Source organism: Hemitrygon akajei, chromosome 2 (genome assembly GCF_048418815.1).
Source record: "Hemitrygon akajei chromosome 2, sHemAka1.3, whole genome shotgun sequence".
In the NCBI taxonomy this organism is placed as follows: Eukaryota; Metazoa; Chordata; class Chondrichthyes; order Myliobatiformes; family Dasyatidae; genus Hemitrygon; species Hemitrygon akajei.
Window position 1 is genome coordinate 175,986,441 of NC_133125.1, and position 144,179 is coordinate 176,130,619.

Here is a 144,179-nt window from a genome sequence, read left to right on the forward strand (position 1 = left end):
GCATGGGAAGAATGAGTGGGAATGAGGGGAAGAGACTGCAGAGAGTTGTAGACTCAATCAGATCCATCACGGACACAGCCCTCCCCACCATCGGGGACAACTTCCAACGGCAGTGTCTCAAGAGGGTGACACTCATCATTAAGGATCCTCAACAGCTGGAACACGTCCTCTTCTCACTATCTCCAGAGGGATGGAGACCCCATTAAGGAAAAATCACACACCATAAACTCATCCAATTGAGAAAAATGTATTAGCATAGACAGAAGATTTGTTACTGTGCAAAAACAGGAAAATGATATAATTCATCATTTTATAGTTTTGCTGGATGAAAAACGAGTAAAGGGGCACAATTAGTCCTGAAGAACGATTTCACCCCAACATTGACTGCTTATGTCTGTAGATGCTGCCTGACCTGTTGAGTTCCTCCAGTATTTTCTATGTGTGCTCTGGATTTCCAGCAACTGCTGAATCTCTTGTTCACATTTAGTCTTGGTTAGAGCTGTACGAATGACCACAATGAAAGGAATTAGGTTGGAAAATAAACTGCAAGAAGACAAAAAAATCCTAAGGCAGGATAAAGAATGGTTACAGAGTGAGGACAATATAGTAATTGGAATATGATCGAAGAACAGCCACACTGGAATTTAAAATGGAGTGAGGCTAATGAATATTCAGGATTAGTGAGATCAGGCCCCTTTAGAAGCAAAACACAAAGTGAATTTTCAAATACAACAACTAGAAAAGCAAACATAATGCTACCTTTAACATAAGAAGGAAGGAGTACAAAAGTAGGGTGGTCTTGTTACAACTGTGTAATGTTTTGATTGGATCTGTGTGAAACACTGCATTTATTTTATCAAAAAGAAAAATCAATTCCAATGAAATCTTCATGTCTGACAGTGAAACAGGAAATAAATAGAATGACAAAATATCTCATTGATTTACAAATAGCATGAAATATCCACATTGAGGAGCAGACAATAATGAACGATTGTATGATTACACATCCCATGTCAAATTCATTCAGACATCCACACACGGGCTATTGGACAGTTATTTTACAACTTGCACTCGTTTGTCAATCACACTTTATTGCAGAAGGAGAAGAGCTCAGTCAGGGTCATTGAACTGTTCTGAAGTTTCAGCTCAAAATTGACGGGTTTTATACAGATATTGATCCAATAATAAGTTAATGTACTTCTGAATCACATTACTTGCATATTTAAGTTCCAATCATAATACATATTTCAGGTACTAATAACCAGTAAAAATGTATGAGTTAAAGGCCAATCATGCATTAGAATTAGTAAAATCACTGTCCAATTGCTAGTGTGCCTTTGTTTACATTCTGATCTTGTCTTGGTCTGCCCGGTGGCTTTGGGTCCCAGTGTGGCAAAGAAGCTGAGCAAAGAGGAGCTGGGCTCTCAGGGATTGAGTTTTGTTTGGGGAACCATGTTCAGCTCAGTAACTGTACAATGTCTGCAAACTGTTCTATCAGCACCTCATCTTAACCCTTCCCTTGCTGCAACTTCCATAGATACAGTTGTTAAAACATAAATAAAAATGTTTCCACTTGTGGTAAATAAGGCAGAGATAGAGTGGATGTGGAGAGGATGTTTCCTATCTAGGAGTCAGAGGGAATCTAGGAGCAGAAGGCACAGACTCAGAATAAAAAGACAAACATTGAGAATGGAGATGAGGAATTCCTTTAGCCAGAGGGTGGGGAATCTGTGGAGTTTGTTGCCACAGGAGGCCATGTCATTCGGTGTATTTAAAGCAGATATGGATCGGGTCTTAATTTCTCAGGGCGTAAAAGATTATGGGGAGAAGGCAGGAGAATGGGGTTGAGAGCAAAATGGATCAGCCGGGATGAATTGGCAGAGCCGACTTGATGGCCAAATGCCCTAATTCTGCTCCTATGTTTTATGCTCTTAGGGTCTAAACAAGAATGTTAATTATTTTATTGTTTTCCTGGTCTAAGAATAGCAACTAAACACCTCCTTATCAGCAAAATGGCCCAAAATATACCTGGTAATCAATATTTTATGATTATTTCTGAATTTATTCAATTACACCTTTGTAAGTCCATATTCTTTCCTCTTTTCTTCTGCAAATATATACCGTAACAGAGCACAGAATGGGTGGGGGCTTTCCACCCGTTCATCCCTCCCCACTGAACTCCCTCCCAGCACTTATCCTTGCAAGAGGAACCAGTGCCACAGCTCCCCCTACACCACCTCCATCACTACCATTCAGGACCCCAGACAGTCCTTCCAGGTGAGGCAACACTTCACCTGTGAGTCTGCTGGTGTCATCTACTGTATTTGGTGCACCCGTTGGGCCTCCTGTATATCGGAGAGACCTAACATAGACTGGGAGATGGCTTTGCCGAGCACCTCTGCTCTGTCTGCAAGAAAAAGCAGTTTCTCCCAGTGGCCGCCCATTTCAATTCAACTTCCCACTCCCATTCTGACATGTCAGACCATGGCCTCCTCTACTGCTGCGATGAGGCGACATCGGAGAAGCAACTTATATTCCATCAGGGTAGCCATAGAACATTACAGCACAGAAACAGGCCTTTTGGCCCTTCTTGGCTGTGCCAAACCATTTTTCTGCCTCGTCCCACTGACCTGCACCTGGACCATATCCCTCCATACCCCTCTCATCCATATACCCATCCAAGTTTTTCTTAAATGTTAAAAGTGAGCCTGCATTTACCACTTCCTCTGGCAGCTCATTCCACACTCCCAACACTCTCTGTGTGAAGAAGCCCCCCCCCCAATGTTCCCTTTAAACTTTTCCCCCTTCACCCTTAACCCATGTCCTCTGTTTTTTTCTCCCCTAGCCTTAGTGGAAAAAGCCCGTTTGCATTCACCCTATCTATACCCATCATAATTTTATACACCTCTATCAAACCTCCCCTTCTCTGTAACTCAGTTTCTCAAGTCCTGGGAGCATCCTTGTAAACCTTTTCTGCACTCTTTCAACTTTATTCATCTCCTTCCTGTATTTTGGTGACCTAAACTGCACACAATACTCCAAATTCAGCCTCACCAATGCCTTATACAACCTCACCATAACATTCCAACTCTTATACTCAATACTTTGATTTATAAAGGCCAATGTACCAAAACCTCTCTTTATGACCCTATACACCTGTATCGTCACTTTTAGGGAATTTTGTATCTGTATTCCCAGATCCCTCTGTTCTACTGCACTTCTCAGTGCCCTACCATTTACCTTCTATGTTCTACGTTGGTTTGTCCTTCCAAAGTGCAATACATCATCACGTACTGAGACACCGCTTGGCAGGTAAATGATATCTAAACCCCAGGGGACACTGCCCTCAGAACAGCTGTGGTGGAGAAGAGATGGTCGTCCACCTCTGTAACGACTGTGATATAGAGACGGACGCAAGGATCCTTGTCTTTGGTCTGCACGGAATACGTTGGTCTCCAGCACCGCAAAATGACACAAAATTAGCACCTATCCAATCGGTTTCTCATTGACCAGAGTACCAAAAACACCGGTTATCACATTGTCTCTCAGATGATTAGTGCCTATTCAATCAGTTTCTCATTGTCCAGAGTACCAAATGCACCGGTAATCACGTTGTCTCTCAGACGATTAGCGCCTATCCAATCGGTTTCTCATTGACCAGAGTACCAAAAACACCGGTAATCACATTGTCTCTCAGATGATTAGAACCGATCCAATTGGTTTCTCATTGACCAGAGTACTAAAAACACCGGTAATCACGTTCCCTCTCAGAAGATGAGCACCTATCCAATCGGTTTCTCATTGACCAGAGTACCAAAAACACCGGTAATCACGTTGTCTCTCAGACGATTAGCGCCTATACAATCGGTGCCTCACTGATGACATGATCTATTGTTAGCCCCTCGAACATTGACCATCACCTTAGAGGGCCACATCAGTTGTGACGTGTTTAAGAGAAGTTAAAACTGCTGAATACGTTGAATAGATGATACTAAGAATTTAAAAATAAATTACAATACTCTTTTTGCAACAAATCTTTTTGTATATATGTTGTATTATGAAAATTTATTTTTAAGTTATAAAAATCAGTTGTGAAGCTATGACAGTTGGCTTGAGTTTTGGAGTGCATTCTTTTGAAAGTTTGTTCAAGCTTGCTGAACGGGGAGAGGTTAACCAGAATGGGTCTGTACTTGCCAGAGTTTAAAACAACAAAATATAATCCAAATAAGATTTACTAAATCTGCTAAAGATAGGATTATGTTTTCAATGGTGTTCACAGCCTCAAAATAAGGGGTTGGCTACTCAGTACAGAAATGACAAGTTTCTTCACACACGGGCTTCATCATTGAGTATAATCCATTCAAAATAGAAAGAGGAAGATTTTAAATATGAAGAGAATGATGGGATTAGTGCAGGAGAGTGGTACGAAGGTAAAATGCCAGCCATGAACTTATGAATGTTAGGGAAGGCATGGGAAGAATGAATGGGAATGAGGGGAAAGAGACTGCAGAGAGTTGTAGACTCAATCAGATCCATCACGGACACAGCCCTCCCCACCATCGAGGACAACTTCCAACGGCAGTGTCTCAAGAGGGTGACACCCATCATTAAGGATCCTCAACAGCTGGAACATGTCCTCTTCTCACTATCTCCAGAGATGGAGACCTCATTTTTAAAAATTCCGCAGCTTAAAATTGCATCCAATTGAGAAAATGTGTTACTGTACAACAACAGGGAAACCATATAAGCTATCAGTTTTAGTTATGCTGGATGTAGAACTAATAAAGGAGCAGAGTTAGTCCTGAACAAGAGTCTTGTCCCAAAACGTTGACTGTTTATTCATTTCCATAAATGCTGCCCGACATGCTGAGTTCCTCCAGCATCTTGTGTGTGTTTTGCATTTGCAGAATCTCTGTGTTTCCAGTTAGTGTTGGTTAGAGTTGTATGAATGACCACAATGAGAGGACTTGGGTTGGAAAATAAATTGCAAGAAGACATAAGAATCCTAAAGCAGGATATAGAATGGTTACAAGAGCCACATTGGAATTTAAAATGGAGTGAGGCTAATGAATATTCAGAATTAGTGAGATCAGGCACCCTCAAACAAAACACAACGTGAATTTTCAAATACAACAACCAGAAAAACAAAATGATTACTACCAGTAACATAAGAAGGAAGGAGTGCAAAAGTAGGATGGTCTTGCTACAACTGGGGAAAGTTTTGATTGGATCTGTGTGAAACATTACATTTATTTGGGCAAAAATCAATTCCAATGAAAGGTTCCTATCCAACAGTGAAACAGGAAATAAACATAATGACAAAATATCTCATTGATTTACAAATAGCATGTAATATTCACAATGAGGAGTAGACAATAATGAACGATTGTATGATTACACATCCCATGTCAAATTCATTCGGACATCCACACACGGGCTATTGGGCACTTATTTTACAACTTGCACTCGTTTGTCAATCACACTTTATTTACTTGTGCACAAGGAGAAGAGCTCAGTCAGGGTCATTAAACTGTTCTGAAGTTTCAGCTCAAAATTGACGAGTTTTCATACAGATATTTGCCCAATAGAAACATAGTGCACTTGTGAATCGTGTCATTTGCATATTTAAGTTCTAATCATAATACATTTTTCAAGTGCCAGCAAAATGTATGAGTTAAAGGCCAATAAATGGCCTAATTCTACTCCTATGTTTTATTGTCAAAACAAGAATTTTTTTAATGTATTCATTTACTGGAAAAAGAATAGCAACTAAACACTTTCTTATTAGAAAATGGCCTAAAATATATTAGTAACCATATTTAATGATCATTTTTACATTTTTTGGATCTCAGCATATTCTGTGCTCCTTTGAGAAATCTACATCTTACTTCTCTTCTACTGCTGTTCAGGAGGATTTAAACTAATGTGGCAGGGGGATGGGAACAAGTGCAGAGAGACAGAGGGGTGTGAAATGAGGGTAGAAGCAAAAAGTAGAAAGGTGAAAAGTAAAAGTGGCAGGCAGGCAAATCCAGGGCAAAAATCAAAAAGGGCCACTTTTCAACATAATTGTATAAGGGCTAAGAGTGTTGTAAAAACAAGCCTGAAGGCTTTGTGTGTCAATGCGAGGAGCATTCGTAACAAGGTGGATGAATTGAATGTGCAGATAGTTATTAATGAATATGATATAGTTGCGATCACAGAGACATGGCTCCAGGGTGACCAAGGATGGGAGCTCAACATCCAGGGATATTCAATATTCAGGAGGGATAGACAGGAAAGAAAAGGCCACCTAACAGTAGTAGTGAGGTTGGGGATGGCATTAAACAGGAAATTAGAAATGCATACAATAAAGGAACAGCAGTTATAATGGGTGACTTCAATCTACATATAGATTGGGTGAACCAAATTGGTAAGGGTGCTGAGGAAGAGAATTTCTTGGAATGTATACCGGATGGTTTTCTGAACCAACATGCTGAGGAACCAACTAGAGAGCAGGACATTCTAGATTGGGTATTGAGCAATGAGGAAGTGTTAGTTAGCAATCTTGTCGTGCGAGGCCCCTTGGGTAAGAGTGACCATAATATGGTGGAATTCTTCATTAAGATGGAGAGTGACATAGTTAATTCAGAAACAAAGGTTCTGAACTAAAAGAAGGGTAACTTTGAAGGTATGAGACGTGAATTAGCTAAGATAGACTGGCAAATGATACTTAAAGGGTTGACGGTGGATATGCAATGGCAAGCATTTAAAGATCGCATGGATGAACTACAACAATAGTTCATCCCAGTTTGGCAAAGAATAAACCAGGGAAGGTAGTGCCCCCGTGGCTGACAAGGGAAATTAGGGATAGTATCAAGTCCAAAGAAGAAACATACAAATTAGCCAGAAAAAGCAGCACACCTGAGGACTGGGAGAAATTCAGAGTCCAGCAGAGGAGGACAAAGGGCTTAATTAGGAAAGGGAAAAAAGATTATGAGAGAAAGCTGGCAGGGAACATTAAAAAATGACTGTGAAAGCTTTTTATAGATATGTGAAAAGAAAAAGATTGGTTAAGACAAATGTAGGTTCCTTACAGTCAGAAACAGGTGAATTGATCATGGGGAACAAGGACATGGCAGACCAATTGAATAACTAATTTGGTTCTGTCTTCACTAAGGAGGACATAAATAATCTTCCGGAAATAGTAGAGGACCGAGGGTCTAGTGAGATAGAGGAAATGAGGGAAATACATGTTAGTAGGGAAGTGGTGTTAGGTAAGTTGAAGGGATTAAAGGCAGATAAATCCCCAGGGCCAGATGGTCTGCATCCCAGAGTGCTTAAGGAAGTAGCCCAAGAAATAGTGGATGCATTAGTGATAATTTTTTAAAACTCCTTAGATTCTGGATTAGTTCCTGAGGATTGGAGGGTAGCTAATGTAACCCCACTTTTTAAAAAAGGAGGGAGAGAGAAACCGGGGAATTATAGACTGGTTAGCCTGACATCGGTGGTGGGGAAAATGCTCGAGTCGGTTATCAAAGATGTGATAACAGCACATTTGGAAAGAGGTGAAATCATCAGACAAAGTCAGCATGGATTTGTGAAAGGAAAATCATGTCTGATGAATCTTATAGACTTTTTTGAGGATGTAGCTAGTAGAGTGGATAGGGCAGAACCAGTGGATGTGGTATATTTGGATTTTCAAAAGGCTTTTGACAAGGTCCCACACAGGAGATTAGTGTGCAAACTTAAAGCACATGGTATTGGGGGTATAGTATTGATGTGGATAGAGAATTAGTTGGCAAACAGGAAGCAGAGAGTGAGAATAAACAGGACCTTTTCAGATTGGCAGGCGGTGACCAGTGGGGTACCGCAAAGCTCAGTGCTGGGACCCCAGTTGTTTACAATATATATTAATGATTTAGACAAGGGAATTAAGTGCAGCATCTCCAAGTTTGCAGATGACACGAAGCTGGGTGGCGGAGTTAGCTGTGAGGAGGATGCTAAGAGGATGCAGGGTGACTTAGATAGGTTAGATGAGTGGGCAAATTCATGGCAGATGCAATTTAATGTGGATAAATGTGAGGTTATTCACTTTGGTTGCAAGAACAGGAAAACAGATTATTATCTGAATGGTGGCCGATTAGGAAAAGGGGAGGTGCAACGAGACCTGGGTGTCATTGTACACCTGTCATTGAAAGTGGACATGCAGGTACAGCAGGCGGTGAAAAAGGCAAATGGTATGTTGGCATTCATAGCAAGAGGATTCGAGTACAGGAGCATGGAGGTTCTACTGCAGTTGTACAAGGCCTTGGTGAGACCACACCTGGAGTATTGTGTGCAGTTTTGGTTCCTTAATTTGAGGAAAGACATTCTTGCCATAGAGGGAGTACAAAGAAGGTTCACCAGATTGATTCCTGGGATGGCAGGACTTTCATATGAAGAAAGACTGGATCGACTGGGCTTATACTTGCTGGAATTTAGAAGATTGAAGGAGGATCTTATTGAAACGTATAAAATTCTAAAGGTATTGGACAGGCTAGATGCAGGAAGATTTTTCCCGATGTTGGGGGGAGTCCAAAATGAGCAGTCACAGTTTAAGGATCAAGGGGGAGCCTTTTAGGACTGAGATGAGGAAAAACTTCTTCACACAGAGAGTGGTGAATCTGTGGAATTCTCTGCCACAGGAAACAGTTGAGGCCGGTTCATTGGCTATATTTAAGAGGAAGTTAGATATGGCCCTTGTGGCTAAAGGGATCAGGGGGTATGGAGAGAAAGCAGGTACAGGGTTCTGAGTTGGATGATCAGCCATGATCATACTGAATGGCGGTGCAGGCTTGAAGGGCCGAATGGCCTACTCCTGCACCTATTTTCTATGTTTCTCTGTTTCTCTCAGTTCTTGTGATGCTCTGTATACAACACAGCAGGGCAGTCCGTTGATGAATTCTGAGATCAAATGGAACAAAACTCTGGTTACAAATTGGACTCTCTCCAAGGTTCCCTATTTATATAGAACCCCTAACATAGTGGAATGTACAAAGTATTTCACAGGAAGATAATTAAACAAAGTTTAACTCTTTGTAACAGAAGGAGCTATTAGGACTGATCACTGAAAAGTTGCTTAAAAATGGGCTTCAGGAAGTTTCTTAATGGAGGAAGAAGTCGACAAGTTGTGAAGGAACTCCAGAATTCTGACCTTAGCCAAAACAGGTCATGGCTACAGATGGTGGATGAATTGAAAGAGTGGTTTCCGCAGGAGAGTAGAAGTGGAATGTCCATGGCTGAAGGTTATAGAGCTGGGTGCTGATGGATCTGCAAACTCTATATTGACATAGGTAAAAACCAGTTTCGGGCTGAAACGTCGTCACTACCTCCTCCCATAGATGCTGTCTGGCCTGCTGAGTTCTGCCAGCATTTTGTGTTTTTATTTATTTCCAGCATCTGCAGATTCACTCGTGTTGCATATTGACATAGGTGCTTATTTCAGACATGGGAAAGTCGCTCTCAGTCCAGTTGACCTTATAAACTCGTCCTGGGGATTGGTATTTGAATCGGAAGAGCCGTCCCTCTGACGAGCCTGTCTGAATCATACCTCACAGACTAGGTGCATATGTCGTAACCTACCAGGAGATGGCAGTACAGGCAAGGGAGAGCAGCATTCGGAGTCCACAGAGTCAAATTTAGACCTGGATGTTTTCAATGCTTCAGGGTGAAAATGGACAAAGAAAACTCCTGCAGGACATAAACCTCCGGAGGGAATCAGCAGGTTAGGCAGCAGGATAACACCCACCATCCTTCCTCAGCTGATCTTTCAGTGAACAACATTAGAAACAGAACTAAATATATCAAGGGCACAAGCCCTATACTTGTTAGGTGATTTCAATGTCCATCACTGACCAGATTAGTAGCACAGCACTGACCAGGCTGTTTGAGTCCTGAAGAACAGAGCTGGCAGACTGGGTCTGTGGTCGGCACAGCATCCAAACCAATACAAGAGGTAAATCTCCTTGACCTTGTCCTCTCCAAATTACCTGCAGCAGATGCATCTGTCCTCGACCTCATTGGTAGAAGTGACCGTGACTGAGATCCTATGGGGGGAATATCCCATCTTCCCTACAGACACGATGAGTGTCACCGTACATGAGGGGCCTTGACCCTCAGCAGCCGGTGTGCAGACAGACAGACAAATAGACAGATAGACATACTTTATTGATCCCGAGGGAAACTGGGTTTTGTTACAGCCGCACCATCCAAGAATAGTGAAGAAATATAGCAATATAAAACCATAAATAATTAAATAATAACAAGTTAATCATGCCAAGTGGAAATAAGTCCAGGACCAGCCTATTGGCGCAGGGTACCTGACACTCGGAGGGAGGAGTTGTAAAGTTTGATGGCCACAGGTAGGAATGACTTCCTATGACGCTCAGTGTTACATCTCAGTGGAATGAGTCTGGCTGAATGTACTCCTGTGCCTAACCAGTACATTATGGAGTGGATGGGAGTCATTGTCCAAGTTGGCATGCAACTTGGACAGCATCCTCTTTTCAGACACCACCGTCAGAGAGTCCAGTTCCACCCCCACAACATCACTGGCCTTACGAATGAGTTTGCTGATTCTGTTGGTGTCTGCTACCCTCAGCCTGCTGCCCCAGCACACAACAGCAAACATGATAGCACTGGCCACCACAGACTCGTAGTACATCCTCAGCATCGTCCGGCAGATGTTAAAGGACCTGAGTCTCCTCCGGAAATAGAGACGGCTCTGACCCTTCTTGTAGACAGCCTCAGTGTTCTTTGACCAGTCCAGTTTATTGTCCATTCATATCCCCAGGTATCTGTAATCCTCCACTATGTCCACACTGACCCCTTGGATGGAAACAGGGGTCAGCGGTGCCTTAGCCCTCCTCAGCTCCACCATCAGCTCCTTAGTCTTTTTCACATTAAGCTGCAGATGATTCTGCTCACACCATGTGACAAAGTTTCCCACCGTAGCCCTGTACTCAGCCTCATCTCCCTTGCTGATGCCTCCAACCACGACGTGCAACCTAATGACCCGGTATACCCTTACCATTGCTGTCAAGCCAGGGATCAATGCTGGTTCAATAAGGAGTTCAGAGTGTCTGTCAAGAGTAACATTTGTTGTACCCATAGATGGAGAATCAACAGCTGAATGAAGCTGCAATAGAGGGCAATGGGCCTGCTGGACTGAAACAATATTCAATGGGTAGAGTTAATAATTCCCATAATCAACCTGCTCAACGCTTTTCTGTCCTTCCAGATCTAGTAATGGACAGTGGTGAAAAGTAAACTGATTTTGAGAAGAGGTGTCTCCATTATCATCCCCATACTCAATGTTGGTGGGACTAAATCTAGAAACTGCCTCCCCAGCAGCACTGTGAGAGCTCCTTCACCAGAAAGACCATAGTGGTTCAAGAAGGCAGCTCAGGCATTATTATCAACTTCCATTTCCTTCATTCTTCCATCCATATCTTCCATTTTAATTTCCAAATCTGTAATTTTCTTTTCCATTTTTTCTTGTTTCTTTGTCATTTTATCAAACATAGCCTCCATATTTATTATTTTTTCTTTAATTACTTTTTGGTTACTTTTAATTACTTTTAATGTATTTAATTTATGCATTATTTGCCTCAAAGTCTTTTTTATATTTTCAGAGGAATTTTCATCTCCATCTTCATCTGATTTATCCAGAGAATCTGACTCTCTCTCAGAATCGCTGTCACTCTCAGTTGCAGTCGCAGCTGAGAATTGTAATTCTGGTTGCTCTCGTTTGCGCATGCTCGTTCTTTTACGCTTGCACAGTTCTCGTTGATCTTTTCCTTTGGAAATGGCCGATGCTGCCGCAGTTTCCTGTTCTGTTTCGCCAGTGATGTGTTGTACCTGAGTCTGCGGTTCTTCGATAGAAGTAGGCCTTGATTCTGTTCGAACTTGAGCTGTCTTCACGGTAGTATTTTTCTTCGTCCTCTGTTTATGAGGCATAGCTTAAAACAATCCGGAGTAGTTTATAAGTAACCTTATGAAAGTATGGACTAATTTTTCTTCATCTAAACATTAATTTATTGATTTTTTTTTTACGGGAGGGCTGGGTTCCAGCGTCTCGATCCTACGTCATCACGTAATAATGCCTGGACATCAGAAAACAACTCGTGGAAAAAGCTGATAAGCTTGAAAATTTTAGTAGACGTAACAATATTAAAATTGTTGGACTTAAAGAAGGTACCGAAGGAGAAGACCCAATAAATTTCTTTCAAAAATGGATCCCTGAAAAATTGGAAATGGAAGAAGAAACTTCAATTGAGATTGAAAGGGTGCACAGAGCCTTAAGGCCAAGATCTCAAGATGATCAAAATCCGCGATCAATTTTAATAAGATGCTTAAGATACCAGGATAAAGAAAAGATTTTGAGGGCGGCTGCCCAAGGTGCCAAAAGAAGAAACGGTCCATTGATGATAGCAGAGAAACCAGTTCTTTTTTATCCTGATATAAGTTATAACCTTTTGAAGAGAAAGAAAGAATTTAATTCAGCAAAAAAAGTCTTATGGGATAAAGGTTATAAATTTTTAATGCGTCACCCAGCAACACTGATAATTTTTTTGGAAGAGGGAAAAAGATTTTTTTCCGATTATCGAGATGCGGAGGTGTTCGCACAAAAACTTCCATCTATTCGCTAATTAAACGTAGAGACTTATAAACGTAATGGTTAAAGATGAAGACAGAGATAGCGAATGGAACTGATGGACATTTAAGGATGATACAAGGGAGAAAAATAAAATTTTAGAAATATTAATTGAGAATAATATGTTTTTTCTTTTCTTATATATATACTTTTTATGTTGCGGGGGTGCTGGGGAGCTTTGAATCGGTTACTACGGGATTCACGTGTGTAATCATGGCGATTGCTATGACCCGTACAACAGAGGGGGGTAATGTTGTGTTTTTTTTCTTTCACAACATTAGTAGGGGGGTATTTTGTTTTTTTCCTTATACTCTATTTTTCTTCTTTTTTTTTGCCTGGATGATTGGTGGGGACACACATAGCAACATGGAGACTTCTAAAAAGATTTCCCAAGATACCACGAAAGTTGAAAGATTAGGTATAATTATAGATTGGAGTAACATAATTGAAAACAATGACTAATTTATTGAATTTTTTAAGTTTTAATGTTAATGGGCTTAATGGACCAGTAAAAAGAAAAAGAATTTTAACATATATTAAAAAAATGAAAATAGATATAGCTTTCCTTCAAGAAACTCATTTAACGGACATAGAACATCAGAAATTAAAAAGAGACTGGGTTGGAAATGTTATTGCAGCTTCATTTAACTCAAAGGTGAGAGGAGTTGCAATTTTGGTTAATAAAAATTTACCAATTAAAATACAAAATGTATTAATTGATTCGGCAGGAAGATATTTAATTATACATTGTCAAATTTTTTCAGAACTATGGACTCTTATGAATATTTATGCACCAAATGAAAATGATGTAAAATTTATACAGGAGGTCTTTTTGAATTTGGCTAACGCACATGATAAAATATTAATAGGTGGAGATTTTAATTTTTGTCTAGATCCAGTTTTAGATAGATCAACAAAGGCTATTACAAAATTAAAAGTAGCAAAATTAACTCTATCATTGATGAAAGACTTAAATTTGATTGATATATGGAGAAGAATCAATCCAAAAGAAAGAGATTATTCATTTTATTCAAATAGACATAAAACATACTCAAGGATAGATTTTTTTCTATTATCAATGAATACTCAAGATAGAGTGAAAAATGTGGAATATAAAGCAAGAATATTGTCTGATCACTCTCCTTTAATAATGACAATGATAATGATAGATAAAGAGGAATCAATTTATAGATGGAGATTTAACTCAATTCTACTAAAACATCAAGATTTTTGTGATGTTATGAAAAAGCAGATTCAGTTCTTTTTAGATACAAATTTACATTCAGTTGATGATAAATTTATATTGTGGGAAGCAATGAAGGCATATTTGAGAGGTCAGATGATAAGTTATACTTCTAAAATTAAGAAGGAATATATGATAGAAATAGATCAATTGGAAAAAGAGATTATAAAATTAGAAAAAGAATCTCAAAGAAATATGACAGAAGAAAAACGAAGACAACTTATTAATAAGAAGTTAAAATATAATACACTCCAGACATATCGAACAGAAAAAGCAATTATGAGAACTAAACAGAGATATTATGAACTAGGTGAAAGAACACATAAGGTCCTTGCATGGCAGTTAAAAACAGATCAGATTTCTAAAACAATAAATGCAATCCAAACAAAAGTGAATAAAGTTACTTATAAGCCTCTAGAAATTAATGAGGCTTTTAAGAATTTTTATTCTGAGTTGTATAAATCAGAATCAAAAAATGATGATGTTAAGAAGTCAGCTCACCCCACCTTCACATGGGAAATTAGGGATGGGCAAGAAATGTCAGCCTTGCTATCAGTGATCAGATCCAAAAATGAAATTTAAAAGATGCATATTTAAAACTGATCTGCAAACGTTCAGACATATTCTGGCATTGTTTTCAGTACTGTGGGACTGAAGCGTTAAGTTAGAGAAAGATGCATTTGTGACTGTTATCAAACCTTTCAACCTGTGTTAGCATTCTGTTGCTGGAAAACTTCTAAATGGATCACTGACAGGCAAGTAAAGGCAATGAAGAGCTCATCATGGAAGATTTTTCCCACCAAATGTGGAGAGAGCCCATTCCCACCTTTTGACTTTGATGTGAATTTTCTTCAAGACTGTTGCCATTGTGGTCTGTGACTTTCAGCAGCTTCACCAATATGTCCAACTATTAGAGGAGCAAAGCCCGAACCTGAGGACATAGCTCTAAAGGAAGTAGCAGGAGGCTGAACAAGATAGAGCCAACCACAAAGGTGCAGATGATGAAGCCCAATTATGCACAACATGGTGGGGTGTCCATTTCTGGACATACATTGGAAATCACTCAAAAATAATAAGTTAGCCTGAGGGAAAATCATCAGCTTTCACAGCCCAACCAAACCCATCTTCACGTATTAGCACTTTCACTTCATAGATTATATTTTTGACTAATTAGAATCAGAATCAGGTTTAATATCAAATGGTTCTGTTTCATCCCTGGCCGAACAGTTGGATCAATTCCTAGGACCCAACATTTATACCTGGGATGAAATGTACTCAATTATGGGAACCTTGTTTTCCACCCAAGAAAGACAAATGATAAGAGAGGCGGCCATAGTAATCTGGGAAAAGGAAAGGCCAAACGAAGCAGAGCCGCAACAGAAATTCCCTCTTGTGGACCCAGGCTGGGATGAGCAAACGGAGGGGGGCCGAAGGAATATGAGGGATCTGCGAGAATTCCTGATAAAGGGAATAAGACAGGCGGTTCCGAAGGGACACAACTTTACCAAGGCATTTGGGAGCCACCAAAATCCTGAGGAGACTCCGTCCGACTTCCTAGATAGAATCCGGAGGAACATGCAACAATACGCGGGAATAGACACTGAAACGGAGGTTGGCCAACAGCGGATTCGTGTTGAATTTGTATCGAAGGCATGGCCAGATATAAGAAAAAAACTGGAAAAACTAGAAGACTGGAATACTAAACCCTTGAGTGAACTACTTAGGGAGGCACAGAAAGTGTTTGTAAGAAGGGATGAAGAGAAGCAGAAGAAAGCAGCCAAGATAATGGTCCAGACGGTCCAACAGGTGACCGCAGACAAAAGAGAAAGAAGAGACCCATGGCCGGGACAAAGTGGCAGCCAAGATCGAAGTAGGGGACCCAGGAGGGCCCCTAGATGTTTTCACTGCAATGAAGAGGGACACTTCAGGCGCGAGTGCCCCAGATACCGACGGGAAGTGCGCTCGTACGCCATGATGGAAGAAGAGTACTAGGGGGGTCGGGGGTTCCAACCCTTGGGGAAGAAAAATAATCGGCAGGAACCCCTGGTAAACTTGAAATTAGGTCCCCAAGGGTGTGACACAACCTTCATGGTCGACTCAGGAGCTGAAAGATCGAGTGTAATAGAGATACCATCAGGGACCCAGACCGGAGCAAAATTGATGGGAGTATCCGGTATCGGAGGAAAGACAATACAAGTGCCAATTGTGGACAATGTGGAAGTCGGATATGAAGATAGAGCAACTAGATGAGACCTCCTCCTGCTGCCCTCAGCAGGATTTAATCTATTAGGAAGAGATCTGCAAGTTCAATTGGGTATTGGAACAGTGCCAAGCAATGGAGAGATAATAGTAAAACTATTCGCATTAAAAGAGGAAGACGATCGGAAAATAGAGCCCGAGGTATGGTATAGAGAGGGAAACAGGGGAGGATTGAACATCAGCCCTTTACAGATCACCTTGTTACCGGACAGTCGCCCAGTGAGAAGGAAGCAGTACCCCATTGCGATGGAAGGAAGAAAAGGGCTGCAGCCGGTGATTGAGGGATTGATCGCTGACGGACTACTGGAGGAATGTATGTCACCATATAATACCCCAATACTCCCGGTGCGAAAGCCAGATGGGACTTATCGGATGGTACAAGACCTGCGGGGCCTAAATGCAGTAGTCCAAACCCGATACCCGGTAGTGCCCAACCCTTACACGCTGAAAAGGAAGTAAGGTATCTGGGACACCGGGTCAGTAAAGGACAGCGATGCATTACCCCAGAAAGGATAGCTGGAATAACGGGAACGTCATACCACGTACCAAGAAGGAGATACGACAGTTCCTGGGGCTAGTGGGATATTGTCGGATCTGGATTGAGAATTATACTCCACTGGTGAAATTTCTGTACGATAAGCTGGGACAGGATGAGCAAACAGTAAAGTGGACTAAGGAGGAAGAACAAAAGTTCAGCCACATTAAGGGACAATTGATCCGTGCTCCGGTGTTAGCCTTGCCAGCCCTGGAAAAACCATTCCAGCTGTATGTCAACAATGCCGAAGGAATGGCCCTAGGGGTACTCACCCATCTAAAAGGAGGAAAGCGGCAACCCGTGGCCTTCCTGTCAAAAATGTTAGACCCGGTATCGCGTGGATGGCCCACCTGTATCCAGGCAGTGGCAGCGACAGCGGTATTGGTAGAGGAAGCCCGGAAATTAACCTTTGGAGGAAAGATCACTGTGCATTCTCCACACTCGATCAGCACCTTACTGGCCCAGAAGGCACACCGGTGGTTGACTGACTCTCGCATCTTGAAGTACGAGACTATCCTGATGACCGGAGAAGACCTGAACTTCGCCAAAGATTCCAGTTGCAACCCAGCCCAGTTCCTATATGGAGGACTGGAGGAAGAGGAGTCAGAGCATGACTGCATTGAACTTCTGGACTTGCAAACGAAAAGTCGGGAAGACTTACAGGAAGTTCCCCTGGGAGAGGGACAAGAACTATACATAGACGGATCGTCTCGATGTATTGATGGGATGCGACATAGCGGATACACCATCATCGACGGAGAAACGGGGGAAAAATTGGAGTCCGGAAGACTACCGGGAAATTGGTCGGCTCAGTCCTGTGAGTTATACGCGCTCCAAAGGGCTCTGATAATATTGGAAAAGAGAGTCGGAACTGTATACACTGACTCCAAATACGCCTATGGGATAGTACATACATTTGGGAAGATATGGAAAGAAAGAGGACTGATAACGGCCAGGAGAAAAGGACTGGCACATGAACAAATGATAAGTATGACATTGGAAGCCCTGGCCTTACCGACTGAAATTGCGGTAGTGCATGTACCCGGACACCAAAAAGGATCGACACCTGATGCTGTGGGGAACCGTCTGGCGGACGAGGAGGCCAAACGGGCAGCAGTTGAAGAACCGGTGCAACTCCTGACTTTGATACCAGTGAGAGAAGGACTTACTAAACTGCCTGTGTTTACTCAAATGGAGATTGACAACATGAACCAACTAGGAGCCCGGAAAGACGCTGATGGTAAATGGAGAATCCCCGATGGAAGACAGGTGCTAAATAAGGAAGTGACCCGCAACATACTCCAACAACTGCACCAACAGACCCACTGGGGAGCGCAGGCAATGTGTGACACGGTACTTAGGGAATATGCATGCAAGGGAATCTACACTTTGGCCCAACAAGAGGTAACTGGATGTCCAACGTGCCAGCGAATAAACAAGAAAGTGATGCGATCCATCCCAAGAGGCGGCCAGCCCCTGGCCATGAGACCCTTCCATGGAATCCAAATCGACTTCACCGAGCTGCCCCAAGTGCAGAGATGGAAATACTTATTGGTAATCGTGGATCACTTTACACGCTGGTTGGAGGCATACCCAACTACTAAGGCAGATGCGCCCACAGTAGCTCAAATACTACTTGAGAACATAATCCCCAGATATGGAATTGTGGGGTCCATAGACTCTGACCGGGGGACACACTTCGCCTCCAAGACGCACCAGTTAATTTGCGATGCACTTGATATCGAATGGAAGTACCATACCCCGTGGCACCCCCAGAGTTCCGGGAGGGTTGAGAGAATGAACAGCACTCTAAAGGCACAATTGGGTAAGCTAATGATGGAAACTAAGCTACCATGGACTAAGTGTCTCCCTATTGCTCTTTTAAGAATACGAACTGCACCCCGCAAGGACATAGGAGTATCTCCTTATGAGATGCTCTTTGGACTGCCATATTGGAATAAAATAGAGGGGTATCCCACACTACAGGGGGGTGATTTATTTGTAAAGAACAATTTATTGGCCTTATCCTGTTCCTTTGCAGAACTGTGGAAAAAGGGTCTCTTGGCCCAGACTCCGCCGCTCGACTTTGCTTTACATCAGATCGTGCCTGGAGATTGGGTTCTGGTAAGGACCTGGAAGCCGGAGAAGTTACAGCCACAGTGGGAAGGCCCTTTCCAGGTCCTGCTAACAACAGAGGCGGCTGTACGGACAAAAGAAAAAGGGTGGACACACGCATCCAGGGTAAAAGGACCGGTGAAGCTCGAAAGCCGTACTGAGTGGACCTGTGTTCCCGGTGAAGAACCGTTGGTGGTGAAGCTAAAAAGGCAGCAAAAATGAACTCTGTGTGGACTGTAACATTATTGACTGTAATATATTTGATTCTATATGTCGGGGAAATTGAAGGGAAATGTGACAAGTGCAGAACCATGGTACGAGTGGGGCAGAGGGTGTTCCCAGGATCCTTCATATCCCACTCGCATGTAAATGACCGTTGTTATGATAAAAGCAGAAGGGTGTTGGGAAAATGGTAAGCCGTACTATCAGGTCTATAATAAAGGCGGTTGGTGGCGAACAGTACTCTGGATGGTGGGAGGTGGATTAATGAGTTTGATGCTTTTACCCTGCCTCATTCCCTGTGTACAAGCACTAATAAGACGAAGTGTGTCACAACTTCAGGCAGTAGCGATATCCCAACATGGGACAAACGAGCTAAAACTTATGCTATTAAAGAAGAAAGTTGACCCTCCACGGGGGGCGGAGGAAGGACGGGGGACCCCCTGGAAAGAGGAGAAATGCTAGCTGCTACGCACATCTTAAAAAGAAAAAGGTTGGAATTGTGAGAGTCGAAGTAAATTAAGATGTGCGTGGGCTTGGAAGGGGTTAAAAGTTAGTGCAGAAAACAAATGTGATTTAATTATGTCTGGGTTAAAGTCAGAAAACAAATGTGATTTAATTATGTCTGATAAGCAGGAATGCAGAAGCGCCTGACAAGATTAACTGCTTGTGGAAAATAGAGCAGATATGCGAAGATTGTAATCATTGAAGTCCTGAGATATGGACTATTGTTTTACAGAAATATGTAAAAAACAACTCCAAATATGGAATGGGAAAACAATGTGTACCTCCCGAGTCAGGGAGGGGGGTGGTAAGGAAGAAGGATAAAACCTGCTGCCCTGTAAGGTTCAGGGTTCCCTTCTCGGAAGGCACCCAGCTCTGCAGAACTGCTAATAAACTTTGTTTCCTTGAATTTGTCTTGTGGCCATTATTCGGGAACGTGGCGCGTTTCTGACATGTAACTACAGCTCGAAGCATCGCGATCCCCCCGTCTGCAGTGTGCTAAAGCGTCCCCTGCTGTTCCCAGACATTTCCATTCCGCATTTGATATCAAAACCACTTTGTGCAGAGAGAGGGAACAAGTCATTAACTTCCTCCATGGTCAAATGCACCGGGGCAGCGCCCGTATCCCACAACCGAGCTAACCATACACTGAGACGAGGTCCGCTCCCCTGCACATATTTATCTTTTCCTGAGTCCCCACTCGTGTCCTTGTAATCTTATGAAACTGCCCCTTTCCATGTCCTTCGAAACCCGTTACACTGGTACTTTCCCATCCTTTGGTGGTAACAGTACCCACCCCCGTATCGCTTACAGCCTTGATCCCAGACAAGCATGTTATTACCACTGTTCCCTGTTGTGACTGTAGACTTGCACTCCCTTAACTTTCCCAAAGCATTGCTGTGGACTGGTTCTGTTGTACTTTCTCAAAACAAACCCACTCCAAGTGAACACCATTCTGTCTTACTTTATTTTATTTTAGCACGTATCAAGGAGGAATCATATTGAACTTTTTCCTTTCAGTCCCACAGAACAATTCTTTCCAGTCAGTTAGAGGACCATCGACATACCTGGTGAAACATTCACCTCCTTCATCACCAGTCACTAGCCCAGGTTGAAAATGGCAGGGAAAGAAATATTGTGTTGTGAGAAAACTAACATGATATCAGCAATCAGAGAAGACATGTATGTGAGAGAACAGGACCAATAAAGTGTGACAGTGGAAAAGTGTGTATGGAACCAGAGGAGATAGTAGAGGTACTTAGTGAATGCTCTGCTTCAGTATTCACTACTGAAAAGCATCTTTGCGATTGTAGTGGTGACTTGCAGTGGACTGAAAAGCTTGAGCATGTAGATATTAAGAAAGAGGAAGTGCTGGAGCTTTTGGAAAGCATCAAGTTGGATAAGTCACCGGGACCTGACAAGATATACCCCAGGCTACTGTTGAAGGCAAGCAAGGAGATTGCTGAGCCTCTGGCAATGATCTTTGCATCATCAGTTGGGATGGGAGAGGTTCCGGGGACTGGAGGATTGTAGATATTATTCCCTTATTCAAGAAAAGGAGTAGAGATAGCCCAGGAAATTATAGACCAGTGAGTCTTACTTCAGTGGTTGGTAATCTGATTGCAAAGAGATTGAGAGGCAGGATTTATGAACATTTGGAGAGGCATAATATGATTAAGAATAGTCAGCATGGCTTTGTCAAAGGCAAGTCATATCTTATGAGCCAGATTGAGTTTTTTGAGGATGTGACTAAACACATTGATGAAGGAAGAGCAGTAGGTGTAGTGTATATGGATTTCAGCAAGGCATTTGATAAGGTTCCCCATGTAAGACTTATTGAGAAAGTAAGGAGGTATGGGATCCAAGGGGATCTTGAGTTGACATTGCTTTGTGGATCTAGAATTGGCATGCCCACAGAAGGCAAAGTGTGTTTGTAGACATGTCATATTCAGCATGGAGGTCAGTGACCAGTGGTGTGCCTCACGGATCTGTTCTGCAACCTCTTCTCTTCATAATTTTTAGAAATGACCTGGATGAAGAAGTGGAGGGATGGGTTAGTAAATTTTCTAATGACACAAAGGTTGAAGGTGTTGTGGATAGTGTGGAAAGCTGTCAAGAAGTTATAGCGGGACATTGATAGAATGCAAAACTGGGCTGAGAAGTGGCAAATGGAGTTCAACCTAGATAAGTGTGAGGTGGTTCATTTTTGTAAGTCAAATATGATGGCAGAATATAGTATTAACAGTAAGAGTCTTGGCAGTGTGGAGGATCAGAGGGATCTTGGGGTCTGAGTCCATAGGACTGCTGTGCACATTAAGAAGGCATACGGTGCATTGGTCTTCATCAGCTGTGGGACTAAGTTTGAGAGCTGAGAGGTAACGTTACAGCTATATAGGACCCTAGTCAGACCTCACTTGGAGTACTGTGCTCAGTTTTCGTCACCTCACTACAGGAAGAATGTGGAAGCCATAGAAAGGGTGCAGAGGAGATTTACAAGGACATTCCCTAGATTGGGGAGCATTCCTTATGAGAATAGGTTGAGTGAACTCGGCCTTTTCTCCTTGGAGTGACGAAGAATGAGGGGTGACCTGATAGAGGTGTATAAGATGATGACAGACATTGATCATGTGGATAGTTAGAGGCTTTTTCCCGGGGCTGAAATGGCTAATACGGCACAGTTTTAAGTTGCTTTGAAGTAGGTACAGAGGAGGTATCAGGGGTAAGTTTTCTACGCAGAGAGTGGTGAGTGCTTGGAATGGACTACCAGTAACGGTGGTGGAGGTGGATATGATAGGGTCTTTTTACAGACTCCTGGATAGGTACATGGAGCTTAGAAAAATAGAGGGCTATGGGTAACCCCAGGTAATTTCTAAAGTAAGTACATGTTTGGCACAGATTTGTGGGCTGAAGGGCCTGTATTGTGCTGTAGGCTTTCTATGTTGCTATGTTTCTACATTTTGCAGCAGGAGTCTCAAGAGGTTTCAGCTAACTTAGTAAGTGTTACATCAAGGGGACCTGCAACAAGCCATGTGCAAATTCGGAGAAACTGATTAAGAAAGAAAACACATAATTGAATGAATGATTCCAGAAGGAAAAGTTCAGCCTTGGCAAATATTGATGCCAATGCCGGGTCAAGAAGGTGTTGTACTACTTGTGAAAAGTGAACTAATACCAGGAGCAGGACTGACATCCTAACAGAGAAGTTAAATGCTGCATTAAGTGGGATTTTAATACCATGGGGTAAAGCTTGGGTAGAAACCACATCAAGTTAATATGATCTAGCAAAGTAAAGCTAAGGATAAATTGCACTTACCTGACAGTTACGTCCCTCTTCGCTTTGCTCCTGAGATCCTTTACAAACTGGGGGGGAGGGAAATAAAGAAAACATTGTTAATCTTCCTGCAATAATAAGAAAATCTGTCATGCCATTCACACATTACTGATCGATGTTACATAAAAAGAAATTGGGAACAGTGGAGATTTACTGCAACTACACTTTAGTGTCCTGTGAGCTGACTTTGACAGTGTTGGTTCATAAGGGCTGGGTTCAGTGGGCCCCATGGATGAGAGCTGGTTATCCTCCTGGTCAGTGAGTCATCCCCTGGTCGGCAGGTCCTGGGGATGAATATATGTGCAAGCAGGAGGGACAATGGTCAGTGATCCCTCCATGGTGAGTGAGTCCAACAGTCCGAGATCCATGCAAGTCCATAGTTTGAGGCCTGGAGTTCAAGGTCCCATGCTCAGCAAGTCCTCGTGTTGAGACCAAAGTCAGCAAGGCTGGAGGTCGAGGCCTGACAGTTGAACCTCCTGCGCCAATGCGTCCATAATTCAAAGGCCCAATATCTTATCATCGCTATGCCTGTGAGTCCAGACCAGGGACAGGTGGTTGGAGGCCTAGACACAGCCAGTCCGGTGAGTGTGAGTGGGTGGGAAGGGGAAAGGGGTTTGTTTTGTTGTTGTAGTTTTGTTTTGATGCTGTTGCTGTTGCTGTTGCTCGTGTTGTTCTGCTGGACATCGTGGACCTGCCGTGTTGGCTCCGGAATGTGTGGCGACGCTTGTGGACTGCCCTAGCACATCCTGAGGTTGTGTTGGTTGTGAATGCAGCCAACACATTTCACTGTGTGTTCTGATGTACCTGTGAGAAATAAACACATCTGAATCTGAATATTACTGGTCAACAGCTTTGAGCCTTTCTCCACGTGATGACAGGATTACTGCCTTGTGAGGAGAGATTGTCTCCTTTGTTCTATCACAAGCAAACGACAATTATTTATTCTTCAATAAACATCCTGTTTACTGAAACAACTAGAAACCTAGATTTAACCAGAAGTGTACCAACTTCTTCCTGAATTGGTACTCAATATATGACACAATTGTATTCTCATCATAATATTCAGGTTAAGAGAGAGAGAGGGACGAAGTGAGACTGCAGATGATACAATGTGAAGATACTGGAGGAACTTAGCAGGCCAGGGAACATCTGCAGCAGGAAATAGACAGTCCAGATTATGGGTCAGAGCCCTAATTTAGATAAAATACTTGGAATAATGTGACCTGTTAAAGATTGACTCCTGTGGGACATAAAAGCAGAAGTTCAGGGATGTAGAAACCAACACTGAAGGAAAATGAAAACAAACCAATGGAAGGAATTAACAAAGGTTGGACAAAGGTGATGTACATTGAGCAGTGTAACACAGTACACACCCTTTTACCCATAATGTTGTGCTGACTTTTTAACCTACTCCAAGAGCAATCTAACTCTTCCCTCCTGCATACCCCAACATTGTTCTATCATCCATGTGCCTGTCTAACAGTTTTTTAAATACCCCTAATGTATCTGTCTCTATCACCACCCCTGCCAGAGTGTTCCACACACTCACCACTCTCTGTGTAAAACCTCACCTCTGGCATTTCCCCTATAATTTATTCCAATCACTTTAAAGTTATACTCCTGCTTACTAACCATTTCTGCCATAGACAAATGTCTCTGACTATCCACTTGATCTATGCCTCTTCCTATCTTATACATCTCCATCAAGTCACCGCTCATCCTCCTCTCCAGAGAGAAAACCCGAGCTTGTTCAATCTATCCTCATAAGACATGCACTCAAATCCAGATGGCAGTCTGGTAAATCTCCTCTGCGTTCTACTTAAAGCTTCCACATCCTTCCTATAATAAGGTGACCACAATTGAACACAATACCCCAAGTCTGGTCTAACCAGGGTTTTATTTGCAAAATTATTTCACACTCTTGAACTCAGTCCCCAGCTAATGAAGGTCCACACACCAAACACCTTCTTAACAACCTTATCAACGTGCTCAGCAACTTTCAAGTATCAGTGGACGTGGACCCCAAGATCCTTCTATCACTCCACATTGCTGAGAATCCTACCATTAACTCTGGATTTTGACATCAGATTTGACTTTCCAAAGTGTATCACTTCACACATGGTTAAATACTGTGGTAGTTTACAGAAATGGCTGCTTCTATTTCTTTTGAGCATTGTATTGTGCGTAAGTGGCAGGTGTGGGGTGAGTGAGATGAGAATGTTGCCCAAAGTCAGGGGCAATATCTTTAAAATTCAAGCTTGAGTATTTTAATATGAAGCCAGAAAACACACCCTCACATGTTAGAGAGGGAAATACTGAACTCTCCCCACGTGCTACAATTGAAATGTCACCAACAACAAAGGCATTCAGATGAAGTTCATATATAGATTAGTCATAATTTAATTGGAAGGGGATAGTGGACTCCCCACCTCTCCAATCCCTGTGCTTGAGCTCACACCCACACAGTGTTCTCACTCTGTACTTATACAGTGACGCCCAGGTTCAGGGGGATGAATAATGGAGACTGTCAGTTAAACATGGCCACTATTATAAAAATGTACAGTCATCAAGAAAGTCTAAATATTATTTTCAAAGAAGTAATAATGCTTGTGATGCAAAAAATATTAAGATGAACACCCAGGTCTAATTATATTCATGAAAATCAATCCAAAGACAGACACATCACGTTTCGGGTTACCTGAGACTACATCCTGCTTACCTCTTCGCATTTTCACAATGAGGCACAAGATGATGACAGTAGCAGTGAACACAACAAGTCGAATAATAACTTCTTTCTTTATCACTGGAGTCCTGTCTGTAGCTGGTGTTTCTGTTGAGCACCTGTTCACTACATCGTACAACAAACAACAAAGAACACAGAGTGGATCAAGCATAAGCACGCTTATTTTACTTGCTGCAAGAGAAAACAATTACCACACAGAAGTTGGTCACAGCTTCAAAACAACAGACAGCAAGGTCACTCTTTTATGCACAAGTGTTTTCTGCCCACACTAGTTTAAGGCAGAGTGCTCTAATCTGCAGACTCTAAAGTGCTCTAGTCATTTTAGCTTTGCTATCAGCCAGTGGAGCTCAAGGAAAATCACATTTATTTATTCAGAGTAAGTGACTGTCATGGGAAACATGGCCATTTATTGTCTATTTAACCCTGAACCACGGCGACAACTGAGAATAAACCAGCTAGTGAAGCAGAGTTACACTGAGGTCCCACTGAGTGAGAAAGGTGGGGTAGTTCCCTGAAGAGCATCAGATTTTCCTTCTGACAATCCACTCATTTCACAATCACCATCACTAGAATTAATTGCAGATGTTTGATTTTTAATTTCCAGCTTTCATATGGAATCCAAGCTGATATCTAACTTGCTGGCCCAAAACTTTGTTCGCCCCGTCATTTAATCATTGCACTGCCACTGATTTTGTGAAGTGTGAAATCACCTTGGAACTCATGCATTCCTTGTACAGTTATGGAGATCGGGTGGTTTTCTACACAACACAATGAGAACACAGCAATGGATGGAGCTTTGGACAGGGAAGAATGCTTAGAAAGAAAATGCAATATGAATACACGGTCTCCATTTACCTTCTGCTGTTCACTAGCAATATATTGACAACACTCAGAAATTCATTAAAATGATATTAAAATGGCAGACACAAACCTGAGGTTTACAAATGAAATCTAAAGCACAGTAATAAGGAAATCGGTGTTGAAGCTTTATCCACACTTGCTGGGTCCAACTGGATTTCTGTGTCCAGTTCTGGACACCTCACTCTAGGATGGATCTCCTGGCGTTGGACGGGATGGTGAGGGATTTACTGGAACGGTGCCAGGAATATTTTTGTATCCTCCGCAGAGCAGGAAGCTAGGAGAGTGAAGCATTGTCTCCGGTGGAGAGAGTGCCCATAATCCCCGGGGACAATGTAGGGCGTGTGTCAGTAGAACAGTCGGGAAGTAAAACTCACAGCACATTGTCATATTCTGGGATTCACTGGATGAAAATCCAGTGGAAGCAGATTCAGCAATCAATTCCAATGTGGTTTATATTAAACTAATATACAATCAACATTTACAGAACTCTGAAATAATAACAAGGCCGCAAGACTAATTTAATATCAATAATAAGCAGCCCTTACTGTACTGAAACCTAGAAACATAGAAAACCTACAGCACAATACAGGCCCTTTGGCCCACAAAGCTGTGCCGAACGTGTCCTTGCCTTAGAAATTACCTAGGGTTACCCATAGTCCTCTATTTTTCTAAGCTCTATGTACTTATCCAGGAGTCTCTTAAAAGACCCTATCGTTTCCGCTTGCACCACTGTGATGGCCCAATGGCCTCTTGTACATAATCAAGCTGTGATTCTAAAGCACCAGAACTGGGATATTGACCAGGTGGAATGGTCCAGGGAGTCATGTCTCTGAGAAGAGTCATTGTTGAGTCCAAGGTTCGCCCTGAACATTTACCATCTCGTTCAGTTCTTATAGGGAGCAATGTATCTCATAAAATATTTATTTTAAATTCACTGTTGAGTTCACTGTCTCTTCTCTTCCAGCAATGTGGAATTGAAGACGTTCCCCTTCACTCTCCGATGGGCTTTACTGTGTCCACCCTCAGTGATTTGTCTTTCTCTTCTTGTCTTTGACCAAAACCATGTGCCTTCACCCAGTAACATGTCTTTCCTTTTCAAATGCGTTGAGCTCCAACTGATCCCATGTGAATTCCAACTGAATATCCACCCTTTACATTTCAGAACCACCCTGGATCATGGGTGTGTTCTGACTACCCAGCGACCTATGGACTCACGTTCAAGGACTCTACAACTCATTGTCTCCATATGTTTGTTTATATATTTATCTATTTATTTATTTATATGTTTATATATTTTTGTTATTTGCAGAGTTTTCTATCTTTTACAATTGGTCGGTTGTCAGTCTTTCTGTGCAGTTTATCATTGATTCTATTGTATTTCTTTGTTCTGATGCCTGTGAGGAAGCTAATGTCAGGGTATCATTCACGTCCTTTGATAATAAATTTACTTTGAACTTTCTCCTCGCAGTATTTCTCGCTGAGATCCATGTTAACTCCGCTCAGACATGCATACTCCTGACCTCTCTCTACAACAACCTGTCTCAGCGCTGTCGGTCCACAATTCCACTTTATCCTCTGTAACATTCGGTGCTGACACAGACAACGTGTCCCTTCCTTTCTAAAGCGAACGACTGTAAACCTCAACAAAGCCGCTCCTGGGTTTCCTTTGCCTCTTCACTTTGCACACTGACAAGTCCCAACTCCCCCCAAACCCCCTCCCTCCGCCGCATTCTCACCATCTATAGTCTGGATTCGAGACTGATCTTCCCCTCTCCTTTCCCGAGCGATCGGTCCTCAGATTCTGACCTCACCCACATCTTTTCCCATCATTTTAATTTAATAATTCCAGCCCAATAAGCCGCTGAACTCCTCATCTGCAGCCAGTGCCTCCGTGTCCATTTCTTTCTCAGAGAGCGGACTGTTGGAACTCTAGAACGGCCTTTGTCCCATCCAACCCGCCCTCGCCTCCTCTGCGGCTCATTATTGACTTCTGGCGAAGGGTCTTAGACCAGAAACGTCGTCTGTTTCTCTTTCCACTGATGCTGCCTAACCTGCCAAGCGTTTCCAACATTTTGTTTTTAAAACTCAATCTTACCCTGAGTTTCAAAAACTTGTGGGTGGCGGGGTGGAGATACGTCTCTACCAGAGGAGGTGTAAGGCGCTCCTTACCCCCGCTTGCCTGCAGGTCACCCTTGGGCAAAGTGTAGCACCTGCTTCACCCCGGATCAGGGACATGTGGAGCCACGGGAGCAGGTGGTGGGTGGTCGTACGAGCAGACGGTGCATATCACAAGCCCTGGTTATGCGACCACTGACGCCAGGCAGACAATCTCTGAAGAGTACTGATAATGGCTGGGGTCACCCTCTTGTAAATACACTGCCCAGACGGTGGCAATGGCAAACCCCTTCTGTTGAAAAAATTGCCAAAGAACAATCATGGTCATGTAGAGACCGTGATCGCCCACGTCATACAGCACGGCACATAACGAACGAACGATCTTACCCTGGGAAGTTGTTCCATCAGATCGAACTGTTAACACCAAGCTTCCCTTCTCCGTCCCCGTAGAGTCGCTGATGGATAATTCATAAATCCCACTGTCGTTGATCTGCAGGTCTCTCAGTAACAGTGAAGCGTTCTCCGGGAAAAGCAGCGCCCGGTGTTTATACGGTTCGGAGACAGTGATGAGCGATCTACCGTCATTGAGGTGACATTCTTGCCCCGAGAAGCAGGTATATTCCGCACATACATTAGCGTTCCCGCCTCTGGTCCATGTGATCCGCAGATACCCGTGTGGGTCCGGGACTGTGTAAGAGACGGGCAGGAGCACGGACTGGCCGGCGGTTCCATTCACTCTGTCCTGATGCACCCTCAGTGTTAGAGCGGCTGAAGGTGGAGATGGGAATTGTTGTAATATAAAGTGGCGACATTTAAACAATAGACATAAGCATTGTTTGGGCTGCAGAGTGTAACTAACTGAAATAAATCCTGTCGGTGTTTCACACATCTCACCGCCGCGCTGTAATGATCTTGGACCCGTTGTGTTTAATGCGGGATATTTCTGTTCTCCGGCCCATTGAGTCTGAGCCGTTCCCCAACAACAGTCCCAGTCCGGGACATCCAGCGTTACGATCCACCGGTCCCCGGGGAAGGACCAGCGGCGCGATAATTCTGTACCTTCCCGTTACCGTTAAACACCGACTGGTGGACAGCGCCGGGGTTGGGATGTTGTGGAACAGGTGCGGGTCCATCCCGGGGAGAACCGGCTGCATTCCTGCCCCGGGATTACCCGGACAGTTCTGATTCAGCCGACAGCGATTCTGATTCGAATCAGACAGCGCAGGAGGCCGATCGGCCCATGGAGCCTATTTGGAAAACTTTCCTGTTGTTATGTTATTGACACAAACCCAATTTCCAAACACCAAGTGCTGAACACGCGGGAGTTACGGATCTGGTTCACTGAACGGGCGGATTATCCCAGATAATTACTCAGACACGCCTACATCCCAAATAAACGCTACAAGGCAGAATCGCGATGGTTAACCGTGGGGATTCTCACCGGTAACAGCGGAGAGGTAAGCGGAAATAGCGAGACCGCACACTCCAGGGGCCTCTGTAAACCGCATGGTGCTGCGGGCTGTGTTAAACTGTTGAGGGACGTTGAGTTCACGGGGCGAATGTTCGGCCACTGTCAGTGAGTTTCACAACTCCGCAGTGATACTCACCCAGTCTCGGGTCCCGGGAGCGGGTGGGGTTCCGGCCTCAACAACCCAACATTAACCCTTTGATGGTTATTGTTTTAACCTGTGGGGAGTGTCGGGACAAAACCGGCATCAGGGGGATGTCCACTTTCCGCAATCTGCGGGCCCCGCACCGCAGTCTCGGCGGAATAGTGGAAATGCCCCGTGGCTGTGAGCTCCCACATCTCGGAGCGGACATTGTCAACCAGGATCTGTCAACACTAACTTCCTTGGGACGGGCGCACTGAAGACTCCCGATTGAAGACCGGCGGTGGGTCAACATCTCAGATCCACGGCTAAAGAAATTCCTCCTCATCTCTGTTCTAAAAGGAGGTCCTTGTATTCTGAGGCTGTGCACTCTGGTCCTAGACTCCCCTACTACAGGAAACCTTCTCTCCACATTATCTACGCCTTTCAATATTCCATCGGGTTCAATGAGATCTCACCTCGTTCTTCCAAACTCCAGTGAGGACAGGCCCAGAGCCATCAAAATAAAACGTCTGCCCGAAACGTCAGCTCCTTATTCCTCCCCATAAATGCTGCCTGGCCTGCTGAGTTCCTCCAGCATTTTGTCTGTGGATTTCCAGCATCTGCACAATCTCTTGTGTTTACCCTTGGCCCCGTCTACTATGATCCGGCATCGTTGGAAAAGGCTGAGACTCTGCAGTGTCCCTTGTTCCTGTCATTCACTGAATAGGTGCCGAGAGAACAGCTGACGGGGTCAGTGTGGGACAGACGTGCTCAGGTTTGTTGAAACTAAAACCATTTGTTACAACTCAGGCAATAGCTTTCCCCGGAGTGAAATGTACGGGGCTTCGCAACTCCGCCTGTCGCAGGAAAGCAGCTTCCATTAACCAGCAACGCACACAAGATGCTGCAGGAACTCAACAGGTCAGGCAGCATCCATAGAGATGATTAAACTGTCCACGTTTCGGGCCAAGATTGTTCTTCAGGACTGAGACGGAAGGGAGAGATGCCGGAAGTAAAAGGTGGGAGGAGGGGAAGGAGTCTGGCTGGAAGGTGAAAGGTGAAGCCAGGTGGGCAGGAAAGGTCAAGGGCCGGATAAGAATTAATCCGATAGCAGAGGAGAGTGGACCAAAGGTGAAAGGAAAGGAGGAGGGAACACATGGGCCAGCAATAGGAGGGTGATGAGGTTAAAGGTCAGACAGGGGAATATAGGAATGGGGAGAATTGGTTTACCGGAAGGAGAAATCATGCCATCAGGTTGAAGTGAAAGGCCACGTACTCTTCTTGCTGCTGCCATCAGGAGGGAGGTAAAGCAGCCCCGGGTCCCATATTACCGGGATGAGGAACAGTTATTACCCCTCATCCATCAGGCTCCTGAAACAATGGGGATAATTTCACTCACCTCACTCCACCAACATTATTCCCACAACCAACGGACTCACTTTCAAGGATTTTTAAACTCATGTTCTCGATATTTATTGTTTGTTTATTTATTATTATTCTTTAGTTTTTTCTATTTTTTGTATTTGCTCAATTAGTTGTCTTTTGCACACTGGTTGTTTGTCCGTCTTCGCTGTGCGTGATTTTTCATTGATTCGATTGTGCTTCATTGTATTCACTGTCAGTGTCAGCAACATAATGAACCTCAGGATTGTTTATCCGTACTTAGATAGTTCATTTACTTTGAACTTTGAACATGATATTCTCCTGAGGGGTCGTCTCCGAGATGTGAGGGTGAACTCCCATCATGGAGAACACCTGTGTGTGACTTTGTTTAAAGTGGGGAGGCCGATCCACAGGCAGCTACCACACGATCCTTGACAGATCAGAGTCAGGGTCCAGTGACTGGGACCCTTCACCGCTGGGGCCTTCCACCGCTTTCACTGTCGTTGTGTCTTCATCTTCCGCCAGCTCCACCGTTGCGGTCTTGCTTGGATCGTTCTTTGTCTAGAACCTTCTGCTTGATGTCACCGCTATGGGTGATCACACTAGGAGCTAAATTCCCGACGTTTCTGGCCGAGATCTTTCATCAGGACCTCTATCCGCAACTTGTCGTTTTACTTCTCTCGGTAGATACTGCCTGACCTGCTGAGCTCGTCTCACATGTTGTGTGTGTTTTGTAACACTTTGAACTCACTGAGTTCGGAAGATTCGATGACGTGGCCTACAGGACCGGGAGTCACCATCAAGGCCAGCAGTTCATGCCTCTGATAAGGCGGGAGTGAACCGCCTGCTTGAACGGTGTCAGTTCTTCTGGTGAAGGGGACCTCACGGTGCTTTTGGGGCGGTAATTCCAGGGTTCAGACCCAGTGATTACGAGGGAGCTGCACTAGGTTTCAGGACGAAGGTCGAGAGCGACATGGAAGGGAACCTGTGGGTATCGGTGTTCCTAATCATCTTTGTCACTGCAGAGCAGTGGAAAATAACCGATATTTTATTTAAAAACTGCAAACTAACAAACTGCAAGGTCCACAAAACAAAAGAAAACAGATCTAAACACTGTGCACTGTTCGCACTGATGTGTGTGTGCACTCACATCTTCTACTACCCGTGCACAAAGGAATTCAAACTGTGCACGGAAGGTTGTCACCCTGTATCTCATTGGCTGTTAAATATATTTCATGATCACATTTCCATTTCCGGTTTCTGATGCGGACGTTGTTGACAACGTGGAGATGGTGATGACTTGTCTGCAGATTTTGGAACTGGTGTGTATACGGTTTTTACTGAAGAATTTATTGATTCATTCTGTCGAATTCCAAAGAAACAAAAGGCCTGAAGCGCAAAAGAACTGCTAGTTCATTTAAAGCAGAATGGTTTAATGAAACAGTAGAAACTGCTGCTCTGAAAGCTCATGAGGTCAGGAACGTGCAGCTACGAGAAATATTTATGTACAATGCAGAAACTGGTGTTACCTGCCTGCATTGTCGCAATGCAAAAGTGGCTGGAGAATTTCCAAGTGAGAAAAAGTGGAGTGATATTTCTAAACTTGACTTTTTAAAACGCCATTTAGCAAGCAAATCACATAGGAGGGTTTGCAATAGCTCCGGCGAGAAAATCCTTCAGAACCCGCTATAGGCCTAATAGATACTGTATGTTTTCTGAGAGTTAAGATGGACGAGAGTGAAAACGGTCCAACCCAGAGGAGATCAAAGTTCTTGACTGTTATTTAAACCACAAGCAGGAGAAAATCTGCAGATGCTGGAAATACAGAAGGAGGAGCTTAGGGGAGAATGCGTCTAACAGCGACTCCTTTCGGAATCAGCTCTATTTCTATCTTTGATATCTCAAAAACAGCTCCATTTCTATTTTTAATATCTCAAACAGCTCTATTTCTATCTTTAATATCTCAGAAACAGTTCTATTTCTATCTTTAATATCTCTATTTTTCCCTTTCTGCGTTCTTTTGAAGACCCTGACCTGGATTTACACGCTGACTTCGGTTCTTTGCGGGAATGGGAACCACTCTTGGAGACTCACGACTGGCCATTATTCGATATACCAAGGACGCGGCCTAGAAGATTAGCTCTCCCTCGGAGTTTTGGGGATTTCCTGGCCCTGGATGCGAGCGAACTCGAGACCGGTGCCTCTGCAGGAAGTCACTGTGTTGTGGGAGACGGAAGACCCGAGTTCTTTGGGCACAGAGCTCGGAAAAAGCGACGCAACGGACTTTCAAAATCGTAAATCAGCGAGTTGTTTGTTATGTCTCCCCCCCTCGCTTAGAAACGGAGACATCTCTTTTTCCCTTATTTGGGAGGGAGAGAGCCTGTGGTATGTTGAATTACCCGGTGAATGAGTAGTCTTTGGCATTCTGCAAGTCTGTATTTTATTGATGCTTTGCTGCATGCTTGAGTGCTCGGTGGGGGTGCCGATGCTCTTTTTGCCGGTGGGGAGGGGTCGTTGCTTTGCTGCTGCTTACGCGTGGGAGGGGGGAGCCAGGGGGGCTTTGGGGTTCTATCATTTTTTTCAAATTTTTTTATTCAATTTTTAAGATAGTTACATGGAATGAAGGAATAATAGAATGATATAATATCAGCCCTCCCCCCTCCCCTTAACCCTTCCCCCCTTGACATCCCTGTCTAAAAACAAAGAGAAAAAGAAATGTTCTAGCATTTAAATACCATTCATTCTTTGGAGCACTCCTCTGTTTCTGTGGATGGTTGCAAAGAAAAAGAATTTCAGGATGTATATCGTATACATTTCTTTGACATTAAATGCATCTTTGAAATCCGAGCAGGCCTCTCCGAAGGGTTTCATCCTGAAACGTCGACTCTCCTCTTTTCCATAGAAGCTGCCTGGCCTGCTGAGTCCCTGTGTGTGTTGACAGTTATTTTATTTCATTTCTTTTAAGCGTTGAACAACAAACTGGACTTGATCATTTATTATCCTTAGAATAGCTTCCAGTTTACTTCCACTTAAAATTTCAGTGCGTACACGTTGTCACTGGGCAAAAAATCACACAGCTCAGGATTTTTGAGCACGGATCATTACAAGTCGGAGGGAACATTGACCACAGGCAACGAGGTAACTGAAGGAGAGGAGTAGCTAGTAGAGACCGGCTGATTGTATGAGTGAACAAGCATTGTGACCTTCAGCATTATTGACAGTGTGTGTTTTCTGTTCACCTCACCCCCTCCCCACTCCCCCCATATGGTCCATGCTGATATGGTGCCCCCTGCAAGCTCGTCCCCTTTGCCAGCTTCTGGCCCGTAACCTTCCAAATCTTCCCAATCCGTGTAATGGTCCAATTGTCTTTTAAAAGCTGTTATTGTACCTGCCTGAACCACTTCCTCTGGCAGCTCATTCCACTGACGGATCACCCATTCTGTAAAACGTTGTCCCTCAAGTTCCTATTAAATCTTTATCCTCTCACCGTAAACCTCTGTGTATAGTTCATGATAACCCACCCCTGGGGGAAGGACTAAGGACATTCACCCTATCTCTGCCCCTCATGGTTTTCTATGCATCTATATCTTCATCTCTCAGTCTCAAGGAATAAAGTCCCATCCTGTAACTCAGTCCCACAATCCTGGCTATATCCTTATAGATATTTTCGGTGATCCATCCAGTTTAATCACAATTTTCCTTTAGTACAGCAGCCAAAATAGAACACAGAACTACAAATGCATCTTGTGCAACCCATTGGGTGGTCTTGGCTCAGCAATGTCTGGGATTCTCCCTGTTTTGTGGCCAGGCTCAATCTACAATGTGTAAGACTGGGTCACATCGTAGGACTCAGCCTTGACAATCCAAATGGTCTCTCACCATTCCCACGGTGGGAATATCACAGGGTTTGGGCTTGGGTTTGTTTTCAAGGTCAGTAGAGTGTACACGGCTCCAGAAACCCTACAACAATTTCCACAGAGCCTCACCCATTTCCCAGTGAGGCAGAGAGCACAGTGATCACAGAATGCAGTGCACTGAACTGCAGGAGTTCATGTTAATCACTGCATCACCTGGAAGGCTCAGGATCTGTTTCAGTCTCCGACTCTGTGGCTCGATAACTGAGCAGATTGGGTGATGATCAGTGCAACAGGCGTCAGTAACTGTCATGGTGCAGGTGAGGCAATGTTTCACTCTGTAGACTCAGCCACTCTCTTGCTGGCAAGCTGGTCTGATCTCATGCTGGTGCTGACGTTGTCCCAAAGGTCTGGTTCCCCTCTGATCTCAACTTGCAGGAAGATTCTCCCCCACCCCCTCCCAACCTCAGGTCAAGATTAGTTTTCACTTTAATAAATTGGTGATTATTGGGGACAATAAATTTCTAACCTCTTTCCATGTAGGTTTTCAGTAAACACATATGCTTCAGAAAGCATTGGGTTGATGTGCCTCAGACTGTATCTTTCGTTTCCATTTATGTTTCCCAAAGCCCTGTGATGACGTGCAGTAGAACAGCAACAACTCAAAGCAGAGAATGAGCAGTAAGGAAAACAGGAAACCACTAATGTGACCAAATGTGCTCAACAGCCGAATGAGAACAATAAAGTGTGACCGTCGTGTTAAACCATCCTCTCCAATTGTCACCAGTCATCTCATCTTTAGATCTTAGCCTCCCTCACTCTGGGTTACAGTTTTTAGCTCAAAGTCAAAAATGAATCCCTTTCCCCTTTTGGACAGATTAAATCAGATCTTGACTCAATCGTGAAAGGAATATGTGGATATGGAATTTGACCAGAGTTAACTGGCTGAACACTTTACATAGGTGGAGCCAAGGAAGGGGATTGACAATGTTTATCGGGGCAGCACAGAAAGAGCCCTTCAGCCCAACTGATCTATGTTGATCAAAAAGTCCTTCAGAGCTGATCTATAACCTCCTAATCCCTTCCTATCCATGGAGCTGTTCAACTGGCTTTTAAAATTTCTTATTGTACCCACTTCAATGACTTACTCTGCAATCTCATTTCACAGAGATACCACCCACCCTTTGTGTGAAAAGGTTGCCTCTCAAGTTGCTATTAAATCTCTTCCCTCTCCCCATAAACCTCTACCCTCTGATTCTTGATTCCCCAACACTTGGAAAAAGACTGTGTCCATCCATCCTATCAATGCCCTCAATTTTATACACATCTGATAGATCACTTCTCAGTCTCATACAGGATAAGTAATATTTCGAGTTTAAGGACAGCTTGCAAACAAGATTAACCAATTGTGTAGAACCAGATGTGCCAGGAATTATAATGAAAAGTTAAAAGCTGTGTGTGGTAGAGTATAGAAATCATTAAGAGCAACAATTTGTAATATTTTATATCTTACCATTGGTATTTTCATGTCACATCATGTCATGTTATTTATAGTGTTTATGTTTATATTAATTATTTACTAGTTGGTGTTTCAAAAAACTAGTTGGTGTTACTAGTTGGTTTACTGTTCTAGGCTCAGGATGAACTGAGACAATGACTCCTGAGAAAAGAACTCGGATGACCAGCAGATCAGTGCTGAGTGTATCAATATGCTACGGCATTTACAGGTCACGGTTGTGGAGGTGTTGGGTCTCCTAATGAGTATTAAGGTGGATAAGTCCCCAGTCCCTGATGGTGTATACCACAGGTTATTGAAGGAGGCAGGAGATGAAATTGCTGGGGCCTTGTCCAGTATCTTCATGTCTACTCGAGTCACAGGTGATGTCCTGGAGGACTGGCACGTGGCTGATGTTGTACCTCTGTTTAAGAAGGGAAAAAGAGAAGATCTTGGGAACTATAGACCAGAGAGTCTCATGTCAGTTGTATGGAAATTGCTGGTGTAAATTCAGAGGGATAGGATTTATGAGCATTTGGAATCCAAAGGCCAAATTAGGAAGGGTGTGTGAGGTGTAGGTCGTGTCTTACTAACTTGACTGAGTTTTTTGAAAAGATGATAAAAGTGATTGATGAAGGTAGGGCAGTGGATGTTGCCCATGTTGATTTTCGTAAGGCTTTTGATGAATTGCCTTATGGGAGGCTAATCCAGAAGATTAAATTGCATGGGGAGCACAGCAAATTGGCTGTTGGGATTCAGGACTGGCTTGCACTGAGAAGAAAGAGGTTAGTGGTTGAAGGGACTTGTTTGAGCTGGAGGTCTGTAATTAGTGCAACTCCACAGGGATCTGTGCTGGGAACTCTGCTGTTTGTAATGTATATAAACAACCTGGATGAAAATGTAGATAGGTGGGTTAATAAGTTTGCAGATGATAGCAAGGTTTTTGGAGGGAGGTGTTACGTACTCGTGACACATGACAGTGGTACCCTTGTCACGTGACTGGGGTTGAAGCTATACTGGACTTGAGGTAATGGTCTTGTGATGGTGGAGTGACATCATTTTCCCGCCAGTAGAGGTCATGTGACAGTTTTTTTTTACAGGGTATAAGAGGAGGACCCCACCCTGTGGGGAGGGGCAGTTCGTGGCTGGATTTGCCAAGCTGACTTCATGCCACTGCGTGATTTAATGTAATGACGCAGTTTAGTTGAAAAATGAAGTTTTATCTAATGCCTAAAGTTTAAAAGGTCATTGCCAGCAGTTTCTTTACTGTGGAGAGTGAAGATAAAAGTTCGGGAGTTAAAGATCGAGGAGAATCGAATTTCGATGGTGGAATGGTTTCGACCTTGTGTGATCCTCATTCGGAAGGATTTTGTTGACTATTCTTGTGCTAATCCCTGGGATGACCAGAAAGGATTTGAGAATAGTGTGGAAGGAAAGGTCAGTGCCTTTAAACCGTTACGTTTCATAAAATTCTTCGTGGGAAGAGTTCGACGCAGGGGATTGAAGGGAAACGACATGGAAGAGAATTTAAATTGCCTTAAAAAAGTCTCTCCTTTTAAATGGACTGAGCATTTTGAACTTTTGGCAATATCGCTTTAAACAACTGTTTTTGCAACATCGCTTTAAGAACTGTTAGAGCTGCATCGCTTTAAGAACTGGTAAGCTGCCGCACAGCAGCTGTTTTCCGGTTACGCTAGTGTTTACTTTTGGGGGGTTTGTTTTCAGTGTTTAATAAACGTGTTATTTGTTATTAAAACCCTTGCCTAACTCACATATATTTATTGTTGCCTGAATACGTAACATAAATATGGGGGCTGCGTCCGGATTGGATCGTTTGAGCTTAAATGCTTGTTAACTTTTGAATCGGTGTTTTGGAAACGGGGAATTCTCGATTCTTTTGTTTGATTGGCTTGTGAGTGGTATTCGGCAATGATGAATATTGATGAGTTTCTGGCTTCGCCAGATGCGGATTTGTTAGCGAAGGCGAAAAAAACTGAGGTGTCTGAGATAGCTAGTAGATTGCAACTTAAAGGTATTTTGTAGACTACGTCAAAGGCTGTAATATGGAGAAAAATCGCATCACACTTTGTGGCTTCGGGTGATTTTGATGAATCGATTTTAGAATCGTTTCCAATAAGTAATATGGAGATGCAGTTGCAAATTGAACAAATGAAGTTGGATCAAAGTAAAGCAGAATTGGAGCGTTGTAAATTGGAAGCTGAACAGAAAAAGAGGGAGTTTGAATATGCAATGGAGAAATTAAGGTCTGGGAATCAGTCTTCTGGTTCTAGAAAGCCGTTTGTTGCTGGTCAAGAAATTAAATTGGTCCCTCCATTTAGTGAAACAGAAGTGGAAAGATATTTTCAACATTTTGAAACTATTGCTCGGATGGCCGAGAGATGAATGGTCAGTGTTGTTACAGAGTGTAATTAAAGGCAAAGCACAACAAGTTTACACAGCTTTAACTGCTGTGCAGGCATTAGATTATGATATTGTGAAAACGCATATTCTCAAAGCGTACGAATTAGTCCCAGAAGCTTATAGGGAAAGATTCAGAAGTTTGAAGAAGTCTGTGGAAAAGATTTACATGGAATTTGCCTATGATAAAGCTGTGTGTTTTGAGAGATGGGTTTCTTCTAAAAATGTAGATGAGGACTATGATACATTGAGAGAGCTGATTTTAATGGAGGAATTTAAAAGAAGCATTCCTGTTGAAGTAAGGACCTACTTAAATGAGAGGGATACTGATAAATTGCAGGACTGTGCTAGATTAGCTGATGAGTATGTTTTAATCCATAAGAATAAATTTCCTCGGCAGAATTTTTAAGAGGAAAAATAATATGGAGACTCAAGGTAAATCAGAAATTAAATTAGAGGTTAATGAGAAAGGTGAGGAGGAAGGAAAACCTGTGAAGGAAAGACAGTTTGGTCTTATTTGTAACTATTGTAAGAAGCCTGGCCATGTAATAGCTAACTGTTTCAAACTGAAAAAGAAAGAGAAGGAAGCAGTTCCAGATGCTTGTGTGCAACATACTGAAGCACCTGTAAAATTCCAGGGTTTGGTAAACACAAATGAGGCTTTGTTAGAGTCTGACCAAGTTAGAAAGGGATATGATCATTTTATAACTGAAGGGTTTGTATCCTTGAAAGAAGGATCTACTCTGGTGCCAATATAAATCCTTAGGGATACTGGAGCTTCTCAATCACTGATGTTAGACAATGTGTTGAAGTTTAATGAAGAGAGTGATACTGATGAGGTAAATTACATAAGAGGTGTTGGGAGTGATTTTATGCCTGTACATTTACATAAAGTAAATTTAAAGTCAGGGTTAGTTACAGGATTTGTTAAAGTAGGATTACAGCATAGTTTACATGTGAAGGGTATTTCTTTATTGTTAGGTAATGACTTGGCAGGTGGACAAGTTTTTCCTGAAGTGCATTTGACAATGGAGTCAGAGGAACCAGAGATGAATTCTAACACAGATTCTTCCTGTGTTGTGACTAGAGCTATGGCTAAAAAGATTGATGTGCAGAATGAGGTTGTTACTCATGACTGTTCAACTCAGGATTCGAATTTTGAGGATGTGTCAGAGATTTTCTCACCTTCGTTGTTTGAACAAGATTCTGGGAGTAAGTCTGACTATGAAGATTTATCTCTGTCTCGAAAGGAGATGATAGCAGAGCAGAATAGAGATCCTGAGATTATAAAATTGAGAGAACAAGCTTTACTAGGTAGTGAAATTGAGAAGGTGTCACTAGGATATTACTTGGAAAAAGGAGTGTTGATGAGGAAGTGGAGGTCGCCTACAATTCCTGCAAGTGAGGAATGGAATGTTGTTTACCAGGTAGTTGTTCCTAAAGTTTATCGAAATGAGATTTTGACTTTAGCTCATAGTGTGCCTTTAGGTGGACATCAAGGGGTAAGGAAAACTGTGGACAAAATTTTAAAACATTTTTACTGGCCTGGTCTAAGAAAAGATGTGGCGATGTTTTGTAAAACGTGCCATACTTGTCAAATTGTGGGTAAACCAAATCAAGTTACACCAGCAGCTCCATTACAACCTATTCCAGCATTTGGTGAACCGTTTTCTAAAGTTATTGTAGATTGTGTTGGTCCATTACCAAAGACAAAAACTGGTTATCAGTATTTGTTGACTATCATGTGTACTTCATCTAGGTTTCCAGAGGCAGTACCACTTAGGAATATAAAAGCTAAAACTGTGACAAAGGCTCTTATAAAATTCTTTACTTATTTTGGATTACCTAAGGAAATACAAACTGATCAAGGCAGTAATTTTATGTCTGGATTGTTTCAACAGATAGTTTATAAATTGGGAGCTAAGCAAATCACTTTGTCTGCATACCATCCAGAGTCGTAAGGTGCCTTGGAGAGGTTTCATTCTACCCTCAAGAATATGATTAGGACATATTGTGTGGAAAATGAAAGTGACTGGGATGAGGGTATAAACGTATTTTTATTTGCAGTAAGGGAATCGGTACAGGAATCTTTAGGTTTCAGTCCATTTGAACTTGTGTTTGGGCATAGAGTTAGAGGACCTTTAGCTTTATTGAGAGAACAGTGGATTAGTAAGGAAGTACACACTAATTTGTTGGACTATGTTTTGAAATTTAAGGACAGGTTACATAAAGCTTGTAGCTTAGCCAAGGAAAATTTAAAGTTGGCTCAGGAGAAAATGAAAACTTGGTATGATAAAGAAGCTAGGATGAGGATGTTCAAGCCTGGAGATAAGGTGTTGGTTTTTTTTCCCAGTGCAGACAAATCCTTTACAAGCTAGATTTCATGGTCCTTATGAAATTGTGTCTAGAATCAATGATGTGGATTACGTAATAAAAACTCCAGATCGTAGAAGGTCATCACAACTTTGCCACATAAATATGATTAAACCGTATTTTGAGAAACAATCTGATACTGTGACTGTTGTGGTTAGTGAGAATGAGTTTGATTTAACTCAGAACATGATAGATGATTCATCTGACTTTCATACTAAATCCAACATTGTTTCTGTTAGGTTACCTAATTCAACCATTCTGGGAAATATGGATAAGAAATTAGCACATTTACAGCTAAAGCAGAAACAACAGATGAAGGAATTAATTTTTAAATATAAGGATTTGTTTCCAGATGTTCCAAGAAGGACTACTATAGCTTCACATGATGTAGATGTTGGAGATGCCAAACCTATCAAACAACATCCATATAGGATGAACATGGAAAAATGTGAACTTGCTGAGAAAGAAATTGAATATATGTTAGAGAATGATATTATTAGACATTCTAACTCGAATTGGAGTTCACCATGTGTTATGGTGCCAAAACCAGATGGTAGTATTAGGTTTTGTACGGACTATAGGAAGGTGAATGCTGTAACGAAAACAGATGCATATCCAATTCCTAGAGTAGATGATTGTGTAGATAAAGTTGGAAAAGCAAGGTTCCTTACAAAGATTGATTTATTGAAAGGGTATTGGTGTGTTCCATTAACGGACAGAGGTAGAGAGATTTCTGCATTTGTAACTCCATCTGGGTTATATGAGTATAATGTTCTTCCATTTGGGATGAAGAATGCCCCAGGTACTTTCCAGAGGATGATTAACTCTGTGATTCAGGGATTGAAAGATACTGATGCTTATATTGATGATTTAGTGACAGGAAGTGATACTTGGGAAGCACACATTATTGCAGTGGAGAAATTGTTTAAAAGGCTTTCAAAAGCTAACTTAACTATTAATTTAGCTAAGAGTGAATTTGGACATGCTACTGTGACTTGCCTTGGTTATGTTGTGGGTCAAGGTAAGGTAGCTCCTGTTCAGGCAAAAGTTTGGGCAATTTTAGAGATTCCCACTCCAACGGGGAAAAAAACTCTTAGAAGATTCTTGGGAATGGTAGGATATTATCAAAAATTTTGTAAGAATTTTGCTAATGTTGCCCTTCCATTAACTAACCTTCTGCAGAAGAATGTGAAGTTTGTGTGGACAGTGCCTTGTCAAGAAGCATTTGAAAAATTGAAAACAATGATATGTCAACAACCTGTGCTTAAGGCACCTGACTTTGAAAAACCTTTTTCATTAGCTGTAGATGCTAGTGATGAGGCTGCGGGAGCAGTATTAATGCAAAGGAATGAGGGTGATGAGGTTGATCATCCAGTAGCTTACTTTTCTAAGAAATTTAATAAGCATCAAAGAAACAATTCGACAATAGAGAAAGAATTGTTATCTCTTGTTTTAGCTTTAGAATATTTTGAGATATATGTTGGTACAACTCAAAAACCACTTATTGTTTACACTGATCATAATCCATTAGTTTTTCTGAGTAAGATGAAAAACAAAAACAGAAGATTATTAAATTGGAGTTTGATGTTACAAGAGTACAATATTGTGATAACTCACGTTAAAGGTAAAGATAATGTGGTTGCTGATTGTCTATCTCGATGTTGAATGTACAATGTAATTTTTTTTATGGAGTGGTTTTTTTTTAATTGTAACACTCCTACTGTATTGTGAGTTGTAAGATGTTATATGATGGTATTGTATATTGTGTATGTTATATAATTTATACATTTGTTTTTCTTGTAAGTAATTGTTAAAATTTTTGTTCTTGTCAGACCAAAAATGTTTTTTTGGAGGGAGGTGTTATGTACTCGTGACACGTGACAGTGGTACCCTTGTCACGTGACTGGGGTAAAAGCTATACTGGACTTGAGGTAATGGTCTTGTGATGGTGGAGTGACGTCATTTTCCCGCCAGTAGAGGTCATGTGACAGGTTTTTTTTACAGGGTATAAGAGGAGGACCCCACCCTGTGGGGAGGGGCAGTTCATGGCTGGATTTGCCAAGCTGACTTCATGCCATTGCGTGATTTAATGTGATGACGCAATTTAGTTGAAAAATGAAGTTTTATCTAATGCCTAAAGTTTAAAAGGTCATTGCCAGCAGTTTCTTTACTGTGGAGAGTGAAGATAAAAGTTCGGGAGTTAAAGATCGAGGAGAATCGAATTTCGACAGTGGAATGGTTTCGACCTTGTGTGATCCTCATTTGGAAGGATTTTGTTGACTATTCTTGTGTTAATCCCTGGGATGACCAGAAAGGATTTGAGAATAGTGTGGAAGGAAAGGTCAGTGCCTTTAAACCATTATGTTTCATAAAATTCTTCGTGGGAAGAGTTCGACGCCGGGGATCGAAGGGAAACGACGTGGAAGAGAATTTAAATTGCCTTTAAAAAGTCTCTCCTTTTAAATGGACTGAGCATTTTGAACTTTTGGCAATATCGCTTTAAACAACTGTTTTTGCAACATCGCTTTAAGAACTGTTAGAGCTGCATCGCTTTAAGAACTGGTAAGCTGCCACACAGCAGCTGTTTCCCGGTTACGTTAGTGTTTATTTACTTTTGGGGGGTTTGTTTTCAGTGTTTAATAAACGTGTTATTTGTTATTAAAACCCTTGCCTAACTCACATATATTTATTGTTGCCTGAATATGTAACAGTGGATAGTGTAGAAAACTGGCAAAGAGTACAGTACGATATAGATCAGTTGCAGATATGGGCAGAGAATTGGCAGATGGAGATTAACCCAGATAAATGAGAGCTGTTGCACTGTGGTAGGGCAAATGAAAACACGGAGTACACTGTTAAGGGCAAGATTATTAACAGTGTTGCTGAGCAGAGAAACCTTGGGATCAAATTTCACAGCACTATGGAAGTGGCTACACAGGCCAATAAGGTGGATAAGAAGCCTTTTTGAATGCTTGCTTCTATTAGTTGAGACTTGAGTTCAAAAGTCAGGAGGTTTTGATCAAAGTACATATATGTCACTGTATACTAACTGATTCAGGGGCCTGCCATTTGCAGGGTAATAACTGTTCCTGAGCCTGGTGACGTGGGACCAAAGGCTCCTGTACCTCTTGCCTGATGGTGGTAGTGAGAGGAGAGCATGGCCTGGGTGCTGGGGGTTTCTTGATGATGGATGCTGCTTTCTTGTGGTAGCGCTCCTTGTAAATGTGCTCAGTGGTGTATTGTTTTGTACATCTTCAATAGGTTCTGTCTTTGTAAAACTGAAAATTGTAAATAAAGTTTTAAGTGATTTTTAGAACCGTTAACACGAGTACAGGGCCTCCATTGTTTGCAGATCTCTTGCTGCTGCAGCAGTGAAGATCAAGCGGTGAATGTTGACATGTTTTTGTTACACCTTTGGGTCCGATTGCTGTGGGTTGAAGCCTCACTCCAGGCCGAGTGGTTCCACTGGAGCAGGGAGGGTGTGTCCTGTGGACATGATCTGATGTAACTCAATGTTCTGCAGCCTTCCCAGTCAATGTGAAGAAACCAATGGTGCCACCTCGGGGAAAACAGCACGATCAAACTATCCCTGGATCAACTTCACTAAAGCAGATGATGTGGTCACGTTGCCATGTGTGGAAGCTTGTTAGCTGGACATTGGTTACAGCACTCTCTACGTTACCATAAGACCCATACAGTAAAGGAGTGGAATTAGGCCATTTGGCCATTGTCTGCTCTGCTATTTCATCATGGCTGATCCATTTCTCTCTGAGCCTCAATCTCCTGCCTTCTCCCTGTAACTCTTCATGCCCTTCCTTACATCAGTTCCCATGGACCCAAAGATTCTTCACTGGATGGGAGGTGCTTTGGGAAGTTGGGAAAGAGCCACAATTGTGAAACTTCTCATTTGTGCTTAGTAAATTTTTCCAATTTGCCCTTTTCACCCACTCTTACGTCTTGTCCTGGAAGATTCATTTTTCCTACAGATTACTGTTTCATCACATGAAATCCTTTTGAGAGTTAGAACATCTCCATCAAATCCTTTCTTAATCCTCTCTCCCCATGGGAGCAGTTCCCAAATTCCCATTATCTCCATGGAATTGAAGTCTTCCAACCCTGTGACTATTCAAGTAATTCTCTTCTCATCATCTCTCATGTCCTCATACAGTGAGCTACATGTAACTGAGCACAATATTCCAGCGGGGGCTGAATCTGTACTATAAGATGTGTCAGCATCCCTCAATATCCTTATTATTCCATTCTCTGTCACTGAATAAATCAAAGGATCAGAAAGTTGGTATGGTGTTACCTAAATGGATCATTTTATTAAACAGTGTATTGAGGTAGTACAAGGTACAACAATAACAGAATGCAGAATTACAGAGAATTGCTGTGCAGGCAGACAATAACTGTAAGACCAAGGTGAAGTAGATTGTGAGGTCAAGATCCCGAGGGAAATTAGGTTTCGTTACAGCTGCACCACCAAGAATAGTGCAATATAAAACCATAATTAAATAGTAATAAGTTAATCCAGTAAATAAGTCCAGGACCTGCCTATTGGCTCAGGGTGTCTGACATTCCGACGGAGGAGTTGTAAATTTTGATGGCCACAGGTAGGAATGACTTCCTATAACGCTCAGTGTTACATCTCGGTGGAATGAGTCTCTGGCTGAATGTACTCCTGTGCCTAACCAGTACATTACGGAGTGGATGGGAAACATTGTCCAAGATGGCATGCAACTTGGACAGCATCCTCTTTTCAGACACCACCGTCAGAGAGTCCAGTTTCACCCCCACAACATCAATGGCCTTACAAATGAGTTTGTTGATTCTGTTGGTGTCTGCTACCCTCAGCCTGCTGCCCCTGAATTTTTAACCACTTCAACTAGTCTGTCAACCTTCAGGGATTCCCATACAAACACTCCCACCTCTATCCCTGTTCCCACAACTCCGATGCATTGAGTTGTCCTGATATCACAACCATTTCATTTACACATTGAGTTTAGATTGATTCTCATTCTTCCATCCAACACGAGCAGTTTTCCACTTCTCTGCACCAACAATCCCAGCCAGGCCCCCCCCAGTTAGTTCACGGCCTCTAGGAGTCTGTTTCCCCCCACCTCACTGCTGACTTCATCCCTGATTTCACATCAATCATTTTAACTCCGCTTCCCATTCCAACATGTCAGACCATGGCCTCCTCTCCTGTCGCAATGACACCACACTCAGGTTGGAGGAGCAACACCTTATATTCTGTCTTGATAGTCACTAACCTGATAGCATGAACATCGATTTCTTGAAGTTCTGGTAATGCCCCCCCCCCACGCCCACTCTCTTTCACCATTTCTCATTCCCATTTTTCCCTCTCTTACCTTATCTCCTTACCTGCCTATCACCTCGCTCTTGTGCTCCTCCCTCTTTTCTTTCTTTCATGACCTTCTGTCCTCTCCTATCACATTCCCCCTTCCCCAGCCCCAAATCTCTTTAACCAATCAACTTCCCAGCACTTTACTTCACCCCTCCCCCTTGCCAGTTTCACCTATCACCTTGTGGTTCTTCCTCCCCTCCCTACACTTTCTTATTCTGACTCCTCATCTTCTTTCCAGACTCGTTGAAAGGTCTCAGCCCAAAACATCGATTGAACTATTTTCCACAGTTGCCGCCTGGCCTGCTGAGTTCCTCCAGTATTTTGTGTGTTTGCTTGCATTTCCAGCTTCTCTCTTGTTTGTGATCATACCCATCAGCTCTTGTGAACCGAGTACCTCTGGGCTCCTCTTTCATGGTTCCTTAAAATGATTCCGGTGCCAATGAGAATTTTGCCAGATGATGAAGGATTGAAATTCTCACCGGAAGCTGAGAGCTGAAATGAGTGCAGTGTTGTTCTCACTCAGGGTGAGACAAGTTACAGCTGCAGAGCACCATGTTCCCCACTGTTGGAGGGAAGGATTTTCCAGGCTCCAGTCTACAGCAGGGACACAGAACCTGCCCTCACAGTCACCTCTGGAACTGAAGGCTGCCGTGTCCCTTCTAACTGACCGGATGATTTTCAGGTTCAACTTCACGACCTGGTCTGAGAATTTGTAATTCCTGCATTTCTCCACAATCCTAAAATGGACAGAATGTGTTTGTTATACATGATGACAGATCTTCACTTTGTTCACTGAGATAAAGATGGGACAGAGTGACGGGCAGAGTGGGGGGAGGGGTGTGGGACAGGACAGGGGAGGGGAGTGGGACGAGGGAGAGGCAGAGGTGACTAATTGGACATAACTGATGTTACAAAGGGGTCAGACAGAGACAACCACTTTCTACAGAACCAGACACAGACTGGGAGAAATGGTAAATATCCATAATCGTGTCCAAACAAGAATGTAATGAAACACTAAGGGATCCTGTCCATTAAATTAAATTTAACCAGATATTATCGACAATAACAGAGGTCATGATTCCCACTGACCCATGTGTCAATAAATGAGAGAGAGTGGCGTTATAAATACAGCAGGAAGATTCCAGTGAGTTTATACGGGTGTGAATTGAGAGAGGGAGAAATAACAGTGAATTTACAAACTGTTTGAACACAAGAAAACTGCAGGAATTTATATGAACAAAATACCTGTTCAATTTCAGCACGGTTGTTCTCATTAGTTCCTTCGTTTCTGCCTGTAATGTATGAAATAATCCCTTATAAATTCTAGATGAATGATATACATTGTTGAACATTATTTCTTGCTATTTTAACTGACCATTTATTCACAGCTGAGTCACAGATTTGAACAGTACAGAAACAGGCCCTTTGGCCCATCTCATCATGCTGAGTTTTTGACCATTGACACCAATCCCATTTGTCACTAGGAGGTCTAAACCCTTTGAAACCATGTCTATTTAAATGCCTTTCTAAATCCTTCTTGGAATATTAAACATAACATGCCCTCCTCTGTCAGTGTGTTCGAGATGTCTATCATTCTCTATTTTAAAAACTAATCCCACACATCTCCTTCAAATCTCATTCCTCTCAGCTTAAAGTTGTTTTTGATACCCCTGCCATACCATGGGAAATGATTTTCACTCTCTACCCCATCTATGCCTTTCACAACCTTGTATACTTATAAAGGTCACTCCTCAGCTGCCTTCACTCCAGGGAAACCAAGCCCAGCCGATGCAATCTCTCCCCAGAACCAAACTCCTCCAATCCAGCAACATCCTGGCGAATCTCCTCTGCACTCTCTCCGGTGCAACCACATCCTTCCTGTAGTGTTGTGACCAGAACTACACACAGTACTCCCAGTGTGGCCTATCCAGTGTTTTGTAAAGTTGCAATGTAGAATCATAGAGAATACAGCATGGGTACAGGTCCTTCAGCCCAACCAGTCCATGCTGACCACATTGTTCTCCCAGCTCGTAACAATTTACTGTATTTGTCCCATATCCCTCCAAGCACTGTCCCTGAATGTACCGATCCTAGTATTTCCCACAGGAAAAGATTATACTTCTCACAACCACTTCCTCTGACAGTTCATTCCATCTACTCACCAACCTCTGGGTGAAAAAGTTTCTCTCAGACCCCTGTTAAATCTTTCCCCTCTCACCCGAAATATCCTGGATAGCCAGGATATCCTGGCTATCCTGAACACAAAACTTGCTCTTGCAAATTACTGCTTTATCCCAGGTGTTGCTCCTGCTCAAAGTTCTATCCCATCCCGAAACGTTCTTGCGAGGATATTGGCCCCTCTCTGGTTCGAGTGTAACCTGTCCCTCTTGTACAGGTTGCTTTCATCCCCAGAAGAAATCCCAAGAACCTGAACCTCTGCCCCTGCTCCAGCACCTCAGCCATAAATTCATCCGGCCTGTCTTTCTATTTCCGACCTTGCTTGGTGTCCCAGATTATAAAGATCAGCATGCCATGTGTGTTCTTCTCCACACTGTCAACCAATGTTCCTTCTTAGAGATCTGTGAACTTGGAGCAATGGTCCACCTTCCACCCTGCCCTTAAATTCACTTGCTCCATTTGTGACACATCTCTCTCTCTCTCTTTTCTTGATCTCTTTGTCTCCATGTCTGGGAATAAGCTGTCTACTGATATCTCTCATAAACCTACCGAATCCCACAGCTATTTTCACTGTACTTCCTCCCAACTTGTCTCCCGTAAAAATGCCATTCCCTTCTATCAGTTCCTTTGTGTCCATGTGGTGGCACTTTCTTTTCTGGGATATCAGATATGTACTACTTCTTCAAGGAAAGGGTTTCCCTTCCTCCACAAATGACGCTTCCCTCACTCGCTTCTCCTCCATTTTGCAGGCATCTGCCCTTCACACATCATCACAGTGCCTTAATACTGCCTGAGTTCTTCTTGTCTTCACCTCCCACCCAGGGGACTCTGCATCCAGTACATCATTCTCTGCACCATCCACCATCACGGTGACCAACCATTTCAATTCCAGTCTCCCTTCTGACTTGTCAGTCCATGGTCTCCTCTACTGCCATGATGAGGCAACTCTCAGGTTGGAGGAGCAACACCTCATATTCCATCTGATAGCCTCCAACTTGATGGCATGAAAACTGATTTCTCTGACTTCCAGTAATTTTCCTCCCTCCCCTTCCTTCAACTATTTGCCACTGTGCCCCCCTCTCCTCACCTGCCTGTTACCCCTCTTCTTTTCCTTTCTTCCACTCTCTTCTCCTATCATGTTCCTTCTCCAGCCCTTTGCCCTTTCTACCTAGCACCTCTCAGCATCTTCCTTCATACCCCTCCTGCACCCACCTGGCTTCACATATCACCTTCGAGCTTGTTCTCCTTCCCCTTCCCCTCTTCCTTTTCCTGGCTTCTTCCCCCTTCTTTCCAGTCCTGATTAAAGGTCTCAGCCCGAGACATCGACTGTGTATTAATTTTCATAGTTGCTGCCTGACCTGCTGAGTTCCTCCAGCATTTTGTGTGTCTTGCTGTGAACTTGGAATCCTCAGTCTCTCTGCTCAACATTTCTTCCATGTACTGCAGATGTCCAAGTCCTATTTGAACTCTGCAAGATGGATGACCTTGAACTTGTCAGAATTAACTTCCATTTGCTAATGCTCTACCCAACTTTCCATCTGACCCATATCCTATTGTAGACTTGGATAACTTTCCTCACCATCCACAACACCCCCAATTCTCATGTCATCTGTAAACTTACTGATCATACCTCCTACACTCACAACTAAGTCAATATCACAAAGTGCAGAAGCCCTACAACCATTCACTGCTGTACACAACTAGCTGCAGACTTCAAATCAGAAAAAAACATTCTTCCAATACAACCTCTGCCTTCTGTCACCAAGCTGATTTTGGATCCCTTTAGCTGGATCACCTTGGGTCCCAGGTGTGTTAGGCTTCTGGATCAGCCTCTCATGTGGGACCGTGTCAAATGACCTACTAAAGTCCACATGGAGAACATCATTCACATTGCCTCCAGCAATCTTCTTTGCCTTCTCCTCAGATTAGAGAGATACGGTTTTACTGATTCTGTCCTTACTGACAATCCCTAATCAGATCGTGATCTCTCCAGTTATACACAACTCCCATGACTTGAATTCTCTCCAATAATTTCCATGCAGGCACAGATGGAAATCACTCCAAATCAAATCAAATGTTCTGAACTTCCACAATCCAACAGGAGTCCCAAACCCCATCAGCTCACCTACTCAGAGATCCCAGCACCTCTGTGCAGAACCTCCAACAGAATCCAGCAAAATCTGAGCCAGAACTGTTCCCGATTGACAGCAGCCAGCTAGGACAGATTTGATAATGTGCTGGCAATTCCCCTCAACTGCTCCCTTTAAAAGCTTAAGTGATGGTGAGATCAGGGGAAGGTTTTCACAGTGATCGAGTCATTTAGTAAAAGCTTTGATTTTGATACTTACTGCAAACTGGAAAGGATCTCGACAACGTTATAATAACTGTAACCCCTAATAGAGTCAATATGATCCAGAGTGAAATGTTGATCTTGCAGCTTTGATCTGAAATGTACAGAAGTGAACCCACTGAGTAAATTCACACTGATTCTCCACACCCACTCCCAATTTAAACGTACATTTAACACAGTCATATGTCCAATGGCATTTATGAGACAAAGCAACCAGTTAATTACACAACAAAGTAAATTTATTATCAAAATATGCATACGTCACCATTTACTAACTTAAGATTCACTTTCTTGCAGGACTTCACAGTAGAACAGAGAAATACAGTAGGGACAATGAATAACTACACACAAACACAGAAAGACAAACAATCAAATTGAGAAGACTGCTGAAGGGTCTCAGCCAGAAATGTCGACTGTACTCTTTTCCATAGATGCTGCCTGGCCTGCTGAGATACTGGAGGAACTTAGCAGGCCAGGGAACATCTGCAGCAGGAAATAGACAGTCCAGATTATGGGTCAGAGCCCTAATTTAGATAAAATACTTGGAATAATGTGACCTGTTAAAGATTGACTCCTGTGGGACATAAAAGCAGAAGTTCAGGGATGTAGAAACCAACACTGAAGGAAAATGAAAACAAACCAATGGAAGGAATTAACAAAGGTTGGACAAAGGTGATGTACATTGAGCAGTGTAACACAGTACACACCCTTTTACCCATAATGTTGTGCTGACTTTTTAACCTACTCCAAGAGCAATCTAACTCTTCCCTCCTGCATACCCCAACATTGTTCTATCATCCATGTGCCTGTCTAACAGTTTTTTAAATACCCCTAATGTATCTGTCTCTATCACCACCCCTGCCAGAGTGTTCCACACACTCACCACTCTCTGTGTAAAACCTCACCTCTGGCATTTCCCCTATAATTTATTCCAATCACTTTAAAGTTATACTCCTGCTTACTAACCATTTCTGCCATAGACAAATGTCTCTGACTATCCACTTGATCTATGCCTCTTCCTATCTTATACATCTCCATCAAGTCACCGCTCATCCTCCTCTCCAGAGAGAAAACCCGAGCTTGTTCAATCTATCCTCATAAGACATGCACTCAAATCCAGATGGCAGTCTGGTAAATCTCCTCTGCGTTCTACTTAAAGCTTCCACATCCTTCCTATAATAAGGTGACCACAATTGAACACAATACCCCAAGTCTGGTCTAACCAGGGTTTTATTTGCAAAATTATTTCACACTCTTGAACTCAGTCCCCAGCTAATGAAGGTCCACACACCAAACACCTTCTTAACAACCTTATCAACGTGCTCAGCAACTTTCAAGTATCAGTGGACGTGGACCCCAAGATCCTTCTATCACTCCACATTGCTGAGAATCCTACCATTAACTCTGGATTTTGACATCAGATTTGACTTTCCAAAGTGTATCACTTCACACATGGTTAAATACTGTGGTAGTTTACAGAAATGGCTGCTTCTATTTCTTTTGAGCATTGTATTGTGCGTAAGTGGCAGGTGTGGGGTGAGTGAGATGAGAATGTTGCCCAAAGTCAGGGGCAATATCTTTAAAATTCAAGCTTGAGTATTTTAATATGAAGCCAGAAAACACACCCTCACATGTTAGAGAGGGAAATACTGAACTCTCCCCACGTGCTACAATTGAAATGTCACCAACAACAAAGGCATTCAGATGAAGTTCATATATAGATTAGTCATAATTTAATTGGAAGGGGATAGTGGACTCCCCACCTCTCCAATCCCTGTGCTTGAGCTCACACCCACACAGTGTTCTCACTCTGTACTTATACAGTGACGCCCAGGTTCAGGGGGATGAATAATGGAGACTGTCAGTTAAACATGGCCACTATTATAAAAATGTACAGTCATCAAGAAAGTCTAAATATTATTTTCAAAGAAGTAATAATGCTTGTGATGCAAAAAATATTAAGATGAACACCCAGGTCTAATTATATTCATGAAAATCAATCCAAAGACAGACACATCACGTTTCGGGTTACCTGAGACTACATCCTGCTTACCTCTTCGCATTTTCACAATGAGGCACAAGATGATGACAGTAGCAGTGAACACAACAAGTCGAATAATAACTTCTTTCTTTATCACTGGAGTCCTGTCTGTAGCTGGTGTTTCTGTTGAGCACCTGTTCACTACATCGTACAACAAACAACAAAGAACACAGAGTGGATCAAGCATAAGCACGCTTATTTTACTTGCTGCAAGAGAAAACAATTACCACACAGAAGTTGGTCACAGCTTCAAAACAACAGACAGCAAGGTCACTCTTTTATGCACAAGTGTTTTCTGCCCACACTAGTTTAAGGCAGAGTGCTCTAATCTGCAGACTCTAAAGTGCTCTAGTCATTTTAGCTTTGCTATCAGCCAGTGGAGCTCAAGGAAAATCACATTTATTTATTCAGAGTAAGTGACTGTCATGGGAAACATGGCCATTTATTGTCTATTTAACCCTGAACCACGGCGACAACTGAGAATAAACCAGCTAGTGAAGCAGAGTTACACTGAGGTCCCACTGAGTGAGAAAGGTGGGGTAGTTCCCTGAAGAGCATCAGATTTTCCTTCTGACAATCCACTCATTTCACAATCACCATCACTAGAATTAATTGCAGATGTTTGATTTTTAATTTCCAGCTTTCATATGGAATCCAAGCTGATATCTAACTTGCTGGCCCAAAACTTTGTTCGCCCCGTCATTTAATCATTGCACTGCCACTGATTTTGTGAAGTGTGAAATCACCTTGGAACTCATGCATTCCTTGTACAGTTATGGAGATCGGGTGGTTTTCTACACAACACAATGAGAACACAGCAATGGATGGAGCTTTGGACAGGGAAGAATGCTTAGAAAGAAAATGCAATATGAATACACGGTCTCCATTTACCTTCTGCTGTTCACTAGCAATATATTGACAACACTCAGAAATTCATTAAAATGATATTAAAATGGCAGACACAAACCTGAGGTTTACAAATGAAATCTAAAGCACAGTAATAAGGAAATCGGTGTTGAAGCTTTATCCACACTTGCTGGGTCCAACTGGATTTCTGTGTCCAGTTCTGGACACCTCACTCTAGGATGGATCTCCTGGCGTTGGACGGGATGGTGAGGGATTTACTGGAACGGTGCCAGGAATATTTTTGTATCCTCCGCAGAGCAGGAAGCTAGGAGAGTGAAGCATTGTCTCCGGTGGAGAGAGTGCCCATAATCCCCGGGGACAATGTAGGGCGTGTGTCAGTAGAACAGTCGGGAAGTAAAACTCACAGCACATTGTCATATTCTGGGATTCACTGGATGAAAATCCAGTGGAAGCAGATTCAGCAATCAATTCCAATGTGGTTTATATTAAACTAATATACAATCAACATTTACAGAACTCTGAAATAATAACAAGGCCGCAAGACTAATTTAATATCAATAATAAGCAGCCCTTACTGTACTGAAACCTAGAAACATAGAAAACCTACAGCACAATACAGGCCCTTTGGCCCACAAAGCTGTGCCGAACGTGTCCTTGCCTTAGAAATTACCTAGGGTTACCCATAGTCCTCTATTTTTCTAAGCTCTATGTACTTATCCAGGAGTCTCTTAAAAGACCCTATCGTTTCCGCTTGCACCACTGTGATGGCCCAATGGCCTCTTGTACATAATCAAGCTGTGATTCTAAAGCACCAGAACTGGGATATTGACCAGGTGGAATGGTCCAGGGAGTCATGTCTCTGAGAAGAGTCATTGTTGAGTCCAAGGTTCGCCCTGAACATTTACCATCTCGTTCAGTTCTTATAGGGAGCAATGTATCTCATAAAATATTTATTTTAAATTCACTGTTGAGTTCACTGTCTCTTCTCTTCCAGCAATGTGGAATTGAAGACGTTCCCCTTCACTCTCCGATGGGCTTTACTGTGTCCACCCTCAGTGATTTGTCTTTCTCTTCTTGTCTTTGACCAAAACCATGTGCCTTCACCCAGTAACATGTCTTTCCTTTTCAAATGCGTTGAGCTCCAACTGATCCCATGTGAATTCCAACTGAATATCCACCCTTTACATTTCAGAACCACCCTGGATCATGGGTGTGTTCCGACTACCCAGCGACCTATGGACTCACGTTCAAGGACTCTACAACTCATTGTCTCCATATGTTTGTTTATATATTTATCTATTTATTTATTTATATGTTTATATATTTTTGTTATTTGCAGAGTTTTCTATCTTTTACAATTGGTCGGTTGTCAGTCTTTCTGTGCAGTTTATCATTGATTCTATTGTATTTCTTTGTTCTGATGCCTGTGAGGAAGCTAATGTCAGGGTATCATTCACGTCCTTTGATAATAAATTTACTTTGAACTTTCTCCTCGCAGTATTTCTCGCTGAGATCCATGTTAACTCCGCTCAGACATGCATACTCCTGACCTCTCTCTACAACAACCTGTCTCAGCGCTGTCGGTCCACAATTCCACTTTATCCTCTGTAACATTCGGTGCTGACACAGACAACGTGTCCCTTCCTTTCTAAAGCGAACGACTGTAAACCTCAACAAAGCCGCTCCTGGGTTTCCTTTGCCTCTTCACTTTGCACACTGACAAGTCCCAACTCCCCCCAAACCCCCTCCCTCCGCCGCATTCTCACCATCTATAGTCTGGATTCGAGACTGATCTTCCCCTCTCCTTTCCCGAGCGATCGGTCCTCAGATTCTGACCTCACCCACATCTTTTCCCATCATTTTAATTTAATAATTCCAGCCCAATAAGCCGCTGAACTCCTCATCTGCAGCCAGTGCCTCCGTGTCCATTTCTTTCTCAGAGAGCGGACTGTTGGAACTCTAGAACGGCCTTTGTCCCATCCAACCCGCCCTCGCCTCCTCTGCGGCTCATTATTGACTTCTGGCGAAGGGTCTTTGACCAGAAACGTCGTCTGTTTCTCTTTCCACTGATGCTGCCTAACCTGCCAAGCGTTTCCAACATTTTGTTTTTAAAACTCAATCTTACCCTGAGTTTCAAAAACTTGTGGGTGGCGGGGTGGAGATACGTCTCTACCAGAGGAGGTGTAAGGCGCTCCTTACCCCCGCTTGCCTGCAGGTCACCCTTGGGCAAAGTGTAGCACCTGCTTCACCCCGGATCAGGGACATGTGGAGCCACGGGAGCAGGTGGTGGGTGGTCGTACGAGCAGACGGTGCATATCACAAGCCCTGGTTATGCGACCACTGACGCCAGGCAGACAATCTCTGAAGAGTACTGATAATGGCTGGGGTCACCCTCTTGTAAAGACACTGCCCAGACGGTGGCAATGGCAAACCCCTTCTGTTGAAAAAATTGCCAAAGAACAATCATGGTCATGTAGAGACCGTGATCGCCCACGTCATACAGCACGGCACATAACGAACGAACGATCTTACCCTGGGAAGTTGTTCCATCAGATCGAACTGTTAACACCAAGCTTCCCTTCTCCGTCCCCGTAGAGTCGCTGATGGATAATTCATAAATCCCACTGTCGTTGATCTGCAGGTCTCTCAGTAACAGTGAAGCGTTCTCCGGGAAAAGCAGCGCCCGGTGTTTATACGGTTCGGAGACAGTGATGAGCGATCTACCGTCATTGAGGTGACATTCTTGCCCCGAGAAGCAGGTATATTCCGCACATACATTAGCGTTCCCGCCTCTGGTCCATGTGATCCGCAGATACCCGTGTGGGTCCGGGACTGTGTAAGAGACGGGCAGGAGCACGGACTGGCCGGCGGTTCCATTCACTCTGTCCTGATGCACCCTCAGTGTTAGAGCGGCTGAAGGTGGAGATGGGAATTGTTGTAATATAAAGTGGCGACATTTAAACAATAGACATAAGCATTGTTTGGGCTGCAGAGTGTAACTAGCTGAAATAAATCCTGTCGGTGTTTCACACATCTCACCGCCGCGCTGTAATGATCTTGGACCCGTTGTGTTTAATGCGGGATATTTCTGTTCTCCGGCCCATTGAGTCTGAGCCGTTCCCCAACAACAGTCCCAGTCCGGGACATCCAGCGTTACGATCCACCGGTCCCCGGGGAAGGACCAGCGGCGCGATAATTCTGTACCTTCCCGTTACCGTTAAACACCGACTGGTGGACAGCGCCGGGGTTGGGATGTTGTGGAACAGGTGCGGGTCCATCCCGGGGAGAACCGGCTGCATTCCTGCCCCGGGATTACCCGGACAGTTCTGATTCAGCCGACAGCGATTCTGATTCGAATCAGACAGCGCAGGAGGCCGATCGGCCCATGGAGCCTATTTGGAAAACTTTCCTGTTGTTATGTTATTGACACAAACCCAATTTCCAAACACCAAGTGCTGAACACGCGGGAGTTACGGATCTGGTTCACTGAACGGGCGGATTATCCCAGATAATTACTCAGACACGCCTACATCCCAAATAAACGCTACAAGGCAGAATCGCGATGGTTAACCGTGGGGATTCTCACCGGTAACAGCGGAGAGGTAAGCGGAAATAGCGAGACCGCACACTCCAGGGGCCTCTGTAAACCGCATGGTGCTGCGGGCTGTGTTAAACTGTTGAGGGACGTTGAGTTCACGGGGCGAATGTTCGGCCACTGTCAGTGAGTTTCACAACTCCGCAGTGATACTCACCCAGTCTCGGGTCCCGGGAGCGGGTGGGGTTCCGGCCTCAACAACCCAACATTAACCCTTTGATGGTTATTGTTTTAACCTGTGGGGAGTGTCGGGACAAAACCGGCATCAGGGGGATGTCCACTTTCCGCAATCTGCGGGCCCCGCACCGCAGTCTCGGCGGAATAGTGGAAATGCCCCGTGGCTGTGAGCTCCCACATCTCGGAGCGGACATTGTCAACCAGGATCTGTCAACACTAACTTCCTTGGGACGGGCGCACTGAAGACTCCCGATTGAAGACCGGCGGTGGGTCAACATCTCAGATCCACGGCTAAAGAAATTCCTCCTCATCTCTGTTCTAAAAGGAGGTCCTTGTATTCTGAGGCTGTGCACTCTGGTCCTAGACTCCCCTACTACAGGAAACCTTCTCTCCACATTATCTACGCCTTTCAATATTCCATCGGGTTCAATGAGATCTCACCTCGTTCTTCCAAATTCCAGTGAGGACAGGCCCAGAGCCATCAAAATAAAACGTCTGCCCGAAACGTCAGCTCCTTATTCCTCCCCATAAATGCTGCCTGGCCTGCTGAGTTCCTCCAGCATTTTGTCTGTGGATTTCCAGCATCTGCACAATCTCTTGTGTTTACCCTTGGCCCCGTCTACTATGATCCGGCATCGTTGGAAAAGGCTGAGACTCTGCAGTGTCCCTTGTTCCTGTCATTCACTGAATAGGTGCCGAGAGAACAGCTGACGGGGTCAGTGTGGGACAGACGTGCTCAGGTTTGTTGAAACTAAAACCATTTGTTACAACTCAGGCAATAGCTTTCCCCGGAGTGAAATGTACGGGGCTTCGCAACTCCGCCTGTCGCAGGAAAGCAGCTTCCATTAACCAGCAACGCACACAAGATGCTGCAGGAACTCAACAGGTCAGGCAGCATCCATAGAGATGATTAAACTGTCCACGTTTCGGGCCAAGATTGTTCTTCAGGACTGAGACGGAAGGGAGAGATGCCGGAAGTAAAAGGTGGGAGGAGGGGAAGGAGTCTGGCTGGAAGGTGAAAGGTGAAGCCAGGTGGGCAGGAAAGGTCAAGGGCCGGATAAGAATTAATCCGATAGCAGAGGAGAGTGGACCAAAGGTGAAAGGAAAGGAGGAGGGAACACATGGGCCAGCAATAGGAGGGTGATGAGGTTAAAGGTCAGACAGGGGAATATAGGAATGGGGAGAATTGGTTTACCGGAAGGAGAAATCATGCCATCAGGTTGAAGTGAAAGGCCACGTACTCTTCTTGCTGCTGCCATCAGGAGGGAGGTAAAGCAGCCCCGGGTCCCATATTACCGGGATGAGGAACAGTTATTACCCCTCATCCATCAGGCTCCTGAAACAATGGGGATAATTTCACTCACCTCACTCCCCCAACATTATTCCCACAACCAACGGACTCACTTTCAAGGATTTTTAAACTCATGTTCTCGATATTTATTGTTTGTTTATTTATTATTATTCTTTAGTTTTTTCTATTTTTTGTATTTGCTCAATTAGTTGTCTTTTGCACACTGGTTGTTTGTCCGTCTTCGCTGTGCGTGATTTTTCATTGATTCGATTGTGCTTCATTGTATTCACTGTCAGTGTCAGCAACATAATGAACCTCAGGATTGTTTATCCGTACTTAGATAGTTCATTTACTTTGAACTTTGAACATGATGTTCTCCTGAGGGGTCGTCTCCGAGATGTGAGGGTGAACTCCCATCATGGAGAACACCTGTGTGTGACTTTGTTTAAAGTGGGGAGGCCGATCCATGGGCAGCTACCACACGATCCTTGACAGATCAGTCAGGGTCCAGTGACTGGGACCCTTCACCGCTGGGGCCTTCCACCGCTTTCACTGTCGTTGTGTCATCATCTTCCGCCACCTCCACCGTTGCGGTCTTGCTTGGATCGTTCTTTGTCTAGAACCTTCTGCTTGATGTCACCGCTATGGGTGATCACACTAGGAGCTAAATTCCCGACGTTTCTGGCCGAGATCTTTCATCAGGACCTCTATCCGCAACTTGTCGTTTTACTTCTCTCGGTAGATACTGCCTGACCTGCTGAGCTCGTCTCACATGTTGTGTGTGTTTCGTAACACTTTGAACTCACTGAGTTCGGAAGATTCGATGACGTGGCCTACAGGACCGGGAGTCACCATCAAGGCCAGCAGTTCATGCCTCTGATAAGGCGGGAGTGAACCGCCTGCTTGAACGGTGTCAGTTCTTCTGGTGAAGGGGACCTCACGGTGCTTTTGGGGCGGTAATTCCAGGGTTCAGACCCAGTGATTACGAGGGAGCTGCACTAGGTTTCAGGACGAAGGTCGAGAGCGACATGGAAGGGAACCTGTGGGTATCGGTGTTCCTAATCATCTTTGTCACTGCAGAGCAGTGGAAAATAACCGATATTTTATTTAAAAACTGCAAACTAACAAACTGCAAGGTCCACAAAACAAAAGAAAACAGATCTAAACACTGTGCACTGTTCGCACTGATGTGTGTGTGCACTCACATCTTCTACTACCCGCGCACAAAGAAATTTAAACTGTGCACGGAAGGTTGTCACCCTGTACCTCATTGGCTGTTAAATATATTTCATGATCACATTTCCATTTCCGGTTTCTGATGCGGACGTTGTTGACAACGTGGAGATGGTGATGACTTGTCTGCAGATTTTGGAACTGGTGTGTATACGGTTTTTACTGAAGAATTTATTGATTCATTCTGTCGAATTCCAAAGAAACAAAAGGCCTGAAGCGCAAAAGAACTGCTAGTTCATTTAAAGCAGAATGGTTTAATGAAACAGTAGAAACTGCTGCTCTGAAAGCTCATGAGGTCAGGAACGTGCAGCTACGAGAAATATTTATGTACAATGCAGAAACTGGTGTTACCTGCCTGCATTGTCGCAATGCAAAAGTGGCTGGAGAATTTCCAAGTGAGAAAAAGTGGAGTGATATTTCTAAACTTGACTTTTTAAAACGCCATTTAGCAAGCAAATCACATAGGAGGGTTTGCAATAGCTCCGGCGAGAAAATCCTTCAGAACCCGCTATAGGCCTAATAGATACTGTATGTTTTCTGAGAGTTAAGATGGACGAGAGTGAAAACGGTCCAACCCAGAGGAGATCAAAGTTCTTGACTGTTATTTAAACCACAAGCAGGAGAAAATCTGCAGATGCTGGAAATACAGAAAGAGGAGCTTAGGGGAGAATGCGTCTAACAGCGACTCCTTTCGGAATCAGCTCTATTTCTATCTTTGATATCTCAAAAACAGCTCCATTTCTATTTTTAATATCTCAAACAGCTCTATTTCTATCTTTAATATCTCAGAAACAGTTCTATTTCTATCTTTAATATCTCTATTTTTCCCTTTCTGCGTTCTTTTGAAGACCCTGACCTGGATTTACACGCTGACTTCGGTTCTTTGCGGGAATGGGAACCACTCTTGGAGACTCACGACTGGCCATTATTCGATATACCAAGGACGCGGCCTAGAAGATTAGCTCTCCCTCGGAGTTTTGGGGATTTCCTGGCCCTGGATGCGAGCGAACTCGAGACCGGTGCCTCTGCAGGAAGTCACTGTGTTGTGGGAGACGGAAGACCCGAGTTCTTTGGGCACAGAGCTCGGAAAAAGCGACGCAACGGACTTTCAAAATCGTAAATCAGCGAGTTGTTTGTTATGTCTCCCCCCCTCGCTTAGAAACGGAGACATCTCTTTTTCCCTTATTTGGGAGGGAGAGAGCCTGTGGTATGTTGAATTACCCGGTGAATGAGTAGTCTTTGGCATTCTGCAAGTCTGTATTTTATTGATGCTTTGCTGCACGCTTGAGTGCTCAGTGGGGGTGCCGATGCTCTTTTTGCCGGTGGGGAGGGGTCGTTGCTTTGCTGCTGCTTACGCGTGGGAGGGGGGAGCCAGGGGGGCTTTGGGGTTCTATCATTTTTTTCAAATTTTTTTATTCAATTTTTAAGATAGTTACATGGAATGAAGGAATAATAGAATGATATAATATCAGCCCTCCCCCCCTCCCCTTAACCCTTCCCCCCTTGACATCCCTGTCTAAAAACAAAGAGAAAAAGAAATGTTCTAGCATTTAAATACCATTCATTCTTTGGAGCACTCCTCTGTTTCTGTGGATGGTTGCAAAGAAAAAGAATTTCAGGATGTATATCGTATACATTTCTTTGACATTAAATGCATCTTTGAAATCCGAGCAGGACTCTCCGAAGGGTTTCATCCTGAAACGTCGACTCTCCTCTTTTCCATAGAAGCTGCCTGGCCTGCTGAGTCCCTGTGTGTGTTGACAGTTATTTTATTTCATTTCTTTTAAGCGTTGAACAACAAACTGGACTTGATCATTTATTATCCTTAGAATAGCTTCCAGTTTACTTCCACTTAAAATTTCAGTGCGTACACGTTGTCACTGGGCAAAAAATCACACAGCTCAGGATTTTTGAGCACGGATCATTACAAGTCGGAGGGAACATTGACCACAGGCAACGAGGTAACTGAAGGAGAGGAGTAGCTAGTAGAGACCGGCTGATTGTATGAGTGAACAAGCATTGTGACCTTCAGCATTATTGACAGTGTGTGTTTTCTGTTCACCTCACCCCCTCCCCACTCCCCCCATATGGTCCATGCTGATATGGTGCCCCCTGCAAGCTCGTCCCCTTTGCCAGCTTCTGGCCCGTAACCTTCCAAATCTTCCCAATCCGTGTAATGGTCCAATTGTCTTTTAAAAGCTGTTATTGTACCTGCCTGAACCACTTCCTCTGGCAGCTCATTCCACTGACGGATCACCCATTCTGTAAAACGTTGTCCCTCAAGTTCCTATTAAATCTTTATCCTCTCACCGTAAACCTCTGTGTATAGTTCATGATAACCCACCCCTGGGGGAAGGACTAAGGACATTCACCCTATCTCTGCCCCTCATGGTTTTCTATGCATCTATATCTTCATCTCTCAGTCTCAAGGAATAAAGTCCCATCCTGTAACTCAGTCCCACAATCCTGGCTATATCCTTATAGATATTTTCGGTGATCCATCCAGTTTAATCACAATTTTCCTTTAGTACAGCAGCCAAAATAGAACACAGAACTACAAATGCATCTTGTGCAACCCATTGGGTGGTCTTGGCTCAGCAATGTCTGGGATTCTCCCTGTTTTGTGGCCAGGCTCAATCTACAATGTGTAAGACTGGGTCACATCGTAGGACTCAGCCTTGACAATCCAAATGGTCTCTCACCATTCCCACGGTGGGAATATCACAGGGTTTGGGCTTGGGTTTGTTTTCAAGGTCAGTAGAGTGTACACGGCTCCAGAAACCCTACAACAATTTCCACAGAGCCTCACCCATTTCCCAGTGAGGCAGAGAGCACAGTGATCACAGAATGCAGTGCACTGAACTGCAGGAGTTCATGTTAATCACTGCATCACCTGGAAGGCTCAGGATCTGTTTCAGTCTCCGACTCTGTGGCTCGATAACTGAGCAGATTGGGTGATGATCAGTGCAACAGGCGTCAGTAACTGTCATGGTGCAGGTGAGGCAATGTTTCACTCTGTAGACTCAGCCACTCTCTTGCTGGCAAGCTGGTCTGATCTCATGCTGGTGCTGACGTTGTCCCAAAGGTCTGGTTCCCCTCTGATCTCAACTTGCAGGAAGATTCTCCCCCACCCCCTCCCAACCTCAGGTCAAGATTAGTTTTCACTTTAATAAATTGGTGATTATTGGGGACAATAAATTTCTAACCTCTTTCCATGTAGGTTTTCAGTAAACACATATGCTTCAGAAAGCATTGGATTGATGTGCCTCAGACTGTATCTTTCGTTTCCATTTATGTTTCCCAAAGCCCTGTGATGACGTGCAGTAGAACAGCAACAACTCAAAGCAGAGAATGAGCAGTAAGGAAAACAGGAAACCACTAATGTGACCAAATGTGCTCAACGGCCGAATGAGAACAATAAAGTGTGACCGTCGTGTTAAACCATCCTCTCCAATTGTCACCAGTCATCTCATCTTTAGATCTTAGCCTCCCTCAGTCTGGGTTACAGTTTTTAGCTCAAAGTCAAAAATGAATCCCTTTCCCCTCTTGGACAGATTAAATCAGATCTTGACTCAATCGTGAAAGGAATATGTGGATATGGAATTTGACCAGAGTTAACTGGCTGAACACTTTACATAGGTGGAGCCAAGGAAGGGGATTGACAATGTTTATCGGGGCAGCACAGAAAGAGCCCTTCAGCCCAACTGATCTATGTTGATCAAAAAGTCCTTCAGAGCTGATCTATAACCTCCTAATCCCTTCCTATCCATGGAGCTGTTCAACTGGCTTTTAAAATTTCTTATTGTACCCACTTCAATGACTTACTCTGCAATCTCATTTCACAGAGATACCACCCACCCTTTGTGTGAAAAGGTTGCCTCTCAAGTTGCTATTAAATCTCTTCCCTCTCCCCATAAACCTCTACCCTCTGATTCTTGATTCCCCAACACTTGGAAAAAGACTGTGTCCATCCATCCTATCAATGCCCTCAATTTTATACACATCTGATAGATCACTTCTCAGTCTCATACAGGATAAGTAATATTTCGAGTTTAAGGACAGCTTGCAAACAAGATTAACCAATTGTGTAGAACCAGATGTGCCAGGAATTATAATGAAAAGTTAAAAGCTGTGTGTGGTAGAGTATAGAAATCATTAAGAGCAACAATTTGTAATATTTTATATCTTACCATTGGTATTTTCATGTCACATCATGTCATGTTATTTATAGTGTTTATGTTTATATTAATTATTTACTAGTTGGTGTTTCAAAAAACTAGTTGGTGTTACTAGTTGGTTTACTGTTCTAGGCTCAGGATGAACTGAGACAATGACTCCTGAGAAAAGAACTCGGATGACCAGCAGATCAGTGCTGAGTGTATCAATATGCTACGGCATTTACAGGTCACGGTTGTGGAGGTGTTGGGTCTCCTAATGAGTATTAAGGTGGATAAGTCCCCAGTCCCTGATGGTGTATACCACAGGTTATTGAAGGAGGCAGGAGATGAAATTGCTGGGGCCTTGTCCAGTATCTTCATGTCTACTCGAGTCACAGGTGATGTCCTGGAGGACTGGCACGTGGCTGATGTTGTACCTCTGTTTAAGAAGGGAAAAAGAGAAGATCTTGGGAACTATAGACCAGAGAGTCTCATGTCAGTTGTATGGAAATTGCTGGTGTAAATTCAGAGGGATAGGATTTATGAGCATTTGGAATCCAAAGGCCAAATTAGGAAGGGTGTGTGAGGGGTAGGTCGTGTCTTACTAACTTGACTGAGTTTTTTGAAAAGATGATAAAAGTGATTGATGAAGGTAGGGCAGTGGATGTTGCCCATGTTGATTTTCGTAAGGCTTTTGATGAATTGCCTTATGGGAGGCTAATCCAGAAGATTAAATTGCATGGGGAGCACAGCAAATTGGCTGTTGGGATTCAGGACTGGCTTGCACTGAGAAGAAAGAGGTTAGTGGTTGAAGGGACTTGTTTGAGCTGGAGGTCTGTAATTAGTGCAACTCCACAGGGATCTGTGCTGGGAACTCTGCTGTTTGTAATGTATATAAACAACCTGGATGAAAATGTAGATAGGTGGGTTAATAAGTTTGCAGATGATAGCAAGGTTTTTGGAGGGAGGTGTTACGTACTCGTGACACATGACAGTGGTACCCTTGTCACGTGACTGGGGTTGAAGCTATACTGGACTTGAGGTAATGGTCTTGTGATGGTGGAGTGACATCATTTTCCCGCCAGTAGAGGTCATGTGACAGTTTTTTTTTACAGGGTATAAGAGGAGGACCCCACCCTGTGGGGAGGGGCAGTTCGTGGCTGGATTTGCCAAGCTGACTTCATGCCACTGCGTGATTTAATGTAATGACGCAGTTTAGTTGAAAAATGAAGTTTTATCTAATGCCTAAAGTTTAAAAGGTCATTGCCAGCAGTTTCTTTACTGTGGAGAGTGAAGATAAAAGTTCGGGAGTTAAAGATCGAGGAGAATCGAATTTCGATGGTGGAATGGTTTCGACCTTGTGTGATCCTCATTCGGAAGGATTTTGTTGACTATTCTTGTGCTAATCCCTGGGATGACCAGAAAGGATTTGAGAATAGTGTGGAAGGAAAGGTCAGTGCCTTTAAACCGTTACGTTTCATAAAATTCTTCGTGGGAAGAGTTCGACGCAGGGGATTGAAGGGAAACGACATGGAAGAGAATTTAAATTGCCTTAAAAAAGTCTCTCCTTTTAAATGGACTGAGCATTTTGAACTTTTGGCAATATCGCTTTAAACAACTGTTTTTGCAACATCGCTTTAAGAACTGTTAGAGCTGCATCGCTTTAAGAACTGGTAAGCTGCCGCACAGCAGCTGTTTTCCGGTTACGCTAGTGTTTACTTTTGGGGGGTTTGTTTTCAGTGTTTAATAAACGTGTTATTTGTTATTAAAACCCTTGCCTAACTCACATATATTTATTGTTGCCTGAATACGTAACATAAATATGGGGGCTGCGTCCGGATTGGATCGTTTGAGCTTAAATGCTTGTTAACTTTTGAATCGGTGTTTTGGAAACGGGGAATTCTCGATTCTTTTGTTTGATTGGCTTGTGAGTGGTATTCGGCAATGATGAATATTGATGAGTTTCTGGCTTCGCCAGACGCGGATTTGTTAGCGAAGGCGAAAAAAACTGAGGTGTCTGAGATAGCTAGTAGATTGCAACTTAAAGGTATTTTGCAGACTACGTCAAAGGCTGTAATATGGAGAAAAATCGCATCACACTTTGTGGCTTCGGGTGATTTTGATGAATCGATTTTAGAATCGTTTCCAATAAGTAATATGGAGATGCAGTTGCAAATTGAACAAATGAAGTTGGATCAAAGTAAAGCAGAATTGGAGCGTTGTAAATTGGAAGCTGAACAGAAAAAGAGGGAGTTTGAATATGCAATGGAGAAATTAAGGTCTGGGAATCAGTCTTCTGGTTCTAGAAAGCCGTTTGTTGCTGGTCAAGAAATTAAATTGGTCCCTCCATTTAGTGAAACAGAAGTGGAAAGATATTTTCAACATTTTGAAACTATTGCTCGGATGGCCGAGAGATGAATGGTCAGTGTTGTTACAGAGTGTAATTAAAGGCAAAGCACAACAAGTTTACACAGCTTTAACTGCTGTGCAGGCATTAGATTATGATATTGTGAAAACGCATATTCTCAAAGCGTACGAATTAGTCCCAGAAGCTTATAGGGAAAGATTCAGAAGTTTGAAGAAGTCTGTGGAAAAGATTTACATGGAATTTGCCTATGATAAAGCTGTGTGTTTTGAGAGATGGGTTTCTTCTAAAAATGTAGATGAGGACTATGATACATTGAGAGAGCTGATTTTAATGGAGGAATTTAAAAGAAGCATTCCTGTTGAAGTAAGGACCTACTTAAATGAGAGGGATACTGATAAATTGCAGGACTGTGCTAGATTAGCTGATGAGTATGTTTTAATCCATAAGAATAAATTTCCTCGGCAGAATTTTTAAGAGGAAAAATAATATGGAGACTCAAGGTAAATCAGAAATTAAATTAGAGGTTAATGAGAAAGGTGAGGAGGAAGGAAAACCTGTGAAGGAAAGACAGTTTGGTCTTATTTGTAACTATTGTAAGAAGCCTGGCCATGTAATAGCTAACTGTTTCAAACTGAAAAAGAAAGAGAAGGAAGCAGTTCCAGATGCTTGTGTGCAACATACTGAAGCACCTGTAAAATTCCAGGGTTTGGTAAACACAAATGAGGCTTTGTTAGAGTCTGACCAAGTTAGAAAGGGATATGATCATTTTATAACTGAAGGGTTTGTATCCTTGAAAGAAGGATCTACTCTGGTGCCAATATAAATCCTTAGGGATACTGGAGCTTCTCAATCACTGATGTTAGACAATGTGTTGAAGTTTAATGAAGAGAGTGATACTGATGAGGTAAATTACATAAGAGGTGTTGGGAGTGATTTTATGCCTGTACATTTACATAAAGTAAATTTAAAGTCAGGGTTAGTTACAGGATTTGTTAAAGTAGGATTACAGCATAGTTTACATGTGAAGGGTATTTCTTTATTGTTAGGTAATGACTTGGCAGGTGGACAAGTTTTTCCTGAAGTGCATTTGACAATGGAGTCAGAGGAACCAGAGATGAATTCTAACACAGATTCTTCCTGTGTTGTGACTAGAGCTATGGCTAAAAAGATTGATGTGCAGAATGAGGTTGTTACTCATGACTGTTCAACTCAGGATTCGAATTTTGAGGATGTGTCAGAGATTTTCTCACCTTCGTTGTTTGAACAAGATTCTGGGAGTAAGTCTGACTATGAAGATTTATCTCTGTCTCGAAAGGAGATGATAGCAGAGCAGAATAGAGATCCTGAGATTATAAAATTGAGAGAACAAGCTTTACTAGGTAGTGAAATTGAGAAGGTGTCACTAGGATATTACTTGGAAAAAGGAGTGTTGATGAGGAAGTGGAGGTCGCCTACAATTCCTGCAAGTGAGGAATGGAATGTTGTTTACCAGGTAGTTGTTCCTAAAGTTTATCGAAATGAGATTTTGACTTTAGCTCATAGTGTGCCTTTAGGTGGACATCAAGGGGTAAGGAAAACTGTGGACAAAATTTTAAAACATTTTTACTGGCCTGGTCTAAGAAAAGATGTGGCGATGTTTTGTAAAACGTGCCATACTTGTCAAATTGTGGGTAAACCAAATCAAGTTACACCAGCAGCTCCATTACAACCTATTCCAGCATTTGGTGAACCGTTTTCTAAAGTTATTGTAGATTGTGTTGGTCCATTACCAAAGATAAAAACTGGTTATCAGTATTTGTTGACTATCATGTGTACTTCATCTAGGTTTCCAGAGGCAGTACCACTTAGGAATATAAAAGCTAAAACTGTGACAAAGGCTCTTATAAAATTCTTTACTTATTTTGGATTACCTAAGGAAATACAAACTGATCAAGGCAGTAATTTTATGTCTGGATTGTTTCAACAGATAGTTTATAAATTGGGAGCTAAGCAAATCACTTTGTCTGCATACCATCCAGAGTCGTAAGGTGCCTTGGAGAGGTTTCATTCTACCCTCAAGAATATGATTAGGACATATTGTGTGGAAAATGAAAGTGACTGGGATGAGGGTATAAACGTATTTTTATTTGCAGTAAGGGAATCGGTACAGGAATCTTTAGGTTTCAGTCCATTTGAACTTGTGTTTGGGCATAGAGTTAGAGGACCTTTAGCTTTATTGAGAGAACAGTGGATTAGTAAGGAAGTACACACTAATTTGTTGGACTATGTTTTGAAATTTAAGGACAGGTTACATAAAGCTTGTAGCTTAGCCAAGGAAAATTTAAAGTTGGCTCAGGAGAAAATGAAAACTTGGTATGATAAAGAAGCTAGGATGAGGATGTTCAAGCCTGGAGATAAGGTGTTGGTTTTTTTTCCCAGTGCAGACAAATCCTTTACAAGCTAGATTTCATGGTCCTTATGAAATTGTGTCTAGAATCAATGATGTGGATTACGTAATAAAAACTCCAGATCGTAGAAGGTCATCACAACTTTGCCACATAAATATGATTAAACCGTATTTTGAGAAACAATCTGATACTGTGACTGTTGTGGTTAGTGAGAATGAGTTTGATTTAACTCAGAACATGATAGATGATTCATCTGACTTTCATACTAAATCCAACATTGTTTCTGTTAGGTTACCTAATTCAACCATTCTGGGAAATATGGATAAGAAATTAGCACATTTACAGCTAAAGCAGAAACAACAGATGAAGGAATTAATTTTTAAATATAAGGATTTGTTTCCAGATGTTCCAAGAAGGACTACTATAGCTTCACATGATGTAGATGTTGGAGATGCCAAACCTATCAAACAACATCCATATAGGATGAACATGGAAAAATGTGAACTTGCTGAGAAAGAAATTGAATATATGTTAGAGAATGATATTATTAGACATTCTAACTCGAATTGGAGTTCACCATGTGTTATGGTGCCAAAACCAGATGGTAGTATTAGGTTTTGTACGGACTATAGGAAGGTGAATGCTGTAACGAAAACAGATGCATATCCAATTCCTAGAGTAGATGATTGTGTAGATAAAGTTGGAAAAGCAAGGTTCCTTACAAAGATTGATTTATTGAAAGGGTATTGGTGTGTTCCATTAACGGACAGAGGTAGAGAGATTTCTGCATTTGTAACTCCATCTGGGTTATATGAGTATAATGTTCTTCCATTTGGGATGAAGAATGCCCCAGGTACTTTCCAGAGGATGATTAACTCTGTGATTCAGGGATTGAAAGATACTGATGCTTATATTGATGATTTAGTGACAGGAAGTGATACTTGGGAAGCACACATTATTGCAGTGGAGAAATTGTTTAAAAGGCTTTCAAAAGCTAACTTAACTATTAATTTAGCTAAGAGTGAATTTGGACATGCTACTGTGACTTGCCTTGGTTATGTTGTGGGTCAAGGTAAGGTAGCTCCTGTTCAGGCAAAAGTTTGGGCAATTTTAGAGATTCCCACTCCAACGGGGAAAAAAACTCTTAGAAGATTCTTGGGAATGGTAGGATATTATCAAAAATTTTGTAAGAATTTTGCTAATGTTGCCCTTCCATTAACTAACCTTCTGCAGAAGAATGTGAAGTTTGTGTGGACAGTGCCTTGTCAAGAAGCATTTGAAAAATTGAAAACAATGATATGTCAACAACCTGTGCTTAAGGCACCTGACTTTGAAAAACCTTTTTCATTAGCTGTAGATGCTAGTGATGAGGCTGCGGGAGCAGTATTAATGCAAAGGAATGAGGGTGATGAGGTTGATCATCCAGTAGCTTACTTTTCTAAGAAATTTAATAAGCATCAAAGAAACAATTCGACAATAGAGAAAGAATTGTTATCTCTTGTTTTAGCTTTAGAATATTTTGAGATATATGTTGGTACAACTCAAAAACCACTTATTGTTTACACTGATCATAATCCATTAGTTTTTCTGAGTAAGATGAAAAACAAAAACAGAAGATTATTAAATTGGAGTTTGATGTTACAAGAGTACAATATTGTGATAACTCACGTTAAAGGTAAAGATAATGTGGTTGCTGATTGTCTATCTCGATGTTGAATGTACAATGTAATTTTTTTTATGGAGTGGTTTTTTTTTAATTGTAACACTCCTACTGTATTGTGAGTTGTAAGATGTTATATGATGGTATTGTATATTGTGTATGTTATATAATTTATACATTTGTTTTTCTTGTAAGTAATTGTTAAAATTTTTGTTCTTGTCAGACCAAAAATGTTTTTTTGGAGGGAGGTGTTATGTACTCGTGACACGTGACAGTGGTACCCTTGTCACGTGACTGGGGTAAAAGCTATACTGGACTTGAGGTAATGGTCTTGTGATGGTGGAGTGACGTCATTTTCCCGCCAGTAGAGGTCATGTGACAGGTTTTTTTTACAGGGTATAAGAGGAGGACCCCACCCTGTGGGGAGGGGCAGTTCATGGCTGGATTTGCCAAGCTGACTTCATGCCATTGCGTGATTTAATGTGATGACGCAATTTAGTTGAAAAATGAAGTTTTATCTAATGCCTAAAGTTTAAAAGGTCATTGCCAGCAGTTTCTTTACTGTGGAGAGTGAAGATAAAAGTTCGGGAGTTAAAGATCGAGGAGAATCGAATTTCGACAGTGGAATGGTTTCGACCTTGTGTGATCCTCATTTGGAAGGATTTTGTTGACTATTCTTGTGTTAATCCCTGGGATGACCAGAAAGGATTTGAGAATAGTGTGGAAGGAAAGGTCAGTGCCTTTAAACCATTATGTTTCATAAAATTCTTCGTGGGAAGAGTTCGACGCCGGGGATCGAAGGGAAACGACGTGGAAGAGAATTTAAATTGCCTTTAAAAAGTCTCTCCTTTTAAATGGACTGAGCATTTTGAACTTTTGGCAATATCGCTTTAAACAACTGTTTTTGCAACATCGCTTTAAGAACTGTTAGAGCTGCATCGCTTTAAGAACTGGTAAGCTGCCACACAGCAGCTGTTTCCCGGTTACGTTAGTGTTTATTTACTTTTGGGGGGTTTGTTTTCAGTGTTTAATAAACGTGTTATTTGTTATTAAAACCCTTGCCTAACTCACATATATTTATTGTTGCCTGAATATGTAACAGTGGATAGTGTAGAAAACTGGCAAAGAGTACAGTACGATATAGATCAGTTGCAGATATGGGCAGAGAATTGGCAGATGGAGATTAACCCAGATAAATGAGAGCTGTTGCACTGTGGTAGGGCAAATGAAAACACGGAGTACACTGTTAAGGGCAAGATTATTAACAGTGTTGCTGAGCAGAGAAACCTTGGGATCAAATTTCACAGCACTATGGAAGTGGCTACACAGGCCAATAAGGTGGATAAGAAGCCTTTTTGAATGCTTGCTTCTATTAGTTGAGACTTGAGTTCAAAAGTCAGGAGGTTTTGATCAAAGTACATATATGTCACTGTATACTAACTGATTCAGGGGCCTGCCATTTGCAGGGTAATAACTGTTCCTGAGCCTGGTGACGTGGGACCAAAGGCTCCTGTACCTCTTGCCTGATGGTGGTAGTGAGAGGAGAGCATGGCCTGGGTGCTGGGGGTTTCTTGATGATGGATGCTGCTTTCTTGTGGTAGCGCTCCTTGTAAATGTGCTCAGTGGTGTATTGTTTTGTACATCTTCAATAGGTTCTGTCTTTGTAAAACTGAAAATTGTAAATAAAGTATTAAGTGATTTTTAGAACCGTTAACACGAGTACAGGGCCTCCATTGTTTGCAGATCTCTTGCTGCTGCAGCAGTGAAGATCAAGCGGTGAATGTTGACATGTTTTTGTTACACCTTTGGGTCCGATTGCTGTGGGTTGAAGCCTCACTCCAGGCCGAGTGGTTCCACTGGAGCAGGGAGGGTGTGTCCTGTGGACATGATCTGATGTAACTCAATGTTCTGCAGCCTTCCCAGTCAATGTGAAGAAACCAATGGTGCCACCTCGGGGAAAACAGCACAATCAAACTATCCCTGGATCAACTTCACTAAAGCAGATGATGTGGTCACGTTGCCATGTGTGGAAGCTTGTTAGCTGGACATTGGTTACAGCACTCTCTATGTTACCATAAGACCCATACAGTAAAGGAGTGGAATTAGGCCATTTGGCCATTGTCTGCTCTGCTATTTCATCATGGCTGATCCATTTCTCTCTGAGCCTCAATCTCCTGCCTTCTCCCTGTAACTCTTCATGCCCTTCCTTACATCAGTTCCCATGGACCCAAAGATTCTTCACTGGATGGGAGGTGCTTTGGGAAGTTGGGAAAGAGCCACAATTGTGAAACTTCTCATTTGTGCTTAGTAAATTTTTCCAATTTGCCCTTTTCACCCACTCTTACGTCTTGTCCTGGAAGATTCATTTTTCCTACAGATTACTGTTTCATCACATGAAATCCTTTTGAGAGTTAGAACATCTCCATCAAATCCTCTCTTAATCCTCTCTCCCCATGGGAGCAGTTCCCAAATTCCCATTATCTCCATGGAATTGAAGTCTTCCAACCCTGTGACTATTCAAGTAATTCTCTTCTCATCATCTCTCATGTCCTCATACAGTGAGCTACATGTAACTGAGCACAATATTCCAGCGGGGGCTGAATCTGTACTATAAGATGTGTCAGCATCCCTCAATATCCTTATTATTCCATTCTCTGTCACTGAATAAATCAAAGGATCAGAAAGTTGGTATGGTGTTACCTAAATGGATCATTTTATTAAACAGTGTATTGAGGTAGTACAAGGTACAACAATAACAGAATGCAGAATTACAGAGAATTGCTGTGCAGGCAGACAATAACTGTAAGACCAAGGTGAAGTAGATTGTGAGGTCAAGATCCCGAGGGAAATTAGGTTTCGTTACAGCTGCACCACCAAGAATAGTGCAATATAAAACCATAATTAAATAGTAATAAGTTAATCCAGTAAATAAGTCCAGGACCTGCCTATTGGCTCAGGGTGTCTGACATTCCGACGGAGGAGTTGTAAATTTTGATGGCCACAGGTAGGAATGACTTCCTATAACGCTCAGTGTTACATCTCGGTGGAATGAGTCTCTGGCTGAATGTACTCCTGTGCCTAACCAGTACATTACGGAGTGGATGGGAGTCATTGTCCAAGATGGCATGCAACTTGGACAGCATCCTCTTTTCAGACACCACCGTCAGAGAGTCCAGTTTCACCCCCACAACATCAATGGCCTTACAAATGAGTTTGTTGATTCTGTTGGTGTCTGATACCCTCAGCCTGCTGCCCCTGAATTTTTAACCACTTCAACTAGTCTGTCAACCTTCAGGGATTCCCATACAAACACTTCCACCTCTATCCCTGTTCCCACAACTCCGATGCATTGAGTTGTCCTGATATCACAACCATTTCATTTACACATTGAGTTTAGATTGATTCTCATTCTTCCATCCAACACGAGCAGTTTTCCACTTCTCTGCACCAACAATCCCAGCCAGGCCCCCCCAGTTAGTTCACGGCCTCTAGGAGTCTGTTTCCCCCCACCTCACTGCTGACTTCATCCCTGATTTCACATCAATCATTTTAACTCCGCTTCCCATTCCAACATGTCAGACCATGGCCTCCTCTCCTGTCGCAATGACACCACACTCAGGTTGGAGGAGCAACACCTTATATTCTGTCTTGATAGTCACTAACCTGATAGCATGAACATCGATTTCTTGAAGTTCTGGTAATGCCCCCCCCCCCACGCCCACTCTCTTTCACCATTTCTCATTCCCATTTTTCCCTCTCTTACCTTATCTCCTTACCTGCCTATCACCTCGCTCTTGTGCTCCTCCCCTTTTCTTTATTTCATGACCTTCTGTCCTCTCCTATCACATTCCCCCTTCCCCAGCCCCGAATCTCTTTAACCAATCAACTTCCCAGCACTTTACTTCACCCCTCCCCCTTGCCAGTTTCACCTATCACCTTGTGGTTCTTCCTCCCCTCCCTACACTTTCTTATTCTGACTCCTCATCTTCTTTCCAGACTCGTTGAAAGGTCTCAGCCCAAAACATCGATTGAACTATTTTCCACAGTTGCCGCCTGGCCTGCTGAGTTCCTCCAGTATTTTGTGTGTTTGCTTGCATTTCCAGCTTCTCTCTTGTTTGTGATCATACCCATCAGCTCTTGTGAACCGAGTACCTCTGGGCTCCTCTTTCATGGTTCCTTAAAATGATTCCGGTGCCAATGAGAATTTTGCCAGATGATGAAGGATTGAAATTCTCACCGGAAGCTGAGAGCTGAAATGAGTGCAGTGTTGTTCTCACTCAGGGTGAGACAAGTTACAGCTGCAGAGCACCATGTTCCCCACTGTTGGAGGGAAGGATTTTCCAGGCTCCAGTCTACAGCAGGGACACAGAACCTGCCCTCACAGTCACCTCTGGAACTGAAGGCTGCCGTGTCCCTTCTAACTGACCGGATGATTTTCAGGTTCAACTTCACGACCTGGTCTGAGAATTTGTAATTCCTGCATTTCTCCACAATCCTAAAATGGACAGAATGTGTTTGTTATACATGATGACAGATCTTCACTTTGTTCACTGAGATAAAGATGGGACAGAGTGACGGGCAGAGTGGGGGGAGGGGTGTGGGACAGGACAGGGGAGGGGAGTGGGACGAGGGAGAGGCAGAGGTGACTAATTGGACATAACTGATGTTACAAAGGGGTCAGACAGAGACAACCACTTTCTACAGAACCAGACACAGACTGGGAGAAATGGTAAATATCCATAATCGTGTCCAAACAAGAATGTAATGAAACACTAAGGGATCCTGTCCATTAAATTAAATTTAACCAGATATTATCGACAATAACAGAGGTCATGATTCCCACTGACCCATGTGTCAATAAATGAGAGAGAGTGGCGTTATAAATACAGCACAAAGATTCCAATGAGTTTATACATGTGTGAATTGAGAGAGGGAGAAATAACAGTGAATTTACAAACTGTTTGAACACAAGAAAACTGCAGGAATTTATATGAACAAAATACCTGTTCAATTTCAGCACGGTTGTTCTCATTAGTTCCTTCGTTTCTGCCTGTAATGTATGAAATAATCCCTTATAAATTCTAGATGAATGATATACATTGTTGAACATTATTTCTTGCTATTTTAACTGACCATTTATTCACAGCTGAGTCACAGATTTGAACAGTACAGAAACAGGCCCTTTGGCCCATCTCATCATGCTGAGTTTTTGACCATTGACACCAATCCCATTTGTCACTAGGAGGTCTAAACCCTTTGAAACCATGTCTATTTAAATGCCTTTCTAAATCCTTCTTGGAATATTAAACATAACATGCCCTCCTCTGTCAGTGTGTTCGAGATGTCTATCATTCTCTATTTTAAAAACTAATCCCACACATCTCCTTCAAATCTCATTCCTCTCAGCTTAAAGTTGTTTTTGATACCCCTGCCATACCATGGGAAATGATTTTCACTCTCTACCCCATCTATGCCTTTCACAACCTTGTATACTTATAAAGGTCACTCCTCAGCTGCCTTCACTCCAGGGAAACCAAGCCCAGCCGATGCAATCTCTCCCCAGAACCAAACTCCTCCAATCCAGCAACATCCTGGCGAATCTCCTCTGCACTCTCTCCGGTGCAACCACATCCTTCCTGTAGTGTTGTGACCAGAACTACACACAGTACTCCCAGTGTGGCCTATCCAGTGTTTTGTAAAGTTGCAATGTAGAATCATAGAGAATACAGCATGGGTACAGGTCCTTCAGCCCAACCAGTCCATGCTGACCACATTGTTCTCCCAGCTCGTAACAATTTACTGTATTTGTCCCATATCCCTCCAAGCACTGTCCCTGAATGTACCGATCCTAGTATTTCCCACAGGAAAAGATTATACTTCTCACAACCACTTCCTCTGACAGTTCATTCCATCTACTCACCAACCTCTGGGTGAAAAAGTTTCTCTCAGACCCCTGTTAAATCTTTCCCCTCTCACCCGAAATATCCTGGATAGCCAGGATATCCTGGCTATCCTGAACACAAAACATGCTCTTGCAAATTACTGCTTTATCCCAGGTGTTGCTCCTGCTCAAAGTTCTATCCCATCCCGAAACGTTCTTGCGAGGATATTGGCCCCTCTCTGGTTCGAGTGTAACCTGTCCCTCTTGTACAGGTTGCTTTCATCCCCAGAAGAAATCCCAAGAACCTGAACCTCTGCCCCTGCTCCAGCACCTCAGCCATGAATTCATCCGGCCTGTCTTTCTATTTCCGACCTTGCTTGGTGTCCCAGATTATAAAGATCAGCATGCCATGTGTGTTCTTCTCCACACTGTCAACCAATGTTCCTTCTTAGAGATCTGTGAACTTGGAGCAATGGTCCACCTTCCACCCTGCCCTTAAATTCACTTGCTCCATTTGTGACACATCTCTCTCTCTCTCTTTTCTTGATCTCTTTGTCTCCATGTCTGGGAATAAGCTGTCTACTGATATCTCTCATAAACCTACCGAATCCCACAGCTATTTTCACTGTACTTCCTCCCAACTTGTCTCCCGTAAAAATGCCATTCCCTTCTATCAGTTCCTTTGTGTCCATGTGGTGGCACTTTCTTTTCTGGGATATCAGATATGTACTACTTCTTCAAGGAAAGGGTTTCCCTTCCTCCACAAATGACGCTTCCCTCACTCGCTTCTCCTCCATTTTGCAGGCATCTGCCCTTCACACATCATCACAGTGCCTTAATACTGCCTGAGTTCTTCTTGTCTTCACCTCCCACCCAGGGGACTCTGCATCCAGTACATCATTCTCTGCACCATCCACCATCACGGTGACCAACCATTTCAATTCCAGTCTCCCTTCTGACTTGTCAGTCCATGGTCTCCTCTACTGCCATGATGAGGCAACTCTCAGGTTGGAGGAGCAACACCTCATATTCCATCTGATAGCCTCCAACTTGATGGCATGAAAACTGATTTCTCTGACTTCCAGTAATTTTCCTCCCTCCCCTTCCTTCAACTATTTGCCACTGTGCCCCCCTCTCCTCACCTGCCTGTTACCCCTCTTCTTTTCCTTTCTTCCACTCTCTTCTCCTATCATGTTCCTTCTCCAGCCCTTTGCCCTTTCTACCTAGCACCTCTCAGCATCTTCCTTCATACCCCTCCTGCACCCACCTGGCTTCACATATCACCTTCGAGCTTGTTCTCCTTCCCCTTCCCCTCTTCCTTTTCCTGGCTTCTTCCCCCTTCTTTCCAGTCCTGATTAAAGGTCTCAGCCCAAGACATCGACTGTGTATTAATTTTCATAGTTGCTGCCTGACCTGCTGAGTTCCTCCAGCATTTTGTGTGTCTTGCTGTGAACTTGGAATCCTCAGTCTCTCTGCTCAACATTTCTTCCATGTACTGCAGATGTCCAAGTCCTATTTGAACTCTGCAAGATGGATGACCTTGAACTTGTCAGAATTAACTTCCATTTGCTAATGCTCTACCCAACTTTCCATCTGACCCATATCCTATTGTAGACTTGGATAACTTTCCTCACCATCCACAACACCCCCAATTCTCATGTCATCTGTAAACTTACTGATCATACCTCCTACACTCACAACTAAGTCAATATCACAAAGTGCAGAAGCCCTACAACCATTCACTGCTGTACACAACTAGCTGCAGACTTCAAATCAGAAAAAAACATTCTTCCAATACAACCTCTGCCTTCTGTCACCAAGCTGATTTTGGATCCCTTTAGCTGGATCACCTTGGGTCCCAGGTGTGTTAGGCTTCTGGATCAGTCTGTCATGTGGGACCGTGTCAAATGACCTACTAAAGTCCACATGGAGAACATCATTCACATTGCCTCCAGCAATCTTCTTTGCCTTCTCCTCAGATTAGAGAGATACGGTTTTACTGATTCTGTCCTTACTGACAATCCCTAATCAGATCGTGATCTCTCCAGTTATACACAACTCCCATGACTTGAATTCTCTCCAATAATTTCCATGCAGGCACAGATGGAAATCACTCCAAATCAAATCAAATGTTCTGAACTTCCACAATCCAACAGGAGTCCCAAACCCCATCAGCTCACCTACTCAGAGATCCCAGCACCTCTGTGCAGAACCTCCAACAGAATCCAGCAAAATCTGAGCCAGAACTGTTCCCGATTGACAGCAGCCAGCTAGGACAGATTTGATAATGTGCTGGCAATTCCCCTCAACTGCTCCCTTTAGAAGCTAAAGTGATGGTGAGATCAGGGGAAGGTTTTCACAGTGATCGAGTCGTTTAGTAAAAGCTTTGATTTTGATACTTACTGCAAACTGGAAAGGATCTCGACAACGTTATAATAACTGTAACCCCTAATAGAGTCAATATGATCCAGAGTGAAATGTTGGTCTTGCAGCTTTGATCTGAAATGTACAGAAGTGAACCCACTGAGTAAATTCACACTGATTCTCCACACCTACTCCCAGTTTAAACGTACATTTAACACAGTCATATGTCCAATGGCATTTATGAGACAAAGCAACCAGTTAATTACACAACAAAGTAAATTTATTATCAAAATATGCATACGTCACCATTTACTAACTTAAGATTCACTTTCTTGCAGGACTTCACAGTAGAACAGAGAAATACAGTAGGGACAATGAATAACTACACACAAACACAGAAAGACAAACAATCAAATTGAGAAGACTGCTGAAGGGTCTCAGCCAGAAATGTCGACTGTACTCTTTTCCATAGATGCTGCCTGGCCTGCTGAGTTCCTCCAGCATTTTGTGTGTGTTGCTTGGATTCCCAGCATCAGCAGATTTTGTCTTGTTCATTTAAATGTATTTAATTTATTAAATGCAAACACAAAACTAGTTCCCAGAAAGAGGTAAACATGTGAAACCTGTAAAATTCCCCACACACCAAGATCCAAGGTTATGTCGTCCATAACAGCTACACAGTCAGCACTAATTACACTACAAAAGGCAAATGCTAACACTACCTTTTCTCTCCTTCACTAACTCACCTCCTCTCTCCTCCTCCAACCCTGATAGTCCTTCCCTCTCTCCTCATTCTCCATCAGTCAGATAACACTTTCCCCTTCTCTACCCTCTCCATCTGTCCATCACACACACACACACACACACACACACACACACACACACACACACACACACACACACACACACACACACACACACACACACACCACCCCGACTGGTTCCTCTCTCCCACTCCTCCATCTGCCCATCACACACACACACACACCACCCCGACTGGTTCCCCTCTCCCACTCCTCCATCTGTCAATCACACACACACACACACACACCACCCCGACTGGTTCCCCTCTCCCACTCCTCCATCTGTCCATCACACACACACACACACCACCCCGACTGGTTCCCCTCTCCCATTCCTCCATCTGTCCATCACACACACACACACACACACACACACACACCACCCCGACTGGTTCCTCTCTCCCACTCCTCCATCTGTCCATCACACACACACACACCACCCCGACTGGTTACTCTCTCCCACTCCTCCATCTGTCCATCACACACACACACACCACCCTGACTGGTTCCCCTCTCCCACTCCTCCATCTGCCCATCACACACACACACACCACCCCGACTGGTTCCCCTCTCCCACTCCTCCATCTGTCAATCACACACACACACACACACACACACACACACACACACACACACACACACACACACACACACACACACACCACCCCGACTGGTTCCCCTCCCCACTCCTCCATCTGTCCATCACACACACACACACACACACACACACACACACACACACACACACACACACACACACACACACACACACACACACACACACACCACCCTGACTGGTTCCCCTCTCCCACTCCTCCATCTGTCCATCACACACACACACACCACCCCGACTGGTTCCCCTCTCCCACTCCTCCATCTGTCCATCACACAGACACACACACACACACACACACACACACACACCACCCCGACTGGTTCCCCTCCCCACTCCTCCATCTGTCCATCACACACACACACACACACACACACACACACACACACACACACACACACACACACACACACACACACACACACCACCACCCCGACTGGTTCCCCTCTCCCACTCCTCCATCTGTCCATCACACACACACACCACCCCAACTGGTTCCCCTCTCCCACTCCTCCATCTGTCCATCACACACACACACACCACCCCGACTGGTTCCCCTCTCCCACTCCTCCATCTGTCCATCACACAAACACACACACCACCCCGACTGGTTCCCCTCTCCCACTCCTCCATCTGTCCATCACACACACACACCACCCCAACTGGTTCCCCTCTCCCACTCCTCCATCTGTCCATCACACACACACACACCACCCCGACTGGTTCCCCTCTCCCACTCCTCCATCTGTCCATCACACACACACACACACCACCCCGACTGGTTCCCCTCTCCCACTCCTCCATCTGTCCATCACACCCCCACACACCACCCCGACTGGTTCCCCTCTCCCACTGCTCTCCATCTGCCCATCACACGCACACACCACCAAGACTGGTTCCCCTCTCCCACTCCTCCATCTGTCCATCACACACACACACACACACACACCCCGACTGGTTCCCCTCTCCCACTCCTCCATCTGTCCATCACACACACACACACACACACCACCCCGACTGGTTCCCCTCTCCCACTCCTCCATCTGTCCATCAAACACACACACACACACACACACACACACACACCACCCCGACTGGTTCCCCTCCCCACTCCTCCATCTGTCCATCACACACACACACACACACACACACACACACACACACACACACACACACACACACACACACACACACACACACCACCCCGACTGGTTCCCCTCTCCCACTCCTCCATCTGTCCATCACACACACACACCACCCCAACTGGTTCCCCTCTCCCACTCCTCCATCTGTCCATCACACACACACACACCACCCCGACTGGTTCCCCTCTCCCACTCCTCGATCTGTCCATCACACAAACACACACACCACCCCGACTGGTTCCCCTCTCCCACTCCTCCATCTGTCCATCACACACACACACCACCCCGACTGGTTCCCCTCTCCCACTCCTCCATCTGTCCATCACACACACACACACACACACACACACACACACACACACACACACACACACACACACACACACACACACACACACACACACACACACACACACACCACCCCGACTGGTTCCCCTCTCCCACTCCTCCATCTGTCCATCACACACACACACACACACACACACACACACACACACACACACACACACACACACACACACACACACACACACCACCCCGACTGGTTCCCCTCTCCCACTCCTCCATCTGTCCATCACACACACACACACACCACCCCGACAGGTTCCCCTCTCCCACTCCTCCATCTGTCCATCACACCCCCACACACCACCCCGACTGGTTCCCCTCTCCCACTGCTCTCCATCTGCCCATCACACGCACACACCACCAAGACTGGTTCCCCTCTCCCACTCCTCCATCTGTCCATCACACACACACACACACACACACCCCGACTGGTTCCCCTCTCCCACTCCTCCATCTGTCCATCACACACACACACACACACACCACCCCGACTGGTTCCCCTCTCCCACTCCTCCATCTGTCCATCACACACACACACACCACCCCGACCGGTTCCCCTCTCCCACTCCTCCATCTTTCCATCACACACACACACACACCACCCCGACTGGTTCCCCTCTCCCACTCCTCCATCTGTCATCACACACACACCACCCCGACTGGTTCCCCTCTCCCACTCCTCCATCTGTCCATCACACCCCCACAGACCACCCCGACTGGTTCCCCTCTCCCACTGCTCTCCATCTGCCCATCACACGCACACACCACCCCGACTGGTTCCCCTCTCCCACTCCTCCATCTGTCCATCACACACACACACACACCACCCCGACTGGTTCCCCTCTCCCACTCCTCCATCTGTCCATCACACACACACACACACACACCACCCCGACTGGTTCCCCTCTCCCACTCCTCCATCTTTCCATCACACACACACACACACCACCCCGACTGGTTCCCCTCTCCCACTCCTCCATCTGTCCATCACACACACACACACACACACCACCCCGACTGGTTCCCCTCTCCCACTCCTCCATCTGTCCATCACACACACACACACACACACCACCCCGACTGGTTCCCCTCTCCCACTCCTCCATCTGTCCATCACACACACACACACACACACCACCCCGACTGGTTCCCCTCTCCCACTCCTCCATCTGTCCATCACACACACACACACACCACCCCGACTGGTTCCCCTCTCCCACTCCTCCATCTGTCCATCACACACACACACACACACACCACCCCGACTGGTTCCCCTCTCCCACTCCTCCATCTTTCCATCACACACACACACCACCCCGACTGGTTCCCCTCTCCCACTCCTCCATCTGTCATCACACACACACCACCCCGACTGGTTCCCCTCTCCCACTCCTCCATCTGTCCATCACACACACACACACCACCCCGACCGGTTCCCCTCTCCCACTCCTCCATCTTTCCATCACACACACACACACACCACCCCGACTGGTTCCCCTCTCCCACTCCTCCATCTGTCATCACATACACACCACCCCGACTGGTTCCCCTCTCCCACTCCTCCATCTGTCCATCACACCCCCACACACTACCCCGACTGGTTCCCCTCTCCCACTCCTCCATCTGTCCATCACACACACACACACACACACACACACACACACACACACACACACACACACACACACACACACACACACACACACACACACACCACCCCGACTGGTTCCTCTCTCCCACTCCTCCATCTGCCCATCACACACACACACACACCACCCCGACTGGTTCCTCTCTCCCATTCCTCCATCTGTCCATCACACACACACACACCACCCCGACTGGTTCCCCTCCCCACTCCTCCATCTGTCCATCACACACACACACACACACACACACACACACACACACACACACACACACACACACACACACACACACACACACACACACACACCACCCTGACTGGTTCCCCTCTCCCACTCCTCCATCTGCCATCACACCCCCACACACCACCCCGACTGGTTCCCCTCTCCCACTCCTCCATCTGTCCATCACACAGACACACACACCACCCCGACTGGTTCCCCTCTCCCACTCCTCCATCTGCCCATCACACACACACACCACCCTGACTGGTTCCCCTCTCCCACTCCTCCATCTGTCCATCACACCCCCACACACCACCCCGACTGGTTCCCCTCTCCCACTGCTCTCCATCTGCCCATCACACGCACACACCACCCCGACTGGTTCCCCTCTCCCACTCCTCCATCTGTCCATCACACACACACACACACCACCCCGACTGGTCCCCCTCTCCCACTCCTCCATCTGTCCATCACACACACACACACACACACACACCCCGACTGGTTCCCCTCTCCCACTCCTCCATCTGTCCATCACACACACACACACCACCCCGACCGGTTCCCCTCTCCCACTCCTCCATCTTTCAATCACACACACACACACACCACCCCGACTGGTTCCCCTCTCCCACTCCTCCATCTGTCCATCACACACACACACACCACCCCGACTGGTTCCCCTCTCCCACTCCTCCATCTGTCATCACACACACACACCACCCCGACTGGTTCCCCTCTCCCACTCCTCCATCTGTCCATCACACACCCACACACACACACACACCACCCCGACTGGTTCCCCTCTCCCACTCCTCCATCTGTCCATCACACACACTCACACACACACACACCACCCCGACTGGTTCCCCTCTCCCACTCCTCCATCTGTCCATCACACACACACACACACCACCCCGACTGGTTCCCCTCTCCCACTCCTCCATCTGTCCATCACACACACACACACCACCCCGACTGGTTCCCCTCTCCCACTCCTCCATCTGTCATCACACACACACCACCCCGACTGGTTCCAATCTCCCACTCCTCCATCTGTCCATCACACACACACACACACCACCCCGACTGGTTCCCCACTCCCACTCCTCCATCTGTCCATCACACATACACACACCACCCCGACTGGTTCCCCTCTCCCACTCCTCCATCTGTCCATCACACACACACACCACCCCGACTGGTTCCCCTCTCCCACTCCTCCATCTGTCCATCACACACACACACACACCACCCCGACTGGTTCCCCTCTCCCACTCCTCCATCTGTCCATCACACACACACCACCCCGACTGGTTCCCCTCTCCCACTCCTCCATCTGTCCATCACACACACACACACACCAACCCGACTGGTTCCCCTCTCCCACTCCTCCATCTGTCCATCACACACACACACACACCACCCCGACTGGTTCCCCTCTCCCACTCCTCCATCTGTCCATCACACACACACACACACCACCCCGACTGGTTCCCCACTCCCACTCCTCCATCTGTCCATCACACATACACACACCACCCCGACTGGTTCCCCTCTCCCACTCCTCCATCTGTCCATCACACACACACACCACCCCACTGGTTCCCCTCTCCCACTCCTCCATCTGTCCATCACACACACACACCACCCCACTGGTTCCCCTCTCCCACTCCTCCATCTGTCCATCACACACACACACACACCACCCCGACTGGTTCCCCACTCCCACTCCTCCATATGTCCATCACACATACACACACCACCCCAACTGGTTCCCCTCTCCCACTCCTCCATCTGTCCATCACACACACACACCACCCCGACTGGTTCCCCTCTCCCACTCCTCCATCTGTCCATCACACACACACACCACCCCGACTGGTTCCCCTCTCCCACTCCTCCATCTGTCCATTACACACACACACCACCCCGACTGGTTCCCCTCTCCCACTCCTCCATCTGTCAATCACACACACACACCACCCCGAGTGGTTCCCCTCTCCCACTCCTCCATCTGTCCATCACACACACACACACACCTCCCTGACTGGTTCCCCTCTCCCACTCCTCCATCTGTCCATCACACCCACACACACACCTCCCTGACTGGTTCCCCTCTCCCACTCCTCCATCTGTCCACCACACACACACACACACCACCCCGACTGGTTCCCCTCTCCCACTCCTCCATCTGTCCATCACACACACACACACACACACACCACCCCGACTGGTTCCCCTCTCCCACTCCTCCATCTGTCCATCACACACACACACACACCACCCCGACTGGTTCCCCTCTCCCAATCCTCCATCTGTTGTCACACACACACACACACCACCCCGACTGGTTCCCCTCTCCCACTCCTCCATCTGTCCACCACACACACACACACACCACCCCGACTGGTTCCCTTCTCCCACTCCTCCATCTGTCATCACACACACACACACCACCCCGACTGGTTCCCCTCTCCCACTCCTCCATCTGTCCATCACACACACACACACCACCCCGACTGGTTCCCCTCTCCCACTCCTCCATCTGTCCATCACACACACACACACACACACACACCACCCCGACTGGTTCCCCTCTCCCACTCCTCCATCTGTCCATCACACACACACACACACACACACACACACACACACACACACACACACACACTCACACACACACACACCACCCCGACTGGTTCCCCTCTCCCAATCCTCCATCTGTTGTCACACACACACACACCACCCCGAGTGGTTCCCCTCTCCCACTCCTCCATCTGTTGTCACACACACACACACACCACCCCGACTGGTTCCCCTCTCCCAATCCTCCATCTGTCGTCACACACACACACACACCACCCCGACTGGTTCCCCTCTCCCACTCCTCCATCTGTCATCACACACACACACACACCACCCCGACTGGTTCCCCTCTCCCACTCCTCCATCTGTCCATCACACACACACACCACCCCGACTGGTTCCCCTCTCCCACTCCTCCATCTGTCCACCACACACACACACACACCACCCCGACTGGTTCCCCTCTCCCAATCCTCCATCTGTTGTCACACACACACACACACACACACACCACCCCGACTGGTTCCCCTCTCCCACTCCTCCATCTGTCCATCACACACACACACACACACACACACACACACACACACACACACACACACACACACACACACACACACACACACACACACACACCACCCCGACTGGTTCCCCTCTCCCAATCCTCCATCTGTTGTCACACACACACACACCACCCCGAGTGGTTCCCCTCTCCCACTCCTCCATCTGTTGTCACACACACACACACACCACCCCGACTGGTTCCCCTCTCCCAATCCTCCATCTGTTGTCACACACACACACACACCACCCCGACTGGTTCCCCTCTCCCACTCCTCCATCTGTCCATCACACACACACACACACACCACCCCGACTGGTTGTCCTCTCCCACTCCTCCATCTGTCCATCACACACACACACCACCCCGACTGGTTCCCCTCTCCCACTCCTCCATCTGTCCATCACACACACACACACACCACCCCGACTGGTTGCCCTCTCCCACTCCTCCATCTGTCCATCACACACACACACACACCACCCCGACTGGTTCCCCTCTCCCACTCCTCCATCTGTCCATCACACACACACACCACCCCACTGGTTCCCCTCTCCCACTCCTCCATCTGTCATCACACACACACACACACCACCCCGACTGGTTCCCCTCTCCCACTCCTCCATCTGTCCACCATACACACACACACACCACCCCGACTGGTTCCCCTCTCCCACTCCTCCATCTGTCCATCACACACACACACCACCCCGACTGGTTCCCCTCTCCCAATCCTCCATCTGTTGTCACACACACACACACACACACACACACACACACACACACACACACACACACACACACACACACACACACACACACACACACACCACCCCGACTGGTTCCCCTCTCCCAATCCTCCATCTGTTGTCACACACACACACACCACCCCGAGTGGTTCCCCTCTCCCACTCCTTCATCTGTTGTCACACACACACACACACCACCCCGACTGGTTCCCCTCTCCCACTCCTCCATCTGTCCATCACACACACACACACACACCACCCCGACTGGTTGTCCTCTCCCACTCCTCCATCTGTCCATCACACACACACACCACCCCGACTGGTTCCCCTCTCCCACTCCTCCATCTGTCCATCACACACACACACACACCACCCCGACTGGTTGCCCTCTCCCACTCCTCCATCTGTCCATCACACACACACACACACCACCCCGACTGGTTCCCCTCTCCCACTCCTCCATCTGTCCACCATACACACACACACACCACCCCGACTGGTTCCCCTCTCCCAATCCTCCATCTGTTGTCACACACACACACACACCACCCCGACTGGTTCCCCTCTCCCACTCCTCCATCTGTCATCACACACACACACACACCACCCCGACTGGTTCCCCTCTCCCACTCCTCCATCTGTCCATCACACACACACACCACCCCGACTGGTTCCCCTCTCCCAATCCTCCATCTGTTGTCACACACACACACACACACACACACACACACACACACACACACACACACACACACACACACACACACACACACACACACACACACACACACACACACACCACCCCGACTGGTTCCCCTCTCCCAATCCTCCATCTGTTGTCACACACACACACACCACCCCGAGTGGTTCCCCTCTCCCACTCCTTCATCTGTTGTCACACACACACACACACCACCCCGATTGGTTCCCCTCTCCCAATCCTCCATCTGTTGTCACACACACACACACACCACCCCGACTGGTTCCCCTCTCCCACTCCTCCATCTGTCCATCACACACACACACCACCCCGACTGGTTCCCCTCTCCCACTCCTCCATCTGTCCATCACACACACACACACACACACACACACACACACCACCCCGACTGGTTCCCCTCTCCCACTCCACCATCTGTCCATCACACACACACACCACCCCGACTGGTTCCCCTCTCCCACTCCTCCATCTGTCCATCACACACACACACCACCCCGACCGGTTCCCCTCTCCCACTCCTCCATCTGTCCATCACACACACACACACACCACCCCGACTGGTTCCGCTCTCCCACTCCTCCATCTGTCCATCACACACACACACACACACACCACCCCGACTGTTTCCCCTCTCCCACTCCTCCATCTGTCCATCACACACACACACACACACACCACCCCGACTGTTTCCCCTCTCCCACTCCTCCATCTGTCCATCACACACACACACACACCACCCCGACTGGTTCCCCTCTCCCACTCCTCCATCTGTCCATCACACACACACACACACCACCCCGACTGGTTGCCCTCTCCCACTCCTCCATCAGTCCATCACACACACACACCACCCCGACTGGTTCCCCTCTCCCACTCCTCCATCTGTCCATCACACACACACACACCACCCCGACTGGTTCCCCTCTCCCACTCCTCCATCTGTCCATCACACACACACACCACCCCGACTGGTTCCCCTCTCCCACTCCTCCATCTGTCCATCACACACACACACCACCCCACTGGTTCCCCTCTCCCACTCCTCCATCTGTCATCACACACACACACACACCACCCCGACTGGTTCCCCTCTCCCACTCCTCCATCTGTCCACCATACACACACACACACCACCCCGACTGGTTCCCCTCTCCCACTCCTCCATCTGTCCATCACACACACACACCACCCCGACTGGTTCCCCTCTCCCACTCCTCCATCTGTCCATCACACACACACACACACACACACACACACACACCACCCCGACTGGTTCCCCTCTCCCACTCCTCCATCTGTCCATCACACAGACACACACACCACCCCGACTGGTTCCCCTCTCCCACTCCTCCATCTGTCCATCACACACACACACACCACCCCGACTGGTTCCCCTCTCCCACTCCTCCATCTGTTGTCACACACACACACACACACCACCCCGACTGGTTCCCCTCTCCCACTCCTCCATCTGTCCATCACACACACACACCACCCCGACTGGTTCCCCTATCCCACTCCTCCATCTGTCCATCACACACACACACACCACCCCGACTGGTTCCCCTCTCCCACTCCTCCATCTGTCCATCACACACACACACACACCACCCTGACTGGTTCCCCTCTCCCACTCCTCCATCTGTCCATCACACACACACACACACACACACCACCCCGACTGGTTCCCCTCTCCCACTCCTCCATCTGTCCATCACACACACACACACACACACACCACCCCGACTGGTTCCCCTCTCCCACTCCTCCATCTGTCCATCACACACACACACACACCACCCCACTGGTTCCCCTCTCCCACTCCTCCATCTGTCCATCACACACACACACCACCCCGACTGGTTCCGCTCTCCCACTCCTCCATCTGTCCATCACACACACACACACACCACCCCGACTGGTTGCCCTCTCCCACTCCTCCATCTGTCCATCACACACACACACACACACACCACCCCGACTGGTTCCCCTCTCCCACTCCTCCATCTGTCCATCACACACACACACACCACAATGACTGGTTCCCCTCTCCCACTCCTCCATCTGTCCATCACACACACACACACACACACACCACCCCGACTGGTTCCCCTCTCCCACTCCTCCATCTGTTGTCACACACACACACACACCACTCCGACTGGTTCCCCTCTCCCACTCCTCCATCTGTCCATCACACACACACACACACACCACCCCGACTGGTTCCCCTCTCCCACTCCTCCATCTGTCCATCACACACACACACCACCCCGACTGGTTCCCCTCTCCCACTCCTCCATCTGTCATCACACACACACACACACACACACCCCGACTGGTTCCCCTCTCCCACTCCTCCATCTGTCCACCACACACACACACACACCACCCCGACTGGTTCCCCTCTCCCACTCCTCCATCTGTCATCACACACACACACACACCACCCCAACTGGTTCCCCTCTCCCACTCCTCCATCTGTCCATCACACACACACACACACCACCCCCGACTGGTTCCCCTCTCCCACTCCTCCATCTGTCCATCACACACACACACACACCACCCCGACTGGTTGCCCTCTCCCACTCCTCCATCTGTCCATCACACACACACACACACCACCCCGACCGGTTCCCCTCTCCCACTCCTCCATCTGTCCATCACACACACACACCACAATGACTGGTTCCCCTCTCCCACTCCTCCATCTGTCCATCACACACACACACACACACACACCACCCCCGACTGGTTCCCCTCTCCCACTCCTCCATCTGTCCATCACACACACACACACACACACCACCCCGACTGGTTCCCCTCTCCCACTCCTCCATCTGTCCATCACACACACACACACACACCACCCCGACTATTTCCCCTCTCCCACTCCTCCATCTGTCCATCACACACACACACACACACCACCCCGACTGGTTCCCCTCTCCCACTCCTCCATCTGTCCATCACACACACACACACACACCACCCCGACTATTTCCCCTCCCCCCCATTCCATGTCCTACTTTTCCCTCGAATCAGATTCAATCACCTTCTATCCTTTGCCATTTCCACCCGTCACCTTCCCGTTCTGGTGTGAACCCCACTCTCCCCTCCTATATCTGACCATTATCCCTCCTCACCTGGATCCACCCGTCACCTTCCCGTTCTGGTGTGAACCCCACGCTCCCCTCCTATATCTGACCATTATCTCTCCTCACCTGGATCCACCCATCACCTTCCCGTTCTGGTGTGAACCCCACTCTCCCCTCCTATATCTGACCATTATCCCTCCTCACCTGGATCCACCCATCTCCTTCCCGTTCTGGTGTGAACCCCACTCTCCCCTCCTATATCTGACCATTATCCCTCCTCACCTGGATCCACCCGTCACCTTCCCGTTCTGGTGTGAACCCCACTCTCCCCTCCTATATCTGACCATTATCCCTCCTCACCTGGATCCACCCATCTCCTGTCAGAGTTTGATCTGCACCTTCTGTCTCCACCCTCTTATACCGGCCATATTCTCTCGATCTGTCAGACCAGATCCACATCTGCTTGTCCTCAGATGGTGAGGGTGAGTCTCCCTCGGGAACCTCTGCTGTTCTCATGGTAACAGTGGTATGGACTCCAGGATACTGACCCAGTGACAATAAACTGCCTCCCTGTCTTCACCTGATACCTGATATCATTACTATCTGGTCATTATTGAGCTGTAACCCAGTGACAGGCATTTACAAGTCACGGAGATGGTGATTGGTGAGACTGACTCTCCATTTACTGGTGATAGCTGGACAGTGACACACACTCAGAAGGCTCTCGTGGTCAGCACATGATCACAGACCTGGAACAGGAGCAGGTGATTGAGAGCCTGAGCTGTTCAAAAGGACCAAGGGGGACCTGTGAGACAACTTCACATGGATAAAGTGACTGATATTTGTGGGGTGGGGACTGGGACTGGAATCCCAGGGTCCAGATGAAGCTCTGTGAAATCCACACCTCACTGAAATGGAGATCAGCAGAGTCAACTGAAGGAGCTGGGTGAAGGGGAACAAAACAACACCAGCAGAGTCAATGGTTGTTGTTGGGCTGGTTGGGTGTACTGAAGTTTCCAAATCCTGAACACCTTGACCAGCAGAAACAGGTTCTAATCAACCTGTCAGTCACCGTTCATATCCTGAAAACTGTAATTATTTCACTCCTTAACTGTCTAGTGCACCCTGGTTTCTGTAATCTCTGCATGTAATTTAACATTCCTGCAAATTCCTGCACTGAGCACCACAGTGACCATTTTAATGTAATTTATGAATATTTGTGCACATACCTTTAGACACAATCCAGCAAATGAGGGCAATGAGGATGAAGACAAGAGCCACAATGTTACAAATATTCAGGCACCACCACCACTGCTTGTCTTCTAGAGTCCACAGGGAGAAATGAACAACAACATTAGAACTGTTTCAAACTGTTTCAAAACTGATCAACACAAACAGTTCTACATATGTTTCAGTGGACAAGTGTTCCAGATAACAGACATGGACTGGGATTGGTTAGGTTGGCTGTGATAATGAATGTCCTAAACATGAGACAATCCCACCAGGTTGGAAAAGGACCAGGTGTCAGAGCAATGCAGTGAGGGATGTTCAGAGAGTTCACTCCACTGTCAGTGTGTGCAGATCCCCGGAGAGACTAAAGACCTTGTCGTTAGTTCTGGAAATATATTGTAAAACCTGGGTATCCATTATCCTCAGGCCGTGAAGATGGAAATGGCAGGAAGACTGCAGTCTCTCTGTGTACACACTGAGCCAATGAGACAAGACCTCACTGTAAATAAGCTCAGTCGTATTATCCCAGTGATCCAGTGTTGCAATTGACATGGTCCTACCAGTCAGCCAATCAGGATGGTGGAATTGGGAGAAGGTTCTGGAGAAAGCTGGGCGGCGAGACATTTGTGATGGACACTGGTTGTGTTCTTGGTCTTTTGGCAGGAGATGGAGAGAGGAGAGGATCGGGAGAGGCAGCCACAGGATTCGATCCGACGGGAAGGTGTGATTCAAAGGAGTCCAGAATGGGAAGTTCTACTGGTGATCGATGATGTGGAGTTGGCGCCGTGAGTGAGGGACACACCCAGATTTTGGAAGATACGATCTCCAACACTGCACATTTCAACATCTGCTGAAACTGAAGGAAGCTGGAATTATCAAGGAGTCCTCATGTGTCAAGGTACAGATGTGTTGACTATTGGACACTGAACTGATGTACAGTCCCTGACCAATATACTGTTCCACGGATCGAGGATGCTCTGACCTGCCTGAGTGGAGCAAAATGGTTCAGTGTGCTGGACCTAAGGAGTGGGTATTATCAGATCCCCATTAGTGAAGCTGACCAGGAGCAGACAACAATCAGATGTCCACTTGGATTCTTTCAGTTTGAGAGAATGCCCCAGGGCATTTCAGGAGCACAGCTACTTTCCAACATGCCATGGAGAAGACTGTTGGGACAATTAACTTGCTTGAGGTACTGGTGTACATGAATGATCTCATAGTGTTCGAGTCCACACTGGAGGGGCACAAGATGAGACTAATGAAGGTGCTAGACCACCTGAAAACTGAAGGGTTAAAACTGTCACTGGACAAATGCCAGTTCTGCAAGATGTCAGCAAATTACATCAGGTACATAGTCTCTCAGGATGGAATATCTATGTATCTGTCCAAGGTCGAGGCGGTGACCACATGGCCAAGGCCCAAGAATGTGAGAGCTCTACACTCATCCCTTGGATTCTGTGGGTTCTACCAGAGATTTGTGAAGGATTACTCCAAAGTTAGCCACCCTTTGAATCAGCTTCTGTGTGGTTACCGTCCCTTGGGGAATAAAGGGAGGAGAACAAAAGGAGAAGAAGGTAATGTTTATCTTTGCCCTTTGGAGCCTCTCAGGGAACCATGGGATGCTAAATGTGAAGATTCTTTCAGCTGCTGAAAGAGTTGCTGACTAAAGCACCTGTGTTGGCCTTTGCAAACCCCCAGTTGCCGTATGTCCTGCACACTGACACCAGCACCGAGGGTTTAGGGGGTGTTCTACATCAGGACCATGGCAAAGGGTTGAGACATATTGCTTTCGTCACCCTCTGAATGAAACTACCCTACACACAAATTGGGTTGTGGTGCATAGGTTAGGTGACTATCTATACGGTGCCAAGTTGGAGGTGAGGACAGACAACAGTCCTGACCTTGGTGAAGTTGGATGCCACAGGTCACCGCTGGTCAGCAGCATTGTCTGTTTATGATTTCAGCCTGAAATATCGGCTGGGGAATCAGAACATTGATGTGGATTCATTGTCCTGACGGTCACATGAGGTTCTGGAAATGGACGCAGAGTGAGAGAGTGTTCCTGCCTCTGGTGTTAAAGCAATGTGTCAGCTTTCTACCACAGGGAAATCAGCAGCAAGGCTGTGGCAGGATAGAGCTGTGGATCATTTGGGAGCTTCGGGTTGTGCCATTCCACAAGTTTATTGCAACTTGACAGCTCTGGATACAAAGCAGGTGCCTGTCTTGAGTCCTGTGGAATTGGCAGTAGCCCAAAAGGCCAGGGAAGAAAGAAAAGGGGAGAGCAGCACTGGAGAGAGGCGATGGGCAGGCAAGGAGAAAAGTTGAGAGAGGAAAAAGGGGATGGGGAATGGTGAAGGAGAGTGGAGGACATTACCGTAAGTTTGAGAAATTGATGTTCATGACATCAGGTTGGAGGGAATCCAGACCGGACATAAGGTGTTGTTCCTCCAACCTGAGTGTGGCCTCAGCGTGACGAGAGGAGGCCATGGATTGACATATCAGAATGGGAATGGGAATTGGAATTAAATGGGTGGCCACTGGGAGATCCCGCTTCTTCTGGCAGATGGAGCGTAGATGGTCAGTGAAACGGGCTCCCAATCTACGTCAGGTCTCACTGATATAAAGGAGGCCACATCAGGAGCATGGGATACAGTATATGACCCCAACAGACTCACAGGTGTCGCCTCACCTGGAAAGAGAGTTTGGCGCCCCGAATTATAGTGAGGGACTTGCAAGGATAAGTGCCAAGAGGGAGATTAGTGGGGAGGGATGAATGGACAAGTGAGTTGCATAGGGACCGATCCCTGTGGAAAGCAGAAAATGGGCGGGGGGGGGGGGGGGGGGAGATGTACTTGGTGGTGGGATCCTGTTGGAGATGGCAGAAGTTCCAGAGAATTATGTGCTGGATGCGGTCTGGCGGGGTGGTAGGTGAGGACAAGAGGGACCCTATCCTGGCAGGGTGGCATGAGGAAGGGATAAGATGGGCTGAAAAATGGCAGATGGAATTTGATGCAGACAAGTGGAGTCACAGGTAGATAGGGTCATAAAGACAGTTTTTGGCACTTTGGCCTTCACAAATCAAAGTGCTGAGTACTGGAGATGGGATGCTATGTTGAAGTTGTATAAGACGTTGGTGAGGACTAATTTGGAGTAACGCGTGGAGTTTTGGTCACCTACCTACAGGAAAGATGTAAACAAGGTTGAGAGAGTGCAGAGGAAATTTACACTCTGAGAGACTTGAGTGATATGGAAAGATTGATCAGGTTAGGATTATATTCCCTGGAATGTAGAATATTGAGAGGAGGTTTGACAGAGGCACACACAATTATCAGGGGTATAGAAGGTAAATGCAAACAGGCCTTTTCTACTGATGTTGGGTAGGACAACAATCAAGAGTTCACAGGTTAAGGGTGAAAGGTGAAAAGTTCAAGGGGAACATGAAAGTCGTGAGAGCATGGAAGAAGCTGTCAGCACAAGTGGAGCTTGCAAGCTCGATTTCAATGTTGAAGAAAAGTTTGGATCGGTACATGGACGGTAGGGGTGTGGAGGGCTATGGTCCTGGTGCTGGTCAATGGGAGTTTAAATGGTTTGGCACCACTTCATATCTCAACCTGTCAATCATGTAGGACAATTGCATTCTGGGGACCACAGGAATCCAGAGACCCTGTGGGGATGGGGATAGGGGGTGGGAGGAGTTTATTTTGTCAACATGAGTCACTCGGTATTTCTGCTGAAATGCAAATTAGACAATAACAGGTACCTGGGTATTTTTTCCTTGACCAGCACGTGAATATAATAGCATATGCTGTAGCAAACACCAGTCCCACTATCGATGTAATGGCAACTCCTACATCCTCTGGTCTGAGGCCTGCAATTAAAAACAGTTGAATAACTGTATCTGTAACCAAATCAAGGTGATAAGAGGAGAGAATGCTGCCTCTTGAACAGAAGGCTGATGCCCACATGAACTGAAAAACTCAGCTAATTTCCTGTGAAGAGGGACAGCAGTGACCTTCTCCAATTTCACACACCTTTCATCACACTCTGTTCAAGAGCAGATCTCTGCCAATGATCTCGTGCAGTCAGTGTGGGAGGGGATGTGGAACGTGGTTTATACTGAGCAAGGCTGAACAGAAAGCAGTGTGACAGAAACTGACAAGCTGATGAGTGATGCTGGTTTCATATTTCCTCATGATACAGAGGGACGTCACTGACACTTTGTCAGTTCTCAGAGCAAATCTCATCAACCCCATTCCCAACCACCCCCCTATTTCCCTGCAACCTATTTCTTGTCCGTGCTTCACCTGCTACTTGCTGAGGATTCCCAGCAGATTCAGTTTTTAATTCCAGGAGCAGGTGATTTAGTCCCTCGAACTGTTCCTGGCTGACAAATGACCCAGCTCCACACGGCCTGTGTTACAGAGGCTTTGTGGGGACGGGGATTGAGACCAGAACCCCCGGGATCCAGATACAGATCTGGGAAATCTACACCACACTCACTCAAATGGCAAAACTAAAACAGAGAGAATCAGCAGAGTCACGGGAAGGAATGGAGGGAGGGGGAAAGAAAATCAGCACCGGCAGAGTAAATGGAAACACAGAAAACCTACAGCACAATACAGGCCCTTCGGCCCACAAAGCTGTGCCGAACATGTCCTTACTATAGAAATTACATAGAGTTACCCATAGCCCTCTATTTTTCTAAGTTCCATGTACCGATCCAGGAGTCTCTTCAAAGACGCCATCGTCTTTGACGACCATCGTCATCAGCCCATTCCACGTACTCACCACTCTCTGAGTAAAAAATTTACCCCTGACATCTAATCTGTACCTACTTCCAAGCACCTTAAAACTGTGCCCTCTTGTGCTAGCCATTTCACCCCTGGGGAAAAAGCCTCTGACCAGCCACACGATCAATGCCTCTCATCAACTTATACACTTCTATCAGGTCACCTCTCAACCTCTATCACTCCAAGAGGAAAAAGCCAAGTACACTCAACCTGCTTTCATAAGGCATGCTCCCCAATCTAGGCAACATCCTTGTAAATCTCCTCCACACCCTTCTTATGGTTTACACATCGTTCTTGTAGTGAGGTGACCAGAAATGAGCACAGTACTCCAAGTGGGGTCTGACCAGGGACCTATATAGCTGCGACATTACCAATCGGCTCCTAAACTCAATCCCAAGATCGATGAAGGCCAATGAACTGTCTGCCTTCTTAACCACAGTGTCAACCTGTGTAGCAGCTTTGAGTGTCCTAAGGACTCGAACCCCAAGATCCCTCTGATCCTCCACACTGCTAAGATTCTTACTGTTAATACTACATTCTGCCATCGTATTTGACCTACCAAAATGAAACACCTCACTCTTATCTGGGTTGAACTCCATCTGCCACTTCTCAGCTCAGTTTTGCATCCTATCAATGTCCCATTGCAACCTCTGACAGCCCTCCACACTATCCACAACACCTCTAACCTTTGTGTCATCAGCAAATTTCTAACCCATCCCTCCACTTCCTCATCGGTCATTTACAAAAATCAGGAAGAGTAAGGGTTCCAGAACAGATCCCTGAGGCACACCACTGGTCACCGGCCTCCATGCAGAATATGACCCGTCTACAACCACTCTTTGCCTTCTGTGGACAAGCCAATTCTGGTTCACAAAGCAATGTCCTCTTGGATCCCATGCCTCCATACTTTTTCAATAAGCCGTGCATGGGTTAACTTATCAAATGCCTTGCTGAAATCCATATACACTACATCTACTGCTCTACCCTCATCAATGTGTTTAATCACATCCTCAAAAAATTCAATGTATTGCGTGTTAATCAAAATGGCTTCTTTGTTAAAAGTAAAACTGCTTCTTTGTTATGCTAACTGGTGAGACAATGTTGTCTTGCGGAGCATTCTCGAAGCTTCTAGCAGTTTGTTTAGTTTTAGAATTGCTGATAACGGGGATTGTATTCATTTGTTGACCAATGAGGGAATGTTATTTTGTCTTGTGGGTCTGGGAGCGGGGTTTTCGCGGTCTTTTTCGGGGAGTCGGGAAGAAGACGCCGAGGAAGGTGGACATGTGCCGCACTGCTCGGTTGACCACCGGGGTGGTCCCAGGTGCAAGGACGTGAAGGTCGGAGGCAAGCGATGAGGGGTCGAATGGTTCGATGGTTGAGCTCCAACCATGTGCACTAAACTGACTGAACTCTGATAAGTTTGGTGCCTTTTACTTTATTTTCTTTTCTTTCATATATACTGTGACTTTAGTAATCACTTAGTTCTAGTAAAATCTTTAAAGTATATCCTATAACAGTATCTGGTGTGAGTTTGATATTGTGTGTGCGTCGCTGCATTAACTTGATTTCCACAGCACCTGCGTATACGGGAGGCAGGGTTGGAGAGCGGCTGGAATTTTTCCCCCTATTCATATAGCTGCCGGTTGGGCAAGTATTACATCAATCAGGCTCGTAAGACACAACCTTCCTTTGACAAAGCAATGCTGACTATTCCTAATCATATTATGCCTCTCAGGATCTTGTCCACCAACTTATCAACCACTGAAGTAAAACTCACTGGTCTATAATTTCCTGAGCTATCTCTTCTCCCTTTCTTGAATAATGGAACAACATCCACAACCCTCCAATCCTCTGGAACCTCTTCCTTCCTCATTGATGATGCAAAAATCATTGCCGAGGCTCAGCAATCTGCTCCCTCGCCTCCTGCAGTAGCCTGGGGTACATCTCGTCCAGTCTCGATCACTTACCCAACAATGCTTTCCAAAAACTCCTGCACATCCTATTCCTTAATATCTACATGCTCATGCTTTTCAGTCCACTGGAAGTCATTCCTACAATCACCAAGCTCATTTTCCGCAGTGAATACTGAAGCAAAGTATTCATTAAGTACATCCGCTATCTCCTCCGGTTCCATAAACATTTTTTCACTGTCACATGTGATTGGTCATATTCTCTCACGTCTTTTCCTCTTGTTCTTATCATACTTGTAGAGTGCCTTGGGGTTTTCCTTAATCCTGCCCGCCAAGGCCTTCTCATGGCCCCTTCTGGCTCTCCTAATTTCTTTCTTAAGCTCCTTCCTGCTAGCCTTATAATCTTCTAGCTCTCTATCATTACCTAGCTTTTTGAACCTTTCAGAAGCTCTTTTTTACTTCTTGACTAGATTTACAACAACCTTGGTACACTACGGTTCCTGTACCCTACCATCCTTTCCCTGTCTCATTGGAATGTACCTATGCAAAACTCCACACATATATTCCCTGAACATTTGCCACATTTCTGCTGTGCATTTCCATGAGAACATCTGTTCCCAATTTATGCTTCCAAATTCCTGCCTGATAGCCTCATAATTCCCCTTACTCCAATTAAACGCTTTCCTAACTTGTCTGTTCCTATCCCTCTCCAATACTATGGTAAAGGAGATAGAATTATGACCACTATTTCCAAAATGCTCTCCCACTGAGAGATCTGACACCTGACCAGGTTCATTTCCCAATACTGGATCAAGTACAGCCTCTCCTCTTGTAGGCTTATCTACATACTGTGTCAAGAAATCTTCTTGAACACACCTAACAAACTCCACCCCATCTAAACCCCTTGCCCTAGAATGATGCAAATCAACATTTGGGAAATTAAAATCTCCCACACACGATGACCCTATTATTTCCAAAATCTGTATCTCTATCTGCTCCTCAATGTCCCTGTTACTATTGGGTGGTCTATAAAAAAGCACCCAGTACAGTTATTGACCCCTTCCTGTTCCTAACTTACACCCACAGAGACTCCACAGACAATCCTTCCATGACTTCCTCCTTTTCTGCAGCCATGACACCATCACTGATCAGCAGTGCCATGCTCCCAACTCTCTTGCCTCTGTCCCTTTACTTTCCGAAACATCTATAGCCTGGCACTCCAAGTAACCATTCTTGTCCCTGCACCATCCAAGTCTCTGTAATGGCCACAGCATCATAGCTCCAAGTACTGATGTACGCTCTAAGCTCATCCTCTTTGTTCATAATACTCCTTGCATTGAAGAACAAACCCATTTCCAGAAAAGTTGGGATATTTTCCAAAATGCAATAAAAACAAAAATCTGTGATATGTTAATTCATGTGAACCTTTATTTAACCGACAAAAGTACAAAGGAAAAATTTTCAATAGTTTTACTGACCAACTTAATTGTATTTTGTAAATATACACAAACTTAGAATTTGATGGCTGCAACACACTCAACAAAAGTTGGGACAGAGGCATGTTTACCATTGTGTTACATCAACTTTCCTTTTAATAACACTTTTTAATCATTTTGGAACTGAGGATACTAATTGTACTTGTTACGTATCCCGTAACTGGATCACTTACCAGCAAAGATAGAGAGGTCCGTTGAAGTCTGATGGTACTATTTTTAAAAGTCTTTATTTATAAAGGGGCACAAAAGTAAGGTTAATACAAACATTCAGATAATATACGTCGTCAATACTCAATCTAAAGCGCGGGTATAGTAATAATCATCAATAAGAAATAGTTCTATCGTTTGTCTAGGGGTAATATATTGTCCATTGGAAATATAAGAGTCACTCAGTTCCTGCAGGCTTCTGGCTTTTGGGGGACCGCTGGGTTTTTCACTTGTTGGAGAGAGAGAGAGATTTGTGAGAAAAAGAAACTTGCCCGGGTCTTTTGATGATGCCAATCCGTTGAGTCGGGGGAGTTTGTTCCCCGTTGTTAGTTCAAGAAAATCGTTTCTGTGATATCAGCCACCGGCTCCCAGGCAACGGGAACCGAACGCACGTGGCTTTCTTCAAATGGCTGCCCGCTATTACGGGATCGCTAGCGTCTCTTCTGGTGCGTCTGAGGGTCCGTCTCTACAGCCCCTCTTTTATCTGGACTCACGGGGTCTCAGATGTCAATCAGGTTGGGATGATGCAATCTCTCCCCGTCCCCCAGCCCACGTTGCCCTGAGGGTTTGCACGTAGCCCAGACCCCATTCCACAAAGGTGTCTCCGAGAAACAATGGCCGGTTTCCGTGGCTTTGTTTTGCTGAGGGGCCAGGCCACATTCCAAAAACCTTGAGGCTTCTCTCTCATTTCCTGAGTCCAAGACCCGAGTTAATAGCGATCTTGCGAGTCTCAAGAAGGAGGGGGCTGCCATCATAACATACTAGATTTGCAATTGGAAATTTTGTCCATTCTTGCTTGATATAAGAATTCAACTGCTCAGCAGTCCGTGGTCTCCGTTGTCTGATTCTCCTCTTCATGATGAGCCATACATTTTCAATAGGAGATAGATCTGGACTGGCAGCAGGCCAGTCAAGCACACGCACTCTGTGTCTACAAAGCCACACTGTTGTAGCCCGTGCAGAATGTGGTCTGGCATTGTCCTGCTGAAATAAGCATGGACGTCCCGGGAAGAGACGTCACCTTGATGGCAACATTTGTCTCTCTAAAATCCTAATATACGCCTCAGAGTCAATGGTACCTTCACATACATGCAACTCACCCATGCCGTGGGCACTGATGCACCCCCATACCATCACAGATGCTGGCTTTTGCACCTTTCGCTGATAACAATCAGGATGGTCGTTTTCATCTTTGGCACGGAGAACTCGACACCCGTTTTTTCCAAAAACTAGCTGAAACGTGGACTCATCTGACCACAGCACACGGTTCCACAGTCTTTCGGTCCATCTGAGATGTGCTCGGGCCCAGAGAAATCGCCGGCGTTTCTGCATTAGAGTTGATGTATGGCTTCCTCCTTGCATAATACAGTTTCAAGTTGCATTTCTGAATGCAGCGACAGACTGTGTTAAGTGACAATGGTTTTCCAAAGTACTCCTGAGCCCAGGTGGCTATAATTGTCACAGTAGCATGACGGTTTCTTAGGCAGTGCCGCCTGAGGGCTTGAAGATCACACGCATTCAACAGTGGTTTCCGACCTTGCCCTTTATGCACTGAGATGTCTCTGAATTCTCTGAATCTTTTCACAATATTATGTACTGTAGATGCTGAAAGACCTAAATTCTCTGAAATCTTGCGTTGGGAAATGTTCCTTTTGAACTGACTAACAATTCTCTCACGAATTTTGGAACAAAGAGGTGAGCCATGATCCATCCTTGCTTGCAAAGACTGAGCCCTTGATGGACGCTACTTTTATACCCAGTCATGATACCTCACCTGCTACCAATTAGCCTGCTTAATGTGGAGTCTTCCAAACCGGTGTTACTTGAATATTCTGTGCACTTTTCAATCTTATTTTAACTCTGTCCCAACTTTTGATGAGTATGTTGCAGCCATCAAATTCTAAATTTGTGTATATTTACAAAATACAATTAAGTTGGTTAGTAAAACTATTGAAAATCTTTTCTTTGTACTTTTGTCAGTTAAATAAAGGTTCACGTGAATTAACATATCACAGATTTTTGTTTTTATTGCATTTTGGAAAATATCCCAACTTCTCTGGAAATGGGGTTTGTAGATGCACCTCAAACCATCGGTCTGAGCACGTCCCTTCTCTATCACCTGCCTATCCTCCCTCTTGCACTGTCTCCAAGCTTTCTCTATTTGCACCAACCACCTCTTCCTCCATCTCTTCAGTTCAGTTCCCACCCCCCAGCAATTCTAGTTTAAACTCTCCCCAATAGCCTTCGAAACCTTCCCTGCCAGGATATTGGCCCCCTTGGATTCAAGTGCAACCTGTCCCTTTTGTACAGGTCACACCTGCCCCAAAAGAGGTCCCAATGTTCCAGAAGTCTGAATCCCTGTACCCTGCTCCAATCCCTCAGCCACGCATTTATCCTCCACCTCATTCTATTCCTATACTCACTGTCACGTGGCACAAGCAGTAATCCCAAGGATACTCTCTTTGAGGTCCTGTTTCTCAACTTCCTTCCTTATTCCCTGTAGTCTATTTTCAGGACCTCTTCCCTTTCCTAGCTATATCATTGGTACCAATATGTACCATGACCACAACAAATGGTTGCTTTCAGGGTGTTTGGGAGCCCTGAGGGATAAAGATCAGTAATTAATAGCTGCAGGTGTCCCAGTGAATCCAATTGTTCCAGGGGTGGCCAGAAACACCTGATGCAGCTACCCTGCAGTTCCACTAGAGAGGAGTGTTGCACAGGGAATGACATCACGTGTCCCTGACATGGAAGTAATGGGGCATGAGGGTGACCGGCACCCACAGTGCCCGGTTACATTTGTACAGTGTGTGTTACTCCTTTTTCACTCCAGGAAAAGGGATTCCCAGTTGGAAAACACTGGAACAAACCAATGTTCTGCAATTAAATTTCTTGCCCCAAGTTTCCTAGTTCCAGATGCTCTCAAGCATCAACAGGACTCTCTATCTCTCCGTGACCTTTTGTTCAGACCATAAGATATAGGAGAAGAATTAGGCATTTGGTCCATCAAGTCTGCTCTGCCATTTCATCATGGCTGATCCAATTTTCCTCTCAGCCCCAATCTCTGCCTTCTCCCTGTATCCCTTCATGCACTGACCAATTAAGAATCTATCAACCTCTTCCTTAAATAAGCCATACATAAAGACTTGGCCTCTGAAGCTGCATGTGGCAAAGAATTCCACAGATTTACCACTCTCTGTCTGAAGAAATTCCACCTCATTTCCGTTCTAAAAGGACACCCCTCTATTCTGAGGCTGTGTCCTCTGGTCTTCAATTCTCCCACCATCGGAAAGATCCTCTCCATATTCACTACATCAAGGCCTTTCACCATTCGATAGGTTTCAATGAGGTCACTACTCATTCTTCTGAATTCCAGTGAATACAGGCCTGGAGCCATCAAACGTTCTTCATATCATAAGCCATTCAATCCTGGAATCATTTTCCTGAATCTGCTTTGAACCCTCTCCAGTTTCAGCACGTTCTTGCTAAGATAATGGGCCAAACCTGCTCACGATACTCATCAGTGCTTCATAAAGTTTCAACATTACATCCTTGTTTTTCTATTCTGGTCTTCTTGAAATAACTGCTAAACTTCCATTTGCCTTCCTCACCACAGACTCAACCTGCAAATTAACCTTTAGGGAATCCTGCACGAGCATTCTCAAACCCCACTGCACCTCATTGTTTTGTATTTTCTCTTCATTTAGGAAACAGTCGTCCCTTTCACTTTTTCTGGCAAAGTGCATGACAATACACTTCCCAACTCTGTATTCCATCTGCTATTTCTGTGGCCATTCTCCTAATCTCTCTAAGTCCTTTCTGTATCCTCTCTGATTCCTCAAAACGACCTGCCAATCCATCTACCTTCATATCATCTGCAAACTTTGCAACAAAACCATCAATTCCATCATCCAAATCATTGACATACAACGTAAAACAAATCGGTCCCAACACGGACCCCTGTGGAACACTACAAGTCATCACTATTATCAGCCTTTCCTGCAATATTTCTTGCATTGAAATATATGTAGCTCAGGACACAAGTCGCACCATGAACAATCTTTTGATCTTCATCTGCGGTCTTACCAACATCTGCCTCCACAACCTCTCCACTGATTGTTCTGGCACTCTAGTTTCCATCTCACTGCAACTCCAGTTTAAATCCCACCATGAAGCATTAACAAACCTTCCCTCTCCAGTTCAGGTACAAACCATCCCTTCTGTATTGGTCTCACCACAGTGATATACCTGTCGTTGAAGAGGATGGCCACAGGGGTACTCTACACTGGTTCCTTAACCTCTTTCCCCTTCCTGACAGTCACCCAGTTTCCTGTGTCCTACACCTTGGGTGTAACTACCTCTCAATATGTCCTATCTATCTCCCCCTCAGCATCATGAATTATCTGGAATTCATCCAGTTCCAGCTCCAATTCCTGAACGTTGTTTGTTAGAAGCTGTAGCTGGATGCACTTCTCCCAGTTGTAGTAACCAGAGACACTGGAGGTCTCCCTGCCTTCCCACATCACACAACGGGAGCATTTCACTATCCTGCCTGGCATCTCTGCTGTTCTAACTGGGCAAATATAAAGAAGAGAAGGGAAAAATACTCAAGTTTTTCTTTCCATTGCTTTCTCTGAGTGAAGCCTCCCTTTGCAGAGCTAAAGTCTCATGATCACCACTCTGACGATGTCCACTGAGACGATGGACACTGTGCTTGTCCCTGCCTTCCTTTAACTTGCTCTCGCTAATCAATCCCAAACACTGACTGGCGACTGGTCACTAAACCGTCACCTGCTGCTGCCTTTTATCCTCGAGAAATGAACCAGATTGATGTCCCCTCCTCTCCAAACTTCTGATGTCTGGTGAAAGTTCTTTTTCTTGTAAAATTTGTCTTTTTGTAAAATTTAACTACTTCATCCTTTAACTGTCTCAGATCCATTCAGCACAGCCCTAGTTTCTGCAAATTCTGCTCAGTAAATGTACACCAGAATCCTCATAGACCAATTTCTCCTTCCTGTGATTTGGGACACAAAATACCTCTTTGTCTCCAAGACCGATTAAGGACTTGTCAGAATCCTGATGCCCACATGAATTTGTCTGGCTATAGAGTGGCATTTATCCCTGGTTTTACTCATTCCCATCTATTAATCCCTGTTGACCACAAAGCTGCTCCCACTTCTCCTTGCTTCATTGGGAAATGTGGTCATGCAACCTGTCACCCCTCCGTCAATCTGAGACAAGTTGTAATCCAAACACAGATCCTTGCAGGACACCATCAGTCACATTCTCCCAACATGGGCTACGTAATCTCCTGCAAATTATCCCCACACTCTGCCTTGTCCCACTGAGGCAACTGTCTGCTCAGGTCAACATTTTGCCTTCAGTTCCATGAGCATCAGTGAAATGCCATTAAAGTCTAAACCTCCAGCAGATCCCCCTGTGGGAAAGGACTTCAGCTGTGGGACTGAGGACTTCAGGTGCTGGTGGTCCTGGTAAAGCAGTTCACAACGTCCTGACTGAGATACTCACTTCATTCCAACCAAACTCCAGAGAACAGAGTTCATCATTTACATGAAAATACAGAATAATATTTCAGCACATACCTTTAAACGCCATCCAGGAAATTGTAGCAATGACGACGACAATGAGAAAACCAACATTACAGATAGATATCCATCTTCTCAATCTATCACCATCTTTGGATAAATGAAAATCAATCAGTTTGAAAGCCATAGTAACAGATCTACACAAATTATTTCACATAAGCATTGATTTACAATGTGTTCTTGGTAATGAAGATGGACCCTGAGTCAGTCAGGCTTCTTAAACACAGGGAAACCCAACCAGTTCAGAAATGGACAAGAAATCAGAACACCAGACTGAAGAAAGTCCATGGATCTCTCTCACACTGGCAGCAAGCAGAGAATCCAGGAAACAACAGATAAACGCAAACAAACACATATTTGATAACTTCTGTAATCCCTTATCGAGTGTCTGCACATGCAGAATTGGCAGATACACTGCAGTCTCCCTGTGTACATATCCAGCAGATGAGGTAACAATCCACTGCAAATCAGCTATGTATTATTCTAGAGATGGTGAAGGTTTCAATTTAAATGAAAGGGAGAACATGTTGGACCTGGTTTACACAAACATCCCCGATGCGTACCGGGCAGAGCCCCCCCACCTCACCTCGGATACTCAGACCATATTTCTGTTATGCTAATCCCAGCATACAGCCCACTCATCAGGATCTCCAGACCAGTTCAGAAGCAGGAGAAAACCTGGCCAGCAGGAGCCATCTCTGCTCTTCAAGACTGCTTTGAGAACACTGACTGGCACATGTTCAGGGAGGCTGCAACTGATGGCGACTCTACCAACTTAGATGTACACGGCATCAGTGACCAGGTACGTCAGCAAGTACATTGATGATGTTACTCTGTCCAAGACCATCACTATATGTGCCAACCAGAAGCCATGGATGACTGCGGAGGTGTGTGCGCTGCTGAGGTCCCGTGACTCCGCCTTCAGAGCAGGCGACAAAGCAGCCCTAACAACAGCGAGGGCCAAACTGTCCCGGGCCATCAGAGGGGCAAAGCGTGCACATGCCTGGCTAATCCATAGCCACTTCCAGGATACGCGGCACATGTGGAAGGGCATCCAGGACATCACAAATTACAGGACAACGTCACCTGACTGTACAGGTGATGCCTCCCTCCCAGATGCACTGATTAACTTCCATGCCCATTTTGAGGTGGAAAATGACATGGCGGCGAGGAAGTCCACCCCTCCTACGAATGACCAGGTGCTGTGTCTCACCGTGGCCGATGTGAGAAGAACCCTGTACAGGGTCAACCCACGGAAGGCTGCTGGACCAGACAACATCCCTGGTAGAGTGCTCAGAGGATGTGCAGACCAGCTAGCAGATGTTCTCACTGACATCTTCAACATCTCCCTGAGCAGTGCCACAGTTCCAACGTGCTTCAAGGCCGCCACCATCGTCCCCGTGCCGAGTGTTCAGTGTCCTGTCTCAATGACTACCGTCCCGTTGCACCCACATCCATCATCATGAAGTGTTTCGAGAGGCTCGTCATGAGGCATATCAAGACCCTGCTGCCCCCCTCACTGGACCCCCTGCAGTTTGTGAAACGTCCCAACTGCTCAACAGACGACGCCATTGCCATCACCCTCCACCTGGCCCTAATCCACCTGGACAAAAAAAGACACATACGCTTGGATGCTGTTCATAGATTTCAGTTCAGCATTCAAGACAATCATCCCTCAGAAACTGATCGGAAAGCTGAGCCTACTGGGCCGGAACACCTCCCTCTGCAACTGGATCCCAGATTTCTTGACTGGGAGACCTCAGTCAGTCCAGATCGGGAGCAGCATCTCCAACACCATCACACTGAGCACGGGGCCCCCCAGGGTTGTGTGCTCAGTCCACTGCTGTTCACTCTGCTGACCCATGACTGTGCTGGAACACACAGCTCGAACCATATCATCAAGTTTGCCGATGACACAGCCATGGGGAGGCTCATCAGCAAGAATGACGAGTCAGCTTACAGAGAGGAGGTGCAGCAGCTAACGGACTGGTGCAGAGCCAACAACCTGTCTCTGAATGTGAACAAAACAAAAGAGATGGTTGTTGACTTCAGGAGGGCACAGAGCGACCACTCCCCGCTGAACATCGACAGCTCCTCGGTAGAGATAGTTAAGAGTACCAAATTTCTTGGTGTTCACCTGGCGGAGAATCTCACCTGGTCCCTCAACACTAGCTCCATAGCCAAGAAAGCTCAGCAGCGTCTCTACTTTCTGCGAAGGTTGAGGAAAGTCCATCTACTACTCCCCATCCTCATCAAATTCTACAGGGGTTGTACTGAGAGCATCCTGAGCAGCTGCATCACTGCCTGGTTCGGAAATTGCTCCATCTTGGATCGCAAGACCCTGCAGCGGAGAGTGAGGTAAGCTGAGAAGACCATCGGGGTCTCTCTTCCCGCCATTACAGACATTTACACTACACATTGCATCCACAAAGCAAACAGCATTATGAAGGACCCCATGCACCCCTCATATGATCTCTTCTCCCTCCTGCCATCTGGGAAAAGGCACCGAAATATTCGGGCTCTCACGACCAGACTATGTAACAATTTCTTCCCCCAAGCTATCAGACTCCTCAACACCCAGAGCCTGGACTGACACCTTACTGCCCTTTTGCCTTGTTTATTAGTTATTGTAATGCCTGCACTGTTTTGTGCACTTTATGCAGTCCTGAACGCAATGTGAGTGCAGACTAAACTGTCCAAATGCTGGGACATTTAAAATGGATAAGGATAGTGGTTGTCCAGGAAGTCCATCGGTAACCAGTGATACATGTCTGAGGGATTGTCCACCATAAGATCCAAGGGACACTTTTCCTTCACCCAGATTTTTTAATTCATTCAGACTGATGGGTTCAGTAATTATTGTTTAGAAGGCTACAAGACCATAAGAGATAGGGGAAGAATTAGGCTATTTGGCCCATGGAGTCTGCTCCACTATTCAATCATGGCTAAATCTTGCTTACCCCTCCTCAGTCCCACTTCCTGGCCTTGTCCCCGTAACCTTTAATGCCTTGGCCAATCAACAACCTATCAATTTCTGCCTCAAATACAACCAATGACCTGGCCTCCACAGCTGTCTGTGTTAACAAATTCCACAAATTACCATCTCCTGGTCAAAGAAATTTCTCCGCGTCTCTGTTTCAAATGGATGCTCCTCTATCCTGGGGTTGTGCCAGCTTGTTCTAGACTTCCCCACCATGGGAAACATCCTTTCCACATCTACTCTGTCTAGGCCTTTCAAAATTCAAAATCCTTCTAAATTGTAGCGAGTACAGGCCCAGAGCCATCAAACGTTCCTCATATGACAACACTTTCATTCCCCGAATTATCCTTGTGAACCTCCTCTGAACCCTCTCAAATGCCAGCACATCTTTTCTTAGTGGAGGAGCCCAAAACTGTTCACAATACTCAAGGTGAGGCCTCACCAGGGCCTTATAAAGCCTCAGCATCACATCCCTGCTCTTATATTCTAGTCCTCCTGAAATGAATGTTAACATTGCATTTGTCTTCCTCACCACCGACTCGACCTGCAAGATAAACTTTAGGGTGTTCTGCACAAGGATTCCCAAGTGCCTTTGCATCTCAGATTTTTGGATTTCCTCCCTGTTTAGAAAATTGTCTGCACATTTATTTCTACTGCCAAAGTACATGACCATGCATTTTCAAACATTGTATTTCATTTGCCATTCTCTTGCCCATTCTCCTCATCTGTCTAAATCCTTCTGCAGCCTTCCTTTTTCCTCAACACTACCAGCCCCTCCACCAATCTTTGTATCATCTGCAAATTTGGCAGCAAAGCCATCTATTCCAGGCTTTCTCAGCCGAGGTTCCGTGAGAGTTTGTGATTGAAAAAATAAACATTGTTGGAGACACGATCCGGTCAGCTGATACCCACGATGGAGCAGAGGCAACACTGATGGAAGTACTTGAGCAACTGGATTTGCTTGCGGTACAAGGCCCAGGCCTCGGAGCCGTATAGCAGTGTTGTGATGACGGCAGCCCTGTACACCTGGATTTTTGTGGACAGACTCAGCTGGTGTTCTTCCACATGTTTCTGGAGGCATCTGAAGGCACTGCTACCTCTGGCAAGTCGATTGCCAACGTCCCTTACTACCATAGCGTCATTGGATATGACACTGCTCAGGTAGGTGAACTGCTCAAACGTGGTGAGAGGGTGGTTATCAATGATGATCTGAGATGGATTGTAAACTCCACGAGGGGGTTTCTGATGGAGGATTATTGTTTTCTTCAGACTGACCGTTAACCCCAAAGCCCTCGCAGCCTTGGTGAACTGAGTGACTGCAGCCTGTAGCATGTCCTCTGTGTTCATGAGACGAGCACAGTTGTCCATAAGTTGTAACTCGAGAATGAGCTCTGACATGGATTTTGTTCGAGTGAGAAGGCAGCCACCCTCAAACAGTTCGATAAGTCAACGTGTTGATGACATGTCACATGATGTTGAAGAGATTTTGTGTGACGAAGTGAAAAACAACAGATTCTCTATCCAGGGTGATGAGTCAACAGATTTGACCAATAAATGTCATGTTGTAGCACTTGTAAAATTTGCAAATGATGGTGAAACTCAAGAGAACTTTTTCTGTTGCAAAGAGCTGTCCAAAACAAGCAAAAGCCAAGATACATTTAGTGCTTTGTCTTCATATCTGGAAACAAAAGGTCTGTCTTGGAGGAACTGTGTTGGCATCTGTACTGATGTGCCCCTCGATCGCTCCATGAGAGGTTTCATTTCTCTTGTCAAAAAGAAAATCCTGATGTTGTCACAACACACTGCTTTCTTCACAGAGAGGTGCTGATGTCAAAATCTCTTGGAGATGAAAAAAAAAGTTCTGGATGATGCTTCAAAAATGGTTGACTTTATTATACAAAGACCAGTTCACTTGAGAATGTTTAAAAAAGTGTGAAAATCTGGACAAGGAGCACACCAATCTCCTCTACATACAGAAATCCGGGGGCTGAGCAGAGGAAGAGTTCTCAACAGGATGTCTGAGCTGGAAGGTGAATTGCAGGAGTAGGCCAGGTTTTGCTGAGTGCATTGACGATGAGGAATGTCTGCAGAAACTAGCCTACTTAGCAGACACTTTTCATCATATGAACCAGCTGAACAAGTCTCTGCAAGGTGCTGGAGAAAATATTTTGACTTAAACTGAAAAAAATGTTGGATTTAAAAGGGACTGAATCTTTGGAAAAATCATGTTGCAAAAGGAAATCTTGAAATGTTTCCAAAGCTGCTTGTGCTTGAGAGTGAGCAAGGATCAGAGAGTCTCGAGTCTTATTGAAAACCCCCTGGAATAACTGCAGAACAAAATCGAACAATATTTTCCCCCCTTTTCAACACAAGTGTATGACTGGATGAGGGACCCTTTCTCTGAATTTTCTGCTCAGCCTGAGAACTTGACTTTGAGAGAAGAGGAGGAACTTTGTGAGATGCCATCTGATCGTGCACTCAAGATGGGATTTACTGACCTGCCCCTGGACAAGTTCTGGATTTCTGTGAAGAAGATTAGCCTGCCATTCATTGGAAAGCAATGAACATTTTGCTGCAATTTTCAACTTCTTACATGTGTCAGCAAGCTTTCTTTTGTTTAACAAGCACACGAGCAAGCATAGAGATTGTTTCAATTCAGTTGAAGGTGAAATCTGTGTGTGCTTATCTCAAGTTCGACCCAGAATTGAGTATTTGTGCAGCAAAAAACAAGCACAGGTTTCACATGCTAGGCCTATATTTGAGCCTGATCATGTCACTTAGTAAGAAAATGTTTTTTCAAAGTCTTGTATAAAATTGTGTCTTAGGCTATATTTTTATTTATATACCATTGGCTTACAGTTTTCAGTAACTTTACTTTTCAATGTAGACAATAAATTTTCATGTAGTAAATAGCATTAATTAAAATCAATTTACAAACTTTATTTCAACTAAATTTCCTGAGCCTTAAGTCTGTTTACTAACTTAAGTCAGTTATTTAACATAAATTTGTTATGTTTGCCTTATGAATTTTTAAAAATTATGAAAGGGAAAGAAAGAGATTAATTTCAAGAATGGTTAGCTAAACTCAACTGCCTGTTTTTTCAAGACAGGTTGGCTAAAAATTCATTCTCTACTCAAAACAACATTGACAATTATTTTTGGATTATTATATCTACAACTTACTGATCACACTAACATACTGTGAGCTGTAGATATAATAATTTTTATCAGGAGATCATTGAGACCTGAAAATTAATTCAAGGGTTCCTCCAGAGCAACAAGTTTGAGAAAGGCTGGTCTAGCCTGTACGTGTTTGGAAGTTAAGCACTTGTGTGCCAAAGTGAATATAGATCTGAGGTAAGATTAGAGGTATTTATTCAGATTTTTGATGTTATGTACAAGGTACAAGTTGGTGGGATTTTAATGTAGTTTGTATTGTTTTTTTTGAATTGCCACTACCATATTGGTTTAGTATATCTTGTTATATTTATTTTCACACTGCACATGTAACTAGTTGATACACAAGTGTGTGGACCAAAGTTAAGCTTTTGATAGTTGTTTTCTGCATTAAAATATCTCAAACAGATAAAGGAATTAAAGACATGAAAAAGTATCTGTTGTTCTGAGTGTGTGTTCTTCCCAGGCTACAAAATTTGGTAGCAGCAGTGGGGTAATTCCAAGCCAGTTTTAGGGTTTTTGATGTTTGTATGCAGTACAATATACAATACATAACAGGGTAGTGGTGAAGGACAGGACAGTCGTTCCCATGAGACGGTGTCACGTGGAGACCATGGTAGAGTCTTGATGCTGGGTTGGGACATCAGGGACTGAAGCCAGGATGTAGAACTGTGACAGTGATCCAGAGCAACTGCGGCCGTGAAGTCATCGTGTTTTCTGCAGGAGATGTCAGCAACCCCTTTTCCAGGCTTGTTGTAGAGACTTTTTAAGGACTTGAGTTTTCATAATGTTACTTTCAGAGGATGAGCAAACTGAACCTGATTTCAATGAACAAATTAGAGAGATACCTGGTTGGCATGAGGAAGCCATGGCAACTGTTGATAAATTAAGCAAAAGGTCCTAAGTATACATTCCAAAGGAAAGACACATTTCTCAATTTACGGGGGATGCTGAGAAAGATGGGAGGACTGTTGATGACTTTATTGAAGAAATCGATCGTGTACTTCATGCTGGAAATTAGACTGACCAGGATCAGTATGATTTTGTTATGTCACTGCTCAGGGGTGCAGCTCTAGAAGAAGCACTGATGTGCAGTGATGACCAGGCTGATGACTTGTTCACCTGTCTCAGGGAGGCTTTCAGAGACAAGCATAGTGCACACCAGCTGTTGCATAGCTTCTATAGTCACAAACAGTGTGAGGGTGAAGACATAGGGAGTTTTCACATGCCCCAGCCCAAGCTCTTAACTTTCAACTGAACTGTTCCCCTGATGCTCTGGCCAATGAAAGGGTGGTGCTCGGTCAATTTATAGAAGGGATCAGAGATCCTTCCCCTGGAAGGGAGCTCCACTGATTTGTGCAGAATAACCCTGGGTCCTCGAAGTTTGAAGTGCGAGAGGAGGCTCATCTGTGGTTTTTAAGAGTCGTCAGGAAATGCAAAGACTGTAAAGTCAAAGTGTGGCAGTAGCCAGGCACAGTGCTCACCTCCAAAAGCTCAGGAATCCAAGTCTGACACTCTAGACAATGTACTTAAAGTAGTCGCAGAGCAGGGCAAAACCATTAGTGAGTTGACTCAAGCAGTGAAAGATGTTACTGTACAGAGAGGTGTTGCATATACTATTCGCAGTAGACCCAAGTTGCAGCCTAGATTCACAGAGGATGGGCAACCAGTATGTTTCAAGTGTCAGGTGGGGGGGATGTGGTCAAGAATTTCCCACAGAAGTGAAGTGCAAGGGTTGTTGAGCCCACATCTTCCAGCCCTCAGGTTGTTGTGAGTCGGGCAATTCGGGGCAACTTCATAGATAATGTACAGCCATCCTGTGACCAGTTGCTGCAATTTGCCATAGGACCATGTACTGTCGTTGAGCTTAAGATATCAGGTGTCACTGTCCGTTGTCTGTTGGACACAGGTAGTCAAGTGAGCACCGTGACTGAGCAGTTCTTTCGAGAACACTTGAATGGAGAGGATGAGGAAATGTTGTCCACTGCCGGCTGGCTTAGGTTAACAGCCACCGACAGTCTTGATATTCCTTACCTTGGGCATCTAGAGCTGGAGGTTCAAGCGATGGGCATGAAGATTCCCATCTGTGGCTTTCTAGAATTCAGGGATCCTGTTAGCATTCAACAACCTGTCCCATGCATTGTAGGCATGAACATTATAAGCGAATGTAGACAACTTGTCAATGCAGGATTTGACACGACTCTAGAAGGAAAGTTGGATTCTGGCTGGAGAGATGATTTCCAGAAAGAGCAGATGTGAACTACTGAAAAGAAAGTCGTCGTCCGAGTATCAGGAAAAGATACTGAGCACATACCTGCTGAATCTGTAGTTACCATTGTGGCTAGGAAGGCCACTGGAGATGTTGGTTGTGACCATAAGATGTTACCTGAGCCACTTAACACCCCTCTACCGGGTTGTCTAGTAGTTATTCCCATGCTCGTTGACTCTCGTAGTCGTACAGGTTTTAAACCTCTCTCAAGAGGATGTATGGCTCTCACAAAGACCCGACTGGGTATACTGTCAAAGTTAGAGTGTGTAGATAGTGATCAGCAATGTGCTGTAAGATTTCAGTGGATCTCAGCTGGCATTGAACAAGTGACTGTTGGTGTAAAGGAGGAGGGTAGTAACCACAAGTTAAAGTCAATTCTAGACAAGCTCAACATTGGGGTAGTGAAGAACAACAGGCTCAGCTCAGAGCATTGCTGGCTAAGTACCTGGATATCTTTGCAATTGAAGACGAAGACCTTGGGTACACTGACAAGGTCAAGCATGAAATTCAGTTAATTGATGATGACCCTGTTTCACAGCCACACCATCACGTTCTGCCCAATCAGTACAGTGAAGTGAAAGAGCAAAGAAGGGTGTGATTCAGGAGAGCAATAGTGCGTATGCCTCACCTGTAGTGTTGGTACAGAAGGAGCAATAGTGTGTATGCCTCACCTGTAGTGTTGGTACAGAAGGAGCAATAGTGTGTATGCCTCACCTGTAGTGTTGGTACAGAAGGAGCAATAGTGTGTATGCCTCACCTGTAGTGTTGCTACAGAAGGAGCAATAGTGTGTATGCCTCACCTGTAGTGTTGCTACAGAAGGAGCAATAGTGCGTATGCCTCACCTGTAGTGTTGGTACAGAAGGAGCAATAGTGTGTATGCCTCACCTGTAGTGTTGGTACAGAAGGAGCAATAGTGTGTATGCCTCACCTGTAGTGTTGGTACAGAAGGAGCAATAGTGTGTATGCCTCACCTGTAGTGTTGGTACAGAAGGAGCAATAGTGTGTATGCCTCACCTGTAGTGTTGCTACAGAAGGAGCAATAGTGTGTATGCCTCACCTGTAGTGTTGCTACAGAAGGAGCAATAGTGCGTATGCCTCACCTGTAGTGTTGGTACAGAAGGAGCAATAGTGTGTATGCCTCACCTGTAGTGTTGGTACAGAAGGAGCAATAGTGTGTATGCCTCACCTGTAGTGTTGGTACAGAAGGAGCGATAGTGTGTATGCCTCACCTGTAGTGTTGCTACAGAAGGAGCAATAGTGCGTATGCCTCACCTGTAGTGTTGGTACAGAAGGAGCAATAGTGTGTATGCCTCACCTGTAGTGTTGGTACAGAAGGAGCAATAGTGTGTATGCCTCACCTGTAGTGTTGGTACAGAAGGAGCAATAGTGTGTATGCCTCACCTGTAGTGTTGGTACAGAAGGAGCAATAGTGTGTATGCCTCACCTGTAGTGTTGGTACAGAAGGAGCAATAGTGTGTATGCCTCACCTGTAGTGTTGGTACAGAAGGAGCAATAGTGTGTATGCCTCACCTGTAATGTTGCTACAGAAGGAGCAATAGTGCGTATGCCTCACCTGTAATGTTGGTACAGAAGGAGCAATAGTGTGTATGCCTCACCTGTAGTGTTGGTACAGAAGGAGTAATAGTGTGTATGCCTCACCTGTAGTGTTGGTACAGAAGGAGCAATAGTGTGTATGCCTCACCTGTAGTGTTGGTACAGAAGGAGCAATAGTGTGTATGCCTCACCTGTAGTGTTGGTACAGAAGGAGCAATAGTGCGTATGCCTCACCTGTAGTGTTGGTACAGAAGGCTGATGGTAGCATAAGACTGTGTGTAGATTATCGGAGATTGAATCTCAAGACCAAATAGGCACATTCCCGGGTCCCCTGTATTGATGAAAGTCTTGATGCCCTGTGGGGAGCACAAATTTTCTCAACACTAGACCTCACAAGTGGTTACCACCAAGTAGTGGTAGAGGAGTGTGATAGGCATCAGACTGCTTTTCGTCCCCGTTTGCTCTATATGAATATCTTCACATGACATTTGGAGTCTGCAAGGAGCCGGTGACTTTTCAAAGACTTATGCAGGCAACCATGAATCACTGAGTCTTCCAAATTATGCTTGTGTACCTGGATGATATTCTGATGCATTCACAGACTTTCCAGGGACACTTGGAGAGGCTTGACACTGCGCTTCAGCACCTCAAGGAAACTGGTCTGAAGGTGAAATTCGAAAAATGTCATTTTCTGCAGTGAGAGGTTAAGAACTTAGGACATGAGACATCAACCAAAGGGATAGACACAGATCCCGAGAAGGTCTCGGCTGTTCAGCAATGGCCAGTACCATCTACAATCAAAGACTGAAGATCATTTATCAGCGTTTGCAGTTCTTATCGACGGCTCATTCAGGGATTCTCAAAGATTGCAGGTCCGCTGCATGATGTAGTGAATTTGTGTTTTAATGCAGGGAGTCCGAGTAAAACAAACCAGCTGTTAAAACAGTCTTGGACAGAAGAATGTCAAACTGCCTTTGACTTGCTCAAAGAAAAACTAGCCATTTCACCCATCCTCAGCTCTGCCGATTTCACACACCCTTTCATAGTGGAGACTGATGGCAGCATAAGACTGTGTAGATTATTGGAGACTGAATCTTAAGACCAATAATGATGCGTTCCTGTTCCATGTATTGATGAGAGTTCCCGCTCCCATGTATTGATCAGGGAGCGTAAGGAGTTACAGTATTGTGTATTTGAGGATGAGAAGCACGGGGAGGGTTATCAGCTTCTGCTACCTACCAGCCTGAGGAGTAAAGTGTTTGGGTATGAACATGACTCTATGGGGCATCAAGGCATAGAGCCTACTCCACACTTGTTGAGAAGCAGATGTTTTTGGGTGGACATGCACAAGGATGTGGATGGTGGATCAAAAATTGTCTACACTGTGTGCTAACTGAGATGCCTCACCTTAAGATCCGTCCCCTCCATGAAATCATTCCTTGCTTCTCGGCCGCTCAAAGTTGTCGCTGTAGATTTCACTGTGTCTGAACCGACAGCTGATGGACGTGAGAATGTCTGAGTAGTCACAGACCTTTTTACAAAATTCACCCAAGCATTCCCAACTCAGGATCAAAAGGTGGATACCACAGCAAAGGTGCTCTCGATCGAATGGTTTATGAAGTACGGTGTTCCTGAGAGGTTGCATTCTGACCAGGACTGTGACTTCAAAAGTGAGGTCATAGCTGAGCTCTGCAAACTGTACGGGGTAAAGAAAAGCCGTACTACACCCCGTCGTCCTACTGGCAACACTCAGTGTGAGCGTTTCAACAGGACGATGTGTGATTTGTTGTGTACGTTGTCTCCAGAAAAGAAACGCAGGTGGCCAGAGCATCTACCCGAGTTAGTGTATGTGTATAATGTGACACCTCACTCCACCACCGGATATTCCCCTTATTACCGACCGTTCGGTGTTGATCCCCGCTTGCCAGTGGATGCCCTGCTGGGGTGAGAACAGTCTGTGGACAGGAAATATGACTGGTTAGCCATACACCAGAAACAACTGAGTGATGCTCATGCCAGAGTGAAGGAATACTCTGAACAGAAGGCTGCAGAACATATTGCCTCACTGGGGGGTAAAATTCATTGATGTAAATACACTGGTTTACCTCAGGAACAGGCCATTTGGCCGTAATAAGGTCCAGGATGCTTGGAAATCAACATTCTACAGGCTGGTGTAGGTACTAGACAACACATACACTGTGAAACCTTTGGAGGGAGGGCTGATCAGGAGGGTGAACAGGGTAGACATCAGGCCCTGTGAGAACCTTCCTACCCCAGCTCCTCAAAGGAGACTATAAATTCATGTCCCTGGGACATGAATCAGATTCTGAGGATTTAGAGAATGATATGATATTGGTAGAAGATGTGTCAGAACAGGGTGTACAGAATCTTGACTCCAGCCTTGACAGCATCTCTTCTGAAACTGTAAGAATGTCTGGAACTGAGACTGTAGCGGCTGTGACTGATGATACAGGGTCAGATGTTGGTGGCCCTCCTGTTGTAGTATCCCACAGGAGTAAAAGAGTAAATGCTGGACAGCACTCTAACCCATGTCACGAACCAAGGTCAGTCCGAGATGTGGCCTCCATAAGTCCTGCAGCAGTGTCACAGATACTGGCCGGTCGAGGTTCAGTTCCATTCAGAGAAGCAGTTAAAGAGGTTAAAGATATCTTTGCTTATCGGCTGAGTAGCGTGAGCCTGTACGTGTTTGGAAGTTAAGCACGGGTGTGTCAAAGTGAGTGTACATCTTCATTAAGGTGAGATGTATTTATTGATATATTCAATGTTGTGTACAAGGTACAGGGTTGGTGGGGTGCTAATGTTGTTTGTATTGTTTTTTAGAATTTCCACTACTGCATTGGTTTTGTATATTTTGTTTAATTTATTTTCATACTGCATATGTAACTAGTTGACACACAAGTGTGTGGACTGAAGTTAAGCTGAGATTGTAACAGCAGGAACTGTGCATTTCTTTAAATTCATTTCATTGTTTTTATTTTGATGCCCTCTTTCTGCATTAAAATATCTGAAACAGATAAAGGAATTAAAGACCCAAAAAGGTATTTGTTGTCCTGAGAGAGTATTTTTCCCAGGCTACAAAATAAATCACTCTTGGGTTCCTGTTGACCTACATTCCACCTTGTTTGTTTCTGTCCACCATGATGCACACCAACATCCCCTTAGGCCCCCTTACGATGGCCCATTCTACGTTTTGGAATGGAGGGAAAAGACTTTCATCATTGATAAGAGGGATAAACCTGAACATATTTCAGAAGATTGCCTTAAACCAGCCCACCGAGATTTGGAGTATTCCACTGCCATGCCCCTGCCATCACCTCTGGACGAGCACAGGACCCGAGCCGGGCTGCTGATCCGAGCTTCAGACAGGCTCACAATGCTGGTTTTAGTTAATTCCAGAGGGGCCTCTGTAGGGTAACGTGATTGGCAGAAATGTACATAATTCAGAACCATTGACATTGAGTTGGGGTTTCACTTTAATTGGCTGGTCTGACCAGATGACATTATTATGTAAAGAGTTTTAGCACGCTTTTGTGTGTTGGTTTGGGAGTTCAATAAAATGTGTTAAAGGTTTCATTAAACATAAAATGCCTCACGTCATTTTATTTGTGAAAACCTACATTAATCCCTCATCTGAGTGTCTGCTGTGGGAGAGCCTCCATCTGCACTCCCTCAAATGAGAGATGCAAGTGTGGATGTGTCCTCAGTGAAAAATGGCTTTAAACGCCCATCGTCAGATCTGGCTGCACCCTATTCAGCATCATCAGGTCCTGCTCTCCTTCACCAATTGTTTATTCAAAGACTATGCAGAAATGCAAAGAGAACCCCTAATTCACCACAGTTTCCACAATTCACCATGCTGAAATATTCTAACAATGTGCGCTGAACCCATGAATGGCTGGGATTCAGACTGTGCATCTGCCCCTGTAGTTTCCCTACTTCCCTTTGCCACTGGACCAACCCTCTCAAATGTCCCTCGATGCCCTGGTGTTGAAACTGCATTGAGTCTGGATTCTATCCATTTCTTTTTCATGCTCAACCCTCCTTCTGTTAGATCCTGTTCATCACCAACCTCCTCTCCTGGTTCCAATGTTAATGCCATTGCTAATAGTTCCCTCTCCTCAGGTATTGTTCCTCACTTTTTCACATCTCCCATCACCAGCTCTGTGCACAAGACAAAAGACAAGACCCCACTTTCCTTACCACATGGAAGGAGGCCATTCAGCCCATCTATGCCAGTTCACTCAGCTCTCCATTCCTGATCAATTCTCCTTGAAACCATTTCTCTCCACATCCACATCAAGTCTACCACAATTATGCTACTGCAATTGACAGAAACCAGGTAACCTAGCAACCCATCTTTCTGGGATCTGTGCCCATGAACATTGAGAGTTGTCAGTTCCTCTCCATGCCTTAGTCTTCTGTTTACTGTTTGTTCCTTTGCCTAGTTTGCCCTCTCCAAAAGCACTGCTGTAAACATTTCCAGACTGAATTCCATTTCCTCATTTGTGTATCCAAGGAGACCGGTGATATCTTCCTGTGACCCAGACCTTTCTTCTTCACTGTCAACCAAACTGCTGATATAGTGATCAACAGGAAACTTCCGGATCGTGTTCCTCAATTCAAGTTCAAATCATTGACATGAACCTTAAACAACAAGGGACCTGTTACTGAGCCCTGCTTAACTCACCACACATGGCCCTCCAGACACTGAAGCTCCCATTGATCCTCACTGTTTGCTTCCTCCCTCTGAACCAATTTTTATTCCAACACCATCTTTTCTTGGATCCCATGGACATTTAGTTTCTTGAGTATGCCATGAGGAACTTTAACAAAACTTTGCTAAAATCCATGTCATGAGGAGGGGCTTTACCACTCTCTCACCTCCCCTTCATCAAGATTAATGAGCAACTTTCAAGTTATTGTCTTTCAACCGTATACATGTATACCATCAAATGAGACTACTTTCCTCTGGATTAATGTTCACAACACAGGACATGTAACTCACGTGCATAACACAGAGTAATATCACCACAAATAAATTAACCAATAACAAGGTGCATATATAATACAACTGAAAAGTAAACAGTATAACACTACTGGTGCTCCATAGACGATGAGACCTGGGTGGTGGCACGAAATTCAATAGTTTTACGGTCTGAAGGGAAGAAACTGTTTCTCATCCTAACAGTTCTTGTCCTAATGCTCGGTACTTCCATCCTGATGGTAGGGGATCAAATAGATTACTGGATGGATGGGAGGTATCACTGACATCGCTAAGTGACCCGTGTATGTAACGGTCCTGATAAATATATCTACTGGGTGAGAGAGACCCCAGTGATCCTCTCAGCAACCCTTGTGATCCTTTGTTGGGTTTGTGGTCAGATGCCTCGCAATTCCTGTACCAGACAGAGATGCAGCCGGTCAGGACACTCTCGATTGGGGTCCTGTGAAAACTGGTTATCATGGGGGATGGGGGTGGGGGTTAGCCACAATCTCCTCAGGGAATGGAGATGCTGCTCTGCTTCCTTGACCAAAGAGGTGGTGATGAGGGACAATGTGAGATCATCTGTTATGTGCACTCTCAGAAACTTGGTGCATTTAACTCTCTCCATGGAGGAGCCACGTGTGTGCAGTGAGGAGTGGTCCCTCACTCCTCACCTCTACATCACGAGTCACATCACCTTTGACAACATGATGTGTGTAACACAACTGAATTGAGACATTTTACCCTCAAGTACCATCTCTGACACCAGGTCAGAGGTGACTCTGGAATCGTTCCAGCAGTGGTGTCACTGTGAAACACCACTCCACAACTGGGCACAAATACAGGGTAATTTCATCCCTCATGTCTCAGGGACCCAGAGAGGTGGTGGGGGGTGATTTTTCTTTTAAAATTAACCTCAATTTCCTTGGAGAGATGCCTGAAGTTTAAACCCAAATGTAGACATTAACACTTACCTGTCCACCCAAGAGCCACAAATGAAATAAAAGCCACTACAAGCAACACCACCATTGTGATTGACACAGCAAATGTGACAGTGTCCTCGCTGTAAAAACCTGCAATTACAAATACATTCAAATCAGCAAACATGCAACAATACACCAGAAAAATGAGCAGGAGAGCTGCCAATTGTTGCCACAACCAATTTGTTCCCCTTATCCCCTGCAGGGAGGAGATGTGCTCATCACTGCCCAGTCTTGTCAACCTTGACTTCTGGTCTGCACCGACTGACTCTACCTGCTGTGCTGGGTGAACAAGCCACTGATTTGTTACACCGGCCAAGAACAGACTGACTCACTCTCTCTTCCTCAGTCAGTATTTCCCTGTTACCTGCTGCCAATATTCTGCACTGGGTGCTCCTTCTGGTGTTGAGATGGCCAAATGTTGATGAGTTCATTATCAGAAGCCCCTGCCCCTCCTCCATCCCTTCCTCTCATGGGCCACTCTCCTGTCCGATTGGATTCATTTGTCAGCCATTTGCCTTTTCCACCTATTACCTCCCAGCTTCTCACTTCACCCCTCCCCCACCCACCTACCTCCCCCTCCACATGGCTTCACCTTTCACCTTGTACTCTTCCCCCTCCCCCCACATTCCTATTCAGGCTCTTTCCCCTTTCTTTCTGGTCCTGATGAAGGGTAGCCAGAAACATCAACTCTTTATTCATTTCCATAGGTGTTGCCAAACATTGTTACGTACTGTAACGTTTTAGAAACAAACCAACAGCAGGAGATTTCACACAGAGACAGGTTTTAACATTAAAACCATTATCTTTATTAGTAACTACTTATAATATAGTAACTTAACCAAGATAAACACAAGTTAGCAGTGTTATGTGTATATATGAATATAGCTCCCAAACTACCGTAGATTCCGGACTACAGAGCGCACCTGATTAAAAGCCGCTGGCTCTAATTTTAGAAATAAAATCAATTTTTTACTTGTAAAGGCCGCACCAGATTTTCGGCCGCAGGTGTCCCACGTTGTAATATGAGATATTTACACAGAAAGATATTACACGTGAGGATTTTTTAACTTTTAATTAAATCCATATGGTAACAAAAACAAATACATATTGCAAATGCTTTTTTTCGAACCGTGCCCGTAACGCGGCTACTTTTAAATATACGTTGCGTATACTTCTTTACTGAACAACATTCCAATATCTCCTAACGACTGGTAAAAAATATATATACTGCAGCATACCAGGAAAAGTTATTGATCGCCTTTAACTTAAAAGCAGCGTTTTCGCTCCGCCGCTCCCCCCTGCCGTCCCGTTTATCGCAAACAGCATTTAAAAGCAGCGTTTCGCTCGGGTCTAATGCCCCCTCCTTCCCGTTTATCGCAAACCGGTATTTCCCACAAGACGCGGCGAAACCGGGTGTGACGTCATAGCATCCCGCGATGTAGTACAGAAAACAAATATAGTTAAAACTCTTCTAACTTTAACTAGAAAATGAATTACTAAGCGAAAATATTATAAACTAAATAGCTGCCATAAAGGCAGCACGATGCTTTTCTTCGAGTGTTTTCCATGTTGATGAGGGTGAGTACAAATGACTGATTTACAATAATTTAATTGTGAAAGTGCGCTTGATTTATCGTACAATTTCATTGGACCTCTGTGAACTACTCATCAATTTTATTGGTCTACTGTTACGAGGCAAAATGTTTTCGGCGGCATGAAAAAAAATAATACATTAGCCGCTCCGTATTAAAGGCCGCAGAGTTCAAAGCTGTTCAAAATGTGGGAAAAAAGTAGCGGCTTAAAATCCGGAATCTACGGTATATTGAGCTTGGGGGAATAAGGCTTAAAGTCTTAAGATGGAAAAGTAGGAAACTTCAATCATCCATGGAATAAATGATGATGAGAGAGAGATATTTGTAATCCAGGGTGAAATGTAGAGTAAGGGTGGTTACGTCGAATTCCACAGGTAAACAAAAGTATCATCGAAGATCTTGCCCATTGTATCGTTCTAAATCCACGTACGAATTATCACCAAAAGTGACATGTCACAGGGATATCGTCTTCAACTGGTTACCACACAACACAGCCAGGCAAGGGTTAACACTCAAGTGGTCTCCACAGGATATATGAAATGACAGACACACATCCGTTATGCACTGCGTGTCAATGATCAACCCACCCTTGTGGGTACAGGAGAGTTCTGCTGCGACCAGCTGAAGTTACCAGCCTCCTCAGTCTCTCTCTCCACATTACAACTACTGAAGGACTCTCTCTCTGTGTATTAAAAAATCTGTACAAATCATTTCAGTCTGGGGCTGACATCATAGTCCCACCTCACCTAGGCAGTCTTAAAGTGACAGTCTACGGTAAACGAAAACTGCAGGTTCGTAACAACATGCTAAGTTCCTCCGGGATTTTGTGTGAGTTTCTCTGGATTTCCAGTATCTGCAGAACCTCGTGTTAAGGACCACAATACATTGTTCTTTTGTAAGAAGATAAAAACACGAGAAACAGAAGAAGTGCTACACCTGCCCCCACACTTCTTCCCTCACCACCATCCCAGGCCCCCGACAGTCCTTTCAGGTGAGGCACCACTTCACCTGCGAGTCAACTGGAGTGATATACTGTATCCGGTGCTCCCGATGTGGCCATTTATACATTGGGGAGACCCGCCGCAGACTGGGAGACTGTTTGGCCGAACACCGGCGCTCGGTCCTCCAGCAGTGGCGGGATCTCCCTGTGGCCACACACTTCAATTCCACAGACCACTCCCACTCCAACATGTCTGTCCATGACCTCCTCTACCGTCAAGATGAGGCCACATGCAGGTCGATGGAGCAATACCTTATCTCCTGCCTAGGTAGCCTCCTTCCTGCTGGCATGAACATCCAACTCACTGACCTCCGTTGATACCGCTGCCCCCCCCACCCCATCCCTGTCTATAGTTTTTGTCTGGTTTTCTTTCTCTCTCTTTTTCCCCCCTCACCGTGGTCTCCCCCAGCCCTGCCTTTCCTTCTCTTTTATTTCCCATAATTCTCCACCTTCCCCCTAGCCCATTTCCCTCCAGCCTATCACTTCCCAGCTCTCTACTTCATCCCTCCCCCCACTTCTTATCCCTCCTCGACCATCCCATATTACTTCACTCCTGATGAAGGGTTTCGGCCCGAAACGTCATCACTACCTCCTCCCATAGATGCTGTCTGGCCTGCTGAGTTCTGCCAGCATTTTGTGTTTTTATTAAAATAAGAGGGGAGTCGGCCACTCAGCTCCTTAAACCTGCCCCACTATTCAATACAATTGGAGCTGATCTGTCCCAGGCCCCATCCCCTCTTCTGTCCCAGTCCCACACAATCCTGAATTCCCCAATCTGTCAAATATTTATCCATCTCCTCTTCTGTCCCAGTCCCACACAATCCCGAATTCCCCAATCTTTCAAATATTTATCCATCTCCTCTTCTGTCCCAGTCCCACACAATCCCGAATTCCCCAATCTTTCAAATATTTATCCATCTCCTCTTCTGTCCCAGTCCCACACAATCCCGAATTCCCCAATCTTTCAAATATTTATCCATCTCCTCTTCTGTCCCAGTCCCACACAATCCCGAATTCCCCAATCTTTCAAATATTTATCCATCTCCTCTTCTGTCCCAGTCCCACACAATCCTGAATTCCCCAATCTTTCAAATATTTATCCATCTCCTCTTCTGTCCCAGTCCCACACAATCCCGAATTCTCCAATCTGTCAAATATTTATCCATCTCCTCTTCTGTCCCAGTCCCACACAATCCCGAATTCCCCAATCTTTCAAATATTTATCCATCTCCTCTTCTGTCCCAGTCCCACACAATCCCGAATTCCCCAATCTTTCAAATATTTATCCATCTCTTCTTTAAATACTTCTCAGCTGCTTGTGGTGGGAAAAGCCACTCATCCCAGGAATTACCCAGATGTATCACTTTTAGACAGCCTGTAGTCAGTGGAATTGTTCTAAAGCAAGGGGACCAGAACTGTGCACAGTACCAAGTGGACTCCCCAACACTCTGCACAACTGTAACAATACTTAACCATCTCTAAACTCCAAATCCCTCGCAAGTAAGGCTTATATGTCTCTCCTGTTCCTAATTTCTTGCTGCACCAGATCTTTTGTGATTCCTTTACAAGAACATCTTGATCCCTCTGCAATTCACTCATTTACAATTCCTCTCCATTGACATTACAGTCTGATTCCTCTTACTCAAGGGCCCCACCTCACACTTTCCTGTATTAAACTCCATGTGCTGAGTTGTCACCCATTCATTGAATCTGTCGATATCCTATTGTACAGTCGGAATTTCCTCATTGGAACTTGCTTTTCCTCCAGTTTTGATGAATTTCAATATCCGTTCATGACATTAATAATTAAAATAATCAATTATTAGGAACTGTTCCCCCACAGGGATCGGATCACTGGTGTTTTTACATATTCAGTATTTAGAATCTATCAGCTCTGAGTTTAATAAAAATTAAAAATGTTGGAAACACACAGCAATTTGTGTAGCATCTGTGAAAGGTTAATATTGCAGGTCCTAGACACTCTCAGAATAGGGAGAATGACTTTAGATATTTATTTGAGCAGCGCTCTATTGGAGAGATTGGATGCTTGAGAAGACATAGTTCACTCCCGTTCACCCATTGTGCAGAAAATGCAGTGTCTCATGGCAGTTTGGTGCTTTGGGTAGCACCCAACCAGAATTCAGGATTGATTGGCATGAACAAATTAGAGTGAGGCAGTGGCTAGTGGAGCGGCCATCACTGGAGTGGTCAGAGTTAGAGTGGAGATTTTGAGGCTTTAGCTCTTCAAGGTTTCAGTGAGGAGAGGCTTCAGTCAAAGACGGCAAAACCAAAGCTGTAAGTACAGTTTTCTTTCCCCCCACTTTTTATTGTTTTTCCTCCTTTATGGTTGCTCAGTTAGGAACAGTAGAGATGCCAGTCAGGATAGTGAAATGCTCCTCTTGCGGGACGTGGGAAGTCAGGGAGACCTCCAGTGTCCCTGACAACTACACCTGTGAGAAATGCTTCCAGCTACAGCTTCTCATACTCTGTGTTTAGGATTTGGAGCTGGAACTGGAAGAACTCCGGATTATCCGGGAACCTGACGGGTTGATAGATAGGACATATCGAGAAGCAGTTACACCCAAGGTGAAGAACACGAGAAATTGGGTGACAGTCAGGACAGGGAAAGGGATTAAACAACCAGTGCAGAGTACCACTGTGGCCATCCCCATCAACAACAGGTACACCACTTGGATACTGTTGGGGGGGAGGGGGTGACCTAGCAGAGGAAAGTCACAGCGGTCAGGTCTCTGGCACGGAGTCTGGCTCTGTAACTCAGGAGGGAAGAGAGGAGAAGGGGTGAGCTGTGGTGATAGGGAACAGAAGGGAGGTTCTGTGGACAAAAACAAGATTCCTAGATGTTATGCTGCCTCCTGGGTGCCTGGGTCCAGGACATCTTGGATTAAGTCCTCAGCGTTCTTAAGTGGAAGGGTGAACAGCCAGAAGTTGTGGTCCGTGTAGGTAGGAAGAGTGAAAAGGTTCTGTAAAGTGAGTTCAGGAGTTCGGTGCTAAGTTGAAGCAGAACTTCCAGGTTGTGATCTCAGGATTGCTACTCAGGCCACGCGTGAATGCGGCCAGAAATAGGAAGTTTATACATTTTAACACATGGCTAGGGAGTTGGTGTAGGGGGGAGGGTGTCAGATTCTTGGAACATTGGGCTCTCTTCCAGGGAAAATGGAACCTGTACAGAAGTCACAGTTTGCACCTGAATTGAAGGGAGACTAATATCCGAGTGGGAAAGTTTTTGAGTGCTACATGGGGTATGGGGAGGAGTTGTTAAACTGGAGTTGCATCTGGATGGGAACCAGAGTGTCAGAACAGATAGTGGAGAGGTTGTGGGGACAGTCGGGAATCAAAAGGTTGAGCATGGAGCGACTGATGTCCTGAGCTGTGTATACTCCAATGTAAGAAGTATCATAGGAAAGGCAGATGAGCTCACAGCATGGATCAACACCTGGGAATATGGTATTGTAGCCATTAGGGAGACTTGGTTGCAGGAGGGGCAGGATTGGCAGCTCAATATTCTGGGGTTCCGTTGTTTTAGACACAACAGAGCGGGAGGGATTAAAGGAGGAGGGGATATTTTACTATTCAAGGATAATATCCTGGCAGTGTTCAGCCAGGCCAGACTGGAGAACTCATCTAGTGAGGCATTATGGTGGAACTGAGGAATAAGAAAAGTATGAACACGTTAATGGGGCACATTACAGATTATACGAAAGTCCGTGGGATTTAGAGGAACAAATTTATGGAGAGATCACAGACTGTGGCAAGAAATATATGGTTGTTATAGTTGCTGATTTTAACTTTCAATGTATTGACTTGGACTCCCATAGTGTCAAAGGACCATACTGGATAGAGTTTGTCAGATGTGTTCAGGAAATTTTCTTAATCAGTGTTAGAAGTCCCAATGAAAGAGTGTGAGATACTTGATCTGCTGTTAGGGAATGAGATAGGAAAGGTGACAGAAGTGTGTGTAGGAGAATACTTTGCATCTCGTAATCACAATGTCATTAGTTTTGAAGAAAATATGCAGAAAGATAGGTCTGGTCTGCAGGTTAAGATTCTAAATTGGAGAAAGGCCAATTTTGATGGTGTAGGAGAAGATCTAGTAAGTGTGGATTAGGACAGGATGTTTTCTGGCAAATGTGCACTTGGTAAGTGGGAGGCCTTCAAAAATAATATTTTGAGAATACAGAGCTTGTATGTGCCTGTCTGAATAAAAGGTAAAGACAAGAGGTGTGGGGAACTTTGGTTCTCAAGAGATATTGAGGACTTGTTTAAGGAAAAAGAAAGAGGTACATTGCAGGTACAACACACACAAAATGCTCGTGGAACACAGCAAACCAGGCAGCATCTATAGGGAGAAGTGCTGTCCACGTTTCGGGCCGAGACCCTTCATCAGGACTGAAGGTGAAACACCCGTCTATGCCTCTGTTATTGAAGGAGTGGTCTCGATTAAAGTTAAAGAACCAAATCTTATACCGGGTCACAGCACCTCCGGACCAACCCCGCCGTTGGCAACTGGTCCTGCCGGAGAAGTATCGGCAGACTGTACTCCAGGCCTTGCATGATGATTCCGGACACTTGGGGGTGGAAAAGACCTATGGATTACTCAAAGACCGGTTCTACTGGCCCCGGATGAGGGGGGAAGTCGAAGAATACTGTAGGGGATGCAGTCGTTGCATCCGGAGGAAGACCCTGCCCGCGTTGGCAGCTCCACTGTCGCACTTGCAGAGTGCGGGACCTCTGGACCTGGTATGTATGGATTTCCTGTCGATTGAGCCTGACACCAGCAACACCACGAATGTCTTAGTCATCACCGATCATTACACTCGCTATGCTCAGGCATTTCCCACTAAGGATCAGAAGGCGACGACAGTGGCGAAGGTGTTATGGGAGAAGTATTTTGTTCATTACGGCCTTCCCAGGCGAATCCATAGTGATCAGGGGAGGGACTTTGAGAGCCGCCTTATCCATTAATTACTGACTATGCTTGGGGTTGAGAAATCCAGGACTACCCCTTATCACCCACAGGGTGATCCTCAGCCTGAGAGGTTCAACCGGACCCTGTTGGATATGCTCGGGACGCTGGAGATTGGGCAGAAAAGCAGGTGGAGTCGTCATATTGGACAATTGGTTCACTGTTACAATTGTACTCGCAATGATGCTACAGGGTACTCGCCTTATTATCTGATGTTCGGGCGGGAAGCGAGGTTGCCGATTGACGTGTTTTGGGGCTGAACTGGGTGAATTACCCAGGAAGCCCTATCTAAAGTATGTGTCCAATATGAAGAGGGAGTTACAGCGGGCGTACGAGTTGGCCGAGGCGGCGGCTACCAAACAAAATCAGAGGAATAAGATGAGATATGATCAAAAGGTGAAGTTTGCCCAATTATTGCCGGGCAACCGGGTCCTTTTACAGAATTTGGGACTCCCTGGTAAGCACAAGTTGGCAGATTGATGGGCGGCCAGCCCCTATGTAATAGAGAGCCAGATGCCGAATCTACCAGTTTACCGGGTGAAACCTGAGGATGGGAAAGGGCCTATCAAGGTACTCCATCGGAATCACCTGCTGCCGCTGGGTCAAGCAGTGCAGGTGGACAAGGAGCCAGAGTGGGAGGTTACGCCTAGTACAAGGACTCTGCGAGGGCGCGGAGCGAGGGAAGAGCCCGCTGCTGAAGAGCCGAGACGGGTCCTTAACCCGGGAATGGATACCGATTCGGAAGATGACGACTCAGATGAGTGGCCCCTGTTCCCATTCGCTGGTGTTTCAGTACCAGAAGAGGAGGCTCCTGGCCCTTCCCATACTGAGTTGGGCGAGAGGAGGGAAGGTGTTGATGGTCAGATGGAGAGACAGCCAGCGTTGGGGGGAGAGAGGTGGGAACCCAAACATGAGCCAGAGGGTTCTCAGGTGAGGGGGGAACCCCGAGAGGGAGGGAGTGAGGATCTGACAGGTAGACCTGGGGTGTCCGAGGCAGAGGGTTCGCAGGTGAAGAGGGAGCCCAGTGAGGCGGAAGGGTCGGCAGAAGGGTTACGGAGATCTCAGAGGAGTAGGCGCCCCCCAGAGCGGTTGACATATGTGGTGCCAGGAGAACCGAGTGTGATTTCTACTGCTCTGGGTAGTTATGTTGCTGCTTTCTGCACCTGGGTTGGGTTTTGTGTGTTTCAAGAAGCCTTGGGGAACTCTGGTAATGTCATGAGGGCATGACATTTGCTGGTGGGGGAAGAATGTACAATGTACTGTGTATGTATCAAAATGGCTTCTTTGGTTTTCTAGAATAGGAATGCTTTTATGTTTGATAAGTGTTTTCTCTCGCAGTTGTTTAGCTTTGGACTTGCTGATATGGGGATTGTATTCATTTGTTAATCAATGGGGAATGTTATTTTGTCTTGTGAGGCTGTGAGCTTGGGGGTTTCGCGGTCTTTTCAGGGGAGGCAGGAAGGAGATGCCGAGGAAGGTGGACGTGCGCCGCACTGCTCGGTCGACCATCGGGGGTGGTCCCAGGTGCGAGGACGTGGAGGTCGGAGGCAAGTGACGAGGGGTCAAATGGTTTGATGGTTGAGCTCCAACGATGTGCACTAACCTGATTGAACTTTGATAAGTTGGTGTCTTTTACTCTATTTTCTTTTCCTTCATATATACTCTATTGCATAGTACTCTTTTAGTTTTAGTAAAATCGTTGAAGTGTATTCCATAACGGTATCTGGTGTGAATTTGATATTGTGTGTGTACGCGCGGCATAAACTTGATTCTCACAGCACCTGCGTGTACGGGAGGTGGGGTTGGTGAGTGGCTGGATCTCCTTTTCCCCTAGACATATACCAGCCTGTTGGGAAAGTGTTACACATGCATGGAGCCAAAAGTGATAGAGGAGATCTTAAATGCATAACTTACATGGATTCTATACAGACTACAGGCCTGATGCCTGTCTGACTGGAGGCCTGTGACCAGTGGAGTGTCGAGGGATTGGTGTTGGGTCCATTGTTTGTCATCTATATCATCTATCTGGATGATAATGGGGTTAACTGGATCAGCAACTTTGTGGATGACAGCAATATTGGGGGTGTAGTGAACAGTGAGGAAGACCATCATGGCTTGCAGGGGGATTGGGACCAGCTGGAAAAATGTCAGATGGAATTTAATGCAGACAAGTGTGAGGTATTGCACTTTGGTAGGATCAACACAGTGAATAGTCGGACACTAAGGTGTTTGGTAGATGAAAGGAATCTGGGACTTCAAGTCCATAATTCATTGAAAGTGGCATCACAGATTGATAGGGTCATCAAGAAAGCTTTTGGCACATTGGCCTTCATAAATCAGAGTATTGAGTGCAGGAGATGGGAAGTTATGTTGAAGTTGTACAAGACATTGGGGAGGCATAATTTGGAGCACTGTGTGCAGTTTTGATCTCCTACCTACAGGATAGTTGTAAATAAGGTTGAGAGAGTACAGAGAAATTTTATAAGGATGTTGCTGGGTCTGGAGGACCTGGGTTAAATGGAAAGATTGAAAAGGTTTGGACCTTATTCCTTGGAGACTAGAAGACAGAGGAGATTTGATATACATATGCAAAGTTATGAACCGATAATTTCAGGTAAATTTCAGGCTTTTTTCATTGAGGTTGGATGGAATTTCAACTCGAGGTCATGGGTTAATAGTGAAAAGTGTAAGGGGAACATGAAGGGAAATGTCTTCACTCAAAAGGTCGCGAGAGTGTGGAACAAGCTGCCAGCGCAGGTGATGCATGCAAGTTTGATTTTGGCCTGTAAGAGAAGTTTGGAGAGGTACATGGATGATAGGGGTACTGAGGTCTATGGACCCAGTGCAGGTCGATGGAAGTAGGTAGCTTAAATTGTTCAGCATGGACTAGATGGGCCAAAGAGCCTGTTTCTGTGCTGCACTTCTCTTTCACTCTGTAACAGAGATGATGGGGCAGGGATGGGTGGATCAAAGGGAATATCTCTGATACGCTGAGTTATTGTTGCAAACAGAAGCACATAAAGCTTCTTTGTCAGTGTCACACATCACAAATAACAGGGCTGTAGGACATGACTTGTCAATAGAGAGAGAAAAACGTGAGGTAATGTCAGATAGATGACTGGCAGAAATGGCTGGTTCTGACAAAGATAAACAGAGAAAGCAAGTTACCTAATGTTACTGAATTCAATACCGAGTCCAGAAAGGAATGACATGCCCTGAGATTATGATCAGAAACACAATCTGACTTTCCATAACCTTTTGATAATTGTCTGAAATTTTGTGTGGCCAGTTGTTCTGAACAGAGATTTGAACTAAAATGGACATTCAGATATTTTAAACCTCCAGCAGGTTCCCCAGTCCTCAGCTGTGGGGCCAAGGACTGTATGTGTTTGTGGTCCAGATGAAGCAGCTCACAATGTTCTGACAGAGACACTTCATTCTATCCCTCTGCTCAGTACCAAGTACATCATTTCATGTAAATACAGAATAATGGTCGAGCACTTACCTGTAATCGAATTGCTGACAGAAATGCCAAGTAAGAATATCAGGTTTAAGTTACCTCCGAAGAACAGAACCACTAAAAAAAAGAAATTGCAACTGTTTGAAATCCTCAGAATCAGATATGAGAATCAATTTCACTGACAAATATCATGAAATTTGTTGTTTTGTGGCAACTGTACAATGCAATAAATAAAATAGACTATAAATTACAATGAGATATATAGTCATGCAAAAAGAGCAAAAATAGTGAGGTCATCTTCATGGCTTCAAAGAGCATTCAGAAATCTGATGACAGAGGGGAAGAAGCTGTTCCTAAATCATTGAATGTGTGTCTTCAGGCTCCTGTGCCTCCTCCCTGATGGTAGTAATTCCCCTGAGTTACAATCTACACAACTTATTCAAAACTTGCATCAATGAAGTGCTGCAGTGAACAGAGATGAACCCGGGCTTGGTCAGGTTCATTGTGATATTCAGTGTCCTAACATGAGGCAATCAACCAGCTCAGAACTGGACCAGACATTCAAGCATTGGACTGAAGGAGGTTCAGAGAGCTCTCACACACTGGCAACGTGGAGAGACCAGGGAGGGACCAAAAGCATCTTCTGGTTCCCTCTGGAAACACTACATTTGATAACTTACTGACCCACAGGCATCACATGTGGAAATGACAGGTACTCTGTAGTTTGTCCGTGTGTACATCCAGTGGATGGGATATCAGGTCACTGTAAATCAGTTCCGCTGAATTATCCCAGTGACCTGGAGGATTGCAATTAAACATTTTGCCAGTGACTGAGTTCCATGTCTGACAGTACAGCCTGTTCTGATGCAGAGAATCACAACATCACTGTTTCCAGCTGTTCAATGGCATCGGACAGTGTTCTGGTTCAAATTGAAAACTGAACTCCACGAGGGTGCAGGCTGAACAGTCCACATGCTGGAACATTTTATGTAGACGTGGGCAGAGGTTGCCTGGGAGATTCACTGTTAATTGGTGATTTAGATCCTCGGGATTCCTCTCCTTCATCCAGTGTCTCCTTTAATTCATTTTCCACTGTTCATTTACTTTTGTAACTCAGAGCAATTTTTATGTCTTGTCCTGTACTGCTGCCACAAATCGACAAATTTCACTCGATATGTCAGTGATAATAATCCTAATAGTGATTCATTCAGGTGTTGCTGGTGGGTCCAGTATTTATTGTTCATGATCAGTTGCTCTTGAGAAAGTGGTGCTGAGTTGACCTCTTGTTTTGCTCCCTCCCCATATTCCCACCCTCTTCAAATCTCTCTCACCCAAGTCATTCCCCATTGACACATCTTCCAGCTCCATTCACTCAAGTTTGAGAGATCTAGTCCTGCCTGAAAAATCGGCTGAACCAACAGTCAGTAGACCTGGCTGTTTCCTACTGAACATCACCCCAGGTTCTAATCTTGACCAAATTGCCCGTTGAAAGATTATCCTGAATGTAAAAATAATCCCTTAGTTCCATCCTTTAACTTCTGCAGCAACTTATCATGATGCCATGATGGTTGTGATCGAGATCATACATCTGTCTCTGCTCCTTCAATCTGCTCACAGGATCAACCTTTGAAATGTTACACATCACTCCAGTACTGAAAATTGTATCTGTCTCCAGATTCATCTGTCTCTATATTCTACCCCATCTCCTTGGCAAGTTTCACATCCACACATCACCCTCACACATACTCTCCTGTCATGTTTTGTTATCTTTCTATAATCACATTTGCCGTTGTTCAATGTAATGGAAACTTTTCAGAACAGGGAGAACATTTAAATTGCTGCATGAAGTATGCCATTAGCTGCCTCTTTCAGACCCCAGGATGAAGTCCATCTGGATATCCAACTTGTCAGATGGCAGCTCCAACAACTGACTCAGTATTTCTTCCCTGGTGATTGTCATTTTCTCAGATTTGTTGCCCTACACTGGTTCTCACTCAGATTACAGCTCAATGCTCATCAATACTTTGAGAAACCTCTTTGACTTTACAACTCGCTTCCCCCTTCCTCTCTGTAGTCTATAAACCTTTATATTTCTGTTCTAATCCTCTCCTTCTCAGCAAGCTTGATCTTTGAGCTTTCAGCAAATTGTTCTTTATCTCTGAATTTACCCCACTAAAGCTCACCACCTTTTCTTAATCCTTCAAGCTTTTCTCTGATACCCCACTGTCTGACCAAGCCTGGGGTCATCTGCCCTCATCTTGCTTTACTTGGCTTGGTGACAGACTTCATTTGGTCATTTGGCTGTGAAACAGCCGGGGGCATTTACTGTACAAACATTCATTCTATTCTTCTCAAGCCAACTTCTTCTAAAGATCCCTCTGGAGTCAGGTAAGAGATGGTATCACTGTGAAGCAACACTTCACAACTGGGTGAAAAATGATGCCAGTTTCATCCCACAGGTCACAGTGTGTCGGAGGGGTGGGTAGGGTCTGTGATGGGGACATGGTGTTGATTGTTCAAGTTTTTCATTTCATTAATGCCTGTGTTAAAATTAGTCACAAATTACTTGGAGAGATGTCTGGAGTTTATACCACAGGCAAATCACACAAAGTTACAAACCTGTTTGAGGATTCTTCCAGATCAAGTACAACACACATATAACACTTATGATTGGCAACATCAGGACAACTCTCCATAAGGCATCAATTAAAGCGTCCTTGATGGAATCACCTGCAAGTGAAAATAAATTCAAATAAGAAAACATGTAACAATTCACCAGAGAAATGACCATAACAGCTGCACAATGTAGCAAACAACCAAACTGTTCCACTTTCATCCTGCAGGGACGGGCATGTGTCAACCTCTGCCCAGTCTTACTGACTCTAAATCAATTGACTGCATGTCCTCTAAGGTGGGAAAACAAGATGCTTCACTGTTGTTCCAACCTAGAACAGACAATTCCCAATCCTGATCAGTTGTCCAATCTTTCCAGATCACCTCCTGCCAATATTCTGCACCAGCTGCTCCTTCTGGTGTTGCAATGGCCACTCCTCTGGGAGTGCACTACACTGACCCACATGATCCAGGATCTGATTTTCCCAACATCTGAAACAATTGGTTATGGAGTTCTCCCCACAATTTCACTGGAAAATCACTGAAACTCTCAACCTCAATCACATCAACCTCTGTCTCATTTACCAATGATAACTGGGGTCAGACTTTAACCCATCGAGGAGAGAAAGTCTCCTTGTGAAGGGCAGGTTGATGCTCAGACAGCTGACTGACACCTGCACATCAGACTTATTGTCACCAGCTACTTTATTTCAGATATCAGGGTCTGATGTTGCATCGTGCCAGGAACAGGAGTGTGTCTGACAGCTCTTTACATTAGAAACATAGAAAACCTACAGAACAATACAGGCCCTTTGGCCCACAAAGTTGTGCCGAACATGTCCCTACCTTAGAAATTACTAGGCTTACCCATAGCCCTCTATTTTTATAAGGTCCATGTATCTATCCAAAAGTCTCTTAAAAGACCCTATCGTATCCGCCTCCACCACCGTTGCCGGCAGCCCATTTCACGCACTCACCACTTTCTGCATAAAAATCTTACCCCTAACATCTCCTCTGTATCTACTCCCTAGCACCTTAAACCTGTGTCCTCTTGTGGCAGCCATTTCAGCCCTGGGAAAAAGCCTCTGACTATCCACACAATCAATGCCTCTCATTATCTTATACATTCTTCATATCATTAAACAACATCACACAGGAACTAAAAAATTCAGCCAACTCCTGTGAGCAGGGGCAGAGTGAACTTCTCCACGTGAGAAACAGAACCTGTAATCTCACAGCATCTTTTACCAGTCTCTGGCCCAGACAGTGAAGTACTTTAAGTGCAGTCACTGTTGGAGGGAATGAGACTCAGTTTGTACTGAGTAAGGCTGAACAAACAGTCATGTAAAAGCTGGCTTTGTGATGTTGGTTAACAGAATTATTTTTCCGATGCTGGGGAGAAATCCTTTGCTCTTTTGGAAATAACACTGAAGGATCATTTACACCTTCCCGAAGAAGGTAGATGGGACTCTGGTTTAATGTCTCATCCAAAAGTGGAGATCTCTCAACGTGCAACACTTCCTCCACACTGGTTCTGAGAATGTGGGTGATGCTGGTAAAGCCACAGATGTTCCCTGTCCGTTTACCCTGACAGGGGGATGGTGAGCCTCCCACCGGAACCTCTGTTGTTCTCATGGTGATGCTGGGTCAGGATTCCAAGATACTAACCCAGTGACAATAAACTTGGCATATTCATGAGCAGACACTGGGATGTCTCTGTGTATGGACCATTATAATATTGTAATTAAATGATGGACTCTGAGAGTCACAGATGTCACTCTGTTACTGGGGCTACAATTACCAGCTGTACTTTGACCTAAACTCAGAAATTTTCATTTCTCACTGTTACCATCAGCTAGAAGGTACAGAAGCCTGAAGGCACACACTCAGCGATTCAGGAACAGTTTCTTCTCCTCTGCCATCTGATTCCAAAATGGACATTGAACCCTTGAACATTACCTCACTTTTTAAATATATATTATTTCTGCTTTTTGTCTGATTTTCAGTCTATTCAATATACGTATACTGTAATTTATTTACTTTTATTTCCCTTTTTCAATATCATGTATTGTATTGAACTGCTGCTGTTAAATTAACAAATCTCACGACACATGCTGGTGATAATAAACCTGATTCTGATTCTGACATCACACACTTTCCTCGTTTCCTTGGCTCTTCTCACCTTCTTCTAAGTCTAACTAAAGCTTGTCAATTAGAAACACCAACCCTGCCCAGATGCTGCCTGACCTGCAGAACATTCCCCGCTCAGTCAGTTTTTATTACAGCGATGCAGAACGTTGGCACGGGAGTTGTCATTTAGCTCCTCAGGTCATTCAATAGGACATGTCTAACCCATGGCCGAGCTCCATATGCCCAGTCGTACTGGTGGAGATTGGGACCAGAACATCCCAGGGTCCACATACAAGTCTGGAAAATCTACACCACACTCACTTAAATAACAAAACTAAAACAGAGGATCATTCGGTTCAACGGAGGGTGTGAGGGAAGGTGAAAGAAAAATCAGCACCAGCAGAATCAGTGGTTGCTGCTGGGGTAGTTGAGATCCCTGAAAGATGAGGGTCAGTAATTGTTTGCGGTGCTTTCCAAGTTCAGAGCTGTGACAGTAAAACCCAATGGTCCTGGGACTGACCCAACATCAGGAACTCCCAGAACAACATGATCGTATTACCTCTGCAGGAAATTAGACCATAAGACTTTAAGATATAGGAGCAGAAGTCGGCCATTTGGCCCATCGAGACTGCTCCGCCATTCAATCATTGCTGATCCAATTCCTCTAGTCAACCCCACTCCCCTGCTTTCTCCCCATGCTCTGGCTAATCAAGAACCTATCCATTTCTGCCTTAAATACACACAATGACTTGGCCTCCACAGCCGCTTGTGGCAAAAATTTCCACAGATTTACCACCCTCTGACTAAAGTAATTTCTCTGCTTCTCTGTTCTAAATCATGCACTCTTGTCCTAGAATCCTCTAACATGGGAAGTAACTTTGCCATATCTAATCTGTTCAGGCCTTTTAATATACGGAATGATTCTATGAGATCCCCCCTCATTCTCCTGAACTCCGGGGAATACAGCCCAAGAGCCGCTAGATGTTCCTCATACAGTAACCCTTTCATTCCTGGAATCATTCTCATGAATCTTCTCTGAACTCTCTCCAATGTCAGTATATCCTTTCTAAAATAAGGAGCCCAAAACTGTACACAATACTCTATGTGTTGTCTCACGAGTGCCTTATAGAGCCTCAACATCACATCCCTGCTCTTATATTCTATACCTCTAGAAATGAATGCCAACATTGCATTTGCCTTCTTCACAACTGACTCAACCTGGAGGTTAAACTTCAGGGTATCTTGCACAAGGGCTCCCAAGTCCCTTTGCATCTCTGCATTTTGAATTATCCCCCATCCAAATAATAGTCTGCTCGTATATATCTTCCACCAAAGTGCATGACCATACACTTTCCAACATTGTATTTTACTTGCCACTTCTTTGCCCACTCCCCTAAACTATCTAAGTCTCTCTGCAGGCTCTCCGTTTCCTGAACACTACCCGCACCTCCACGTATGTTTGTATCATCAGCAAATTTAGCCGCAAATCCATTAATACTGTAGTCCAAACCATTGACATACATCGTAAAAAGCAGTGGTCCCAACACCGACCCCTGTGGAACTCCACTTGTAACTGGCAGCCAGCCAGAATAGGATCCCTTTATTCCCACTCTCTGTTTTCTGCCGATCAGCCAATGCTCCACCCACGCTAATAACTTCCCTGTAATTCCATGTAATTCCATCTTGCTAAGATGCCTCACCATGTCAAAAGCCTTCTGGAAATCCAAGTACACCACGTCTACTGCATCTCCTTTGTCTACCCTGCTTGTAATTTCCTCAAAGAATTGCAGTAGGTTTGTCAGGCAGGATTTTCCTTTCAGAAAACAATGCTGGCATTGGCGTAGCTTGTCATGTGCCTCCAGGTATTCCGTAATTTCATCCCTACCAATCGATTCCAACAACGTCCCAACCACTGATGTCAGGCTAACAAGTCTGTAGTTTCCTTTCTGCTGCCTCCCACCCTTCTTAAATAGCAGAGTAACATTTGCAATTTTCCCATCATCCGGTACAATGCCAGAATCTATCGATTCTTGAAAGATCATTTTTAATGCCTCCGCAATCTCTCCAGCTACTTCCTTCAGAACCAGAGGGTGCTTTCCATCAGGTCCAGGAGATTTCTCCAACCTCAGACCATTAAGCTTCCTAAGCACCTCTCAGTCATAATTTTCACTGCACAAACTTCACTTCCCTGGCACTCTCGAATGCCCAGTATACTGCAAATGTCTTCCACTGTGAAGACTGATGCAAAATACGCATTCAGTTCCACTGCCATCTCTGCATGTCTCATTACAATACCTTAGGTGTTGTTGATAGTGAAGAAGGTTATTGTGGGATGCAGAGGGATTTTGACCATTTAGGGAAAAGGGGGTGAGAAGTGACAAATGGATTTTGAATCTAATGAAACCTTCTCCCAATCAAGAAAACTTGAGAAAATTAATACTGATCATAGACTATAGCTCTGCCTCGTTCTATTAGACCCCAGGATGAAGTCCATCTTGACCTGGGACTCGGCAGATGGAAGCTCTGACAATGTGCTCAGTACCTCTTCCCTGGTGATGGTAATGTACCCAGTTTACTGTCCCACATGGTTCTCCCTCAGACAATGGCTCAATATTAAAATGCTGATCTGTTCTTTCAGACCCCTCTGACTTTACATTTCACACCGCCACCGCGCCCCCCATCTCTCTCAGTCTACAAGCTTTCTTGCAAAAGGATTACAAGAGACAAAATTTTGTCCTCTGGAAGACCAGAATAGTAATCCACGGGTAGAGCCAAAAGAGATTGAGGAGATCTAGAATAGATTTTTTGCATTTGTATTTACTTGGGAGGTAGACACAGAATCTGTAGAAGTGAGGAAAATCAGCAGATAAGTCATGGATAACAGGTGAGGAGGTGTTTGCTGTCCTGAGGCAAATTAGAATGGAATAATCCCCAGGGCCTGATAAGGCATTCCCCCTGACCCTGTGGCAGGCTACAGCAGAAATCCCTGGGGCACTAGCAGAGATATTTACATCATCCTTAGCGACAGGTGAGGTAGCAGAGGTTTGGATGATCTCTAATGTTGTAACACTGTTTAAGAAAGGCTATAAAAATAAACCAAGAAGTTATAGTTCAGTGATCCTGACATCAGTAGTGGGAATATTATTGGAAGATATTCTAAAGGACTGGGTACATTATATTTAGAAAGACAAGGACTGATTAGGGATAGTCAACATGGCTTTGTGTATGGTAGATCGTGCCTAACAAATCTTATGGAGTTTTTCAAGGAAGTTACCAGGAAAGTTGATGAAGGCAAGACAGTGGATGTTGTCAACATGGACTTTAGCAAGAGACTTGAAAAGGTCCCACATGGGAGATTGGTCAGGAAATTTTAGTTGCCTGGCATTTAAGATGAGGTGGTAAATTGGATTAGACATTGGTTTCAAAACACAAAAATACAACTGAAGATGCTGTAGATCAAATAATACGTACACAACACTGGAAGAACTCAGCAGGTCAGGCAGCATCCGTGAGAAAAGAGTAGCCAACGTTTCGGGCCAGGATCCTTCATCAGGAATGGGAGGGGGAGAGAGGGCCGAAGCCCAGTAATAGAGATAGGTGAGGAGGTAGGGCCTAGAGGTGCCAGGTGGAAAACCAATCAGAGGAAAGATAAAGGGGGGAGGGGATAAGCATGAAAGAACTGTAGAGATAAAGGAGCAGAAAGTTGAAAGGGGAGAGAGGCAGAGAGGGACCTGGGATAGGGGGAGGGGGAGGGAATTACCGGAAATTGGAGAATTCAATGTTCAAACCACCAGGCTGGAGGCTACCCAGACGGTAGATGAGGTGTTGCTCCTCCAACCTGAGTTTGGCCTCATCATGGCAGTAGAGGAGGCCATGTATGGACATATCTAGATGGGAATGAGAGGCAGAGTTGAAGTGGGTGGCAACTGGGAGGTCCTGTCTATTGTGACGGACAGGGAGCTCCGGATGCGGCCTCCTCTACATCGGCGAGACCTGTCGCAGATTGGGGGACCGCTTGGTCGAGCACCTCCACTCTACTTGTTCTTCTTGCTGATTCCCAAGGTTCCGAGTATGTCTAGCAAGGTCCAATTAAACCTCTCATGCTGGGGATCACCCTGCAGATGATAGGACATGGTCCTCGACTTCTTGCCTCCAAGCATGTTCCGTAAGTCATGTATGAGCCTACTCTCGAAATCTCGTCCCTGATCACTATGTATCTGCCTGGGAAGCCCATAATAAATTAACTACTTCTCCCATAACACTTCGGCCACAGGGGACACCCTCTGATCCTTGGTAGGGAAATCTTGCTCATATCTGGTGTAGTGATCTGTGGTGACTAAGACTTTCACCATGTTACTAGCATCTGCCTCTATTGACAGGAGATTCTTACACACCAGGTCAAGGGGCCCCGCACTCTGCAAGTGGGACAACGGAGAAGCCCCTGTAGGCAGCGTCTTCCCCTGTATGGATCAAATGCACAACTTGCAGTACTCTTCAACCTCTGGCTTCATTCGTGGCCAGTAGAACCGATCTCTGAGCAATCCATAGGTCTTTTCAACCCCCCAAATGGCCAGAATCATCATGAAATGACTTCAACACAATCCTCCGATACTTCTCAGGCAGAACCAGCTGGGAAAGCCGAGGTCAGTCCGGAGGTGAAATAGGATCCAGTTCCTCAACTCCAATCTGGGCCATTCTCTCAGTAATGGAGGCACCGCAGCGTGTTTCGTCTTCTCCGCTTGGGCAGGTCTCCCTTTTTGACCGCTGACCAAATGGTACCGAAGCCAGGGTCATCTTGCTGAGCAGCTGCCACTTCCCCAAGACTCAATTCCAGTAACTGGTTTGTCTTCATAGTAGTCATGTTACAGAAAGCTTGTGGAATGGTGTCATCAGAAGCTCCCAGTTGATCTACCGCTCGATCCTGCCCCTGCCTTCCCTCTGCCTTCACCGTGATGACAAACTGGCACATGCCTGTCACTGCTGGGACAGGAACGCTCTCCCACTCTTCGTCCCTGTCCGGCCCTTCATGCACACGTTGGGACAAAGCTTCAGCATTAATGTTC

The 144,179-nt window shown here is 45.0% G+C and overlaps 1 protein-coding gene across 1 annotated transcript; it reads left to right on the top strand.

The window, feature by feature from the left end:
- The first annotated feature begins 16,892 nt into the window (after nt 1-16,892).
- On the top strand, nt 16,893-19,821 carry LOC140738051 (uncharacterized). Its single transcript, XM_073065058.1, has 2 exons — nt 16,893-18,535; nt 18,752-19,821. Exons 1-2 carry the CDS (start codon nt 16,963-16,965, stop codon nt 19,045-19,047), a joined length of 1,869 nt encoding a protein of 622 aa, XP_072921159.1. The 5' UTR covers nt 16,893-16,962; the 3' UTR covers nt 19,048-19,821.
- Nucleotides 19,822-144,179: the final 124,358 nt, after the last annotated feature.

Coding starts and splice junctions, on each gene's coding strand:
- LOC140738051 (XM_073065058.1), top strand. CDS start 16,963: ATGGCCCTAGGGGTACTCACCCATCTAAAAGGAGGAAAGCGGCAACCC. Junction 18,536..18,751: donor CACTCTAAAGGCACAATTGG/GTAAGCTAATGA, acceptor GTTCCTTTGCAG/AACTGTGGAAAAAGGGTCTC.